The following is a 117,212-nucleotide window of genomic DNA, read 5'->3' on the forward strand; positions in this document are numbered from 1 at the left end:
AGGCTGCCAGGCTGGGGATAAGGATGGCAGGGGTGAGGGGGGAAGTTTGGGAAGGGCAGTGGCTTGGAGGCAGAGGACACATCTTTTATTTTTTCCTCCCCACCTGCCGGTCAGGCACCTAGTAGGCTCCTCTTGTTGCCCGACAGCATGTAGCTGCCGCTGCCAGAGAGCCCTCTGGTTTCTGGGCTGTCTTTTCAGAAAACCGGTATAAGGGGTCACAGCCCCTCCATCCCTGGCTGTGTGACATTGGGCAGGCTCCTTAACTTCTCTGAGCCCATCCTTTTCAACTGAGGAGTTGTGGGAGGAGCTAGTGAGGCCTTGGGAGTCCTAAGCAGCTGCACAGATCATGGGATATTTTTGGCTAGTAATTGGGGTGGTGACAGTGACCCCACACTTGTCCTTCAAAGCCTCGTTCAAGAGTCTCCCCAGCCCACCAGTCCTCCCGGGCTGAGGACTCTTCCTCTGGGGCCATAGCCCTGGACTGACACCCCCTCCACCCCTTATCTCCCACCAGTCCGGGTTACCACGACTTGGACCAGGTCTTATCTCCTGCCTGGGCTTGTGAAGACTTGGAGGGTAAGCGCCGTGTTCTGAGCTCCTTTTGTGTCATCCCCTCCCCATTCCCCTAAAGAGTGAACAGAGCAAGGTCCAGGAAGACAGCAGTTGCTCAAGACTATTTGGTGAAGGATTCGTCAACAAACATAATGACATCTCCTTTGGGCCAGACCCTGGGCTGGGCTTCGGTGGGTGGAGAAATACAGCCCTAAGGAGGACCTGGTCCCTGCCCTTGGGAAACCACAGCTGTGGAAACAATTGCCCTGCAGAGTGAAGGAGGTCTGGGCAGAATGAAAAGGACGTCACAGAGGGCTGCCCAGGTTGTTCACTGTACAGGGTACCAGCCAAGGGGGCATGAGAGCCAGACATCAAGTCTGGCTTGCCCTCCACTGACCAAGTCCTGTACCTTGGCGTGGGCCGTGCCCACCTAGGAAAGGAGTACCATTCTCTATTTTGAACTAAGACACCACTCACTTCGCAAGGTGTGCCCTGGGCAGGCAGTGGCCCTGGAAGTGGAGGTCCCCACCCTACGTCTCTCCACCGTCCTGGAGCCCCAGGAGGACAGAGCCTGTGTCTATGCAGTTTCCTTTTGGGTCCCCAGCCCTTGTATGGCCCATAGTTTGTGCTCAGAAGGGGTGGTTGAATGCATGTATTTAAAATGCATGCCCCAGATGAAGACCTGACAAACTCAAGCCTGGGGCCCCAGCTCTGGGTCTGAGGGTAGTGCCCCAAGTTCTAGCAATATCTGGAAGGGAAATACTTCCTCCCATCCTCCCAGGCCTCCTCTAGACACGGAGGGTGGGAGCCATGGTCCCTGGCAGGAGAGAAGCGAGGTTATGCTCTCACTGGATCAGCCCCAGGTTGAAGTTGAGGCTGATGGTCAGGGCTCAGGAAAGGTGACAGAGGGACAGAGGGGTTGAGGGACAGGCTAGACCAGCGTTCAGGGAATTTGCAGAGGATGTGGGACCTGACAGGTGTGTGTGTGTGTGTATGCGCAATTCTCCCAGAGAGTAGATGGTGGGCAAAGGTAAGGACGGGCAGAATCTGTTTAGAACAGGAAGGGAGGCCCCTGGTTGGGGGGGGAGGGGCGGGGTTGGGGTTGGAAACTTGGGCCAAAGGTGGGGCCTCCCTCAGAAAAAGCACTCAGTAGGAGGGAGAAAACTAGTTTTGGGGTCAGCCCCCCTTCTCACCAGGAGGGAAGTTGCCCAGAGACGGGCGCAGAGCAGGGAGGCCAGGGAAGGAGTGATGGCCGGAGGGCCGGGTGAGGGGGTGGGAGGGTGTCTGCCGGCCTTGAGTGACAGTCCGCTAAGAATCTGGGAGCTGAAAGCCCGGAGCCATGGTAGGCTCTTGAGCAGGGGTGGTCCTGGGAGGGTGCTGCGCCGCGCCGCGCTGGGCGCCGGATGTCTGGAGCGGAGTAAGCTGGGAGCGTCGGAGAGCAGTGCTGGCCGCAGGATGATGGGGACCGGCTCCTCCCCCACTCGGCCCGTCTCACTGTCCGGGGCGGGCGGCCGGAGCGGGGCTGGGCCGGGAGCGCGCGCGAGCTCTCCGCGTCGGCCGCCGAAGGGGCGGGGCAGGGCACGTGTCCTCGGGCCACCCCTCGGCCACGTGACCCGCCGAGGGCAGGGTCGCGGAGGGACTGGGGTCCGGGGCGCGAGCCCGGGCCGCAAAGACCCACAGGCAGCGGGCAAGACTGACAGGCGGCGGGGCAGCCTGGCCGGCCCGGGGCGGAGTCGGCTGCGGGCGGGGACGCGGCGGGGGCGGCGCGGGGAGATCGCTGGGTGATCGCGGCGGCGGCGCGGGGAACCGACGCCCGGGCGCCCCGAGGCGCCAGTATGTGGAGCGGGTAGGTCCGCGCGGGGTCGGGCCGCGGCTGCCTCCGGGGGTGGGACGGTGCGGGCCGGGGGGGGGGGGGTCCCTGCAGTGTGTGCACCTCCACAGGGAGGTGCTCTGCGCCCCCATCCCTGCCCGTGCTGTAGCACGAGGACTGGCGAGCCGGTTCGCGACTGGGGGTGGAAGGACATTCGGCATGGAGGGTTCAGGGGGTCTCTCTGGGGGCAGGAATTGTGAAGGGTGGGCTGCTGACCATCCCGGAGTGACAGCGCCAACTCCTAGCTTGTCCGGAGCGCAAGTGAGATGGGGGCAAGGGGGTGTGCGGCGGAGTGCAAGCCAGAGTAAGCCTGGGATAAGCACCCAGAGGAGGGACCCCCAGGCTGAGTGAACCCTTGAAAAGCAGTGCATTTGCGAAAGGGGGGACTGGGTCTCGGACACATTCGCTTGCAAGTTGGTGAACTTCCATCTGGGGCTTCTGGAACCTGCTGAGCTCAAAGGTGGGTGGGACCTCCCTGCAGCCTGGAGGGGTGCAGCGCAGACTCTGGGCCCTGGGCTGGTGGCTCCAGTACCCGTATCTGTTCCTTGATTCTCAGGGGTGGTCCCAGTCCCTGGGCAACCAGGTGTGGGACCCTTTCCCTGTATGTGCAAAAAAGCTGTGGCCTTCTCATGGAGTTGGGTAAACACTTCTTCCTCCCCATAGCCTGGAAAGACCAGGTCCTGGCGGAGATGTGGCCAGAGTGGGGGTGGGTTGTACTCCTGGAAAGAACGGGGCCAGATGGGTGGTCCCAGGACAGGGCTCCTCCCAGCCACAGCCGGGGAGTGAGGGAAGCCCCACTGGAGAGGCTGGCGGGCTGGAGAGTTCTGATGCAGGCTGCACCCACTTTACTCCATGGCACCTAGCGAAGTTCGAAGTTCGAGCTGAGATGCTAGGGGAGGGCTGGGGAGTCATCGCCAGCAGGGGCTCCTGAGAGAATGGGCTCCTGGTAGGGGTGAGGTGTGGAGACACGTGAGACTCTTAAAGGGAGAGAGTTAAGCAGAGCCTGGAATCTTTTGGAATTGCGCCCTGGGGGAAGGAGACTGAGCTTAGGGAGAAGGTGGTTGAGGTGGGTTGGTGACAGCTGGAGCGATCCCTAGGGCGATCCCACCTGGGGTAAACCATATTTGAGGAGCTTCTGGAGGAAGCTCGTGACCCCTTGTGTTGGGTGCACCCAGGCAAAACACAGCCACCGAGTTGCTGTGTGATCTTGAGAGTATGGCCTCACTGCTCTGAGCCTCAAGGTGAAACGTGCGGGTTGTGTGGTGGAGGTAATCCAGGCCCAGAGAGTGTCCTTTCCTGGAGGCGTCCAGGCCGGAGCCAGACAGGCAAGTCTGGGAGGTGCCAGTAGATGGAGGCTCACTTTAAAGGCTGGATCCAAGAGTCCCAGGACCCTTCTGGATGGGCCAGGCTGCCAAGCTGACCCCCGCTTGATCCTAAGTGTGGCTTACTTGGATCCCCCAGGGTGTAGCTGGGTGCAGAGCACATAGTAGGTGCTTCATAAATGCAGATGGAAAGCATGAGGGGCAGAATGAGGAGCTGGGCATCTGGGGAGTGAGAAGCAGAGTTTTGGGGTTACCTTGAGCTCTGCCTTTTCATGGACCCCTTACTTGGATATTGGAGGCAGGGGCCAAGCTGCCAGCACCCGCTGGGGTCCTGGTGTCCTAGGAGCTCACCCAGACCCCAGCAGCAGCTGGGAGGGATGCTGCTCAGGTCACGCTTGCCCAGGTAACTGACTGAGCTGCTGTGACAACTCTGGGCGAGTGCATACTTGGGATCCTTCCTCCTAGACTAGGAGGGGTGAGGAGTTGATGACTCTGGCTAAGCCACTGATGTCTCTGGGGCTTGGTTTCTTCACCTGGAAGACAGCAGAGGTATGTCTCTTGGGTGACTGCTCTGTTAATGGCCAGGTCATAGTGCCGGTTCACCTTCTTGGCCCTGGACCCAGGGCTGCTCCCCTGGGGTGGGTGGAAGTGGCAGGACTCTACAGGAGCTCAGGTGGACCCTCTTCCTTGGGACTCCTTTTGAGTGTGGGCCCTGAACTCAGAACCCAGAGGTGGCTCCCCCAAAACAGGACTGCTCCCCTCCCCCTCTCCCACAGTGTCCCCTGTCCATAGTCTTGGGTGCCAAGCCGGCTTCGTGGTGATGGGGTGAGGATGGCGACTGGGGTACTTCTGCTGCTAACACAGTGCTGGGCACTTGAGACTTGGTCATCAGAGCCGAGGGTTTGGGTTCTGGGCTCGTTTTCTGCCACTAAGGGGCCACATGACATTGGTGTAGCCCCTCAGTCTCGGTTTCCCCATCTGACAGATGGGGCTAATCATACCTCCCTAGAAAGGGAGGGACAGGCTCTGATAGACTGCCCAGGAATGAGAAAGACCACCCCAACCTCCCAGGGATGGGGGAATGTGTCTTTGCTGCAGGCAGGATGCAGGGCTACAGATGGGCTGTGAGATCTTGAGAAAGTCACCTAACTGTTCTGGGCCTTGGCTATCCTAAGGAGCTTGGATCTGTGAGGTCCTGCCTTTAAGGAATAAGTCACAGGGAACTCCAGGCTCTGAAATGGCATCTGAAGTATGGCCTAGGGGCTCCAGGGTCAAGAGCAGGAGAAAGGGGTTGTGCAACCTTCACTGTCGCCTCCTCCTGGAAGCCCTCCATGATTTAACTGCCTCCCGCCTCGCCCTCAACAGGTGGAAATGTCTCTCCTGCTGTCCCTTAATCAGCACACCTGTCTGTGGCGCTCAGTAGAGTCCTGCTTGTCCTAGACTCTCCCCACACGGGATTTGTGCTCAACAGGGTGGGGGAAGGGAAGCAAAATGAATTCATCTGTGATGAGAAGGGGGCTTGGTGATGTGGCTGCCAGAATCTGTGCACATTGGGTGGGTCCGGGCTGGTGGAGTGCCTGGCACACGATAGGTGCTCACTGCATATGTGTTGGGTGTTTGAGGGCTTGGGGTGTCAGATCCTTCTAGAACTAAACAGGCAGATGTGAGGTGTGTGCCATGTGCCCTGCTCTCCCTCAGTAGAGGAGGGAGCCCTGCACCCTTTCAGGCCTTGTGCCACCTCCGGTGGAGACACAGGGCTGGATTCCCTCGCTCATCAGGGCTGGGCTGGGCTGCGCTGGGCTGGGCTGGCAGGCCTGGGGCTATGGCAGGGAGAGGCTTGCCCTGGCCCACCTGCCTCAGGTGTTCTGACCTCCCTGCTTACGACCCTGAAGCTGTTCCTGACCTCCTCCTCCCTCCTGCTCCCTGTCCTACCAGGCACACACCTGCTTCCCCCTTCCTGGAGTGGTCCAGGCCCACCCTCTCCTATACCGGGGGTCCCGCTCGGCTCACTTCCCAGCATTCTTCTGTTGCCACGTATGACACTGTTCTCCCATTCTTCTGGAACCCTCCCCTCCAGGCCCTCTGATGGCTCCTGTTCAGGTCTCCAGGCTGGCTCTCTGGCCCTCAGCTCCCCTCTCACCCATCCCTCGTCCAGGCTCAGGGCTGCAGCTGCTCCCTCTGGGCTGGTGCCTCCCCTCAGCCACCACTTCCCAAATGCCTCAGCCACGCCCCTTCCCTTCCCTGAAAGACCCCCTCCCAGTTCCTCAGTCATGTCGTGGGCACTGCTGTTCTCATTCACCTTGTCCTCGGTTTTTCATTATATTAATCACTGCAACTTTTGTTCTGTTCCCCTCTCCAGCCCCTGGTCCTCCCCTGATTTCCTCCCCACCCCCACCCAAGTCTTTTGTCTCTGTGTGTCCCCTCCCAGCCCAGAGCCTGCCTGGCTAGAACAGCAGCCTTGGGTGGAACCGCACCACCACCACTCGAGCACTATCTCAAACTTCCTCAAACCCCCGTCTGCATCCTGCCTCACTTCTCTGAAACCACCATTCATCCCCTTTCCGCCAGTCCGGACTTTTTTGGGTGACAATTCACATGATGCACTAGTGCCTGGACTCTGGGTTCAGTTTCCCCAGTGCCACTTCCTTGCTGTGTGTTCCAGCCAGGTCGCCATCCCTCTCTGAACCTCGGGTGCCTCGTCGTTCAAACTGGGCTGGGGAGAGCATCTCCCTGTAGCAGCATCGCGAGTTAACACATGATGACGTCTGTGGAGATGTGGAGTGGTGGGCTGGCGTGGACGTGAACAGGAGCTTGAGAATCTGAGCTGTTCGTGGGTCTGGAGCTGAAGATTTGGCCACTCTGTAGGCTGAGCCTGGCTGGGCTTGCTGGTTGCTCGGGGACCCAACACACGAAACCTTTCCTGGGACCCCTTTGGCCTCTGGACGAGAGTCACTTGCCTGTCGGCCTCAGTGTCTCAGGGCTTACTGGACTGCCCATAAGTGTATGAGCGTGATTCTGAACCGGGCCCCTGTGCCGTGGCTGTTCCTGAGCTGAGCCCTGGGTCGGAATTCCTGCAGACCAGACCAGCTGTAGTCGCCCTGGAACCCGGGCTTGGTGGCCCCAGGCAGAGGGTGAGGGTCCCAGTCTGCCCTCCCAACCCTCTCCTTCCCCTGGTTTTCAGTGCTTCCCTCACTGGCTTCCCCGCTGCTTGCTTAATGAACCCACTGTGCCTGTTAGCACAGGGGAGGGGTCTTTAACTCAAAGAGGTGACCTGGGCACTGGGGGGCAGAGAGGGGGAGGTTAAGGGCAGAAGGACCCCATGGCTGGCTGGTTGGGAAAGGGTATGCAGGATGCTACCTGGGCCCTTCTGGCCACGGGAGTGGGCTCTGTTCAGGCCCTCCTGGCCCAGTGGGGTTGCTGGGTGACTGGGGACCATAGAATCCAGGGGTGGTCCTCATTTCGCCATTTTTTCTGCTTGGGGACAAAAGCCCTGCTGGCCCTCCTAGGGGTGGCCTGGGGGCTGAGGATTGAGGTTACTGCTTTCCCCTGCCTTGTGTGTTTCCTGGGGAAGTCACCCAGTGGGGCCTTTCCTGTATGAACTGCCCTGGGCTCTAGGCCGCGGAGCTGGCTTCGGGATGGGGGATGTTGGCTGCCTCCACCTACCTCTGACCTTGACTCTTATTATCTCCCACCCCCCTACCCGAGCAGAACCCTTCCTAGCCGGCCCTGCTGCGTGTCCTGGACACTGAACTCTGTGTCTGCAGGGAATGGGGTCTGAGAAGGTTTGCGCACAGGGCCGTGGACCTGGGCTGGAAGGGGAGGTGCAGAGCAGCCCGACTTCAGTGGTAACCCGTGCTTGCCCAAGGAGTGAGCTCCCCAGCCCCCAGGCACTCACACCCAGATTTTCGGGCCTCTGGTCTAGGAGACTGAAGTGTGTGGAAGATAGCGGATTCTGGCTTGGGTGGACCCGAGGGGCCTGGGGTCCCTCCTTCATCTGAACTTTGAGTCACAGGAGCTGGCCTCATAGCCCAGAAGTGTGAGGGGCGGGGTCTGCAGATTTCAGTACAGGGTGGACCCTCCTCCCCTCCTGCTTCTGCACCCCTGGCCCAGGCATTGGGCATTTGGTGACCACAGGGTGGTCCTGCTGTTCCCACGCCTTCTGCCATGAGGATTTGCCCGTGGGCTTTTCCACCAGGGAGAGGGGGAGGGTATCACACTCTGTCTCAGGCCTCCCTGGACCACTGTTTCCTCTGGCTGCAAAATAGGGCGCCATCCCCCCAGAAGTAGGCCAAAGTGAGCCTGTTAGGAAAATGATGGGGGCTGTCTGGACACACCCCCAGCCCGTGCCCTTGGGACCAGCTGGAGAGTCCTTCACTGTGGCCAGAGACCCAGACCACACTGGTGGACGAGGCTCAGGCCTCGTGGGAGGGGCTGGCGGCCTTGTTCCCCTAGGCAGGGGGTGTTGGCAATGTCGGGGTGGTCCTTGTTATGGCGCTAGGTGTCTGAGACCTGGGATCCTGCCCTGTGCCCTGTGCTGTCCCTGAGTCAACCCCTGCCCTTGGCCTGTAGTTCCTGCTCATTCTATTGTAGTGGGCAGTCCCGAGCTGGGGTCCCCACCAAGCCTGAGTGACTATGGCCATTCTCTCAACTGAGGAAGTGGGGCTGGGGCCCAGGCCTCCAGGCTCCCACAGTGGGTACCTCCCCAGGGCCTGGGGTTTCAGGTGCAGGACACAAGAGCCCGGGCAGGGATGGTGGAGGTGGAGGAGGTACCTGGCAAACGTGCCTGTCGATAGCCCACTATTTACTTGGTGCTGTAGCTAGTGACTTCGTCATTGGATTCTTAGTGTGTCCCTGCAGGTTTTACTGCCATCCCACAGGCGGGGAAGCAGATTGAAAGAATTTCAGCAACTTTCCCAGGGGCTCGCGTGGACCGCAGATCAGAGCCTGGCATGGACCCGGCCGTGCCCGGCTGGTCTGTGCTTTCAGCCACAGCTCCCCCAGTCCTGGCCTCCCTCCTGGGAGGCAGTTTCTCTGCCTGAGCAGAGGCTGAGAAGCCAGTCTGGGCTGGAATTGGGTCAGATTTTCCTGTCACAGCCAGGGAGGAGCCTCCTGGATGCCCCTGGGCCCAGCGGCCCTTGATCCCGAGGCAGATGCACAAGTCTACGGCCCACACCCCACCTGCCTGTCCGCTGTGGCTGGAGAGCTTTGGGCCTGGGCTGAAGACCTGGCCGCCTGTCCCACCAGTGCCACCGACTAGCTGTGTGGCCCTGGGCAAGTCCCATTACCTCTCTGAGCATCCATCCCTCAACTGTAGAATGGGAACAATACCACGAATGCTGCTGAGAGTTTTAAATGAGATAACATAGGCAGAGCACCCCCATGAGTCCCCTGGGTGCAGACCCCAGCCTGGGGCTGCCACAGTACTGCCAGAGACCCTTAAGCTTCAGGGACCCCCCCTTACCGACTAGACCCCCCAAGCAAGGTATTAGGAAAGATTCCTGTCCAGCATAAACACTGTTGATGGAATGGTGGGTGTGTGTTCCCGCTTTATTCATAAAAGCCCCACGTCCTAGCAAGGCAGGACCCAGCCCTAGGAACCTTGAGGCCACACTCCGGGCCAGTTCCAGCAGACGGCAAGCTGGGCTGGGCAGCTGGACAGGGCCATGCGGAGGGTCGGGAGTGGGCTCATTGCTGGGGTCCCTGGGTGCCCTCTGTGTTACCTAAGGGCAAACTGAGGCTCCGGGGCTGCTTAGTGACTGTCCCAGCGTCCAGAAGACAGGGAGGTGGGACCGGACAGACCCTAGCCTTGTCTTACTTCCCCTCCGCGATCCTGAATTTCATGACCCCTTGGCCCTGTCTTTCCTCCCTCCTGTGTGGGCCCCTCTTGGCCCCCTCCCCTCCACTTCCCCACTGCTATCAGCAGCCCAGCCCCCAACCTCGGCCCAGCCACTGCAGCTCGGAAGCTGCTGGCTCAGGAGCCGCCGGCTTTTGCTGAGTGAGCGAGTCCAGGGTGCTGTCTTGGCACAAACCACCACGGCCCAGCCCTCTCCTCCCCTCCCTCCTCAGGGTCTGCTGCGAAGGGGGGGCGCGTGGATGGGAGGTGGGCAGCGGCTGGCGGCCCCCACCCCGTACCGCCTCTAGGGTCTTCAGCTTCAGAGGGAGGAGGGTCCTGAGACCCAGAGAGAGGGGGTGTTTGCCTGAGGTCACAAGGCAGACCAAGCAGAGAGCTGGGACTGCCCCCCTACACGGTCCAGAGGGCAGGAAGTGGGGCTGTCTTGCCCGGGCTGTTTTCAGAATCTTCCTGCCTCAGCCGGCCCTGCCTGCCCTGGCTAGGTCCTTCCTCTCTGGTTCACCCTAAATGGGGTCGAATTTGCATAAAATCTGCATGAGCAATAGCAATGAAGGCAGTTCCCACTTAATCATCTCATGTGCCAAGGTTTTCTGCACATCTCTGATCCACTCAGTGACCCTTGAGGTAGGGCCATTGGGAGTGTCCCCATTTTATACAAGAGGAAACTCAGGCTCTCGACACTGATGCATTTACAATATCTGCTGGGCAAACAAGCACCTGCTGTGTGCTGAGCATCTACTGTGGTCCTGGGCTGGAGGGGATGGTTGACAAAGATGAACGAGTCCTGTCCTTGCCCCCAGGAGACCCTGTGCTTGGTCATTCTGCCCTTGTGACAATCCCTGTGATGGCCTATTTTACAGATGGGGAGACTGAGGCCCAGAGTGGCAGGTGCATTGCCCAAGGCTGGTCCCTGGCCTCAGCTCTCCAGGCCTCGGGACATCACCCTGTATCTGCTCTTTGCCTCACAGCCAGCCCCATCCGGACGAGGGCCACCCACCGCCCCTCGAAGCTGTCCCAGTCCCCTGGAAGAGTGTGGGCTCCTGCAAAAGCCACAGGGAGTCCCTGGGAAGCCTGGTGGAGACCCCTGCAGGGAAGGAGGCCCAAGGCGAGGAGGACCTTGCGGCCAGCCGGCTGGACGTGTTGCGTCTGCGCAGCTCTTCCATGGAGATCCGAGAGAAGGGCTCGGAGTTCCTGAAGGAGGAACTGCACAAAGCCCAGAAGGTGGGCTCTGAGGGTGGGGGCGGGGGTGGGGGTGGGGGTGGGGATGAGGGGCCGGCCTGAGGAGCTGTGGGCTCTCACCCGACGCCCAGAGATGTCACGTTCCTGTCAAGGCCACCTACATGCCAGGCCTGTGCTGGGCAGGAGGGCAGCACAAACAAAGGAGAAACAGTTTTTCTTGTGACTTTTAAACAACTTTTAGAAGTCGTGACATCTCTGAAAACCGGTCCCAGGCTCTAACAGACTGACAGTTGGGGTGCAACTTCATGCTCTGAGCTAAATGGAAAAAGCATTCTAAACTGTAGAACCACAGAGGAAGCAGGCTCGGGGCCCCGAGGCGCACGTAAGGTGACCCCGGGAACGACGCCAGGCCCGGGACCGCGGGGGCGCTGACAGCTCCCCCCCCTCGTGCCCACCCCCGCCCCCCCAGGAGCTGAGGCTGAAGGATGCGGAGTGTGAGCGGCTGTCCAGGGTGCGCACGCAGCTGGAGCAGGAGCTGGAGGAGCTCACGGCCAGCCTATTCGAGGTGCAGGGCCGGGCGCGGGCTGCGGGATGGCTCAGCTGGGCCTCCACCGGCGCCTCCCCCCTCACCTGGAGCCTGCCCTCTTCCCAGGAAGCCCACAAGATGGTCCGAGAAGCCAACATGAAGCAGGCAGCGTCAGAAAAGCAGCTGAAGGAGACGCGGGGCAAGGTGAGGCACCCCCCTGCCGGCCCAGACCTCCTGCCCGCCTCTGAGCCCTGCGAGCGCCGGCCTTCGCTACCCCCCGATCGGACCCTCGCATGGCCTGGGGGCCCAGCAGGGAGGGGCAGAGACATCCGAGATGGACCCCCTGAAACGTGCCCGCTGCAGTGGGAGCCCAGCTCCCTGGGACTCGAGCTGTGTTTCTGCTGAACCACGGAGACCTTTCTGGGGCCTTTTCAGGGGCTGGGAGGATCCCGTGGCCATTGTAGTTTCTTTTCCTTCCTCCCATACCCCCTTTACAAAGCAGAAACCTCAGTCTGGCTGTGTGAGCCTGGGCAAGTAGCTTTATCCCTTGGAGCCCATTTACCCATCTGCAAAATATGAGATCTGGGCTGTTCCTGGCTCCTGGGTGCCCCTCAGTGGGAGACCCAGCCAGCTCCCGGATACGTGCACCTAACAGAGTCCTGGCTTCCAGTATGACCTCAGCCAGGCTGTGTCTCCTCTGAGCCTCAGTTTCCCTATCTATGAAATGGGTATCTCAGCCCCCAACTCAGAGGCTGTTCCGAGGATAACGGGTGGGGTTAGGTGCTCAGGGTGGTCTTTCCTGAGCTGGGGTGGCAGGCAGTGGCAGCCGGGGCAGCCTTAGCCCTGGGTTAATATTGACAGCCATCTCTCCCGGCCAGATCGACATGCTGCAAGCAGAGGTGACAGCCTTGAAGACACTGGTCATCACGTCCACACCAGCCTCTCCTAACCGCGAGCTCCACCCACAGCTGCTCAGCCCCACCAAGGCCGGACCCCGCAAGGGCCACTTGCGTCACAAGAGCACCAGCAGCGCCCTCTGCCCCGCCGTGTGCCCCGTGGTAGGACACGCCCTCACCCCGGACAAGGAGGGCAAAGAGGTGAGGGGCAGTGGGCAGGCAGAGGTCATAGAAAAGGGAGGCAGTGCCCACTGTCAGCCAGGCAGCGGTGCCCAGTGGGGACCCGCCTGAACCCCGCTGTGCGACCAGGAGCCTGTCCTGCCCTCTCTGGGCCTGTGTGTCCTCTGGCTGTGAGGGCTGAGTGAATTCCCTGTGATATGAGGTGTTTGGCCCTCAGTAGGGTACATGGGGCACCTGGTCCAGGTGGGACAATGGCTGTGATGTCCTCGGTCAGTAGGGTACATGGGGCACCTGGTCCAGGTGGGACAATGGCTGTGATGTCCTTGGCCATGGATCTTTGGGCAAGTGAAGCCGCTTGTCAGCACCTCAGTCTCCTCGCGTAAATAGGGTTTCCTGGGGCCACAGGACGTGGATGTCAGGAGCTCAGCTCAGGGCTGCACCCAGCGGACGCCCCTGAAGGCTGTAGTGGGATTCAGCTTCCTGGAGTCTCTGATGCCAAGGTGGCCCCAGCTCTGCCCTGCCCCAGGCCTCCCGAGCATACAGGGAGGAGGCGTGGGCCAGGCCTCTCCATCCCCTTCTGAGCTCTAAGCTTCCGGCCGGACTCTAATAATCTCCTTCCTCTGTCTGTCTCTGTGCACCTGTCTGTCTGTCTGTCTGTCCTGCCGGCCCAGCCCGGGTTGCCCCCCCTCCTCTCCCTGCTCCTCTGCGTGGTCCCCAGCAAGGCGGTTCACCTCACCTACGAGCCGGCCTGGCAGCTCCCGCCTGGGGAGCTGCCCGTGGGCCCCACCTCTGCTACCTCTCTCTCCTTTTCCCGACAGGTAAAGGCTCCGGAGAGGGGCCGCCCCGCTCTGCCCCCTCCCAGCCTCTCCCTCTGCATGTGCCCCAGGGCAGCCAGCAAGTTGTGTGTGTTCCTTTCCGTGTGTGCATGCCTGTGTGTGCTGTGCGTCCCAGCAGGTCCCTGTGTGTACCTGCGGGTACCTGCAGGGTCACTCTTCAGCTTTTCCTCCTCAAGGAGGCAGCGAGGGTCTTCAGAATGAAACCCTGGACCCAAGTCTAATTCTGTAGCGCCAAGAAACTGGCAACACACCTCCAACACACTTGGAAGTGAAACTTTTGAGTTTCGAATCTAAATTCTTCTGTGCAAGGGGAAGAGAAGAGTTCTTCTTTGGAACTCAGCTCCCCTGCATGGCTACAGGGGACAAGCCCGCTGGGGCCTGTCCTGCATCCTCCCTGGCTCCCCACCTCCTGGGGCTCTGCCTGTCTCTGCCATGCTGGCCCCCCAGTGCCCTGACCCCCCCACACACCCAGCTCGCCTTCCCCCACAGGTGGACATGACCCTATTTGCAGAGTTCCAGGCCTGGAGGGAATCGCCCACCCTGGACAAGACCTCCCCCTTCCTGGAAAGGGTGTACCGGGAGGACGTGGGCCCCTGCCTGGACTTCACCATGCAGGAGGTGAGGCAGGCAGAGGGCGGCCCGCCGGGGGGCCCGGCCCCGCAGCCAGCGGCCAGCCCCTCACCACCTCCCACTCCGCCCTGCTCTACCGCAGCTCTCAGCCCTGGTACGGGCCGCCGTGGAGGACAACACGCTGACCATCGAGCCCGCGGCTTCGCAGACACTGCCCGCGGTGAAGGTGGCCGCTGTCGAGTGTGGCCGCACCAAGTAAGCTTAGCGCCCTGCCCCCTGGGAAAGGCCCGCATAGCCTTGGGCTGCACCAAGGGGGCGTCCAGGGAGGACTGAGCCTCAGGCCTGCCTGCTGGGTCCTGCAGTGGGACCTGGGGGTGGGCAGGGGCACCTGACCGGAGAGGGACAGTGGCCGCCTCCGCGCAGGGCAAGGAGGCATCTTCGGCAGACATGCTGCCTCCAGTCGTGGAGCCGGGTCTCCCCCTTCCTGGCTGGCCTGACCTGCATCCTCTCCTACTCCCTCTCTCCCACAGTGGGTTCCGGGCCCCGATCGACACGTAAGTGATGTCATTTTTTGACTCCACCTCCTGACAATGACCCGATGGCCCTGGCATCTTGTCCTCCCTGCTTCTCAGCTGGCATTGGGCAGGGCCAGCAGCAGAACAAAACTGCTAGCATGGAGCAAGGGCAGGGACTGGGGCCTGCGAGGGAGGCCCCTGGGTGGGAGCCTTGTCACGGAGGGGAACATTTGAGCCGGGTTTTGAAAGATGAATAGCAGTTTGCTGAGCAGGGAAGGACCTTTCAGGCAGAGGCAACAGAATGAGTGAAGGTATGAGAAGCTGGAATATTAATGGAAACACCACTGGGTCGGTGGGCGGAGCAGTGGGGTGGGTGGGCATGGGGTTGAGGCTGAGGCCACAGCGGGTGTTTGGGGCCAGAGTGTGAAGGGCCTCAAATGAGGTTTGGGCTTTAACCCACTGAGGCCAGCATTTCACAAATCATCGATTAACGTTCCCTGAAAAGAGGGTTCCCTGGTCCAATCAGAGAGTCACAGTGAACCTGGAGGCAGCAAAGGCTCTGATAAGTCCCACAACCAAGGAGCCTATTTAACCTTCCTTTACTCGGGATTCTCCATAACTATTTCCTGGGCAGTAGGGAAGCATCAGGGAAAGATAATGGGCTAGATGTGGGTTTTTGGAGTAGCCCTTGCTGTAACATGGAGAAGAAGGGTGGAGATGAGGCAGAAGGCTGGTTGGAAGGAACTGAGGGCATCCGGGCAAAAGGTCCTACTGGCAGAACCTAGCCTGGGGACTTGGTGACCTAAGTGGAGGAGAGAGAAGACTCCTGCTTAGTTCTCCTGCTTAGGAGGAAGGGGTGACTGGGTCTGAGGGCCCCAGTAAAGTAGGGGGCAGCATTTTTAGGGGCGGCAGAGGGTGGAGCTTTGGTACACCTGGCCTGAGGTTGACCAAGCTCTCCTGCCCAACAGGGGTGAGGTGAGGGGTTGAGGGATGGGGTCCAGCTTGGTTTGAAGGTCTCCCCCAGGGACTTCTGAGACTGCCCCCCTCCTTGGCCTGGCTCCAGGCTCCTTGGGAAGCTGGGACCAGGGGAAAGGATGCCAGGCCCCACCCTGATGTCTGTTTGCCTCCCCCTCCCTCTGTGCCTTCCCTGGCTGTTGCATCCTCCCTGGATGAGCTGGGTGGGCGAGCCCCAGCCGTCCCCACGGTCCTGAGGTCTGCTTTTCCCTAGTACATGTGCCCTGAGTGGCCTGGCCTGCGCCTGTCGTCACCGAATCCGGCTTGGGGACTCCGAGAGCCACTACTACATCTCACCGTCCTCCCGGGCCAGAGTGAGTCATCCAAGGGGAGTGTTACCTGGCTCCTTAGAGGCTCCCTGGGCTGGGACTCTGAGCCCCAGGCTGCACAACCTACAATCTACAGAGCAGGGCACAGGCTCAGAGAGGTACGAGAATGACTTGGGCCACACAGCCAAGCCAGTGTATTTGTTTGCTATTGCTGTGTGACAAATTACCATAAACTTAGTGGCATCGATTTATTATCTCACAGACTCCCTGGGTAGGAGTCTGGGCACAGCTTAGCTGGGTCCTCTGCTCAGGGCCTCATGGACTGCAGTCACGGTATCAGCGACTGCATCCTTTCTGGAGCTCAGGGTCCTCTTCTGAGCTCACATGTTGTTGGCAGAAGTCAGTTCCTTGTGGTTGAAGGACTGAGGTAGCCATTCTCTTGCTTGCCGAAAAGTAATCATGGGAGTGACACCCATCAGCTCTGTCATTTAATATAACCTAATCAAGGGAGTGACACTAGAGTTCCAGGCTCCTGACTCTTGGCTCCGGCCCCAGGCTTTGGAGAAGGTTCTGAGGCTTGTCTGTCACACAAGGCCTGCCGAGTGACCCAGGTGAGGGTCACTGGATCAAGGGGCCTCACTGAGCTGGGATGAGGGTGGGGTGGACCCCGTTCCTCTGTCCCTTCAAAGACAGTGAAGAAGATTGGAAAGAACAAAAGTTTGGAAAACTCTGAAACTTGGTGCAAAGGTGACATGGTGTGGAAGGTCCTCTTACAGGAACCATCTCCTCCCCTTGACCTACTAGAGGTGCCTGATGGGACTAAAGTGGGCAAATGGCCTCATCATCAGGCAGCAGACTGACCAGCACAGTCAGCTTGTCTGGTCCCGACAGCCTCTGCAGGGCAGCCCAGCATGTTGTTCTGGCGAATCCCCCAGCAGTGAGCTGAGCTCCCATTACAGAGAGGGAGTCTGAGCCTTAGAAAGGAAAGGGGTGCACCCCAGGCCACTCAGCGTAGACCTGAGGTCTCCCCATCCTGGATCCAGTCTCTTACTGCTGCAGTCTCCACCCCCTGCATCTGTGCCCAGAGCCTTGTTCTGTGGCCATGGGTCACCTTTGTTTTTTCTGATCCCAACCAGGGGATCTGTGCCAGACGCTCCCATGCCTAGAAAATTACATCTAGAACGTTGTTCTGCCAGGCCTATGTGTCTGCTGTCCTGGGCAGAGCTGGGAAGGCAGAGGGGAAGGGTGTGAAGTTCTAGGATGTGGTCCCCACCCTGATGAGACCAAGGAGTGTGGAATCCATAGGGAGAAGAAAGTTCTGTCCCCAAAGTGCAGCCCTGGGGAGAGAGCCCCACTGCTCCCCACCATTCCCTACTCACGGGCCTCTGGTAGGGCCTACTGGCCACTGAGCAACGCCAGGGCCTGGGACTCAAGCTTCTCCTGCCCATCCCATCCGGCCCTGCGCAGCCTCTCCTCAGCCCTCCCAGGCGGCACCTTGGCCATGCTGGGTTAGTCCCCTCACCTGGCCTCTCTCACACCTCCCTGCCTTTGCCAGGGCCACCAACCCCCTGCACCCAATTTTGTCCTCCTGGCAAGGGCTCCTGTGTGTTTGAGGGCCCAGCAGGAGCATCGCCCCTCCCTCAGCTTTCTCCACTCCCCAGCCTGTGGCCCCCACACACTTGATGTCCCTCCCCCAAAGTGCTGGATATTCAGTATGGGCAGTTGTGGGCACAGCTGCCAGCTGCCTTCCACCCTGTGTTAGGTTGGGTGCCCTAGAAGCAGAGCCTAAGATCGAGATGGTGTGCAATTCTCAGGAGGCAGAATGGAGGTGGGGGGAAGGACAGGCAAAGGTGAGGCTTCAGCTGGAGTCTGGCTTCAGCCTGATCCACAGGGGCTCCGGAGCCCAGAGTGGGTTCCACCCTGAGGCAAGGGCGTGGCCTTTTATACCCCAGATGCCTGTCAGTCATTGGCTGAAGTCTGTGAGGGTATGGGGTGCAGAGGGGCACCAGCAGGCATCAGCAGCCAACACTCTCAGCGGTGGGGAGATGGGGCCCCAGCCTGGGGAAGGGGCCTGGGAAGGGCACTGACAGCACCCTCTCCACGGTATGAGAGTCTTCGTGACAGGGGTCAGGTCTGATCCAGCTCAGGGTCCCCAGTGCCTGGTGCAGGGCCTGGCACGGAGCAGGCCTCAGGTCAGACTGGGGGCTTCAGGTGGGGATGCAGGGCGGCCGGGTGAGCAGCTTCGGATCCCCTCACCTTTCCTGGCATTACGAATAGCACCTGGTAAGGCCCGGCTGGCCGGGGCCTCCAGTAGCCAGAGCAAGCAGGCCCCTCGGGGGAGCGTGGCTTCCAGGCAGCCTGCCGGGTTTCACCTTGCAGCTCAGCCCCTTAATAAGTGGAGGCTCCATGGCCTCCGCAGTCGTTGTGGGGTCGTTCTTGGAGCCTCAGCTCTCCCCACGTGTAGACTGGGAATGATAGGCACGTCTGCCGCACCGGATACGCGTACTTGATTACGCTTAGTTGTCGCTATCGTTTTTATTAGGATACTAGTATTGCTGCTGTTGACCATAACTTTAGAGCCCAGAGTTATCTGAGTCTCACAGGACGTGGAGCTTCCCGCTCTGGTCTGCGATCTGCCCTGGCTTTTTTTGGGGGGGGGGCAAGTGTGAGGGCCGGGGGGTCACACCCTGCCCCCTCTGCCCACAGATCACGGCCGTGTGCAACTTCTTCACCTACATCCGCTACATCCAGCAAGGCCTGGTGCGGCAGGATGGTGAGCGCCCCCTGGTGGCCGCTGGGGGTGGCGCCCGGGAGGGGAAGGGCGGGGCGGGGCGGGGCGGGGCGGCCGGGCCAACCCCAGGGCTTTGCTGCCCCCCGTCGGAGCGAGGACTCTTCGAGAGAGAAGGTCGTGGATTAGCAAAGCGATCCGGAAGCTCCTGTTGCTGAGCCCTGTGGAGGGAGGAAGAGCGGAAGGTGCCTCCTGGGCTCTGCCTCACCAGGAAAGCCAGCCTGACACCCCCACATACCTGGATCCAGCTGCTTTCTCCCGTTCAGAAACCTCTCCAGCCCCCCGGGCCTGTAGGGACAGCATTCCCGTTACTGGCCTGGCCTACACGATGGGGCCTCCCCAGTGAATCTCCTCGCCTCTCCCGCCGTGCGGGCCTCCCAGTGGTGGCTGAACACGGCTCGCCCACCTCCGCCTGTAGACACTCCCGCCCTTGCCCAACAAGTCCTCTGTCCACCCGTTGTCCCCCTGCCCCCATTCTGCCAGGCCGGGGATGGGCCCTGCTCAGGGTCGCTGGAGAGTCCCGGGAGCAGGGGTTGGAGAGCATTTGCAGCCTGTCCAAGTGTGTGGCAGTGTGTACATGCGTGTGCGTGTCAGGCTGTGGAGGTGACCGTCACCTCCATGCCTCCCGGGCTGCAAGCCCTCAGAGTGGAGCCTCAAAGAGGTCCGGCTACTCACTGAGATCTGTCCTGAGGGACTGGGGAGTCCTAGGGTGCCCGCCAGATGCCCTGCCCAAAGCCAGGGGAGACGCCAGGCCATCTGCCTGAGGTGACCCTGAGTGGGCACCGAGCTATCCACCCTCTCTCTCTGCCTGCAGCGGAGCCCATGTTCTGGGAGATCACAAGGCTGAGGAAGGAGATGTCGCTGGCCAAGCTTGGCTTCTTCCCCCAGGAGGCCTAGGGCATGGCCCAGGCCTGGAGGGGGCCTCTGAGCTGGAGCCAACACCTGCCCCAGGAGAGACAGACGGGGTCCTAGAGCCAGCCCTGAGCCAGAAGCTGAGCAGAGGGACAAATGGCCAGGCCATGGAGGCAGCACTGAGCCGGCACCAAACGTCCATCCCAGGACGGGACCTCAGGAGGTGACCTCTCCTCCCTCGTAGTACTACAGCCACCAGGAGACTTTCAAGAAAGCACCAAAGACCAAGGAGCTGGGAGCCGTACAAAAGGGCTCAGCCCTTGGGAGGGCACCCCTGGGGTAGCCAGCACCCCCTCTCCAGTCCCAGGAGCTGCTGCCTGCAGGTGCCTCATTGGCGAGATCTCCAGGGTCTCTCGCCACCCCCCCCGCTTTCCCAAGCCCTGGGCACCAGCACCCCCTTGTGGCCGTCCTTCGCCTCGTTCCCAGGTGGGCCTGCTGTGCCCACGGGGCAGCAGAGCTAGGAGGAGCGGACGGGGGCTTCGCTGGCTGTCTTCCACTCCATCCTGTATCTGCCTGAGAATGACCCCAAAACATTCTTAAGATGTATCAGGGGCCCTGCTCCCGCCCGCCCTCTCGACCTTCCTCCTTCCCGCCAGCTGAGCCCTATGCTGCAAGGAGCCTTTGACCCCACCACTGCTGGGAGGATTGGGGCACTTTCCTCCCAAAGTAAAACACAGACAGGCCTCAGGATTCCCCAGGCCTGTTTTCAGCTGTGGATGGCCATTCAGACGACGGGGGCTGAGATCGCCCAGCCCCGTACACAGGACTGGGGTGGGTCAGGCAGGCCCCGGGCCCCTCCTCACCCCTCGCAGCCTACTCAGTACCGGGGTCCAACCTGGACACATCCCTCACCACGTCCGATTTCCTCCTCTGAATGGAATGTAACGCGATCTCTATTTAATAAAGGACGGCTTTGTTGGTAGAGGCCAGGCAGCCACGCGCCTTCACTCCTGCGCCCTGGGGTTTGGGCCAAGGCTTGGGCATCTGAAGGAATGAAACAAAATCCTTTCCTTGCCCGCCCTCGTGCTTGGGATTAAACCCAAATCCTGAAGGGATTGCTGGAGGGAGCACCAACCGAGTCCTCCCCAGTGTTGCGTGGGGCAGTAGGTTACTGGGGGATGAGCCCAGCTCCCTCTCCCGAGAAGTGGTCTGCTGTCAGGAGAACGGGGGCTCTGTCGCTGCCTCACAGGGCATCTTGGGCAGATCCCCTTCCCGTCTCCCTGCCAAGTGTCACGGAAGCCTGGAGCTCGGAGTCAGAGCACCAGGGCTGCCTGGTGCGTGCAGGGCAAAGGCAGGATTGATTGTTGATGTCTGCCAGCATCACAGCAAGGTCTGTGGTAGCTCTGGTTTTCCCCGCCCTGGTCAAGGGACAGTAGTCAGAGGTGGAAGAAGGTGGAGTGGCCCGGTCCTCTGAGGACCCAGGGTAGGCCTTGGGAGGTGCCTTGTGGGGCCTGATCCCCTCCCCACAAGTAGGGATGTGGGCCCAGGCCAGTTGGTGTCCTTCCTTGTGGGGGTGGGGTGTAGCAGCTTCTGGGTCAGTATTTACTGGGGCTGGTGATCCCTCGAGGGGACTTCTCTGTTGGCCTGAGACCTTGGGGCCACTCAGCTGGTAGGTCGAGGCCCCCCCCCTCAACCCTATCACTCTCCAGCCAGTAGCCTTTTCCCTCTTGCTCTCCCGCCTCCAAGATTCTCCCTCTCTTCCCAGCCCTCCCCCCTACTCCACTTGTGATTTGAATCCCTTCTGTCTCCCCAGCCCCCTCGGATGTTCACTGGTTAGGTCTCCTGTCACAGACGTTCATTCATTCACTCAACAAACGCTGGGCAACTCATATGCCAGACACTGTTCCTGGTGCTGGGGGTACCTCGCTTGAGCTGAGACTCTCACGGGGAGACTGGCAATAAAAACAATGCACAGGTGACATCCACGGTGTCAGATGGAGGAAGTAAAGCAAGGAAGGCGATGGAGGATGTCAGGGAAGGGTGTATCCTGCCACATTATATGGGGTCACCTATGTCCTCTCCTGCATACCAGTCTCTTTCTGTCCTGGGTCAATGCTGGGTCAGCCAGGGGACAAAGGAGGATGAAAGTCTGGGCCCTGGAGCTGCCCGTTCCTGCCCTGAGCTTCTGTGCTCCTGGTCCAGCCACACCCAGCGCCAAGGAGACACCAGGCAACATTTCAGGCAACCTGGCAGAGAATCCCCACGCCAGATGTGCTCTGCCTGCCCCTGCAATAGCATTCCCTGTTGTTATGCCCAGGTGAGGCAAGGTGAGCAAACAGTAGCTGAGATGCCTGGGGGGGTGCCTGTGACCCTTACACTCTGGCGTCAGCATCTCCCAACAATACCTAATAGCTGAGCACTTACTGTGTCCCGGGGCTAGTTCCAGGCCCTTTAAGTGAACGAATTCACTTAACCCTCAGGACAGCCCTATGAGGTACTGTTTTCCTCATTTTGCAGATGAATCGACTGAGGCACCACGAGGTCACACAGGAAATGGTGGCCCCAGAATAGGAATAAATGAGCCCAGCTCCAGAGCCCACGGTATTAGCCAGCTTCCTATATGCTTTATACTCACCACCTGCCATGTCCCGGATGCTGCATTAGGTCCTTCCCTGTTTTTCAGGGATATAGAAACAGGCTCAGGCAGTGGCGGAGCAGGATTTTAATCTAGGTTTGTTTCTCACCTTTACCCCGTGGGGGGTGCCCTCACCCCTGCTCTGCAGGCTTCTGGGGGTGGGTATGGGGGGAGCTTAGGGCTTTGGCTTTTGGAGTTGGGGGGGGAAGGTTAGCTCACATCAGCCACACAGGAGTTGTTCCTCTTAAGTGAATTTTCTAGATAACCCACTCAGGTCTCTCTAAGTAGTGCTGCACGGGTAGCCACCTCTTAAAAGCCAGCACCAACCACAGTCACTGAGCCTGAGCCCAGCCCCCCCCCCCCCCCCCCCCCCCGGCCTCACACATTGCGCTGCTGTGTCACATTTTACCATCTGCCAAGCCTGTACTGATTTGGTCCTGCCAGGGTTGTGTACCTGGGCAAGTCACTCCTCTCTGGGCTTCAGTTTTCTCATCTTTGAGTTGGGAATATCAGACTAAATGACCTTTGCAGCCCCACTCTTTCTCTCTTTTTTTTTTTCCCATTTATTTTATTGTGGTGAAAACCCACAAAGTTTACCATCTTAGCAATTTTTCATCGTATAGTTCAGTAATGTTAAGTATATTTGCATTGCTGTGAAACAGATCTCCAGCACTATTTTATCTTGCAAATCTGAAACTGTGTACCCATTAAACAAATCCCCTCCCCCATCCCTGGCCACCGCCATTCTATAACTACTTTAGAGATTTTATATAAGTGAAATCATGCAGTATTTGCCTTTTTATGACTGGCTTATTTTACTTAGCATAATGTCCTCAAGGTTCATCTGTGTTGTGGCCTGAGACAGGATTTCCTTCCTTTTTAACGCTGAATAATATTCCATTGTATTCATAGACCACATTTTGTTTATCCACCCTCTGTTGATGGACATTTGGGTTGCTTCTACCTCTTGGCTATTGTGAATAATGCTGCTATGAACATGGAAGTACAGATATCTGTTTGAGACACTGCTTTCAATTCTTTTGGAAATTTAGAGGTGGGATTGCTAGATGATATAGTAGTTCTTTTTTTTTTTAAAAAAATATTTATTTATTTATTTGTGGCTGCATTGGGTCTTCGTTGCTGTACGCGGGCTTTTCTCTAGTTGCGGCGAGCGGCGGCTACTCTTCATTGAGGTGTGCGGGCTTCTCATTGCGGTGGCTTCTCTTGTGGAGCACAGGCTTTAGGCGCGCGGGCTTCAGTAGTTGTGGCACGCGGGCTCAGTAGTTGTGGCTCGCGGGCTCTAGAGCGCAGGCTTAGTAGTTGTGGCGCACCGGCTTAGTTGCTCCGTGGCATGTGGGATCTTCCCTGACTAGGGCTCGAACCCGTGTCCCCTGCATTGGCAGGCGGATTCTTAACCACTGCACCAGCAGGGAAGCCCCCATATAGTAGTTCTATTTTTAATTTTCTGAGGAAACTTCATACTGTCTTCCATAGCAGATGCACCATTTTACAATGCCACCAATAGTGTACAAGGGTTCCAATATCTCCATATCCTTGCCAACACTTGTTTCACTGGTGTTTTTTGATAATAGCCATCCTAATGGCTGTGTGATATCTTGGTTTTTTTTAATCGAAGTATAGTTGAATTCCAATGTTGTGTTAATTACTGCTGTACAGCAAAGTGACTCATTTATACATATATACACATTCTTGTTCATATTCTTTTCCATTATGTTTTATCACAGGATATTGAATATATTCAATAGTTCTCTGTGCTATACAGTAGGACCTTATCCTACTGTTTATGCATTCTATATACACCAGTTTGCATCTACTAATCCCAGACTTTTCCACTCCTACCCTCTCCCACTCCTCGGCAACCACCAATCTATTCTCTATGTCCCTGATTTTGTTTGTTTTGTAGGTAGGTTCATTTGTGTCATATTTTAGATTCCACGTATAAGTGATATCATATGGTATTTGTCTTTGTCTTTCTTACTTCACTTAGCATGATAATTGCTAGCTGCATCCATGTTGTTGCAAATGGAAGTATTTCGTTCTTTTTTATGGCTGAGTAGTATTCCATTGTATATAGGTACTACATCTTCTTTATCCATTCATCTGCCAATGGACATTTAGGTTGTTTCCATGTCTTGGCTATTGTGAATAGTGCTGCTATGAACATAGGGGTGCATGTATCTTTTTTTTTTTTCTTTTGTATAAAACACAGTCCCTACCATTTATTTATTTATTTATTTTTATAAATTTACTTATTTTATTTTATTTATTTTTGGCTGCTTTGCGTCTTTGTTGCTGCGTGCCGGCTCTCTCTAGTTGCACTGAGCAGGGGCAACTCTTCGTTGTGGTCCACAGGCTTCTTATTGCAGTGGCTTCCCTTGTTGTGGAGCACGGGCTCTAGGCTCATGGGCCTCAGTAGTTGCGGCATGTGGGCTCAGTAGTTGTGGCTCGCGGGCTCTAGAGCACAGGCTCAGTAGTTGTAGCGCACAGGCTTAGTTGCTCCATGGCATGTGGGATCCTCCCAGACCAGGGCTCGAACCCGTGTCCCCTGCATTGACAGGCGGATTCTTAACCACTGTGCCACCAGGGAAGGCCCCTTCATTGTAGTTTTGATTTGCAGTTCTCTGAGATTAGTGATGTTGAGCATCTTTTCATATGCCCAATTGGCCATTTGTACACAGCCTCTTTTTTCTTCCTATGGGGTATTCTAAGGAGCTCTACTGTACCATCATAGTGATGCCTCCAGGGAGAGTCTTTCATGGCTGCTAGGGCTCTTGAATAATGAATAATAACTCTTCACTGAGGAGTTGTGTCTAGGGCCTAATAACCAAGCTCGAAAAGTGGTGAGCTTTAACTCAAAGCCAAATCGCAAAGCTCTGACTTGGGTCCACTTTGCGTGTCTGCTGGAGAACAAACGCCTGGGCTTTGTGACTGCTCTTTCTGGTAGGCCCAGAGTTTTTCGGAAATTTGCCCGACTGGGCCACCGTCGCCCCTACGCGGCCTACACAAACATCATTTGGCCCCAGGACAGTGGCTGGTGGCACCGTAGGGGTGTGGAGACTTCAGTGTGTCCAAGAGGCTGTGTAGCAGCTCGTGGAGAAGCCCAGCAGCGGCTGGGACAGGGTCTCTCTTCAAACCTCATGTGCTCCCCCCAAAAAATGCATCAGCTGGCCAGACCCTCCCTTGCCTTTTGGATACTTCCCCCTCCCCCTGCCTAAACCCAAAGCCCTGACAGTGGCCCCTTGGCAGCTCAGGAATGTCAAGTAGTCCCTCTCTCTTTCCAAGTAGCCTGAGGGGCCTCGCTGCCCTGATGGGGGTTTGGAAACAATGCAATCCCTAGTTTCCCCAGGGCCCCTGACTCCAGGAAAGTTGCCAGCCCCACTGGTTTGAAGCCCAGAGAGGCTATGGAAGTCCCTAAGGCCTGCAGAGAAATGTGGGAAGCTGCTGGTTGGGCTCTGGGGAGGAGACATCGTTCGGGCTTTCAGCCACTCAACTCCAGGTGGCAGGAGGGTTCAGCCATCTCTCTCCCCCTGTTGGGATGAAGTAGCTGGAGGCAATGGCCTGGCCCTGAGCCCTGTCCTTGCTTTACCTCCAAGGGGATCCTATGAGGGCCTTCATCTGCCTCACCTCTCTGGGGTCAGCTGGGGCGAGTGAAGGTTCTAACCCACTCAATTCCCCACTACCTCACATGAGCTGACACCAGGCTGGGGCCCAGGGAACGGGTCAGGTGTCAGCAACTGACCACTGATGGCTGCTGAAGACAGGGTGAGGGCCACGCCTCCTCCATCCTTGTGCCCATGTGTGAACGTGGTGGGGGCAGGGGCATCTGCCGTCACCTCCAGCCTTAGCTGCCAACCACATTCCTCTATCCCCACACATGCTCAGGGAGGGGGTTCAAGGACGCCTCAGTGGAGAGGGCTCAGGCCGCCCACAGCTGTGCTGGCGACAAGGCCTTACTGGTTGTCCTGGCAACCGAATGCAGGTGCTCCTGGTACCAAGGAGAACCCACACGACCCCTCAAGCCCTTCTTTGGATCCTGCCCAACCTGTCCCACAAATATTAGTGACAATGATTTCCTACAAAGTGTTAAACGAAAATAAAATTTTAGCACATCAGAGAACTCTACTTAGGGTTCTCAAAGTGTGTTCCCCAAACCAGGACATCCGCCTCACAACATCAGCATCACCTGGGAACTTGTTAAAACACAATCCTCTGCCCCCAAAGCAGACCTGCTGAGCCCAGCGGTCAGTGTCTTGACAGGCCCTCTGGTGATTCTGATGTGCACTCAAGTTTGACACTTCCTGCCCTGTAGCATAACCTTAGCCTGATTTCATTCGGTGTTAGGTGTGAATTGTTAACTTTTAGGAACATGTACCTTTGTCTCAAAAAAATTACAAAGTGTAGGAGAGCAACCTACACTCTCAGAAGGAATTTAAGTAAAAAATAGGCAAGGGTACTGTACCGAGCAAGCCAGCCAGTAGAGCAAACACAGCCGGTGAATGACAGCACCCCACTCCCCACTCTGCTCCCTTTCTGTCCCAACGGCCATCCCGAGGCGTCACCGACCCTGCAGCTCCAAAGGCAGGAAGACCACCGACTTCCATAGATGGTCCGGGGCGGGGGCGGGGGGAGGGCGGTCAGGCCAGTAACCTCAGTCCCGATGGAGGGGCCTCGTTGAGCCGATTCTGGGGACCCATGGTTTGAGAGCTGTTTACGGTCACCCCTAGGTAGTGTCCCCACCTCAGCGCTCAGGGTTTAACGTTCTAGGAGGCGCAGCGGGAAGCCCATTCTTCGCAGACTCTTGTTCTGGGCCCCACTGGGCGCGGACCGGACCCCCGAGGGCGCAGCGGACGCCGGCCGTGGGCTTTCCGTCCCTCCGGCCCCGCCCCGCCGAGCGCAAGCCGGGCTGCGGACGGTGCCCCCCACAGGCCAGGGTGTGGTGGCCGCGGAGCCTCGCGGGCGGGGCGCGCCAGCCTCGACACGGCCCTCCCCGCCAGCCCCGCCAGAGCTCGGCGCAGCCAATGGGGGCCAAGGCGCTGCGCCGGGATTGGGGCGGGCACGGGGCGGCGGCGGGGGCCGGGGTGCGGGGAGGGGCGAGGCGAGCGCTGTCAGCGCGATTATAAGGGAGTGAAAAGTTGCCCGCAGACAGCCCGGCGCACGCTCGTACGGCGGCCGCAGCGGCAGGGCGGGGCCGCGGAGCAGCGGGTGGCGGCGGAGGAGGTCTTTGAACGCGGCCTCGCTCCTCAAGGGGTCTCGCTCGGCGAGGTCCCGGCTTCGCGAGGACTTTTGCACGCAGCCATGGGCGGCGTCGGGGAGCCCGGAGGGGGACCTGCGCAGCTGGGGGCGCCGCTGCCCACCTTCCGCTGGGAGCAGATCCGCCCGCACAACCTGCCAGGCGACAAGTGGCTGGTCATCGAGCGTCGCGTCTACGACATCAGCCGCTGGGCACAGCGGCACCCGGGGGGCAGCCGCCTCATCGGCCACCACGGCGCCGAGGACGCCACGGTAAGGCCGCCCACCGCTGGCGGGGTAGAGCCCAGCGCTCGCCGGGGCCTGCTCGTGGGCACCGTGCCCTGTTCCACCGGCGGGGCCTTAGCATCCTTCCTACTCTCGCTGACCTTTGACCTCCCGGCTGGGGACCCAGAGTTGGGATGTACTAGCCGGGGCCTGATGTGGAGTAAGGAGACCACATCAGCACGGAGGACCCATACCCCCGGCAGTGGAGCAGGGCTGGGCTGGAGCAGATCTGTGCGGGAGGAAGGGGCTCTCAGAGGTGGGTGTGTCATGGCAGAAAGCACTGGCCCTTGGTGAGGGGGCTCCCTGATGCTCTGACGTTCCTCCTCTCAGTGCTGGCTCTCCCAGACCAGGCTCCTCATGCTCAGCGCTTGCTGGAAGCCAGAGGTAGGGCGGGTTCCCCAGGGGCTGGCAAGAACGTGCCATCAGAGGCTGGAGGCTGGGCAGCAAAACTTGAGCGAGGCCTAGAGGTCTGTGGCTTTCCCAAGAGCTGCTGCTGTAAATGGCTCTGAGGAGCCGTGACTCACCTCTCCTGGGCTAACAGCTGCATGTGGGAGAATTTTGCTAGTCAGGCTGGGTGGGCCTCTTTGGGAAGCACATTCACCCCAGGAACAGGCTGGCCCCTGTGGACCCCAGCTTCCCCTTTCCAGCCATGTTCAGACGTGTTTTGGTCAAGGAGGAATGTGGCCTGTCCAGTGGGACCATCTGGCAGAGCAGCACCGGGATGAGACTCCTCACCAGACCCTTTTCCCGCAGTCCCCCATCTGGACAATAGGACTCGGGGCCATGACACTCTGTCCTTGACCATCCAAAATTCTAGGCTGGTCATGCTGGGTACCAGGAAGGTCTTCAAGATTCCAGGGGATGAATCCCTAACTGGCGGAACTTTAGATAACAAAAGCGATTGTGTCCCGTCGCAGGAGGGTCAGTGCCCCTGTTGCCAGAAACATCTGCTGTCTGCCCACTGCCTTCTCCCATGGCTTGGGCAACCTTCCCGGGACTCTTTTAGGGGGAGAAGTGTCTCTTCCTCACTTCCCCAGGAAGCTGAGAGGTTAGGGTCAGAAACCTCCTGAAACTCTAGAAGCTGACCGAGAAAGCCTTGTGGGTGGTGCTGAGTGGCCCGGCGGTGGCCACGGAGTTGGAGCTGACTGTGGGCCAGGGAGTGTGTGGCCGTGTTAGGCCTGTACATGTGCGAACGAGGCACGTGTTTGTGTGCATGGTTATACATGTGTGCGTTGCTGCCAGGGCGTGGGGGGCGTGAGGTGCCACAGCCCCTCCCCCCTCAGCCTGGCTGAGCCCTGGCCACCCCTCCAGGATGCTGGGGGTGGCTACTCTGGCCTGTTTTCAACCTCTGACCTGTCGGACGGGATGGAGGCTGGCAAGAGGAAGACGATGGAGAATATTTACAAATCGTTTTTTCCTGCTTGGTGCTCAGGTCTGTGCTGGGGGCCCTCCCGTGTGGGAACCCCATTTAGCTCTAGACCCTTAGACCCCACTTGACAGTTTTCTCACTGATTCGTCACCAGTAAGGTCTGTTTTCCCATTTCCATTAAAACACTCTGTCCGTTCCCTGGGGCTAGGTCCCGGCTCTGCCATTGGAGGCTCTCAGGGACCTGGAGCCAGGCATATCACTCCTCTGAACCTCAGTTTCCTCATCTGTAAAGTGGGGACAGCTGGGCCAGACAGTGAGCCGGCTGAGGGCGGGACTGTGCCTTCTCAACTCCCTGGCCCCAGAGCTGCCGTGTAGTTGTTCCTGGTCAGTGTATGTTGCCAGCTGATAAGTGTGAGCGTGCCCTGCAGACTGTAGAGTGCAGTGGACAGCCATGGCATAGCCACCTCTTTGCTGGGTGACCTTGTCTGGTTCATTCACGGCTGTAACAGGACATGATGTCAGGCCATCTCTTAGCTTCCCCGAGGCCCCAAACACTGGGCTGGAGTTGCCAGAAATACCTGGTCTGTTCAGGCCAAAGGGGCTGTGAGGAGGCTGGGGTTGGGGGACCCCAGTCTTTGTCTGTGGTGGGCCCACAGGGCAGAGCAGGGATCAGATCACCCCAGTGCCCTGTGTGGTCCAGCCCAGACCCCGGGCACGCCATCCCCGGCCCTGGAACACAGGTGGGGGTGGGGCAGCCATCTTGCCGGGCTCTGTTCCCGCAGCCACCTTTTAGCAGCCCCTGCTGCCCATCAGCTGTTCTCCTGTTCACGCCACAAAAGCCTTCCTGCCAGGAAATGCCCAGAGTTCCTGCGCCGTGAAGTCAGTCTGTGGCCATCCTGGGATACAAAGCCGGGTACCCTGGGGAGAGTGCTCTGGGCCTTGGGCCAGGTTTGTCTAAGAGTCATAGGCGGCCTGAGACTAGTGGAGCCAGCCATGGAGGGGTGAGGCCCAGCCGCTGCTGGTCATGAGTTTACCAGGGCTGGGCGCCGAGCACCTACTATGTGCCAGGCTCCGAATTCAGTGCTTGATTTATAGATACTCCCTCTTTGAATCCTCACGATACCTCTGTGGGACAGGTACTGTTACTGCTATTTCCATTTTACAGATGAGAAAACAGACTCAGAGAGGCATAGTGACTGGAAATTAAGTGATGGGTCTGGGATTTGAATCCACAGCCCATGCTCGTAACCACCTGCTCCACTGCCACTTAGCTGTTTATTTCATTCATTCATTCATTCTTCAATTATCAAATCATTAAATCCAACAGCAGCTATGCAACGAGCATATCCTACGTGCCAAACCCTGTTCTAACCTCTGATGATACAGCTGTGAATAAAAAATGTGCTAGGAGGGACTTCCCTGGCAGTCCAGTGGTTAGGACTCCGCTCTTCCGCTGCAGGGAGCACGGGTTCGATCCCTGGTCGGGGAACTAAGAATCCACATGCTGTGCAAAAAAAAAAAAAAAAAATCTGCTAGGAGGATGTTCCTCGGCAGAGGGACCAGCTAGGGCAAAGGCTCAGAGGTGGGACTGTACTCCATGCATTTAAGGAACAGCAAGGCTATCAGCTGTCAGCGTGGCTGGAGCACAGCAGTGAGGAGAAGGGCAGGCAGTGTGGTCCAGAGGTAGCAGGGGAAGCAGGACTTTTGTTTAATTCTAAGGGGAGCGTGAAGGGCAGAGCAGGGAAGCCAGGGGAATCTGATATACATTTAAACAGATCCCTAATGAGGAGGGGGAAGGCAGAGCCTCCTAGGAGAAGGGGGAGGCATTAAGAGAAGAGATGGTGGGGACCTGCCCTCCCCAGGGGAGGCCACTTGGAAGAGGTGGCCATTCATCTGGGCCCTGGCGTGCAGGTATGTCCAGGGCAGGGGGCAGGTGATGCTGTGAGCTCAGGCACACCAACAGGAACCATTAGGATTTAGCTCAGTGTGGTCTTGAGAAAACAAACTTCAGAGGTAGTCCTGAAGAAAGTTTTCTTTCTTCTTAACGTTTTTTTAGCGTTAGCCCATTTTGCAGATGAGGAGACTGAGGTTGAATATGGGTGATTTGAAGGGACCTTCTTGGAACCCTCAAAGGGCAGGGCCTTTGTCCTTGGGCTTGGAGGGTGGGGTTTGTATCTGGGAGTTGGGGAGGGGCAGGTCTGGGCAGATCTGAGGCTCTGGAGCAAGAGTGGGGCGGGAGAGAGGGGCTGGCCAGGAACTCAGACAACCTGGCTCCAGAGCCCGTACTCTGCTTCCGCTTAGCACGCCAGCTGCCTAAGGGCCACTCCCCGTTAAGTGTGACCTCTCTGGGCTCTGTGGGTGTTTTCTGCAATGTCCCCACCCACCCAGGCCCCTGGTGGGGCGAGAGGGGGATGGCAGTGCCCTGGGGGAAGCGTTGGATCATATGGTGCTTGTCAGGAACTTGGGGAGCAGGGGTGGGGATGCTAGTATACTAAGCACCCTGGCAGTCCCTCTGCATTTCCTCCCAAGGATGCCCAAGCGGCAGCCACGGGTTTCTCAGGAAACAGCAGCGGGAAAGAGCCAGAGCTCAGTGGTGGAGAGAGGACCCGGGGCCAGAGGGCCTGGCCACTTCAGGCCACTGCTGGGTCAGTGACACCTGTGAGGCCAAGGGTGCTGGATGGAGGAACCCCCACCACCACCACCACACCTGTCGCCAGGGACACCAGGGGTGCTGGGGGGACAGGGGCAACTTCCTGAGGACATCTGTCCTTGAGCTGGGCTCTGCTGCTCCAGCGGGAGTTGATGCTCATGTTCAGGGCTGTGTGCCCTTTGGCCTCAGTTTCCTCATCTATAAAATGGGGATACTGATAGTGCCTCCCCATTGGCCTCCTGTGAGGAGACACAGGGAGAGGATGAGAAGGAGCATCTGACGTGGGCGTGAGATCCTGCTCTATCTTCCCACCCAGGAGAGGGAGGGAGGGAGGGAGGAAGAAATTCCTGGGTGTGTCCACTCCCCCATCCTCACAACCCACTGCTGCCTCCTGGGCCGAGGTTAAGAGGAGCAGACCCAGACCACCTGAGCCCCCAGCAGCCCTGCTTCCTTCCCTGTTCTACCCCCTTCCTGATCTGGAACATTCCAGATTCTTTGGAGAAGTGACCAGAAATGCTCCCCGCCCCTACCTTATCTCTGGGGTGGAAGGAGGCTGCCAGCCCCTCCTGTTTCCTAGCCTCAGGCTGGCCAGGACGTGACCAGCAGGGCGCACCTCCACCCTCCTGCCTCAGGCCTGCGGGCCCGAATCTCACTGGACGCCAGGCCCCTTCTAAGTGCTCTGCCTGCACTGACTCAGTCCTCCCAGCAGCTCCACGAGATGGGTATTTGTGGTTCCTGATTTACTGACCAAATATAGGATGGAGAGGGGGTGCGACCTTGTCTGTGGCTCCAGGGCTCGGCTCGTAAGTGGCGGCTCGGATTCCATCCTTGCAGGCTGGCTCCTGAGTCTCCCCACTCCCACCCTTAACCAGCTGCTACCTGGAGTTCAAGGCGGGGCTGGGGGCAGGGCAGGAGCCACTCTGAGGCTTCCAGGGACTGAAGCAAGGCTGGGTGGGAGCTCTGTCCTGGGAGAGCAGGGACGTCACAGAAGATAGACCTGGATTCGAATCCCAGCTCTGCCACTACAAACTCTGACCTGGGCAGGCCAGAGCCTCTGTTCCCTCGCGGGCAAAATGGTTCAGACCCCTGGCTTGTGAGCTCCTTGTCCACTTATTCACCCCTGCCATCCTGCCCCTGCGCTGTGCAGGGCTCTGAGGCCGCCGCTGTGAACAAGGGCCTGTCCCTGCCAACCGCAGCTGATGTTTAGAGACATCGTTTTAATTCTAAAAGGTTCACCCAACTCTGTTCCAAGAACTAGTGAGAGGCCTCAATTGCCACCCCCGTGGGGGAGGGTGGCGGAGTTTGCGCCTATGCCCCTGGGAGGGCGTTTCCAGGCGCATCAGGGGTGGGGCCTCCTGCAGTACACTGCAACTTGGTCAGTGCAGCCCCAGAAACACCACGACCACCATCCTGAGCCCCACAGCCCGGTCTCCGAGCAGTCAGATCCTTGGCTACTCGGGATGGTGACCAGCCTCACGATGAGGGCCCCTTCCCTCCACCTAGGAGACCCACTGCCTCCCCTCTGACCAGGAGTGGCCACCCTGGGGCTACTGCCGAGTGGCCACAAGCACAGTTTCACAGGCAGACCAAGTTCTGCTCCAACCTCCATCAAATGGAGCTGTGTGACCTTGGGTAAGTGGCTCAACCTCCCTGAGTCTTCTGCCCAGCTCCTGAATCCTTCAGCAGAGGCCAAAGAGGACTGAGTCACATGGCCCCAGCCAATGTTCCAGAAAAAGCTGTTTGCTGAGGTTTTGGTCTACGGCCAGGGACCCACCTTGTTGGTACTCAGACCACAAGAAGCGTAGGCTCAGCAGTGCCCACCCAGCCCCAGGAACCCAAGCTGCTATCCGAGGACCTGCCACAGCCCCGCGCATTCCCACCCACCAGCTGAAGGCTTGTCCACGACCTCTGGGATGTCCCTGCCTGGACCTGAGGGGGCTCACACCTTCCCTCCTCAGTGCAAAGGACATGCCTGGCTGGGGGTCCCTCGGGCAAGCCTGGCTCTGTCCTCCCGCAGGGCATTTCCAGGCCTGGCTTGGGTGAATCAGGACAAAGGGAAAGGAGTCGGGGAGGGAGAGCGGCTCCCACAGCTCCTCAGCATGGCCCGGGAGCATCTGAGGTCTGCCGGGCGCTGGGGTGGCCCCAGAACAGACACAGAGGTCGTGAGAGAGCGGGGCTGGGAGGGAGGAAAGCCCGGGGCCGTAGCCACGGTACACACAGCTGCTCTGTGAGTTTGCGTGTGTGCCAGGCTGGGTCTGTCTGTCTAGGTGTTCTTGTGGCCTTGCCTGTGCGCGGATTCCCAAGCGTGTCTGGGAGCCTTCGTGGGTCGGTGGTGGTGTCTGCGCGTGTGGAGGCGCATGCTTAAGGCACTGCACTTCCGTGACACGTGTGCACCTCTGGTGTCACACTCGTTGTGAGCATGCCGTGTGCGCATGTGGGCTCTGTGCGCATGTGGGCTCTGTGTGCCACCAGGGGGGTGTCAAAGAAAACGAGAGGTAATCAGAGTCAACGCTCGTTCAGCCTTAAAAAGGAAGGAAATTCTGACATGCCACACGTGGAGGAAACTTGAAGACATTATGCTAAGTGACAAGTCAGTCACAAAAGGACAAATACTGTATGATTCCTCTTCTACGAGTCAATTCTTTTTTTTTTTTGGCCGCACCTCGAAGCAGGTGGGATCTTAGTTCCCTGACCAGGGGTGGAACCCGTGCCCGCTGCAGTGGAAGCGCAGAGTCTTAACCACTGGACCGCCAGGGAAGTTTCTACGAGTCAATTCATAGAGACAGAAAGCAGCACGGTGGTTTCCAGAGGCTGGGGGAGGTGGAAATGGTGAGCTAGGGTTTCATAGGGACAGAGTTTCAATTGGGGAAGATGAAAAAGTTTTGGAGATGGATGGCGGTGATGGTTGCCCAACAGTGTGAGTACACTTAATGCCACTGAACTGTACACTTCAAAATGGTGAAGGGGCTTCCCTGGTGGCGCAGTGGTTGAGGATCTGCCTGCCAATGCAGGGGACAAGGGTACGAGCCCTGGTCTGGGAAGATCCCACATGCTGCGGAGCAACTAGGCCCGTGCACCACAATTACTGAGCCTGTGCTCTAGAGCCTGCGCGTCTGGAGCCTGTGCTCCGCAACAAGAGAGGCCGTGATAGTGAGAGGCCCGCACACCGCGATGAAGGGTGGCCCCCACTTGCCGCAACTAGAGAAAGCCCTCGCATAGAAACGAAGACCCAACACAGCCATAAATAAAATAAATAAATAAATAAAATTTTAAAAAAAAGTTAAGGATGTACCTCACATATCTTATTTAAAAAAAAAAATGGTGAAGACGGTCAATTTTATGTGTGTTTGACTATAATTAAAAAGAAAAAAAACGTAACGCTCTATAGTCCAGAGCCCGAAAGGCCCTGGAGGCGCGCCCCTTTGATTTGCCCCCTGGATTTGCCTAGTTCCAGGCAGGAGAACAGACTCACTCAAGGTCACAGTGAGCGGGGTCAACCACGTACAAGAGCAGTCTTCCTCTTGGCTCCCCAGCCCGTGCCACTCCCCCCCGCTCCCCAGTAGGCCAGCGTCCGGGCAGCTTCCTGTGGGGCCAGCCTCCCCTCCCCCCCCCCCCTCCCAGGGGTGCTGCCCCTCCATCAAGGCTCTTCCCTGGTGAGGGTGAGGTCTGTACCTATACAACCCCTTCCCCTATTATGAGCTCCAGGGAGGGGCCCCAAGTCAGCCTTCCCAAGGGCCTAGGTTATCCCAGAAGCTACATCCTCTGAGCTCCCAGGTCCTCAGAGTGCCCTGGGCCAGTAAGAGAGCAGGAAAGGGGACCCCTTGGGTGAATCCTGCAGGGGTGGCCTTTAGGTGGGGGCTGGAGGGGCCTGAGGTGTTTCTGGCCCCGGGGATGGGACGGTGTGGGATGTCCTGGAGTGAGTACAGGGGCCCTGCTGTTTTAGCACCCACCAGACGCTGCTAGGCTCATTAGCAGCCAGCAGTCACCTTCCCCGGCCCAAGGGGACCCGCCACTACTCCAGGCACTGCTTCCACAGTTCAGGCTGCTGGCCGGCTGGGGGTTGGCTCCCTCAGAGAGAGCCTCTGAAAGTGCAAAGATAAAAACTGGTTGCAGAGCTGTGAACAACAATGAGCCAGAGACGCCAGGGCTAGATCAGGAAGACTGAGTGAGTCCCAAGCGTGAAGCTCAAGTTTACTCACACTTCAGAACTGCCCGCTGCTAGAGGTGGGGGTCACTTCCTGACCGGTCCCTTTCCACAGCCCTTTATCTTTCCTGGGGTCACTGTCTTCCTCCAACCCCTTCTCCTGCTTTGCACCCCGCCCCCATTACAGAGAATCACAGGAATGTTAGATTGTTTATTTAACTTACTGTTTAAAAAACTTATATTTTCCACTCCTGCTTTTAAAATCAAATGAGTTTAACTGTTGGAGCGTCTTCGGGCTGTGTGGTCCTCGACTGATTTTTTTCTCCCGGTGGCCCAGTGGTCGTCAATTACAAGTTTCCTCACCCACATTTTACCCACTGCTTGTGTTTGTGAAAGCTGATTAATCTGATATTTGTGACCCAGTAGAAAAGCATATGATTTCAAGAAAGCTTTCCAGTGATCTTTTTGGAAAAGTCAAACCCTTTCAGGAAAGGAATCAGAGTCTTCCAGGGAGAACTTTCTGTAAATCCTGATTTTTTTAAAAAATTAATTAATTAATTAATTAATTAATTAATTTTTGGCTGCATTGGGTCTTCGTTGCTGCGCCCAGGCTTTCTCTAGTTGCGGCGAGTGGGGGCTACTCTTCATTGCGGTGCGCGGGCTTCTCACTGCGGTGGCTTCTCTTGTTGCGGAGCACAGGCTCTAGGCGTGCGGGCTTCAGTAGTTGTGGCTCGTGGGCTCTAGAGCGCAGGCTCAGTAGTTGTGGCACACGGGCTTAGTTGCTCCATGGCATGTGGGATCTTCCCGGACCAGGGCTCGAACCTGTGTCCCCTGCATTGGCAGGCGGATTCTTAACCACTGTGCCACCAGGGAAGTCCCAATCCAGACTTTTAAAAATTTTATTTATTTATCTATTTATTGTGGCTGCGCCGGGTCTTAGTTGTGGCACGCGGGCTCTTAGTTGTGGCACGCGGGCTCTTAGTTGTGGCACGCGGGCTCTTAGTTGCGCCATGCATGTGGGATCTAGTTCCTCCAACCAGGGATCGATCCCGGGCCCCCTGCATTGGGAGCACAGAGTCTTACCCACTGGATCACCAGGGAAGTCCCCTGTAAATCCAGATTTTAAAATACCCAACCAAATTTGGGGAAGGGCCCCATGGTGGCGTGAAACAGCTGGAGCCTGGCAGGCGAGGGATATCCGTTCGGGCACCCAAGGCCTGGGGAGGACCAGGGAGGGCTCACAGGCAAGGCTGACCCGTGTGGTCCTATTTCTGTGACTGCTGAAAAGCCAGCTGCCTGCCTGCCTGCCTGCCTGTGTCTGTCTGCTCTGCCCTTCCATAGACAGCCCTTCCACTTTGTCTCTGCCTGCTGCCTCTGGGTGCTACTCCAGCGGTCTGTCTGTCCACCTGACTGTCTACTCTCCTTCAGGATGCCTTCCACGCCTTCCACCAGGACCTCAGTTTTGTGCGCAAGTTCCTGCAGCCCCTGCTGATTGGAGAGCTGGCCCCGGAGGAGCCCAGCCAGGATGGACCCCAGAATGTGAGCAGGGCCCTGGTGGAGGCTAAGCCCCCAGTGGGGGGGCTGGAGGGGATGGAAGGCATTACCAGTAGCAGCTTCATTCTAATTATCCCAAGGGGCCCTGGGGCCAAGGCTGGGTCTGCCATCCCTTCCCGGGCAGACAGTTGTAGGCAGAGCTGTAGGGACACCTGCGCCAGCGTTTGCTGGGGGACCCCAGGCAAGCCCCTTCCCTGCTCTGGGCCCTGCATCCCCATCTATGATGAGAATTTTGATGAGCTGCATTCTTGCGGTTTTCCCTGCTTCTCAGGTACCCCACACCCTTTGTGGGTGGCGGAGGAGCCTTTGCCGCCAGCCAGCAGCCCAGCTCACACCCCAGGCTGGGCACTCTCGTCCCTCCATCCCCTTCGGCCATAGACCCACTGGGAGGAGTGGCTGTTGGGGGCGCTTCCGGGGACGCCTGGGGCCTCCCTCGCTTCCTCGGCTGACCAGCCGCTCCGCTGTGGCAGGCCCAGCTGATCGAGGACTTCCGAGCCCTGCGCCAGGCGGTCGAGGACATGAAGCTGTTTGAGGCCAAGCCCACCTTCTTCGCTTTCCTGCTGGGCCACATCCTGGCCATGGAGGTGCTCGCCTGGCTCATCATCTACCTCCTCGGCCCCGGCTGGGTGCCCAGCACCCTCGCCGCCCTCATCCTGGCCGTCTCCCAGGTGACCCCAGCACTATCTTGCAGCCACCTAAACTGACCAGCAGACACAGGGCCTGGCACACATGGACACTCGGGACATATTTGCTGAATGAATGAATGAATGAATGACCAGTCCCATAAGTGTGTATCTGGGGGTCAAGCTGCAGTTTAAATACGCGAAGGAAGCTCTTTACTTAATAAGCCCAGAGAGAGCGCACGGCTGGGAGCTGGACGGCTGCCGCCTACAGCTCCATGACAGACCCGCAGCCCCTGGACCTCCCGAGGAAACTGGCCTACTAGGGTCTAGAGTGGAGTGCCAGCTTTGGGGGTGCCCTGAGAGCTGGGAGGGCTGGCCGGGGCCCAGGGTTGGGCCCCAGGCGGCTCCCTGCCTCGGCTCCTGACCCTGCGTCTCCCCAGGCCCAGAGCTGGTGTCTGCAGCACGACCTGGGCCACACCTCCATCTTCAGGAAGTCCCGGTGGAACCACGTGGCCCAGCAGTTTGTGATGGGGCAGCTGAAGGTGAGGCTGGGGGCGGGTGGTGGGCAGCCAGGGGCTTGGTGGGGAGGCCGCACTGGGTCTGCGCAAGTGTGCCGTTGCCATGGAGAGGGGGGCGTGGCCTGGCCCCACTCCTGAGAGCCCCCTCCCCTGCAGGGCTTCTCTGCCCACTGGTGGAACTTCCGCCACTTCCAGCACCACGCCAAGCCCAACATCTTCCACAAGGACCCGGATGTGACCGTGGCGCCCGTCTTCCTTCTGGGGGAGTCGTCCGTCGAGGTGCATGGGGGACACGCTCGGGTTGGGCCTGCAGCAGAGGGGAACTGGTAGTCCCTGAACCCCCCGCTGTGGCCCAGCCCCTGACCCAGCCCCCGACTGTAGCTCCAGGCTGAGCCCCTGCTCTGGGGGTACCCCTTCCCCCTTTCCCGGTTGGTTAGAATCCAGAGTTGCCTTGGCCCCTGGGCCCCAGCCGGCCCCCTGACCCTGCCTGGGACAAGGAGGGCCTGGAGAGCCGCCCTCCCCAACGGCTGCCTGTCCCCACAGTACGGCAAGAAGAAGCGCAGATACTTACCCTACAACCACCAGCACCTGTACTTCTTCCTGAGTGAGTGTCCGCTTGTCTCCCTGGGGGTGGGGGCCATGCCGGGGCCTGCACGGTCCACCTGACGGCTTCCAGGCCCCTCAGCACGGCACCTCCAGATCTCTCCCGGCCTCTCTCTGGTCGCCCTAGCCTGCAGCCCATGCCGACCTCCATCGCCAGGCCTTTGCCCCAGCCCTTCCCTCTGCCTGGGGTACCTTCCGGCAGAAGGAAGCAACCACAGCCTTGCCTGGAGCTTTCAGAGTTCCTTCCTACCCTCACCTCAGGGCGATCCAGAGCTCTAGGGCAATCGTTGGGGCAACAAGGTGAGGATTGAAGGGCGCGGATGTATAAGGCTGGTGCCGACCTGCTGCAGAGGCACAGGAGGTGGCGCGGCGAGGACCAGCCTGGAGAGGCTCAGACACGGAGGGAATGAGTGAGGACCAGGCCCTGTGGGTGATGCGGGCTCATCCCAGCAGGATGGGACCAGCACCAAGTGCCGCTGGCGTTCCTGGAGGAACAGAGCCCCTCCCCCATCCCTGTGCCCGGCCTGCTCAGTGACCCCGCCCCACCCCTGAGCTCTCTCTCACGCCCCTCCTTGCAGTCGGCCCGCCGCTGCTCACCCTGGTGAACTTCGAGGTGGAAAACCTGGCGTACATGCTGGTGTGCATGCAGTGGACGGTGAGTGGGGGCCCTGCCCGGGTCCCCTGGGCATACAGCTGTGGTGTCAGGAGGTGGGGCGTCAGGGGGCAGCCCCTCTCAACCAACGCAAACAGATGTGCTTGTGATGGTGCGGTATGCGCGTGTGCACCCGCGCAGGGGGAGTGAGTGTGCGCCTGTGTGTGGTTGCAGGGGGAGAGTGGGCGTATGCACAGGGCGCGCTGTGGGTCTCTCACGGTGGGGGGTGTCCTCCCTGGGGCTAGGGATCCACTGGGCCCACTCTGCCAGGCATCTGTCTCCCGGGCAAGGCTTCCCTCAGCCCACGCCCCTGCACAGCACCTTCCCCTCCATGGTCAGCCCCGTGAGGCTGGCAGGGCAAGGACCCTATCCCCTTACTTGGCTGAGACGCCCAGGCGCAGAGAGGGGCGGTGACAGCCGTCTGAGGCACATCAAGCCAAAGGCGGATGACCCAGCTCCCCTTCCCGGCTGCCTCGAGGCCTCTGCCCTCCTCCTCCCTCCTCTACAGGACTTGCTCTGGGCTGCCAGCTTCTACGCCCGCTTCCTCTTGTCCTACCTTCCCTTCTACGGTGTTCCTGGGGCGCTGTTCCTCTTTGTGGCTGTCAGGTATGGCCAGGTTTGGCATGGTGGGGTATGGGGAGCTCACACACAGGCGGCAGGGGCCCCTGACCACAGCCCTCCATGTCCCCATCTGCAGAACGGGGACAGTACTGTCTCCCTGGGTTGTTGAGTGGCAAGATCCTGGGGGTGGCAGGCCTCAGGGAAGCGGCCTGGCTCACACGCGGCCCCGGGGGTGTCCCCCCTCTTGAGTAGGGCAGCTCTGGGTTCAGCCTGGCAATGGCCCCTGCACCACTCAGCTGCTTTAAACACTAGCGGGGAGGGGTTGCCGCAATGCCATAGTACAGATGGGGAAGCTGAAGCCCGGGTCTGAGCGGTCAGCTGGACGTGGGGTAGTGCCTGAGCCTCCCCTCACAGGGTCCTGGAGAGCCACTGGTTCGTGTGGATCACGCAGATGAACCACATCCCCAAGGAGATCGGCCACGAGAAGCACCGGGACTGGGCCAGCTCTCAGGTGGGCAGCAGAGGCGGGGTCCATCCTGGGGGTGGGAGTGGGGGTGGGGTGGGGTCCCAGCGGAGAGGCATGGGGGCGCTGATGGGGCTGCCACGGGGTCGGGCTCCGTGCCAGCCCCCTCACTCGTGCCCCGCCCACTCCCGGCAGCTGGCAGCCACCTGCAACGTGGAGCCCTCTCTCTTCCTTGACTGGTTCAGCGGACACCTCAACTTCCAGATTGAGCACCAGTGAGCGCAGGCCCCGGGGGCCCACGGGGGTGGGAGTGAGGCCTGAGCCTCTCTGTCCAGTCTTCCCCCAGGGAGGCCGAGACGTGAGCCCTGGATTTCCCGGAGGGCCCGGGAGAGGTGGTGAGCGGGGCCCGGGGGGTGATGGGTGGACGGGGGTGCCAGCACACGCTCTCCCCGCCCCCAGCCTCTTCCCCACGATGCCGAGGCACAACTACCGCAGGGTGGCCCCGCTGGTCAAGGCCCTGTGCGCCAAGCACGGCCTCAGCTACGAGGTGAAGCCCTTCCTCACCGCCCTGGTGGACATCATCGGGTAAGGGTTCTCTGCTCACGGTGGCTCCCTGGGGGCCCCTGCCCACCCTCGGCCTGGTCAGCCCCGTCCTGAGCACCCACCTGGCTCTCTGAGCTCACGCGGGCTCCTCTGTAGAAGCTGGCATCCAAGGCCTTTCCGATCAGCCTTTCTGCCCTCAGCCCGTGACCTCCCTTCCCAGTGTCCGCCCACGTAGCCAGGGTTTAGGGAGCACCTACCATAGGCCCAGGCCCTGTCCTTGGTGCTACAAATACATCAGTGAGCAAAACAGGCTGACATCCCTGCCTCCCAGGAGCTGACATCCGAGCGGGGGAAACAGAAAACAAGCAGTTAAAATAAGTAAATTACAGAAAATGTGAGAAGGGGAGAAGTGCTTGGGCAAAAAACAAAACCAAACCACAGAACCTGAGGGTGGGGGCAGGAGAGGGACTGGGTGGTGCCAGGCAGGGTTGCAGTTCTTAGTGGGGGGGGGGCAGGGTGGTATTAAGAAGGCAACGTGTGAGCAAGGCAGGGAGGAGGGGAGAGGGCTGGCCATGGAGACATCTAGGGGAAGAATATTTGGGGCAAGGGAATAGCCGTGCAAAGGCCCTGAGGCAGGAGTGTGCTAGGTGTGCGGGAGAGTTGCTGAGTGGAGGAGCGGCACGATTTTGGAAAGATGCTCTGACTGTGGGAATGTACCGACGGGGCAGAAAGAGCAGAGTGGGGGTTCCTGCAGCCGTCCAGGGATGACCTGGCTTGGCCCTGATGCTAGCCTTGGCAGTGGGGAACAGAGGCCGGATTCTCAGCCAGAGCTCTTCCACTTCTGTGCCTTAGCACATGCTGTTCCCTTTACTTGCATGCCCTTCCTTCTATACTGGTGTTGGAACACCTACTTCTTTTTTTTTTTTTTTAATTAATTAATTTTTGGCTGTGTTGGGTCTTTGTTGCTGCGCGTGGGCTTCCTCTAGTTGCGGTGAGCGGGGGCTACTCTTCGTTGCGGTGTGCAGGCTTCTCATTGTGGTGGCTTCTATTGTTGTGATCACGGGCTCTAGGTGCACGGTCCTCAGTAGTCATGGCTTGCGGGCTCTAGAGCGCAGGCTCAGTAGTTACGGCGCACTGGCTTAGTTGCTCGCGGCATGTGGGATCTTCCTGGACCAGGGCTCAAACCCGTGTCCCCTGCATTGGCAGGCAGATTCTTTACCACTGCGCCACCAGGGAAGTCCTGCCTACTTCTCCTTCATGGCCCTTCCCAGCCCAATCCTTGGGGCCCCTGCCACTTGGCATGGCCCCTTTAGGACACCTGGCACAGGGTTTCCTAGCAAGTTCTTGATGTTTCTGGTTCCTCTGCCTGATGTCAGGCTCCTGGTGGGCAGATTCCAAGCCTTACAAATCTCTAGGTCGCGGGGCTCAGCGGGAGGAAGCAACAGAGAGAGCTGGGTGAAGGAGAGACAGGCCCACCCTGGTTCCTGCCTGGACTTGGCCTTGGCTGCCCCCCACCTCCCGACTCAAGGTCTAGGTCCCGCTCCAGTTAATGAGAGTGTAGCCTCCTCTCCCAATGCCCCCCGCCAGCCCCACCCAGCTGCCTGCCCCAGGGGACAGGGACTCACCAGGGAACGGGGACATCTCTACTCACACTCATCATCGTGGGGGGAGGGGGTTAATATTTGCACTTGAGTCCCTTACCTCTTCCTGCCCCCCGCCTCCCAGGTCCCTGAAGAAGTCTGGCAACATGTGGCTGGAAGCCTACCTCCACCAGTGAAGGCAGCGGCACCCAGGGCCCCAGCGCCACCCAGCCACCCAGACGGGCTCCCCCACCTGCCCCCACCTTGCCCTGCCTCAGCCTGAGGACCCTGCCCGCCGTCCTGGGCCCCCTCCCTGCCTGCTCCACAGCCCTCAGGCCACGGCTCTAGACCCCACGGGACCGGGGCTGGGGGCATGGTATATAAAGCCACACGGTGAGCATGGCATGTTTTCCTAGCGCAAAAATTTAGGGAAAAAGGTTATTTTTATATAAAAACAAACCCAGATATGTTATGGAGTAGAGTATTGAATCTGCATGAATTTTGGAGCTGGAGTTCAGATCCTTGGGCCATCAGGGTCTTGGCGGGGCGAGGGGGTAGTGGTGGACGGCGGCTCTCCGAGTTCCCCTCCGCTCTGGGTCAGGGAGCTGGCATCTGCCTTGGGCTCAGATCACCTGAGGGCCTGGTCCCTTCCTGTTCTTCACCCACTCACCAGCAACCTTGGCAGATCACGCTGGGCTCACCTCACTTTACTCCTTTGCCCAGTGGGACAGGGGCTGGCGGCAGACGGGGGCTCAGGGCTGAGCGCCATGTCTGCAGGCAACCCCGGGGGGCACAAGAGGCACCCCTGTCCTGGATCTGCACTGGCTTCTTGCAGCCTCAGCCTCAGCGCTGAGGGGCCTCAGAGGACCACGGGCAGCGGGCCCCCTGCTGATCTCAGACCCACACTTGGCATCACACCTGTGGAGGTGCAGCTGACCATGCTCAGTGGCCTACAGGTGATCCCGGATCTCCCCAGTGCCTGCCCGGGGCCAGGTGCTTGCCTGCAGTGAACCATTCAGGCGGGACCCCGGGGAAGGGGCTGTTTCCGCCCCTAGAGTCTGAGAGCACAGCGCTGTCCTTCACTAATAAGCCTTGGGCTCCTCATCTGGAAGATGGGTGTGGTTGGCCTGGGCCTGTGGTGTTTGGACACTTCTGGGGAGGGATTTGAGTTGCCTCTTGGGGCTTCCTGAAGGTGGGAAGAAGGGCTCCCTCCGCTCCCAGTACACACACACTTCAGCAGCTCCAAGCTGAGTAGATTTCATTTGAAGAAATGTCAGCAGCAGCTTAAAAAAAAAAAAAATTGAAATGCTGAGCTAGAATTTCTCTGAGGGACTTTCTGGAGTGGGAGCCGGAATCTCCTCACCAGCTGCAGGATTGCTCCCCACTCTTTGTCTGGGCTCCCATGGCCCCGGACTGGGTTCCCTACAGGAGGTGGAAGAGGTGCAGGTACTGCAACTCTTGTCCAGTCTTTCCAGGGACCACCCAGCCCCACCCTGACCCTCTCCACGCAGCTTCCACCCCCTCTTCTCTGGAATCAGGCAGCCAAGGGAAAGACCTGCCTCTGCCTGGACTCTAGGCTGTGACCTTGGGGAAGTTATGCAATCTCTTTGAGTAATAGCATGACCTCCTAGGGTGATGGAAGATCAAAGGGATGCTTTGAAAAAAATAAAATAAAAAAATGGATGCTATGTAGAGGGCTCTTTGCTTAGGGGCTCCAGCAATAGGGCTTAGACATTTATTTTTAAAATGTTCTGCACAGAGTCCATGGCCCTGGGGCCATCACCTGCGCTCACCTGAGAAAAGCACTTGGCTGCCTTCAAGCCTGTTTTGTCCTTGAAAGGTACTTCCTGCCCTGAAAGCAAATCCTTATGTCCAGGGCAAGTCGCACTTCCAGGGCCCCTGCACAGGCTGTTCTCTTTGTGGGAGTCCCCCTTCCTGTGGTCACCTGCTGACTCCTGGTGCCTTGTGCTGGCACCCTGGGCTGGCAATCCCCCTGGGCTGGCAATCCCCCTGGGCTGGCAATCCCCCTGGGCAGATGGTCAGTGCCTTTCCTTCAGTGACTCTGATGCCCTCATCAGGGAAATGCTAACACACTAGACTCAGGGACAGCGGGTGCCCACCCAGCGGGAATGCTGAGCCTGCAACGCCCCCCAGAGGTACTTGGAGTATCTGCACCAATGTGGGGCAGGCTGAGCTCCGTGCTGCCCCTGGTGGTGGCTGAGGGCAGTGTGCCCTCACAACTGCAAATGGGTAGTTGCCTAGTAACTTGCTTAAAGGACCATTGGGAAGGCCCCCTGGCCTCAATTAGCCACCGCACTCCCTATTGCCTGAAATCCTTCACTGGTGGGTCATCTTTGCCCTTGTCCCTCTCTGTCCCCCATGCTGGAACCCCTGAGGACAAGTCAACCACCCCTCTCCCTGGTTGAGTTCCCCCTTCTATGTCTATAGGTTTCTTATGCAGTCACGGGGGCCTGGGCTGGGTCTGTACAAGGAAGGAGGGAAGGGCCTTGGTGGAACCTCTAAGAAAGGCCGTGTCCCTGCTTTACGGTCTGCACAGTCTTGGGCCCAGAGGAAAAGCAAAACTCCTTAGGGAAGCCATGCCTTTTGCCCCCTTCAATCAACCAGCATTTAATGAGAGTCTTCTGTGAGCTGGCCTGGGCAGATGGGGGGAAAGGAGATTCACAAGACCCAGCCCCTGCCTGTAATGTTGGGAGTGGCTGGTAGGTTATGTGACTGGACAGGTGGTGGGTCTTTCCCGCCCCCCCCCTCCCCCCCCACCACGTCCTGGAGTACCTGGTTGCCTCCATCTCCTTGGCCCTTTCCAAGCCCCCGGTACCTGTCACTGGTCCTCCTGGATACTTGCTCTTAAACCAGATTAATTTGGAAGAAAGACCCAAATGCCTTCAAAATTCAAAGAAATGTATTTATAATAGCAGAGGACAGTAGAGACATGATCTTTAAGTCCTAGCATGCCAGGTGTTCTCTTGTTCTGTTTATGCACGGGCTAGTAGTTCCAGACCTGCCTGGGCCCTGCCTTCTCCCTCCAGGCCTCGGTTTCTTCATAGATGGTGTAGATACCCCACTGGATCCACAGCTAATCATTTCCATCTCAGACCCAGACCAGGGGTGAGAAGCTGCCTCCTGTCCAGAGGGGCACACCTCTCCAGGGATGGCATGGCTGGGACAGCTGAGGCGTCCCCAAGGCACTGTGACACATGAGCAGTAGCCTGTCGCTCCTGAGGGCAGTCTGTGCCCAGTCTAGATGGCTGCCATCTCCGCCCTGCCCCTCTCACCAAAGGCCTCCTCTCTCCTCCCAGTGGGCCAGGAGGGTCTGAGTGTCCCACTGGACGCCTGAGGAACTTGTCAAGCCAGTGACCACCTCTGGGGCTCCAGGTCCACACCCAGTCCAGGCTGCTCTGCCAGCCCCTCCTCTGGGCCTGGTGCCCGGCACATGCCCACGCCACCCACAAAGCTGATACTCTTATCAGGGTAGCCACCTGCCACGGGTGAGCTCTTATCCCCTCCACAGGGACTAACTCCCTGCATGTCTCCACCTCGTCCACCCAGCCGCTGGGCCTCTCAGGAGCAGTCTGACATTTGGCCTGGTGGGGCGGGAAGAGCCCATGGTCTGGGAAACGGCCCTTCCCTTGCGGCAGTGAAGGACATGGCCAGGCGGAGTGCAGGGTGAAGAGCCGGGGTTGAGCTGCTGCACCGAGTGGCCTCAAGCCAGTCCTTTCCCTCTGGCCTCAGCCTTCTCACTTGTGAATGGCAGTTTGGTCCTGTGACCACTCAGGGCCTTGCACGTTAGGGTGTCATGACTTTGGCAAGGGGTGGGGATCAGAAACCCACGATTCTGGGTTGGGCAAGAGCCTCAGCAGAGTATGGGGACAGAAGGGGCGCTTGGACAGAGAGCAGGTATGGGTGTCCCCAGTTTCTTGCCCCAAGGGTAATACATCACGGCAAGGCGGGGAGTGGGGGTGGGGGAAGAAGTCACAGAAGACCCAGGTGCCCATCAACCTGGGCCAAGATTTACCTGATGCCCTCAGAGCCACCACTCTCCTCCTCCTCCTGGGATCCTGGTTGTCACTGGTGATGGATGCTGGACTTACAGCTGGCAGGGGTACAGAGGTGTGTGTGTACTCTACCATCCTGCGAGTCAGGGTGCGAGGCCCAGCCCAGGCAGGAGGCAGAACACAGGCACAGGTAAGAAGGATGAAAGGTCTGTTCCCCAAGGTCTCCCAGATTTGAAGGCTTCTAATGGGTGTCCAGGCAGGGCAAGGCCAAGGGCTCACAGTGTTGGGAGACGACAGCATCCTTGGAGCCCTGTAGCCCACTGCCTTCTCTGTACAAATGGGGAGACTTCGGCCTTGAAGGCTGGGGCGGGCAAAGGACTCACCCAAGGCCACTCAGTGAGCCAGGGCTGGGTCTTTGCCTCCTGGCTCGAGGCTTCTGGAATCCTAGGTCCTACTCCACAGTCTGTGCCCACTGGGGAATCACACACACACCCTACCTGGATCAGCTGGCTGTCCCTGCCGGCTATACTGAGGTCATAGGCAAAGCAAGAGGGAGGACAAGTGTCTACTCTGGAGCCCTCGCCAGCCCTGCTGGGAGGAGATGCAAGGCCAGGGGAGCCTCTGGGATTCTGGCCCCCGTGAATCTCTTGGCTCTCCCCTGGCGCACCCAGCTTGACCTGCCAGCTGAGCCAGCCCAGAGCGGGGTCATCAGAGAGCAGTGTGGGAGCCACTGGGAGGTAAACTGTACGAGTGCCCCTGGCGCTTTCCTATGGACTCTTTCCAGGCTTGGGGACTGAATGAGCCACTGCACGGGCACAGCGGCCAGAAGACATCTGGTCCCCAGGGCTTTCCTCAGCCCCTTGAGACTCTTTGCCCACATCACTCGGTACAGTGACCAGAAACGGGTAGAGGGGAGTCCAGCACAAGCCAGCTGACGTGGGCCTGCGGGCAGACAACTGGTCCCTAAAGGAGGAGGGGGATGGGGAATGAGGATGTCAGGAAGGTGGCCTGTGCCAGCCCCCTGCTGCCCCCCAGAGACCTTCCGGAAAGCCTCACTCTGGTGGTGGTTTTGTGGGAGCTGCGGAGAGTCCCCAGTCCCCAGGAAGAGGAAGGAGGGCTCAATTATTTGGGCCATTTGTCCAAAACTCCTGGCCTGGAGTGCACTTCGGGGGAAGGGGAGAGGAAGTCCTCTCCCGAGCAAAGGCGTGGCGGGTGGAGGGGGTTGGGGAGGGGTGGACAGAGGAAAAGTGCTCCCAGTGCAACATGGGCCCCCTCCCCCACCCTCCACCGACACCCCACCCAGCATCGGCATGCAGGACACGGAGGAGCACCAGGCCAGCGCTGATCAAGGAAGTGAGAATAAAATCACTTCATTTATTTCCAAAAATGTAGGGGTGGGGAAGCAACATGATAAAAATTAAGATCAGTTCCCTATGGATCCATTCTGCCCCAGGGGAGGGACAGCGGCTCTTACAGCGGCTCTTCTGGCCAGTGAGTTCTCAGTGGGAGGGCCTCAGGCGGACCCTCGTTGCCATGGCAACCTGAAGGTCCATCACCAGCCAGGGCGGGTCCCTCCTGGCTGGCCAGCCTGGTTCCTGTCCCGCCCTCCCCTGGAGCTACATAATGGTTAGTGGGTTAATTTCCAAATGCAGCAGCTCTGGATCCTCCCAGTGGCACCAAGCTCCCCACCCTCCCCTCTCACTTTCCTGTCCCCTCAGCTGTCTGGCCTCCAGCCCCAACCCCTCCTTGTCCCACTAGGTTCCCCCCCAGACCCCCGGCTCCTCAGGGTCACCTCCTCTGGGACTCCTTCCTTCTCTGCCTCCCGACAGTCAGGGCCACCATGGCCTCAGTGAGTGAGCCCAGCTCAACCCACTGTGGGGCCTGGGGAGGCTGCGAGGGGCGGGTGGTTAACAGGCAGATTGTCACGTGGCCCAGTCCCGTTGCCACCCCCATCAGAATGCATCCTGTAGCAAAAGGTTAAAAAACCAGGAAAAGACAGCAGAGAAGACAGTGAAAGAGAGTGTCCACGCGGGCAGCCCCAACCTGGGGAGGGGCTGGGATGAGGCCCCGGGCTCCAGTGCCCGCTTGCAGCCTGTGGGACCAAGCAGCCAGGGATTGGCTGGCACTGCCTGGCAGGTAACGGAGCACTCTGGGGAAGGGTCTGATTGCTCCAGAATTTTAGGCCTCTCAACCGGGACAAACATCTGAACAGGGATGGAGGGGACAGGGCTGAACCTACAGGCTGGCTGACCCCTGACCTGGCCATTGCTTCTGCTAAACCCATCTGTGGCACTGCCCCCTTGGACCCAAAGTCCCAGGCTCTGGAGCTGGGAGGCAGCAGGATGGAACTGCTCGAGCCCTGGGTCAGAGGGCTCCAGTGGGGCCAGGAGGACATTTCCCTGGGCCCCAAGGCCTGAGCTGGCTGCGCTACAGGCAAAGGGAACCTGGCATCAGGGCCCAGGGGCTGAAGACATCTGAAGAGAAAGTGGGGCCTGCAGGGACGCCCCAAGTACCGAGCCTGGCGGTGGGAAGGAGACCCGGGCACAAAGCACGCCACCCCACCTAGGGGCAGACGGTGGGCGGCCATCAGAGAGGGTGGAGCCAGGCTTGCAGGCTCAGGGAGCCGTCCCGCTGGCTAGGACCCAGCCCTGCAGACCTCAAGAGCATCTGAGGGAGAAGGCGGTGTGAGGCCTGGAGGCCAGGTGCAAGGGGCGGGGGTGGGGGTGGGGGCCACAAGCCGCACCTGTGCACCTCTGGTCCGGCAGATGTTTGGGGGCAGAGGGTAATGGCAGGGATGGAACCACCTGGCCCTGCTCCCAGGTGGGGAGAGCCGGGCTGACCGCGCAGGCCCCAGGAGGGAGGGTGCTGGGGGCAGGCGCGAAGGCAGCGAAACCAGAGAGCAAACCAGGGAAGACCGAACCCAGAGCCTGTGAGCCAGCAGGTACCACAGCCTCATGACACCCCCCTGAACGAAATCCCACCCTTCCCTTTGGCCACCATCCCCACCTGGTCCCCCTTCCCCATGGGCGCCCGGAGGGCCGCAGCTTCATTTGTGGAGGTAGGCGTCCAGCCACAGCTGCCCAGACTGCCTCAGGGACCTGGGAAGAGAGAGGGACAGGGACAGTCAGGGACCAGGGAGCCTCAGGAAGTGGGGGGCTGGGAGCATGGGTGCCTCCTCTCAGCTCTCAGCCAGGGGCCTGCGGGCCTGCTAGCTCAGGGTTCCCCGGGAGACCCCTGTGGAAGGACCAAGGGAAGGTCCTCATCCAACCCACACAGAGGCCAGGCAATTCCTAGCGACGGAGGGGCCGGGTGGGGGCACCAGTGCAAGCAGGGCCTCGGCTCCTCTTGTCGCCCCTGTCTCCACCATGGGTGGTCCCAGCTATGTGCCTCTCAGTCTCCTCCCTGTGCCCCACGGACCTCAAGGGGCGCCAGCACCCGTGCCCGCCAGCCCTTACCTGATGATGTCCTGCAGGGCCTGCAGCAGTGGCTTCTGCTGGTACTCGATGCCATGCTTGGCGCACAGGGACCTCACCAGCGGGGCGACCTTGTGCAGGTTGTGCCGGGGCATGGTGGGGAAGAGGCTGGGGAGAGTGCGGGGGGCTGGGCGTGAGGAAGCACCCACCTCCTCTCACAGCCCACTTGGAGGCTGGCTGGGCCCAGGGGACCCCGTCCATCTCGCCCTATGTGCCCACGGGGGCGGCTGGCATGTGGAGGGGGAGGGCTGGGCCTCGGGTTCCCTGGCAATAAAGGGACCAATCACCTGCCCTGCTAGGCTCACGGGATCAAGGAAGATGCCAAGCCACACGTGCAGGGGTGGTCATCACTATGACCATGTGGCCCAGGGCAGGAGAACCCCTCTCCAGACTTCGGGGGGCGCTGGGGCGGAGACACGCTCTAGGGTCGGTGGGGGGACCTCACTGGGGAAGAGAGAGGTAGTCCCTCCCTGCTGCCCTCTGCCGGGGAGGCTGGAGGCTACTTCCCTCCATGGTGCACCCTCCACCCACCCCCACCTCCCCGCCCGCGCCTGCGCCTGCGCTCACTGGTGCTCGATCTGGAAGTTGAGGTGCCCGCTGAACCAGTCATTGAAGAAGGACTGCTCCACGTTGCAGGTGGCCACCAGCTATCAGGGAGAAGGGGGATGAGTGGCCACGAGCAAAAGCACAGAGGGCCCCGTCTCCTTCCCACAAGGCCCAGCCTTACCCAGGCGTCTCACCGCCCTGCCCAGATTCCCCACTGGTCCCTCCAAAACCTCCCCGCCACTCTCTCTTGCCCAGCCCTGCTCCTCCCAGCGGAAGGACACAGGCAGCCCCGGGAAGCGCAGGACGGCGCCGGGCCCACTGGGCAGCCACGTCCCCGGGAACCGAGGACATGGACCTCGGGTCCAGGCTCCGCAGGGCCGCCTGGTGGCCAGCTCTGGCCACCCTCACCTGGCTGCTGAACCAGTCACGGTAGGGCTCCTGGTCAATCTCCATGACGATGTGGTTCATCTGTGTGACCCACACAAACCAGTGGCTCTCCAGGAACCTGGAAGGGAGCTCGGCTCAGCGCTGGAGCCTGGCATGCTCAGTCTCCACGGGGCCCGGGGAATCGGTGGGAACAGAGCCTCCCTCCCGACCCGGAGCAGCCCAGGGCAGGTGGGGGCTGGGGGGTGGAGTGAGTGCAGCCCCTGATGAGGGGCCGGGGCAGGCAGTGGGGACCTCTGAGCCTTTCCTCATGGGGGCCTCGCATCAAAGCCCCCATCAGTGCCAGTGCTCGAGGGCCCAGGGATTATTAACCAGCAAAGCCCAGGCACCTGATGAAGTTGAGGAAAATGATGGCTCCCAGGACACCATAGAAAGGGATGTAGGTGATGAAGAAACGGGCATAGTAGCTGATGGCCCAGGCCAAGTCCTGCCGAGAGAAACAGTTAGATATGGGAGTGTCCCGCCCGCCCCCGGGTACGGCTTCCCGACCACAGGTGTGTGTACACAGCACCTCCCTCTCACTGCTGGGCCAAGGGGGCCAAGAAAGCTCAACAGGCCTCCGTGAAACTGGGCACCAGGCCCACTGAGGGCGGGACGCCTGCCAGTTCACGGTGTGCACGACTGTCTTTATGTCTAGGGAAATGCTGAGTGTTCTAGCAGCAGGAAGGGAGCTGCAAGCTCTGCATTTAGGGAAATAAACAGGGATGGGGACCAGCAGATGCCAGCCATGGGGAGGGGCCGGGGGTCAGCAGCTCTTTCATGGTCCCGAGGATTCTGAAGGTGCATTACGATCTGCACGCACCCCTGACACCCGCAGGCTCACAAACTGCTCCTCAGCACCTGGGTCTCCTTCCTGGACATTCACTCCAGCACAACAAAGGCCAGGGACACCATCCATCGCCCACCTCAGGGCCCTCCCAGCAACCTCTGACACTGCTGGCCCTCTTCCCACACCTGATTCTCCTCCTGGCCCCTCTCCCACTCGCCTCTCCTCCCTTCCTGGGCAAGCACCTCCCCCAGCTGCCCCAACGGCTCCATAACCATGGCAACCAGAGCGACCATCTTAGCTCCAAGCAGACTCTTATCTTTCCCTGCTAAGCCCTCCCATCCCACCCAGATCAGCCCACAGGGATTGGGGACCACTCTCTTCTCAGCCACCCTGACCCAGCTTGTTCCCACCTCAGGGCCTTTGCACTGACTGTTTCCTCTCCCTCATCACTTCTCCCCAGAGACTCAGCAGGGTAGTGATGAGAGCAGAGGCTCCGGGTCAGGCTGCTGGCTATTAATTGTAGCTCCACCCTATTCTGTGTAGCTGTAAGTAATTTTCTGAGCTGTGCCTCAGTTCCTCCATCTGCATGATGGAAAAAGAACAGCCCCCCCCACCCCCCGAGATTCTACATGGCTTGAAGGTGTTGCAACAATAAGTATAGCCCACAAGTCTGAGCTGTAAAGACTCCAATCTGGTCTCTGCACCACTTTGCTACCATAGAGACTTTCCTAACATGCAAGCTGGACCACGCCACTGCAATCCTCAAAGCCATCACGGGCTTCCTTCCCCGCCGGGGGATAAAGGATAAAATCCAGCCCCTTAGTAGGCCGCACGGCCCTCACAGGCCTGCCCACCGACATGGCCTCACCTGCGGCCCATCTCCCACAGCCAGGCTGTGCTGCAGTGTCTGCGTCTGGCTGTATCCACCTGGAAGCTCCTTCTCCCCTTATCTGCTCAGCAAACTCATCCTTCAAACGAGTTCTGTTCAGTTAAGCTCCACAAACATTCAGTAAATGCCTTCTCTGTGTCAGGGACTGAGTTAGGAAAAAACTCAGCAAAAGGAAGTCCTTCAGAGCCCCTCGTCTGGAAGGACAGACTTATACAGAGATCCCTTCAATATCATATGGAAGGGGACACATAGTTACAGGGGTGATGGGAGTGTGGCGTGACGTCCCGACCCGATCCTGATTTAGGAAAGGCCTCCATCAGGACGTGGTGCCTGAGCTGGGCTGGGATACGCCGGACGTCAGCTAAGCAAAGAACAGTAGGATGGATGTTTGCAGAATGACGACAATACGAAGAAAAGCCCAGAGAAGCAACCGGGCAGGGGCTGTGTTTACACACAGATTATATGCTCCATATACTCCAGCCCAAGCGCTCGAGGTGGAGGCAGGAGACCAAGGCCAGGTCACAGCCGCCTGGGGGGACTGGCCTCTTCCTTGCCGGCAATGAAGACCCACTGAGAGCTTTAAACAACAAGAACGTGGTCCCATCTGGACCTTAAACTGGATCCCTGCCAACTGGAGGTGGGGAGATTCGGTTATTCCAGTAGCTCAGGAATGAAATGACAGAGGCCCAAACCAGGACCCACGGCACTGAGGAGGAGATAACAGATTCCAGAAATATTTAAGAGGCAGGGACAGCTCCACCTGGGGACTGCTTGGTCACGAGGAGTCTGGGCTGGTCCCTGGCGTGGGTGCCATCAGCTGGGGTAGAAAGGGGTTGTGGGAGCGGCTGGGGAGGGGAGTCGAAGGGCCAATGGTGGGCGGAGGGCAAGACCTCGGGACCGAGGTGGTCTAAACATTCATTTTAATTCCTTGTTTGTGTGTACGCAGTGCAATAGTACGTACATATATATTAATGGAGGTGTGTGCTTATGTATCGTTGTGCAGAGCGATACATGACCATGGGACCACTGGTTTCACAGGTAAGGGATGAAGGAGATGCAGGGAGACAGAGGCGGAGGAGACCCAGCAGAGGCGGCACTTGGAAGCTGACAGGGAGAATTTCAAGAAGGAGCAGTTTAGTGGTATCGGATACATCGGACCTCCAGGAAGTTGAGGCCTGGGACACATCCCCAGGATGTAGCCACTGGCAATGCTGGCTGGCATTTGGGGCTGGATAGTTCTCAGCTGTGGGGGGCTGTCGTGGGCATGGTAGGAGGCCCACTAGAGGCCAACAGCTCTCCATCCCCCCTGAGTTGTGACAGTCAAAAAATGTCTCCCAGGGGCTTCCCTAGTGGTGCAGTGGTTGAGAATCTGCCTGCTAATGCAGGGGACACGGGTTCGAGCCCTGGTCTGGGAAGATCCCACATGCTGCGGAGCAACTAGGCCCGTGAGCCACAACTACTGAGCCTGCGTGTCTGGAGCCTGTGCTCTGCAACAAGAGAGGCTGCGATAGTGAGAGGCCCGCGCACCACGATGAAGAGTGGCCCCCGCTTGCCACAACTAGAGAAAGCCCTCGCACAGAAACGAAGACCCAACACATCCAAAAAAAAAAAAAAAAAGTCTCCCAGGACTTCCCTGGTGGTCCAGTGGTTATGACTCTGAGCTTCCACTGCAGGGGGCACGGGTTCGATCCCTGGTCAGGGAACTAAGATCCCGCATGCCGCATGGTGCGGCCGAAAAAAAAAAAAAAAAGTCTCCCAGATGTTGCCAAGTGGCTCAGCAGAATTGTCCCTGTTGAGGACCACTGCCCCAGGTCACAGCTGCACTTGGCACCTAAGCTCACTGTTACCATAACTCAGAAAACCACAGCGCAGGGCATGCCTCAGCCCATGTGGGCCCCTGAGGGGAGTGCTGGGTCTAGCGCCATGCCTGGCTGCAGTCGGCTACAGTTTTGTACTAGAAACCCAAGCTTGAACCCTACTCCCCAGCGGGAGAGCCCTGCCCTGAGGGGCCTGATCAAATGTCCCTGGCTGGGCCACCTGAGCCGGTTCAGGTACAAAGTCTGATTCCCTTTCCCGCTGCCCCTATGTAATGCTTTGTTCCTTAGGGAACAAACACAGTTTAAAAAAAAAAAAGGATTAAATATTCATGTCAGGAGTCATTTGCCATGAAAGCAGATTAAAGTGTCCCCAGCTGCAGCATCGAGGTCCCTTTCTGCTGTGACCCCTTCCAGGGCCCAGGTGAGCTTAGGTGCAGGAGACCTGGATTCCAATTTCCACCACTTAACTGATCCAGAAACTCCTTCCCTCTGGCCTGTACCTGCCTTGCTGGCAAAACAGGGTTAGATGACACGACGTAGGGGGCAGTGCTTAACCGTTCCCGGAACACAGCGGGTACGGATAAAAGAGCGTGTCTTAGAAGAGTGTAGTACAGGTTTTACCAGCACAGGGCTGGCAGAGACCTCAGAATCCCACCTCCTCCCCAAACAGTCCCACCTGCTCCCGAGTCCCAGGCCTGGCCCTCTTAGCAGAATCAGCAGGCACCTTTGCCAATAACACCAAGGAGAGAATGTAAGACAAAGTACTTTGAAGTGCTTCAATTGCTGTACAAACATGGGAGAGTGGTGGTTGGGGTGTGGGGACAGGATCCAGGCCGTGACATCGGGAGGCCTTGGTTCTACTGCCTGACCCACCCCTCGGTGTCACCTTGGGCAAGTCCCAAACTCTCAGAGTTTCAATATCTTCATTTATGAAACTAGGTTTTTTAAAAAAGACCAGCAATACTGACTCAGTGACTATCCGCCTGGTCCCGAGGGCAGGGGCCCTGTTCCCGTCCCAGTGAACCCTGCTCTGCCAAAAGCAGTCTCTGCCTAGGGTCACTGCTTCACCCAGGGCATCCCATCATGGGCACATCGTCCTCTTCCACAGAACCACGCCTGCACATCTACATCAAGCCAAGGACCTCTGTGCACCACGCTACGCGGCCCTCTCCAGGGTCCCTTTCTGTCTCTGGAGTTATGGGCTGGATCACGTCTCCTAAAATGAGTATGCTGAAGTCTTAATCCCCAGGACCTCACAGCAGGACCTTATTTGGACATAGGGTTCTTGCAGATGTAATTAGTGGAAATGAGGTCATTAGGGCAGGCCCTAATCCCCTGGGACTAGTGTCCTTCTACAAAGGGGGAAACCTGACACAGATACAGACACACACAGAGGGAAGATGATGGAAAGGGACACAGGGACAAGATGATGGCCATCCACAAGCCAGGGAGAGAGGCCTGGACTAGATCCTTCCTCAGAGCCCTCAGAAGGACTAACCCTGCAGACACCTTGATCTCGGACTCTAGCCTCCAGAACTGTGAGACAATGCGATTCTGTCGTTTAACAGAAATGACACTCAGTTTGTGGCACTTTCTCACGCAGCTGTAGCAAACTAAGCACCCGGCGGCTCTCCATTTACCAACCAGAGTGCAGTGTGACCCGGTCCAGCGGGTCTTAGGGGCCGCACGGGGACACAGGAGGGCGATGGCTGGAGCAGAGCCTTGGATGGGTGGGCTCATACGTTGCCTTCAGGAACTTTCTGAGGAGCTCTGCCAGCCAAGGCCGTGGCTCTCCCAGTGGGTGCCCTGTGTGGGGGGATCTTTAGGGTTGGGGCACTATGGCCTCCCTGGCTCCCGGCGGCCTCAGAGCTAGTCCCTTCCTGAGGGTGACAAGACAGCCACCCCAGGAGGAGATGCCAGGGGCCCTGCAGGCCCCCAGGGTCCACTCGCCTCAGTCGCCCGCCTCCCCACACTCCTGGGCCCCCTGGACTCACCACCCAGTCTCTGTGAACGATCATGGACATGATGATCTGGTACTGGAAGTATAAGGGGATGAGCAGCGGTGGCCCAACTGCAGGAGAGAGAGGAGAGGCACTTAGCGAGGCCTGTCTCACCCGGGCGGGGCTGGGAGAGGGGGAGGAGCCGGGGGCAGAAGCCTGAATGTGGTGCCAGCTCTGCAGCTCCCGGGCAGAGGCGGCCGGGGCCCCGGTACCCGAGGAGGGGGCTGGGAGCAGACAGCACCTGCCGGACCCCGCCCAGCGATCATGAGTGTGGGACCCTGGGCAGGTGTCTGGGCCAATGTCCCTTCTGTATCATGGGCCATGTGGGGTTTGCCTGGGATGGCTGCTGTGGTCCCTTCTCCTCTCACAGGTTTGGTGTCATTTCCTGGGTCTGGAAGGTTGTCAGGTGGGAGGGGAGACAGAGGGCCACGCTGGGGTGAGAAGCGGGTCCGGGTGTGGTTGCGGGGTGCCCCAGCACTCACTCAGAAAGAAGTACTCGTGCTGGTGGTTGTAAGGCAGGTATTTCAGCTTCTTCTTGCCGTACTGAGGAGAGAGCAGAGACCGTGAGCCCCCAGCACCCCTCAGGCTCCAGCCTCCCGTGCTCTCCTCCACCCGCTCTGCAGCACTGTTCCTTCCTCCTGCCCAGGGGGCTTCTGTCCTCTGCACCCTGGGCTCCCAAGGCTGGGCCCCTCTGGGCTCCCGGCCACTCCGGCCAACACTTCCTCAGCCCTCGCTGGGCGTGCCGATCCCAAGCCGCATCCCATGCTGGCCTCAGCTCATGAGCTCCTCTACGAGCGGTGCTTCCAAAGCTGAAGCTCTGGGTCAAATCACTGCCCAAGGCCACAGGAGAAGCGGGCCGGCTGGGATCTGAACCCAAGAAAGTGGACTCAGAGCCCATGCGACGGGCACTAAATAAATGTTGAGTGAATGCACAACTCAACAGCGCACATGGGGGGCACAGACACCCAGAGGGAGCTCCTTGGCCAGTTTCCACCCCTTTGGGAGACAGAAAAGCTCCTGGGTCCCCCTGAGAAGCTCCCTGGAGCCCGCAGTGGGCAGCAGAACTCAGGTAAGGGCCTGGGGAATTGTTAACAGTACCAGGCCGGGCGCATCTACCTTCCCGGAGCCTCCTGCAATTTCCAGGCTGAGACTTTTCACTTGAGGATGCCGGCGGGCCAGAGGAGGTCACCACATGGACTCTTCAGGCCACACCTGGTCACCTGGTCCCACCCAGGGCACCCTGACACCCAGACATTCAAGTGAGGAGGGCTGGGAGGGCTGGCTGGGGTGTGGCCATCCTCACTGTACAAAGTGGCTCAGGCCACACTGAGCATGAGCCCGGGTGAGGGGACCCACGGCCCCACAGGGTCCCTGCAGCTCCTTAATTCAAGGTCCACCCCCCCCCCCAGGGACCAGCCCACCTGGCCCCTAGGGGACTGAGACCAAAAGATGCTCCTCGAAGAGGGGCACCTGCGATGCTGGGGGTCTGTGTGGGGAGCCTGGTCTTCGACTCTGCCTCTCACCTGCGCTGAGACACTGCACAGGTCACTGAGCCCGCCTGAGCCCTGTCTGGCATCCAAATCAGTGGTTGTTAAGAGGAGCCAATGAGAACAAGGGCATAAATGCCAGGGGCTGACCCCTGGGACACGGCTCCTCAGCCCCCCTTCCCCCAACCCCACCCCCGGCGCCGCTCTCATCCAATGATGTCCACTCCTGCTTATTTCAGCTGGGAGATCAAAGCATGATATGGATGGCGAAACCCTGGATGTCCTCTAGGCCAGCGCTCCTGTTCTCCAGGTGAGAACACAAGAGGGGAGTGATTGCCAAAATCACAGAGAGGGCCCACGGACAGAGGGGCCCCGGTGGGAGCAAAGCCAAGCCTGTCCCCAGGACATGCATCTTGGCACAGAGGCCATGGCCATGACACACCCAGCTGAAGCACCACCAGAATCAATCCCTTTGTTCCGTGTGGCCTCCTGTGCCTCGGCAGGGGTCTCACCCATCCCCAGAATGCACATCCTTTGCACGAAGGCTATCAGTAAGATTGCGGCTGGCCTTGGAGAGGTCCCAGCCAGGGGACACCAGACATAGTTCTGGACAACTTTTCAGAGGAGGGAGGGATTAGAGGCGCCCCCTGAGTGGCCGGTCTGGTGGTCTGAGTTCTGGGGAGCATGTGGCCCATTGAACAGGCCCCCGAGTCTTGCTCTAACCTCCTCCCAGAAGCCAGGAACCAGGCCCAGACTTTGTCTGCAGGCTTCTCCAGCCCTGGACAGGAGCCCTCCTACCACATCTCTGCCCCACAGGTCAACCCAGAGGACAGCCCCAGGCCCAGAGGACCCTCGGGCTGGTCCAGCTCTACTCGGGGAGTGAGCACTAAAGGCAGCGCAGGCTGGCTGGCGGAGGGACCCCACAGAAGGACTCAGGGGTGGGCGCAGCTGGGGAGTCGGTTTGAAGCTGCATTTGCACAGCAAGCACCCTATTTGCACTGATCCATGGTGCCCTGTAGGGGGTGACAGGAGATTACACGGGGCTGATGCTCCCCACCTGCCCCTAGCCGCTTAGCACTGCAGGCTCCCATGTGTGTCCTCTCAATGCCCCAGACTGTCCTGCGGGAGGTGCCGAGTCCCTGCTCCCGGGCAGCGGCAGGCCTCTCTGTCCACCCCTGAGGGCTCCCAGCCTTAGAGAGGCGGGGGCTCCAGATTTGGAAACAATCTGTTATTTGAGCAAATTGCTTTGCTGTCCCCGCGCCCTCCCAACCCATAAGCTTTGGGCTCCTTATTTGTAAAGTGGAGGTATGATGGGTACTTCTTAGTACTTCTTAGGGCTGTCGAGGGCTCGTTGGTGATGGGGCTGTGAAAGCACTTCAGGACTGTGAGGGAAGGCCAGTCACGGTTACACATGCGCCCGTGTGCGGTAACATGCAAAATGTCACGGGACGCCTGTTCCCGTCTTGATGACCTCAGTTAGGGGAACTGCAAGGTCGCCTGTCAGGGTAAGGCTGATCCAGGGCACTAGCTTTCCTCCGAAAACCAGCAAGCACAGCTGTGGTTTGGTGATGCCAGGCCTGGCCTGGGGCCAACCTTCTGGTTTCTTGACTTTCACACGCTCAGTTCTTTGCAACACTCAGTTGTATGTCACGGGCGCAGGGAAGGGATGGGGAAGAGCTGTTTTAGAACGTACCAAGCTAGGAGGAGGGGCTCCTGGCTTCTTAATTCATCAGGAAGCTGGAGGGATCCAACAAACACAGGCCTCTAGTGTCCAGCAGGTGGTGGCCCTGGGCAGGGTCCCACAGGACCCGGAAGCCCTGACTGGGAGCCAGACAGCCTGGGTTTGGATGGTGGCACTGCTTTTCTAGCTGTAGCCTTGAGCAAGTTATTTCACTCTCTCAGCCTTAGCTGCTCCATCTATAAAATGGGTGTGATGAGAGCTCCTGCCTCACGGTTAAGCAAGGATTAAGTGACACCCCACGTGCAGTGCTTGGCACGGTGCTAGGCCCGGGGACTCAGAAAGAGTCAACCTTCCTCCCCAGTGGGGACCACAGGCCTGGAGGACCCACACGCCTCTGCCCTCCAGGACAGTCCCCATCACACACAGGGAGAAAGCTCGGGTCGTGAGGCCATCACAGGGGAGATGCAGGAAGATAGGGGGTGCTTCCACTCGAGCTGCGGGCGAGGCTCCGGGTGACTTGTCGTGTCCAGACCCCAAGGAGTGGCAGCACATGCAGGACCTGCTTTGACACGTCCTCAAGCCGAGGCTGAAGGGAGCACAGGCCAGAGGCAGAGGGACGGGGAGTACGGCCAGCCCCGGCGGCCTGTCTTTCTGGAGGCCCACAACCCTGGGCCCCGGCCAGCTGACCCTCCTGTGCTCAGCCTCTGCAAGGACCACAAGGCCGGGCTTGGATTATGGGCTGAGCGGGTGCCAGGGGCATGTGCAGGGGACTTTTCAGCATTGGAACAAAATGTCTGAGGAATGACAAGGGCCTTCCTTGTCTGCTCAGGGGAAGGGGGAGGGGAGCAGTTGCAAAGTCCTGCCCAGACTCACACACAGAAATGAGGAACACGGCCACGGCAGGCATGCAAGGTGGCAAGACTCCAGCCCAAGGGCCCTGAGAGGAGGGCCACAGGTGCTCCAAGGGAATATTTGGCCTGTTCAAGAAGGAAGCCTGGAGGGTCAGCTGCAGACAGGCCATGGGGCAGGGAGAGCCTCCCAGATGGGCAGGAAAAGCAGGATCTCAGGCAGGGAGGCAGAAGCAGCTGCCTTCTGAGAGCCCGTTTACAGAGCTACAGGGCTAAGGGCCTCCTCGTTCTCCCCCATGATATGGAAAAAAAAAAAAAAAAAGTGGGTGGTGGAGGGGCAGGATGAGCAAAACAAGACCGCCCTTGACATCACCACTATTTAATTCTGTTCTGAAGTTCCAGGAATGCCATAAAACCCAAGTCAGAAATAAGAGTGTAGAGCGATTAGAAAGAGTCTAAATTTTCATTATTTTCAGGGATATGATTGTCTACCCGGGAAATTCAAAAAAATCAACTGAAAAACAACTAGAATCACAAGCAGACATAAGTGGACATTAGCTGGACATAAGATAACTAGCCAGACATCAGCATGTTTCCTGAACACTGGAGGAACCCCTATCATAATGACAAAAAGCAGAAGTTACCTAGGATTTAATTTAAAAAAAGAAAACCATCCACAAGACATATAAAGAAAAGGAAGACTTCCCCTGGTGGCACAGTGGTTGAGAATCTGCCTGCCAATGCAGGGAACACGGGTACAAGCCCTGGTCCGGGAAGATCCCGCATGCCGCGGAGCAACTAAGCCCGTGTGCCACAACTACTGAGCCTGCACTGTAGAGCCTGCGAGCCACAACTACTGAGCCCACGTGCCACAACTACTGAAGCCGCGCGCCTAGAGCCTGTGCTCCGCAACAAGAGAAGCCACCGCAGTGAGAAGTCCGCGTGTGGCAATGAAGAGTAGCCCCCACTCGACGCAACTAGAGAAAGCCCGCACGCAGCAACAAAGACCCAACACAGCCAACAATAAATAAATAAATAAAAATAAATTTAAAAAAAGAAAAAGGAAAACCTTTCTAAGAGATATAAAAAGGAGACTCAAGCGTAAATGGAGAAAGATGTCTTATTTCTGGATGGAAAGGCTGAATGTAAAGATGTAAATTCTTTCTGGGAGGGAAAAGTCGGCCCATGACAAGCTTGCAGTGAGCTCTAAGGAGCTACGGATGGATTGGCACAGATCGGCATGACGCCAAAGTCACCCAGACAGCGTCCTGTGCTGACAGTCAGCCCAGACCAGGTGCTGGGGTTCAGGAGAGGATACCCTCCCACTCAGAAGGGGTGGCGTGACCCGGTAAGGGGAAACCAGGAAAACTGGCTGACTCCTGAGAATTATGAAGGTTGACCATCGGTCTTAGCCAAGTCCCGTTTGGCAAAAGTCAAGCATTCAAAAGTGATACCAGGGGACTTCCCTGGCGGTCTAGCAGTTAAGACTCCACGCTTCCACTGCAGGGGACATGGGTTCCATCCCTGGTCAGGGAACTAAGACCCCACATGCTGCAGTGCAGCCAAAAAGAAAAAAAAACAAAGAGGTCCAGGGAACCAGGCTCTGATGGGGGCTCCGCCACTTCTCGTCCACAGCCAGACCCTCTCCACCTGCAGACCCCTCCTTTCACTAGACAGAGACCCTCTCCACCTGCAGACCCCTCCCTACACTAGACACGGACCCTCTCGACCCCGTAGACCCCTCCCCCTTCCCTGGGTGCACAGCCCTGCTGTCAGCACTCCCTCAAACTCCTAACACCCTCAACAGAGCTGCTGGCTTGATGGCTCCTGCTACCCCCTAGAGGGTAACATGCCCATCTGAGGGCACGTCTTGGCTCCTTCACTGGGCTGGGAGTATCCTAGGAAGAGGGACGATGGCCAGCTCCGAGCCTCCAACTCCCAGCACAGGCCGACACAAAGCAGCTTATTCATTCAACAATCATACATTGAGGGCCTACTATGCACAGGCCCTGGGGACCCAACGGAGAGCAAACCATATTACTTTTCGATTATTTATATATATTTTCCAGGACTCTAATTCTCTCTTTAGCTCTGTCTAATCTATTTAACGCATTGTTTTGGAGATATGTATCTATATCTATACTTCATTTGGTCATTCAAAAATCTGTTTGGTTCACTTTGATAATCACTTGTTGTTTATTTATCTTAAGTTCATACATAACCTTTCTATATTGTACATAGGACCTGAGTATCTGGAGTTCTATAGCATCTAAATCTGTTATATGTTGTTTCTTCTGATTCTCACTCATAGTGGCTAGCCTTCTGTGCTGTGCTTCTGATTGTGAGCTCATTGCTTGATATTAGCCTATGGGAATCTTCATACCTATATTTGGAGACTTTCCTCCAAAGGGGATTTGCCTCTGCTTCTGCCAGGAGCCAGAGGGTGCCGCCAACATGGAACACTTCAGTCCTCCTTGAGGGCCCTGGCTTCGTATAGTTGCCCGAGATGCAGCTCCCCCAGCTCCTCCTGGCTAACCTCCCAGCTTCATTCTAACTTTTCTTTTGGAGTCAGGAACTGGGTTTTGGAGATCGTGGAAAACAACAGGGCCTCAAGGAATCATGGCCTCTCTTTGCGGGATATTCTTTTTCTGTAGCAAGAAGGTTCCTCACTGCTCTAAGTCCACCATAGGAGAAGAAGGAGAAATTCTCCAATCCAGAGACTTCCCTGGCGGTCCGGTGGTTAAGACTCCATGCTTCCACTGCAGGGGGCATGGGTTCGATCCCTGGTCCGGGAACTAAGATCCCGCATGCCACGTGGTGTGGCCAAAAATTTTTAAAAATTAAAAATTATAAATAAATAAATAAATAAAAGTGAAACCAGGGACTTCCCTGGCAGTCCAGTGGTAGGACTCCGCACTTCCACTGCGGGGGGCACGGGTTCGATCCCTGGTCAGGGTACTAAGATCCCGCTTGCCACATGGCCAAAAAAAAAAAAGTGAAACCATAAAACACTGAAAATATATGAAGAACTTTCTAAGCATAAAAGAAAGGTCCCTTCCAGGCAGCATGGTCCTGTGGACACCAGGGTATGGCTCAACCAGGAACCCAGAAACAGCTGGCCTTTCCCCCGAGTATGTGAGAGAAAGGATTTCATGGAGCACCGTGGCCGTGGCCATGGTCTTTCAAGGCCACTGGCAACTGGATGGCCAGATCCCCAAAACCTCCCACCGCACCCCCTCCCCAGAAGTCGGCATTCGAGAGGTGTTGAGGGAGAGATGTTGGGAGAAGCTTCGCTGGCCACCACACGGAGAGGAGAGACGGCTTGCTGCCAGCGCCACTGGTGAGACTAGATTTTGTTGTCAGGGACACAGAGAGCATTTGTCAAGCCAGTCAACAGCTCTACAACACGAAGCCTCACCCAGAAAGGGAAGCCTTTGTCTTCTTATCAGATGGACCCAGGTTAATCAGTCCTACTATCTAGACACCTCAAATCAAAGCGAGCAAACTCTTTCCTAGAAGGAAAACGCAAGCATGTATTTTGGCAGAGAATAAAATCCTTGCCCAGCCAGAGAGCCTCCACACTTCCAAAGTACTGTATTTTGGCTAATTTCCTCTGAATTGACAATGTCACAGAAAACCCATGTTTCTGCTCAGATATTCTGTCAGATAGATATGAAACGGGAGAGGAGGGTACCAACCAGAATTGAGGGGACAGGCTCTCTTCTCTCCCTGTTCCAATCCTTGGATGCCAACACTACTGGGAATACGACCAATTAAAGACACTGCTCCTTACTGAGGGTAGACATGCCTCTCTTGGCAAATGCTTATCGGGCCCCTACTCTGCGCATGGTATGGTCACACTTAAGATCTACATAAAAGCAACAAGGATCTTCTAAACTTTGGTTTACATCATCAATGTATTTCTGAAAAGTAAAGCATATGTAGATTTTTTTAAGAGGCTGTCATATAGAGGCTCTACTTTTTACAGAATGTTAAATGAGGAAAGTCTTTAAATTCTTTAAATGCATTGTGGGGGGCCTTTATTCAAAGACTTAGCAACACCAATTTTTCCTGTCATAAAATACTGTGGGTTACATTATGGTATAGAAATATGACAGAGCACTTGGACAGCCCCAGGTGGAGGCCCATACACTTCCGACTCCAGCAAAGAAGTCTACGTTTGGTGAGGCAGCAAGTTGCAGAAAAACTGTTTAAGTTTTAATTTTTGTTTTTAAAAAATATATGTGTGTGTGTCTACACACATAGAAAATATCTGGAAGGATTTTGTAGTATGTTGTCAACAGTGGTCACCCTCAGGGGCATGACACTAGAAGCAAAGGGGGGATGGTAGAGATAATAGGAGACTCACTTCTTTTTTTTTTTTTTTTCTTTTTTTTTTTTTTTTTTTAGTATTTGTTTATTTATTTATGGCTGTGTTGGGTCTTCGTTTCTGTGCGAGGGCTTTCCCTAGTTGCGGCAAGCGGGGACCACTCTTCATCGCGGTGCGCGGGCCTCTCACCGTTGCGGCCTCTCCTGTTGCGGAGCACAGGCTCCAGACGCGCAGGCTCAGCAATTGTGGCTCACGGGCCCAGTTGCTCCGCGGTATGTGGGATCTTCCCAGACCAGGGCTTGAACCCGTGTCCCCTGCATTGGCAGGCAGACTCTCAACCACTGCGCCACCAGGGAAGCCCGAGACTCACTTCTTAGTTTGGTCTATTTCTATTATTATTTAAATGCTTGTAACAGGTATGTTCTATATTTATAATAATAATAATTTTAAAAAACTAATGTAATGGGCTTCCCTTGTGGTGCAGTGGTTAAGAATCCGCCTGCCAATGCAGGGGACATGGGTTCGAGCCCTGGTCTGGGAAGATTCCACATGCCGCAGAGCAACTGGGCCCATGCGCCACGGCTGCTGGGCCTGCGCTCTGGAGCCGGCGAGGCACAACTACTGAAGCCCGCGCACCTAGAGCCCATGCTCCCGCAACGGGAGAAACCACCACGAGAGGCCAGCGCACCACAACGAGGAGGGGCCCCTGCTTGCCACAACTGGAGAGAGCCGCGCGCATCAGCGAAGACCCAATGCAGCCAAAAATAAATAATAAATAAATAAATAAATGTATTAAAAAAAAAAAAACTAATGTAAAAACAAGGCAGTGTGATGGAGTGGAAGGAAATGGCCTAGCTGTCAGATCTGGGGCCTCATCCTAGACTGGCCACTAACTGATGTGACCCTGAACACACGCCCTCCTCCTGCCGAGCCTCGCTTGGCATCTGTGGTGAAGCAGGTGGGACCAGACCCTGTTGGGGTCCCTCCCAGCATCGGGGATTGTGACTCTCCAAGTAAGGTTTCCTGGGGCTGGTCTTTGGGCACCAAGCTTGATCTCTGGAATCGTGCCTTCCTGCTAAACTGGAAGGAACAAGCCAGGAAATGCTCTTCCCCGGCCCATGGGAGGTGGGGAGGTATCTAATACTCTGATAAGGAGCTGCATCCCTTATTTACACAGGAGGCCATCCCACAGACATTTCAGCTTGAATAATTCAGGGTGTCCAGGAAAGGTTTTCGTGTAAACATCAGACACCCTCCACCCCACGGGATTCCTCCTCTGATCCCTGCGCAGGCCAAAACACTCCCCATGGCCACTTGGTCCCCTTCATCGTACCTCAATGGGCTGCCATTTACCCAGGACAAACACATGCAGCATGTTCACATCCGGGTCCTTGTGGAAGATGTTGGGCTTGGCGTGGTGCTGGAAGTGGCGATGGTTCCACCAGTTGGCAGAAGCGCCCTGTCGGGGGAGGAATAGGGGTGAGCAGTGCAATCCTCGGTGCGCGGGGAAGGGGATCCACGACAGGCCCAGCTCAGGACCAGTTCCTAGCAGGTCCAATGTTCAGGGCTGGCTTCTCCACTCTACACAGGGCCTCGGGCCCCTGAGAGTCAGAATGCAGCCTGGCCGGTGCTGAGTCCAGAGTGCGGGGCAGCCCCTTGGCCAGGACTTCCGTGTGGTGCCAGGGCACTCCCCCCCCAGGCCTATTTCCCTGCTCATAAGACGGTGCGGGGGATGGACAGAGAGGCACGTGCGTCAGCACGTGTGGTGGAGTCTCAGCTCTCTGCCAACACCGGGCGTGAGGCTCTACGTCCCTCATCCTCTGCTCGTCTCCTGTTTGCGTGTGTTGTGCAGAGGGGAACACTTCTGTTTTGGGAACAGTAAGAAGTGGTCCCTACCATATGACCCAGCACTCCACCCCTACGTGTGTACCCAAGAGGAATGAAAACAGAGCCACACAAAGACTTGTACACAAACGTTCCCAGCAGCATTATTTAAAATAACCAAAAAGCGGAAACAACCCAAAGGTCCATCAACTGATGAATGGATAAATACAATATGGCAGATCCATACAATGGAATATATGTTTGGCCATGCCATAAAAAAGTGTGAAACACTGACACGTGCTACAACATGGATGAACCTGGAAAACACGATGCTAAGTGAAAGAAGCCAGCCAAAAAGGATTCCATTTATATGAAATGTCCAGCACAGGGAAATCCACAGACAGAAAGTTGAGTGGTTACCTAGTGCTAGGGTTGGGATGAGGGGGTTGGGAGGTGATGGCTAAGTGGTGTGGGGTTTCTTTTTGGGGTGATCAAGATGTTCCAAAACTGATTGTGATGGTGGTTGCACACATTTGGGACTATACTACAAGTCACTGGTTTGTACACTTTATTTTTGCCTTGCCGCGCAGCATGCGGGATCTTAGTTCCCTGACCAGAGATGGAACCCACGCACCCTGCAGTGGAAGCGCAGAGTTTTAACCACCGGACTGCCAGGAATTCCCTGGTTTGTACACTTTAAATGTGCAAATTGTATAGCATGTGAATTACATCAAGAAAGCTTTAAAAAAAAAAAAATGAAGACCACAAGTGGTCCCTGCTCTCAGATGGCCCACAGAGTAGCTGGCAAGAGAGAGCCCAGCAGCCAGACATGCCACTGCACTGAGAGGTGACAGCTGAGTCACATCACACCCAGAAGGCTTGGCGGAGCTTCATAAACAATCACCAACAGAGCTTCCTGGTTCTAACGGGTAAATATAAAATTATGAATCTAGGGACTTCCCTGGCAGTCCAGTGGTTAGGACTCTGAGCTTTCACTAGCAAGGGCCTGGGTTCAATCCCTGGTCGGGGAACTAAGATCCCTCAAGCTGTGCGGCACGGCCAAAAACAATAATAATAATAAAATTACAATTCTAGGAGACAAGAAGCATTACATGAGTATTTCTTTCAAGGCCACAAATTTCTGTCTCACCAGCTCCAGCTCTGGACACATTCTGAAGGCATGTCCCTCTACAAAGCCACCCACTGATGCAAAGAAGGAAACAAGACTCCTCTGACTCTTCAGCATGAGAACTTCACTGGTGAACTGTAGCTGGATCAATCAATGCTTTGGCCAAGGGTCTGGCCATCTATAAAAAGGCCTAACTGCAAAAACAAATATTTTACTTGGAAGATGTTTTGGTACAAACATAGTCTCTGGACCCTAACGGCCATGGGCGGGAACAGCTCTGAGCAGCTGTGGCCTTTGCAGTGACCTCAGGCCCCTGTAAGCAGGAGGGCCTCAAAACCCAACAGGGCAAAAAAAAAAAGTCAGCGAATGAGAGCTTAGAGGATTAAGAAATCAGATGACACATTGGCCTTTCTAGACAAAAGGAACCAAATTCCTGGGAAGAGTGCAAGGGAGTCCCAGGCACAAAGAAATCAAGGGGCAAGGCATGTGCGCACGATGTTTACAATGCACCAACCAAGAGATGTTTGTTGAATAACTGGAGGAAAGACAGGCTACGAGCACCACGGGGATGAGAGGAGGCAAGGTGGGGCCATCCCCGAACTTGGCATCGGCTGTAACGACAAAACATTTTTTGATGGTGCTATTCTCTGCTGTGACTCTTCTCCATCCTTCTTCACTAGGCTCAACCCTCCGTATCCTTCCTGGGCACTGGGAAGCCCTGCCTGCCCTGGAACAGTGACCCAGTGCTGTGCTCTCGGAATGTGGTGCCAATGTTGTCTGCCCTGGGGATGAAGTGGGGAAGGAGGCGAGCCCTTGTCTAGCGAGGGAGAGGAGGGTATCACTCCACACTGGGGTGGGCTGACGGAGCTGGAAAAGTTTCGGGAGGCCACTCAGAAGGACTGCCCTTGGGCAGCAGGCTGGGGCAGGAGCGGGCCAGCCAGAGTGAGGGTCCCGTTTCTGACAGAGGGAAGAGCCTAGGTGAAGGCCTTGGGGGAAGGGGAGCATGGAATGTTCCAGAAGCCAAAAGAAGGCCCCCTCAGTTGGGCCAGCAGTGCTGGGCAGAGCCATAGCAGACCCTGAGGCAAACTCATCAACAATATTTCTAAAAATCTACGCTTTTGCTCATCCCATTTTCAATTGAGAGAACTGCCAAGTCTGACAATTTCTCTCAACCAAGTGACAGTCTTAAATAATTTTTTTTTAATATTTATTTATTTATTTGGCTGCGCCGGGTCTTAGCTGCGGCATGTGGGATCTAGTTCCCTGACTAGGGATCGAAGCCGGGCCCCCTGCGTTGGGAGTGCGGAGTCTTAACCACTGGACCACCAGGGAAGTCTCTTAAATAATTTTAAAAAAACTTTTTTTTCTTTTTTTAAAAATTAATTAATTTATTTTTTGGCTGCGTCACGTCTTCGTTGCTGCGTGCGGGCTTTCTCTAGTTGCAGCGAGCGGGGGCTACTCTTCATTGCGGTGCGTAGACTTCTCATTGTGGTGGCTTCTCTTGTTGCGGAGCACAGGCTCTAGGTGCGTGGGCTTCAGTAGTTGTGGCACGTGGGCTCAGTAGTTGTGGCTCATGGGCTCTAGAGCGCAGGCTCAGTAGTTGTGGCACACGGGCTTAGTTGCCCAGCGGCATGTGGGATCTTCCCGGACCAGAGCTTGAACCCGTGTTCCCTGCATTGGCAGCTGGATTCTTAACCACTGTGCCACCAGGGAAGTCCCTTAAATAATTTTTAATTAACTTAAACTGTAAAATAATAATAAATTCGGTTTCAGTATAAATAATTAATTTAAACTTCATATTAGGATTTTTAATACACCACCTTCCCAATTTTTAAGTAGTTTTCAACTATTTTAATGCTCTGGGGGAAAAAAATCAACCATTAGGATTTCCCTGGTGGCACGGTGGTTGAGAATCCTTCTGCCAATGCAGGGGACACGGGTTTGATCCCTGGTCCCGGAAGATCCCACATGCCGCGGAGCAACTAAGCCCATGCGCCACAACGACTGAGCCTGCGCTCTAGAGCCCCCGAGCCACAACTACTGAGCCCACGTGCCACAACTACTGAAGCTCGTGTGCCTAGAACCCGTGCTCTGCAACAAGAGAAGCCACCGCAGTGAGAAGCCCGTGAACCGCAACGAAGAGTAGCCCCCGCCCGCCGCAACTAGAGAAAGCCCGTGCGGAGCAACGAAGACCCAACGCAGCCAAAAATAAATAAATAAATGTATATTAAAAAAAAAAAAAAATCTACCATCAAAAAAAGAAAAACACGAATACATACAAACATGTATGTAAGGTACAAGTTGTCCTTCGGCTTCAGATTCCAATATGGCTCAACACAGTCCTGATCTTTATTTGAAATGTTGGTATTTTGTTCATTGTGGATTTTTTGGCATTAATTTTGCTTTTTTTTTTTTTTTTAATATTGCATTAAAATGTTACTTATCTCAATTCCTGACTCTTTTTGATGTCCCCTTAAATTTTGTGCCCCTGGGACACACTTGTGTGCTCACTTGCCTCACCCTAGTTCCGGCCCTGGTGGCCCCAGATAAGGTTGTGAAAAGGCTGTGGGTTCCAGAGATTTCCATCTCCAGATGTAAAGCCTAGATGGCGCCAGGCCTGGTGGTTTGCATTTTATCCTCAGTGCAACGCCAAACAGGGATTCGCCCTCTCAGAACTGTCTTTGTACAAGATCACCCTTGGGAAGAAATGTCCACCGGAAGTGACACGGGCTGAGGAGTTGGGAGGTGGAGGGCTCACCCGTGGAACCCTACAGCAGTGCAGGCTGACAGTAAGAAGCGGGTCCCAACATCTCGAAGCTTCCAGCACCCTGTTCAGTGCCCTCACTGTCTTGAGCTAAGACGTCCAAATTGGCAGGGCACCCGAGGACCTCCCTGCAGCCAGCTCCTTTCTGTCCCAACAAAGGGACCAGAGGAACAGCTGGACCTACAAGGCTTGTCTGCAGCTGTGTGGCCAGTGGGTGCCAGAGCGATTCCACAAAAGCTGTGATGGTCCTTGCTCTGGGGCACCCCTGCCCAGCCACACCACTGGCCTGGACACAGCACGAAGGACACAGCTAGCAGCGGGCTGGCAAGCCATCAGCAGAACCCAGGTCCCTGACCTCCTGTAGCCTCCCAACCTGCGTACCCTGTCACCCCAGAGTTTACAAGTCAACGTTCTACATGGAGGCCAGTCTTCTGTCCTGACTGCATCTTCCGTCTGATGCAGGAGCTGTGTCCCAGGGCCCTTCAAGGACCGAGAGACATCAGACGGGAAAGGCCCTCCCGGCTCCCGCCCAGAGTCTGAAAACAGGACACAGTCTATCTTTGTTAAGTGTATGGGGATAACATGGGTCCGGAGTGAAATGTTACTTTCAATACCGAGGAGGGTTTTCTCCAACAGAAAAGAGTATAAAATGAAACAAAGCGCTCAACTATGTGCATCCTTCACCCCTGAAATTCTGGAAAGAAACCAGGTTCTCAGACAGCTCCAGGCTCAGGTCCAGGCAAACTGTTTGCTGAGGAACTGGTTACTAGTTCAATGGTAGTTCATGCCCAACCAGATCCGCAGCCGGCAAGCCAGGAGCTGGATGGGGTCAGGTCACAGGGAGAGACGCTCAACCCGGACACGGAGCTCTTCCGAAGCCAGGGTGGGGAGGGATGGGGGTCTTTAGGACACAGCTTTTCTTAGGAAGCAGCTGAATGATGTGGAGGCAGGGCTGGGGTGGGGGATGAGATCTGTTTCCAAGTGAGAATTGGCAAGGACTTACTCCCGAAACCAAGGAGATAACAACGCCTATCAATCACAGCAGCACAAGGTCGCTGGCAAGTCGAGCTCGTCTTTTTACAAAGTTGCTGAGCTAGAAGGCTACTGCAGGTCTGCCTCCTGATCTGGAGGGTGGCGAGAGAACTACCTTCCCTTCTGAGTTTGAAACAACTCTTGCCCTTTGGCTCAGTTGATCAGTACACTGTTTGATTTCCCTTATCTAAAAAGACTTATATGATGACAATATTCCCTTTTCATGCCCCGATATACTTCCAAAACGTACTGGAGATGGCTTCTGATAAAGGACTCATCTATAGCAGAACAGTTAAAGATAAAAGTGTAAATGACAGGTAGTGGGAGGGGAGGATACATATAAGGAAGATGAAGATTAGGGACAGTTGCTGTTTCATGTTTTGCTTTGTGTTTCCTGGCATCCAAGGGGGAAAAAAAGAGAAACACAGTGTATCAGATAGCAAACATTACCTGATGGAGGGAAGCATACCGATTTATCAAGAGAGACTGCTTCTTCAGATGCAAACCATTCTATATAGAATGAATAAACAACGAAGTCCTACTGTGTAGCACAGGGAACTATACTCAATACCCATAATGGAAAAGAATATGAAAAAGAATGTATATATAAGAATGTATACATACGTATAACTGAATCACTTTGTTGTACAGCAGAAATTAACGCAACATTGTAAACCAACTATACTTCAATAAAAGAATTTTAAAAAAGAGAGAGACTGCTTATTTACCGGCCCCAAACTGAAAGGAATTTATTAGTAAGTCCTTAGGTATTATAATCAACTAAGAAGCATGTGCTTGTTTTTAGAACTAGGATACTGGTTTTGCATGTCTAATGTGGTTAGGAGACAGGGCTTGGAAGTTCAGAGAAGTGGAGGGTTGGCAGGTCCTGCAGGTCAGCCGGGACACTGACCTGACAGTGGGCCTGGTCTGAGTGAAGTGAGATGGTGCTACACCAACCACTAACTGATAGGACAGATGCCCAGGGCGGCTGACATTTACCTTTAAGTGACCAATCATGAACTTGTGGGCTATGTGGTTCCACGTGGACTTCTTGTAAACAGAGAGGTGGCCGTAATCGTGTTGCAGCCATCCAGCTTGGGCCTGGGGGGAGAGAGGGCCACGGATGCTTTCCCAGCGTTGGCACCCAGGCACCAGGCCTCTGCCAGCTGGGGGAGTCAGGGGGCGGGGGCTTTGAGTGACAGGTGAGAGTGTCACGCCTCACCTGAGAGGTAGCAAGGATGAAGGCCGTAATGACGGTTGCAATCCAGCCATTGCCAAAGTAAAAGATGGTGAACCAGGCGATGCTCTCCATGATGATGATGTGGGCCAGGTAGAGAAGGAAGAACAGGTGGTTGCTCTTGAACAGGTTCATGTCCTCCGCGGTCTTCCTCAGGGCCCGGAAGTCCTCAGTGATCTGGGACTGTTGAGCCAGAGCACCGGGAAGGAGTCAGCCTCCCAGCTGCTCCAGAGGGGACCAATCGACACACCTAAGCTCCACAGGAGCCCGGCCGCAGGTCACTGCAACAGCTGCCGTCACCGCATACCTGCCTGAGCCTGGCACAGCCCTAGGACTATGTGTTTGTCCACAGCCAGTTCAGTAGCAGAGAAAGGACTTAACTCAAAAGCTTGCATTTTACACAGGAGCATTATTCAAAATAGGCAAAAGGTGGAAACAACCCAAATTCCATTGATGGATGAATGACTAAACAAAAGGTGGTCTATACATACAGTGGAATATACAGCCTTCAAAAGGAAGAAAATTCTGACACATGCTACTAATGAATGAACCCTGAAGACATTAAGATAAGTGAAATTAAGCCAGACACGAAAAGACAAATACTTATGAGTCCCCTTATATGAGGTACCTAGACTGGGCAAATTCATCAATAGAAGGAACAGTGTTTACCAGGGGCTGGGGGGAGGGACAGATGGGTAGTTAACGTTTAATGGGGGCAGAATGTCAGTCTGGGGTGATGAAAGTTCTAGAGATGGGTGGTGGTGATGGTCGCATAACAACGTGAATGTACTCAAAGCCACTTAACTGTGCGCTTAAAATTAGTTAAAATGGGGAAGGGTCTGCGGAGGGCCTGGATTCAATCGCTGGCTGGGAAACTCAGATCCCCGCAAGCTGCCCAGTGTGGCCAAAAAAAAAAAAAAAAAAAAAGTTAAAATGGTAAATTTTATGTTGTATCTATTTTACAACAATTTTTAAAAATACAAGGTTTATAGCAAATGTTTTCTTTTCTTTTTTAAAACAAACATTTATTTATTTATTTATTTGGCTGCATGCAGGATCTTCGGTGCGGCACGCGGGATCTAGTTCCCTGACCAGGGATTGAACCCGGGCCCCCTGCGTTGGGTGTGTGGAGTCTTAACCACTGCACCACCAGGGAAGTCTCACAACAATTTTTTTTTTTTTAAAGCTTATTTTTCCACTACCTGACATGCACCACTTGTTCCGGACACTCTATCAGGCAAGAGAGGGCTGGGTGGGCACTGGGCATGTGGGGTCAGGGAGATGGAGGCAGAGTCAAGGGTGGCTTTGGGGAAAGGAGGGCATCACTGGGACAAAGAGGGAAGCTAGGAGGCAGGGGCAGGGCAGGAGGGGGAAGAAAGGCCAGATACAAGGGCAGGGGGCTGGGCAAGAGGGAAAGACCCTGTGCCCAGCCTGGCACTGCTGAAGCCCCAGAGGTGGAGAGGCTGGGAATGAATTACTCCAAGGCGAGGGCCAGCCCAGGCTGGCAGCAGGAGGAGGGGGGCTCACCAGGGCCATCGGAGGCTCTGAGTCCTCCCTGACCCTAGGTGATGAGCAGTGGCTCCCCCTGGACTGGCATAAAGGCTCCTTTGCCCCACGCCCTGCACTCTCCTTCTTGGGGCGAGACCCCCTCCCCCCACAAACCCTCCCCCCCTTCTTCCTTGTGAGGCCCAACTCACATTCTTGCTGTGGTCCTGGCTGGGCTCCTCAGGGGCCAGCTCGCCGATCAGCAGGGGCTTCATGAACTTGCGCACGAAATCAAGGTTGCGATGGAAGGCCAGGAAGACATCCTGGGGAGCAGGGGACAGGTGGTGAGTGGGAGACCCCGACCTTGGCCAGTACCTCCGCCCCAGGCAAGACAGGGCTCGCCAGCAGAAGCTCTGTCCCACTAGGACACCAGGACACCGAACGGGGCCGCAACGATCCGATCCCAAATGCTCTCTCAGCCTCATTCCGGCAGGTCCCTAAGTGCCCAATTCCAGTGGAGGTGTCACTTCGGGCTCTGCCCTGATGAGAGGCCGCGGAACTCGCCATGGGTGTTTACAAAAACCGCAGAGACGTGTGGTCTGCCGCTGGGTGAGTCACGAAAACGCGCCCTTGCAGGGATACACGGCGCGGGCACCGGGCGGGGCACAGCCGGGAACCCGATTCTCCTCGAGCTGCTCCTGCCCCGTGGGCTGCCTGATTTCCGGCGAACCGCACCACCCACCACGTGGTGCACACGCCTATCAACAGAAAGAACACGCCTGGAGCCTACCGCAAGCATGCGAAAGGTGCTTAGATCGTGTTAAACCGGAAACAAATGCAGAATTCCGTAAAACGCATTTCTGGAGGGGTGGGGGGAGCTTTTTCATATTTTGAAAAGGTATGAAAATAATTATGTAGATTATGAAAACTTTTTTATGTAGAACTCTAAACTGTTATGTGTTAAGGTGGTGGCATTATGCCTTGCTTTGTCTTAGTTTTTCCAAACTTTCTCTAACATTGCTGTATTGCTTTTTAAAAATTTAAAAATTAAGATTGTGCCCTTTAATCTTTTTTTTTCCAATTATAAAGTAATGTGCATAGTTTTGGCAAATTTAGAAAATGTACAGAAGAATAAAGAGGAAAATAAATACCACCCAGAGAGTGACCACCATTGCTAATATTTCAGGATTTTGTTCTCCATTTTTTTTTTCTATACATACTATGTAAATTAGATAAAACAAATATAGCATCTCCATTAGATGTGCTGACCATAGACCCCCCCCCATGGGACACAATATGATGTCGCAGTGATAAACAATGTTCACCTTGCATCAAACCAAGCTTCAAGGTGAAACTCACATAATATTGTACATCAACTATATTTCAATTAAAAAAAGTTTTTTAAAAACAAGTCTTGAGACTTTACTAGGAGAGAGGAACAAGTCGCATGATACCATGAGAAACAATCAGAAAAATCAATGTAGTGGGGGAAAAAAGTGAGGGTGCATGTGTGTGTGTGTGTGTGTGTGTGTTGGGGGAGGGGTCCTAGATTAAAAGAGACAGAAAAAGATATAACAAAAGCTTATAAAAACTGCAATGTTTGATTCGAAAGGCTCCCACTGGAGGGTGGGGAACCCAGCAGTTATCCAAGACATTTTGGTGTTGAATGAGAGATTTTGGATATGGACAGGATATCTGATCATATTAAAGAATCACTATTGGGACTTCCCTGGTGGCGCAGTGGTTAAGAATCCGCCTGACAATGCAAGGGACACGGGTTTGAGCCCTGGTCCGGGAAGATCCCACATGCCGCGGAGCAACTAAGCCCGTGCGCCACAACGACTGAGCCTGTGCTCTAGAGCCCACGAGGCACAACTACTGAATCCCACATGCCACAACTACTGAAGCCCGCGCGCCTAGAACCCGTGCTCCGCAACAAGAGAAGCCACCACAATGAGAAGCCCGCGCACCGCAACAAAGAATAGGCCCCACTCACCGCAACTAGAGAAAGCCCGTGGGCAGCAACGAAGACCCAACGCAGCCAAAAATAAAATAAATTTATTAAAAAAAAATGTGCTCAGCCTCCCCCTCCCCCCACCCCACCCCCCTGCGAAAGTATCTCACAGTGGTCATTGCCAGTCTTCTCCCATTCCTTGGCATCAGGCCCTTTTGCCTGGTCTTTGTTCTATTTGTGTCTAGAACAGACTTACAAAGCGACACTTTGTGCAGAGGAAAACTGTGCCCAGAGTCTTTTAAAAATGTCTGCACCCCCCTCACTGAACAGAAAGGGATGGTAGCAGAGGATCAGAGCAAGTGTATCTTCAGAGGAGAGATGGGCTGCTATTCCAGGGGCCCTGAGTGGGCAGCGAGGAGCCTGCGGTCCACTGTGGGCCAGCTGCTACCCACGCCCCCAGCCTCCGTCTCCTCTGCAAGGGAGGACCCTCCCAGCTCCAGTGTTCAAAGGCCCTGGGAAAGGGCCTACCAGGAACTTCCAAAGTCAGGGCCCAGGCATTGGTGGTATGGCAGTGAGCACAGCTGCCTTCCAAAGTCAGAGCCGAAAAAGGCCCTTTCCTTGGTCCACCTCACATGACACCACGGCTTTTGAGAAACGAAGGAGACATTCTTGGTAAGGCAGTTTTCTGAGGAACAACGGCTGATAATAAATAATGAAACAATCTCTACTCTTCACTGGGAGACAGACAGCCTGCAAGTGCATCACCTCTCCTCCAGCGCCCGCTGCCCCCCACCAGGTCCAGGTCACACCTCCAGGCCTCTGCCTGGGCTGAGGAACCTGCTGGAGCGGACTCCTGTCCTGACTGGGGCCGCCCCTGGGTCAGTTCCAGAGGGCCCTTGGGCGGCCTCATCTCCCTGAGGCCAAGGGAGAGGAAGGGCCACGTGCCACGTGGGGAGCCAGGAAAGTTGTCTCTGTTACCTCCCTGATGCCTCAAAGCCCCACTTTACAGATGAAGGCCCTGGAGCCCAGGAAGCTGACACCCAAGTGGCAGAGTCAGGGTCAAATCCAGGTTCACCCGATCCAGGGACCGCAACCCCACAAGCCTCACGCAGGTTTAGAAAGCCGAGCGCTGTTCGATTATCTCATTGTCCATGGTAGATCCAGTAGCCTTCCGAGCAGACCTGGTGGAAACCACGCTTGAACCCACCAAGCTGGTTTCCACACAGGGGCCTCTGGCTCTTCCTTCTGCCTGGAGGCCTGCCCCCTCAGTGTCCCGGGGCCGGCTCGTCCCAACCTACCACCCTATCTGAAAGAGTCACCCTCCAGCCTCACGCTTTCTGGGACATCACCCTGTTTTAACAGTTATCAAAACTACAAGCTATATTATGTGCTCACTTCTTTATTGCCTGTTTCCCCAACTAGAATATAAGCTCCACTAAAGGGCCAAGCCTGTCTCGTTTGTTGCAATAACCCCAGTGCCAACAACAATGCCTAGGAGAGGCTCACAGGACCTCACAGCTGTGCACCCTCTCAGCCCAGAAAATTTTCCACTCTTCGGCCATTTTGCACAAGCCGGCTTGTGCTTCTGGAACATCTTCACCTTCTCAGTGGCTGAGATTACACAGGTCAGCCACTGAGCCATGGGCTTTGTGTACATAACCCACGAATCTTTACCAAACTCTGTGAGGCAGGTCCTATTTTCGAGGTGAGAAAGGAGGCTGACGGAGGTGAAACTACTTGCCCACGGGTCACACTCCAGGTGCGCCTAACTCTAGACTTTTCTGCTGTTCACACAAAGGCCTCGATCAAAATGAGCTTTCTTCTCCTGAGAGTTGATCACTTTTTGTGTCTCCCCCTTGCAAGGGTCACACATGTGCCGCACAAACTTGCAGCGGGTTCCCAAAAGTTAAAGTGTCTGGCTGGCACAGGGCAGGACAAGGGGCAAGGCAGGACACGGCCAATCCAAACGTTGACTTTGGAACAAGAATTGGAAGCAGGCTCTATCCTCGTCCGACAGGGAGATTGGAGGCAAAGACATTCCAGGAAGAAGGCTGGGGACACAAGTAAAGGGGTGGGAGTAGCCAACAGTTCCAGCGGGGGCAGGTCCGTCCCCAGGAGGGTAGGTGTGCATGTTGGGTGCTGGGGAGGTCAGGCTGAGGATGGAGGGACAGAACACCCGAATTCTCAAATGCAAGACCTTCATCAGTTCCTGCTTCCGCCATCGCCCGGCTCCCATGCCAGCCCCTTCTGCATGAACACGTCCTCCCTGCCCGGCTCCCAGGTGCTGAACAGAACTCACAGCTCCTCGTACACTGAGCATCAGGCGTCACGTCTTGTTTCTGGCTGTGTCCACCTACTCTGCAGAGCAAGGTGAATCTCTAATCCAGCTTCCCACATCCGGGCACATGGCCAGGGACTCGGGAAGCGCAGGAGAAGCAAACTCAGGGCAGACGATGCGGCCGGCAGCAGCCCTGGGAACCAAGACTCTGTGGAGCACGAGGTTAGAGAGGGAGAAGCAGAGGAGGGACCCTACGTTCTCAGCTGGAAACAGGGATGCTAACTTCCTTTCCATGGCGGAGAGATGTGGGCAGGATGTCCCCTCCAAGGGAAAGAAGCGATGGGGGTGGGGAGGGTCGTGCTCTGCGGCCAAAGGGCCCTTGGCGAGAGCCTCCCTGCTGATGCCAGACACAGGCAGCCTGGGCATGAAGGGATGACAGCAAGGAAACACACCTCGATAAGCTGCCAAAGATACCAGGGAGGCTGGGGCTCGGTATGGGGTCTTCCGGAGGCTGCAGGTAGCAGGAAGTTGACTGCTCCTACCAGGATCTAGCTGAGGGGGTGGGGCTGCCCTCCAGGCACAACCACAGGAGGGATTTCAGGTAAATGCCTTTTACCTTTGGCAAAAAAGGAGGTCACCAAGGTTCCTCTGCTTCACACTTGTTCTTTTCCTGTTTACTGAACCCCCTACTGTGCGAGCTGGGAACATGCACACATGTGCTCAGGAGGCCAAGGGTTCCACGGTAATGTTCCCCCATACCTGCCGAGTGTTCTGAAGTTTGAAGAATTATCTCATCCACAGCCAATTTGAGCCTGATAATAACCTTCCCATTTCCTAGATCTGGAAAGTGAAGTTCAGGGTTAAGTGCCTTGCCTAGAATTCCTAAAGCTGGGACTCGAACCCAGGTCCTCTGCCTCTCAATACCTCGACCCTCCTGCCCTAAGGAGGCCAGAGATTCATTCCGTTTTCAACCTGTTGCCTTTTCCCAAGAACGGCATAGGAGCAAGTTAAAAGATGGAATGAATCCTGATCTCTTCTCGCCTTCCCTGGGTTCCAGGAGGCGACCGATGCAGACAGGGCAAAAAAAGTCACCGAGACGAGTGGGGCAGAGGTGGGGGAGCTGGTGCCTAGAGGCAGAGGGTCCAGATTCAAGTCCCAGTTTGAAAGGAGAGAAGGAAATCCAGCAGATGCACTCACTATCTGTGAGTTTTTCATCTTTGTGCCCAGGGCCAGCTCGGAACCACAGAGACACTGGAGTAAATGTGTGATGAGTCTTTGTTAGAGAGGAAAAGTTCTGGGGAACTTTTATAACTTTTATAACTCTGTATATAACTGAATCGCTTTGCTATACACTTGAAACTAACACAACATTGTAAATTCACTATACTTCAATTGAAAAACAGAAAAAAAAGTTCTGCAGTGGTGGGACTCTGCCCTGAAAGGGGAGAGACACCCCTGGGACCCAGGCGAGGGCTCCCTTTGCCCACAGCAAGGCAAAGACCAGGGAAGTGCCAGAGGACCAGAGGGGAAGAAACCCAAGGTGTAAATAGGAAGGAAGGAGGAGAGGAGGAGGGAAGGGAAGGGCGGCTGGGAGGTCTCTGTGTTGGTAGATCCTGAGTTGAGGTCTGAGTGCTGCGAAGAGAGCAAGGTGTTCAAACCCAAGGAAGCTACTCCCTACAGGGCTGATCGAAACACTAAATGAGGTGATCCGTACAAATGTGCTTTGTGAGCTGTAAAAATTTAGTTTCAGTTTTTATTCTTGCAGGGAGAAGGACCACATGACAATTGGCCTTACCCTTCACTAAACCATCCTTCTGGGGAGGAGGCCGTCCTGGCTTCTGAGGTCTTCTCTTCAGTAACAGGAAAATCCCCTATTGAGGCCCCAGATTATCTGGCTTCCTTGACTGTCAGCCTCTGGTGAGGATACTACTGCATCGAGATTGGCTCGTAACAGTGCATTCAAGTGCTCCCTGGAATCTGACCTCTATCTGCTGATCAGTCCTTCCCAAACTTCACATGACCATAAATACTCACTCCCCCAAATCTGAAGAAGAAGTGCATGCCTCAAGGGGAAAGCCACCTGCTCAACAGCCCAAAAATAAAGAGACGGAGTCTCTCCATTCCTAGCCTGTTCCTGCCCCTCTCAAGTCCCCTGCCCAGAGACCCCAGACTTCCTGTGGCCTTTTTCCAACCTGGTCCCAGAAAATAGAGAAAGAGGGAGAGGGAGGGAGAGAGAGAGAGAGAGAGAGAGAGAGAGAGAGAGAGAGAGAGAGAGAGAGAGAGAGAGAATATCCAGTTGCTCAGTCCACCATTATTCAACTAGATTAGTGCATTTCATGCCCCCAAAGTTTTATCTCGGAAGGCAGTAAGCTCCGGGCATAGGGATTGTCTTATATCTTGCTACACCAAATAGAGCTGGCATGGATTTTTAAAATTTTCCTCCAAATTCCTCTTTGTTTACTTTACATTCTAGCTGTTACATAATCCTGACTCTTCCGCTCACTTACCTGATAATGTTAATACGGAAGAACCTTTTGCATTCTATTACAAGTTAATCACTAAAGGGATGTTGCCTATAAGCTTAAATTATACATAATGGCCCATCTCTGGGAACCCTGCTTCTCAGGTAATGAACATTAAGCTAAAATACCTTTGTTTAGCTCACAGAAAACATCCTGACCAGGCCCACCTGTGAATGACTACCGGGAGGAAGAAATTAACACATACATTCCCTCCAGAGGCTGCCGGGAACCAGGAAATGTTTGACTTCACTCCCTCCCCTTTTAGTATAAAAGGAGCCTGAATTCTAACTCAGCCAAGATGGTTCTTTGGGCACGAGCCCACCATCTTCTCAGTTTGCTGGCTTTCCGAATAAAGTTGTTATTCCTTGCCCCAGCAACTCGTCTCTCGATTATTGGCCTGTCGTGCGATGAGCAATGTGAGCTTAGACTCGGTAACAAGAAAACTCCATTGCATTTACCTAGTGCTTACAGTTTATGAAATGCCTTGCCGCAAAAGAAAATATATTTATTTAACACTACGGAATAAACAGACCAATCCATTGGATTTGACTTTTCCTTCTAGGAAACATTCTGGTGAAGGCTCAACCAGGATAGGAACCTTCAGAATTCATCTATGAAAGATCCCAAACCAGGAGTCAGGTCTTTACTTGGGAATCACTCTTACCCCACCTCCTCACAGGGCTGTGGGAAGGTCCCAGTGAGATAATACACTGATGGTGCTTGAAAATCTTATACCCACCTAAGTTACAATCGGTATCACAGCCCCAAGGGCTCAAGGCGAGTTCACAAGCAGGTAAAACGGGATCGGGCCAAAAGCTGTAGGCGCTGTTGCTGACCCTCTGCTCGCCAAAGCAGCGAGCCAAGCAACAGCTTACATTATAACTGTCCGATCTGCCCCCCAACACTTGACTCTGTCTGTCCCAATTAGATAGAAGAGGTAGGGAGATCTAGAGTTCCACCAACTGACGACCCCATACAGCTTGCACAGCAAAAGCCCAAACAGGTCAGCATGCCAGACCTCCAGGTGGAATGAGCTATGTCAAGCTGATCTCTCCCTAGTCACTTTCCCAAATTCTCCATGCCACCAGAACTTCTCTGCTTCCAGCTCACTGCCACCAAGAGTGGCCCCTTCCTTCCCTCCCGGCCTCTGTTCTTCGAGTCCACGGGGTGGGCGTGGGGGGAGCGGATCCAGCTGCACCCGAAGAATAAGCAAGGATTTGGGGCTGGGGGGTAGGGGGCGTGGTGGGGTGCTGTGTCATCGCAGAGCTGCAGGTTTGGTGCGCAAAGGTGAGGGTAAGATGGACAGCCCCGGCTCCGGGAAGATCCCAGAGTCCCACTACATTTCCGAGGGCAAGATGAGGGAGGGCATTCCTGGCCGGATTTGGGAACAGAGGACCATTGAGTTGAAGTCCCAGAGTAACCTCGAACGCAGCTGGACCTGTTGCCAAGCTAGCCTAGTGCTGCTAAACCGTCCCGTCTCAAGGCCCCTCTCCACCTGGGCTTTGCAAACTCCAGCAGCCCTTTTTCTTTCCACCAGTTCCCACCCGGGGCCCCCAAGAAGGCCGACCCTTGCGGGGGAGGGGGGCGGGGGAGGGGGGCGGGGGTCCTGGTAGTCTCTGAGAGCGTGGGAACAGGAGCTACCAGGCGGTGTCTCCGCGGCAGCCATTGCGGACCTTCTGAGACTGTAATTCCAGCAGGAGCGAGCCCTGGCCGGGGACGAGCTTTCCTTCCCCGCCCCCTAGTCTGGCTGGTGAGTGGGGGACGCGCGCGGAGTCCCACACCTGGCTCCTCTCCCGCTCCTCTCCGCGGGGCCCAGGGGCGGCCATCTTCCACGCTGGGGGCGTCAAGGCTCCAGGGCCCCGGCGCCCTCTTTGCGGAGTCTCAGGCTCCGGCTGAACTCTGAGGAAGGAACGGACGCAAGGATCCCAGTGCGCGCGGTAGATCCTGCATGGTTCTCCACCGCTCGAATCTGCCTCCCGGGCTCCAAAATCCGACCCCCACAGCACGTTGGCCCAGCTGTCCCAGAGGACGAGGATTCGGGGCGGGGGACGAGCGCAGTAGACTCTTTCCTTCCCTCCAGGACGCCCCAAGCTCCACTCGGCGCTGGAGGTCTTGTTTGGCGCCCTGGGACCCATGACTCCTGACTCCCTCCTGCAGCAGAGAAAGGTGGCGGGAGAGGCCCCAGACCCTTACCGTAGCATCTTCCCCTGCGTAGTGCCCGATGACCCGGTGGCCCCCCGGGTGCCGGTGTGACCACTCGGTGATGTTGTAGACCTTGCGGTCGATGACGAGCCACTGGTCCGTGCGCAGGCTGTGCTTCTGAATCTCCTCCCAGCGGAAGGTAGGCATCGGCGCCTCGCGCTCGGTGGCCCCCTCGCCCTGGTTCCCCCCCTTCCCCATGCTGCCTGCCGACAGGGTTGCCCCGTGCACTGCGGTGTGTGCGGCCCGGGCCCTCCTCGCTTTCGGCTTTTGTCTTCTCCTACTCCTCCCCCCACCGCGCCCCCTCCCCCAGCCGCCTCGCCTTCGCTCCGGAGTATCCTTGCCTTCCCTCCAGGCTTCCCAGTGCCCCCAAGCGGTCCCCTCCCTCCGCCCCTCCCTCCGCCCGCCAGCCCGCAGTGGACTTTTGCCTCCTGTAAAAACTTCTCCGTAGCTCAGGGCCTCGAAGCCTCCTCTGCCCGCCCCGCTGGCTCCCCCCGTCCGGGGCTTCGCATCCTCCCGCGTTCCCCTCCGCCTGGGTTTCCACAGTGATCAGCAGAGCGCCTGCACCAATCCGGGCGCGTCGCCCCGCCTGCCATTGGCCCAGGAGGATCTTTCGAAGGCCAGCGGGCTGGAACAGCGGTCCCCGGCTCCCCCGCCTGCCCCCCCACGCGGAGTCGAGAGGGGCCTGGAGGTCGGTTACGTGTCCGAACTCATCCCTCCCCCGCTCGAGCTGGGGGGTTGTGGGGGGGGGGACCCAAGGATATCCCAGGGTAGCTTGGCGGGCGAGCTGGGGCGGCGGCTGAGTTCCGCGCTTTCCGGGCGCTTACGCGCACACCCACGGCCTGCGCTCCCGGGTTTGCACCTGATGCCGGCACGTAGAGGACCCAGCCGCTCCGCGCGCTCTGCGGTGGGGACCGGCCCAGGGCCCGGCTGGCGGGCGCGCAGGCGGCGCCGAGCCGCCGGGCTGGCGAGTTCCACTCTGGGACTGGCCTGGTTAGGTGACGCCCTCTCCTATCCCGGACTGGAATCCGGACTCCAGTATATCCACATTGTCCGTGCTATCCACATTGGCGCCCTCCTGCAGCCTCCCTGGGGGAAGAAGCCGGCCTCCGGCTGGCCCAGGGCCTGTAATCAGTGGATCTTAGAAAAGAATTGTGGAACCTCTGATGTGCTTTCCTGTGTTAGGCGCCATGGTGGAGGGAAGCGGCGGGGGCGGGCCACGGGAGCGGGGACTCCAGGACTTGGTTCTTGCCCTGAACTCAGGAATCTCTCAGCCAATTTGGGAGAGGTACCATGGAAACAATGCAGGACCTCATAGGATTAATTGTTCAGTGATGTTATACAGACTCCAGGAAATAAAGATGGGGGTATCAAAAGTGTTGTGGTCCATGCGCGGGCTGGAAGAATTTCGAGACACGAAGTATTTTAGAAAAGAGTGAGTTTATTGAGAACAAAGAGCAGAGTTACGGGCGCTGCAAATACAGCGGGCGACTTCCTGATGGACCAGGGAGAGACGACCCCCTTTGTGGGCTAGTAGCCAACTTCTATAGCCTCAAGACAAAGAAAATTCCTGCTGGCAGGATGGCATTAGGTGATTGGTCAGGATGCTACAAGGTTACTACACGGTGATTATTTTGCCTAATATGGAATGGGGGAGGGGGGCTGTCTGGTTCAGATTAGGAGCGCCCATGGCAACAGTTGCTATGGGGGCTTGGTTAATTCCTGAGTTTTTGTCCTGTGTCCTCGATGTAGGGTGTCCTTGATGTAGGGCTCCACACTTCCCAGGGAAGAAGAATGGGATGGAAGCCTTACTGGTTGCATGGGACAAAACTCAAATTGGCTCAGAAAAAAGGAGGAGTTTGTTGCCTCACTAAACTCAAGGAGGGACTTCCCTGGTGGCACAGTGGTTAAGAATCCGCCTGCCAATGCAGGGGACACGGGTTCGAGCCCTGGTCTGGGAGGATCCCACATGTGGCGGAGCAACTAAGCCCGTGCACCACAACTACCGAGCCTGCACTCTAGAGCCCGCGAGCCACAACTATCAAGCCCACTTGCCACAACTACTGAAGCCCACGTGCCTAGAGCCCGTGCTCCGCAACAAGAGAAGACACCACAACGAGAAGCCCGCACACCGCAACAAAGAGTAGCCCCCACTCGCCACAACTAGAGAAAGCCTGCTCACAGCTACGAAGACCCAACACAGCCAAAAATAAAAATAAATAGATAAATTTATTTTTAAAATAAATCAATAAATTCAAGGAAAGGTGGGACAATCTGACCACAGGAAGGTGGGGATGGAGAGGCTCAGGAACCAGCAGATGCAGGAACTTGAAGGCTTCCAGGTCTCTCCCTCCTCTGTTCCTCCTTGATGTCACTTCTTTCTCTCTCCTTGCAAACGAGGGTCTGGTGGAGAGACAGCTGAAAACTACTGGGTCTTAGGTCTTATGGCTTGCTGCATTGGAAGGTAGGCCTACTAATCTCTCGAGGTATAAACTCAGACACAGAAGGAAGAACTCTGACTGGCACGCCCTTCTTGGATCAAGTACCCACGCCTGGATGAGTCAACTATGGCCTGGAGATTGATCTCAAAGAGTCCACATGTTGGAGTGGGGAAAGTGTCAAGGTATGAACGCAGGTTGGAGAAGAATTTCCAGACATAAAGCAGAACGTAAAGAAGATAGAATTTATTAGAGGAAAGGGTTGCTGCCAGAACTGCGGCCCGAATTCCTAGTAGTCTGGGAGAGTCGAGCCCGCACATATGCTATTGATCAGCTTTTATAGCCAGAAAACAAAGGAATGGTCCAAGGTGAAATTTTCATTTACTGATTGATCGAGGCACACATACCTTCCTTCTGTACGGTGGGAGTAGGACAGGGCATATGTCTTTCCTTATTTGGGACAGGTTCCATTGCCCAGGTGGGCATCACCCAAGTGGGCTCAGGGATTTCAAAACCATCTCAACATGGTGGGGAGGGCGATTAAGAGTCCAGTAGGTATACCTCTGAAACTTTTTCAGGCAGGGTCATCCTTTGTCCTTGAAGCACCATTGTCCTTGGAGCACCACACTCCCCCTTCTCTTTATGTGTAGGGCCAATTCCTTGGCCTTATTGAATACCTTACTCATATCTACCTAACTGCCTAATTCCCTCTCAGACATTCAGGAAGCCCTTTTGTGAGGAGAAGGGGCGATGAACTCTGGCTGCTTCCTGCTGAGTGAGGGCATTGTGGGGCCCTGGGTTCCCTTGCCTGCTCTCTGTCAGGGTGCATCTAGGGAGGAGTGCGGGCCCCATGGAAAGAGATGGTGGCTTGTTCAAGGGTTGTACGAGTGTTGACTGTCCAGTATTCTTTTTTTCTTTTTAATACATTTATTTGTTTATTTTTGGCTGCATTGGGTCTTTATTGCTGTGTGTGGGCTTCTCATTGTGGTGGCTTCTCTTGTCGCAGAGCACGGGCTCTAGGCACGTGGGCTTCAGTAGTTGTGGCACATGGGCCCAGTAGTTGTGGCTCGCGGGCTCTAGAGCACGGGCTCAGTAGTTGTGGCACACGGGCTTTGTTGCACCATGGCATGTGGGATCTTCCCAGACCAGGGATTGAACCCGAGTCCCCTGCATTGGCAGGCAGATTCTTAACCACTGGGCCACCAGGGAAGCCCTGTCCGGTATTCTTGTTTTTTTTTTAATTAATTTATTTTATTTTATTATTTATTTTTGGCCACATTGGGTCTTCGTTGCTGCACGCGGGCATTCTCCAGTTGCAGCGAGTGGGGGCTACTCTTCGTTGCGGTGCACAGGCTCCTCATTGCAGAGGCTTCTCTTGTTGTGGAGCATGGGCTCTAGGCACGTGGGCTCAGTAGTTGTGGCTCACAGGCTCTAGAGTGCAGGCTCAGTAGTTGTGGTGCACGGGCTTAGTTGCTCCGCGGCATGTGGGATCTTCCCGGACCAGGGCTCGAACCCGTGTCCCCTGCGTTGGCAGGCGGATTCTTAACCACTGCGCCACCAGGGAAGCCCCTGGTATTCTTCTTGCATCACCATTTGGAGGTTTATTTGTTGTATTCTGGAAGCGACAAACTTAACAAGAAGGTTAAAAATACATGGCCCGAAGATTGGGCTGGACCTTGCCCGGATGGTTGACCAAAAAACAGCAATCCTCCTTTAACGTTGCACAAGTCCCTCCCTGATAAGCCTTTAGGAGGTCCAGAGCTCTTCTATTTTGTAAAACTACTCCTGCAGAGAAATTATTTGTCTTGTAGCATGTTAATTTGAGCTGCGAGGTTGGCAATCTGTTGTGTAAGTTCAAGAGAGAGCTGTCGGGCCATGAAAATAAAGTTTAAGAGTCCGGCTGAGCCTGTTCCCATCCCTGTTAGGAGCATCGAGGAACAGCGAGTGGGACCAGAGAAGGAGGTTGGGGCTGAATAAGTAGCCGCTGTGTCACTTCGAAAGGTTATAGTAGCCCCTGCCACATCCAGGGTTACCTGGGGTTCCTCCGGTCTTCTGGGGAACATAGGGGCCTGTAGATTGAGACTTGGGCACCTTCAGTCATCCGCATCCAGGAGCCCCAGATCTTGAGCGTAATCCCGTTCTCACTCCTGGTAGTCAACTACCACCAACAGGGGCAACTGGCCTTGACCTCAGCCAGGGGACTGGGACCCGAAATACCCCAGGTGTTGGGTGGTCGTGGTGTTGGCCTACCAGCTTGAGGGCGGCAGGGACAACTCCTCTTCCAGTGGCCCTTTTGACGACGGTAAGGGCACGGGGGATCGGGGGGTGGGATGCGGCCATTCTTCACTGTGCCCCTGCTGACCGCACTGGTGGCAGGTCAGCTGTGTTTTCTGCGACGGGAGATGGGCTGCCATGAGTCCTTGCCGTGGGAGGGACTGAGTAATGGCAAGAGCCGTATATTGAGCATGTTGTGTTAATTTTTCCTCCTCTCTTCTCGTCTATTCCTAGAAGCCTCCTCCCTATTCGTGAAGACCTTAAAGCCCTGTCAATAGGACAGAAAATGGGGTCTGTGGCCCTTGCTCTAGCTTCCATAATTTCTGTCTTATGCTTGGCGATGCCTGGCTTATAAAGTGAACTGCAATATAGCCTGAACTTCAGGAGTCTCAGGGTCTAGGTTGGTGTATTTCCCCACAGCCTCTACCAATTGGGCCTGAAAAAGGGCCGCATTCTCAAAGGGTTCCTGGGTAACTTCTCTGAGTTTCTTATAATTGTCCTGTTTGATGACTGGCTTTTTCATACCTTCTAGTAGATAAGTAGTCATGAAGTTTCTCCCAGTGAGCCCTCCTGCTGGCCCATTTTCACTTGCCTAGTATCTCCATCCTGGGTCTGCCCGTGGGACTGTCTCTTCCCCCGCTCGGTTCTCATTAGGACCTCGGGCGTGTGCCTCACCTGTCCAGGCCTGAGCCAAGGCCCCGATCCCGGCCTTGTCTTCGTGATGCAGCAGGTAGTTAGAACACAGGAATATCTGGCTAGGTTAAGTCAAAGGCTATAGTTAGGGCCTGGAATTCCCTGATGAAGGTGGAGGGGTCCTGGCTAAGGGGCCCAGTTTCCCTTGAATATGAGAGATCAGACGTGGGGAAGGGGACATGAACCCTGATAGTACCTCGGTCTCCATTAGCGACCTCTTGTAGGGGAACCATGTTGGGACTCAATTCAGAGCGTTGGGCTGCTCGTGACCGAGTGTGGGGAGGGGAGGGAAGGTCTGCTTGCGGGTAGAGAGGTGGGTGTCGGGGAGGAGGCTGGTGAGATGGGGGACAAGAAGGGTCATCCAAGATATGTGGCGCAGGGGGAGATGGGGAGGGACGAGGTAGTGAAGCTGAAGGAGGAGGAGAGGGGAGAGCACGAGGCATTAAAGCGGCGTTGGAGAGAAGCACGCGACAGGAGTCCCTCAGGTTCGGATTCTGACTGAGGGCCTTGAAGCTCTGATGTACAGAACCTTGGAAGCCTTTCCCAGTGTCCAATAATAGAGATCAAGTTGGAGGATGGTGATATAATTTAGCGTCCCATGAAGAGGCCATCATTCTTGGTCCCCCAGTTTGTACTTGGGCCAAGCCGTGTTACAAAAGAATATGAGCCTCTTCCTTTTGAGATTGTCTGGGTCAAATTCCTTCCCTTTCCTGAGAATACAACTAAGAGGTGAGTCTAAGGGGATAGACCTGCCTGAACCTATACTTAGCCCCAATGCCGTAGAATGGGAGTACTGAGAATCACTGATGGGCAAAAAGGCCTCCCTCTTTGTCTCAGTGACATCGCCGTGCGACTAAGGCATAAAAAGGCCGACCATCCCAAAAGTCCCGTCCGACCCTGGGAGGTGGCCAGAGCAGTGAGAAACCGTGCGGCCAGGGCACCAGTGTACGGAGAGGGGAATCTCCGCAAGCCAGCTGGGAATTGACTCACCATTAGAAGACTCTCAGGGATGGGAAGGAGCTCTTGGGACGATCTGGAGGCGGCGAGGTCCTTTGGAGTCAGTCGGAGCCGAGGAGAAAGAAGCAGAAGCAACAGAAAAGAGGACTGAGGAGTCCGCCTTCTAACCCTACCGAGGAGTTGGTGGCCAAGGGACTGTGGGCTTCGTGTTTTTCTTCATCCACAATGTGCCTCGCGTTGCTCAGGAGTTGTCTTGCTGGGGGCCGATGCTCTAATAGCCTGGTCCGTTCCGTGACCCCCTTATCCTTTCACAGGAGTCTTCCAGCGGCCGGCGTCCTAATGGCTTTTAAATGCCTGGCCCGTGCCCACACCATACCAATAGGCCCAGTCCCGGTTGGAAGGGAAATAGAGGGATCCTCACCTGTTCTGGGCGGCAGTTACTGGGGCGAAGTGAGCCCTGGAGCCTTTGGAACACACCAGGCTGTGGCCCTGGCCAGAGTTCCTCCTTCGCTTCCACAGCAACTTGCCTGTTCACAGAGGGTCCCAAGGAATGAGGACAGGAGGTGGGGAAAGAGATCCCTGGACTGGCCACCAAATGTCGTGGTCCGAACACGGGCTGGAAAAGAATTTCCAGACATAAGGCAGAATGTGAAGAAGATAGAATTTATTAAAGGGAATGGTCACTGCCTGCACAGTGGTCTTCTTCCTAGTAGTCTGGGAGAGAGGAGCCCGAACATGTGCTATGCATCAGTTTTTATAGCCAGCAAAACAAAGGAATGGTCCGAGGTAAACATTTCGTTTACTGATTGGTCGAGGCACATACACCTTCCTTCGTAAGAGTGGGAGTGGGACAGGCCATATGCCTTTCCTTACTTGGGACAGGCCCCTTTGCCCAGGTGGGCATTGCCCAGGTGGGCTCAGGGATTTCGTAAGCAGAGCAACATTATGGGGAGGCCGATTAAGAGTCCAGTAGGGGGTGTAACGGTGAAAGTTTTTCAGACAGGGTTGTCCTTGTCCTTGAAGCACCATTGTCCTTGGAGCACCACAGAAAGGAGCCATTTTCAGAGGAGGAGAATATTGCTACCAGAAGAAAAGAGCATGCTAGGCAGAAAACCAGAATCTGAAGGCAGAAACAACATGGGCTTTGGAGTCAAGACTGGCTTGGGTATGTGTCCTGGTGCTGCAACTGCTATAGACAGGTTACTGTGTCTTTCCAAGCCTCAGTTTTTTTTTTTAAAAGAGCTCCTGACTTATTTATTTATCTATCTATTTATTTATTTATTTATTTATTTGGCTGTGTTGGGTCTTCGTTTCTATGCGAGGGCTTTCTCAAGTTGCGGCAAGCGGGGGCCACTCTTCATCGCGGTGCGCGGGCCTCTCACTGTCACGGCCTCTCTTGTTGCAGAGCACAGGCTCCAGACGCGCAGGCTCAGTAGTTGTGGCTCACGGGCCTAGTTGCTCCGCGGCATGTGGGATCTTCCCAGACCAGGGCTCGAACCCGTGTCCCCTGCATTGGCAGGCAGATTCTCAACCACTGCACTACCAGGGAAGCCCTCCAAGCCTCAGTTTTTTGCATCGATGATACCTACCCCGTGGGGTTGTTTTAAGTATTAGCAATAATATGCTCAGCATAAATGTCAGGGACTTCGGCCCTGATGGTTAGTGTTCACTGTTTGCTTAGGACCAGCACTTTGGACGTTTCTGCCACACCAACCTACTTGTGCATCAGGCCTCAGAATATTAGGTTTGGAAGACATCATTTAGTCATTCCAAGTACTGGTCCACAAACTGGTTCCAGATAGCGTAGAGTTTTCAGCAGTTAGTTGAAAAAATAGAAAAATAAAGGAAAATGTAGAGTTTTTCATAAAACTAAGGGTATTCAATTAAAGTGATTGTCTTTTTAAGAATTATGTCCTAATTTTCTGTACTAAAATTTTCTGTACTAAAAAATTTTCTGTACTAAAAAATTTTCTGTACTAAAAAATTTTCTGTACTAAAATTTTCTGTACTAAAATTTTCTGTTTTTTAATAATGAAATGGTAACAGTAGATGGTGGCGCTTTGAAAATACGTTTATTTCACAAAATGAAAAGTGGACACCTCTACACTCATTTCCATTTTTAATTTACTTCATGAAAAACTCAAAAGCACGAGAACTGCTGACCTTGCCCAACTCTTTATCTTCAAGCAGAAAATAAATCAAGCCCTGGAGTGTTCACATAACTTGCTCATATCCCAGATTTAGAAAGTGGGTACTTTCAGACACCACCTAGCATTTTGACTCAGGGTGGGATTACCTCTGACAGTTGGTTTTTGATTTTTAAGGTCTCTTTCATTAATTTTTTTAATACACTTCTTCTTTTTTTTTTTTTTAACAAAAACACCTTTATTTTTGTCTTCAAAGAACAAACTGTTCTTCTCTTTCCAACATAATCATGATTAATACATTTATTCTTTAGGGCAGTTTGTGGTTCACAGCAAAATTGAGCAGGAAGTTCAGAGAGTTTCCCATATACCGCCTATATGTCCACACACACACAGCCTCCCCCATTATCAACATTCCCTACCAGTGGTACATTTGTTACAACTGATTACCAATATTGACACATCATTACCCAAAGTTCATTGTTTACATTAGGGTTTACTCTTTGTGTTATACATTCTATGGGTTTTGACACATGTATCTACCATTACAGTATCATACAAGATAGTTTCACTGCCCTAAATATCCTCTATGCTCTACCTATTCACCCCTCCCTCCCCTCTATCCCCTGGCCTTTTACTGTCTCCATAATTTTGCCTTTTCCAGAATGTCATATAATTGGAATCATACAGTATACTATGCACTGAATATTTGTGTCTCCCTCAAGTTCATCTGTTGAGATCTAATCCCCAATGTTATATGTGTGGACATGAGGCCTTTGGGAGGTGATTAGGTCATGAGGGTGGAGCCCTCATAAATGGGAATAGTGTCCTATACAAGAAGTCCTTGACCCTTCCACCATGCGAAGTTAAAGCAAAAAGACAGCCATCTAGGAAGTGAACCCTCTCGCCAGACACCCAATCTGCCAGCACCTTGATCTTGGACTTCCTAGCCTCCAGAACTGTGAGAAATAAATTTCTGTTGTTTACAAGCTACCCAGTCTATGACATTTCTGTTATAGCAGCCCAAATAGACTAAGATATGTCTACCACCTCACATAGTTCTTTTTGTGTGTATATATGGTGAGAACTTTTACGATCCACTCTCTTAGCAATTTTCAAACATACAGTACAGTATGGTTAACTGTAGTCATCATGCTGCTGTACGTTAGATCCCCAGAACTTATTCATCTTATAACTGGAAATGTGTGCCCTTTGACCACCATCACTCTTTCTTCTCCATCTCTCTGGCTACCACAACTCTACTCTCTGAGTTTGGTTTTTTTAGATTCCACATATAATTGAGATCATACAGTATTGGTCTTCCTCTGACTGACTTATTTCACGTAGCATAATGCCCTCAAATTCCATCCATATCACAAATGGCAGGATTTCCTTCTTTCTTATGGACAAATAATATTACATCGTGTATATATACCATAAAACACCAAACCGTAAAACTATAAGATAACCTGGGAGAACATTTAGATGATCTTGAGTTTGGCAATGGCTTTTTATGTACCACACCAAAACCATGACCCATGGAAGAGATAACTGATAAGCTGGACTTCATTAAAATTAAAAACTTATGCTCTGTGAAAGACACTGTCAAGAGAATGAGAACACAAGCCACAGACTGGGAGAAAATATTTGCAAAAGACATATCTGATACAGGACTGTTATCTAAAATACACAGAGAACTCTCAAAACTCAAAAATAAGAAAACAAATGGGAGAAAATAATTGCAAACCATATATCTGATAAGGAACTCACACAACTTAATAGCAAAAAAATCAAATAATCCAATTTAAAAATGGACAAAGTATCTTGTGAGGTAATAGAAAATACCTATTGGTCTCTGTCCCCAGTTCCTGAAACCCCTGTAATTTTCTGGGTGATAGGAGTGTCTTTTGTTCTAATGAGGTGACTCTGGGTGGGCTCCTGAATGAGGGCTGGTCACCAGAAAGATCAAGCCATAATCAGAGGCTCGGAGTTTTCAGCCCCATTCCCCCATCCTCCAGAGAGGAGAGAGGAGCTGGAAATAGAGTTAATGATTGATCTTGCCTACGTGAGGAAGCTTCCATAAGTATCCTAAAAGTATGGGGTTTGGAGAGCTTCCAGGTTGGTGACCACACGGAGGTGTGGCGAGAGTGGTGCACACGGGCAGGGCATGGGGGCTCGGCGCCACTTCCTGCATACCTTGCCCCCCACACATCTCTTCCATCTGGATGTTCATCTGTATCCTTTATCACATCCTTTTATAATAAACTGGTAAACAGTAAGTAAACTGTTTTCCTAAGTTCTGTGAGCCACTCTAGCAAATTAATTGAATCCAAGGAAGGCATTGTGGGAATCTCTGATTTATAGCCAGTGGGTCAGAAGCACAGGTAACCACCTGAACTTTCTACTGGCATCTGAAGTGGTGGTGTGTGGGACAGTCTGGTGGGACTGAGCCCTTACCTTGTAGGGTCTGATGCTATCTCCAGGTGCATAGTGTCAGAACTGAGCTAAATTGCTGGTGTCACAGAATTGCTTAGTGTGGGGAATCCCCCTTCGCATTTGGTGACCAAAGTGTCAGAAGTGAAGTGTTCTGTGTAAAAGAAAAGGACACACATAGGAAGAAAGGACTACTGGGGGGTTTTAAAATACAGACCGGAATAAACATTTTTTCCAGAAAACATATACAAAGGTATACAAATGGCCAACAGGTACATGAATTGATTTTTTTGCTATTGAGTTGTATGAGTTCCTTATATATTTTTGCTATTAAGTTGTGTGAGTTCCTTATCAGATATATGGTTTGCAATTATTTTCTCCCATTTGTTTTCTTATTTTTTGAGTTTTGAGAGTTCTCTGTGTATTTTAGATAACAGTCCTGTATCAGATATGTCTTTTGCAAATATTTTCTCCCAGTCTGTGGCTTGTGTTCTCATTCTCTTGAGAGTATCTTTCACGGAGCTTAAGTTTTTAATTTTAATGAAGTCCAGCTTATCAGTTATCTCTTTCATGGGTCATGGCTTTGGTGTGGTACCTAAAAAGCTATTGCCAAACTCAAGATCATCTAAATGTTCTCCCAGGTTACCTTATAGTTTCATGGTTTTGTGTTTTACATTTAAGTCTATAATCCATTTTGAGTTAATTTTTCGTGAGGGGTCTAAGGTCTGTGTCTAGATCATTTTTTTGTACGTGGATGTCAAGTTGTACCAACACCATGTGTTGAAAGAATTCTCTTTTCTCCACTGTATTGCCTTTGCTCCTCTGTCAAAGTTCAGTTGACTGTATTTGTGTGGGTCTATTTCTAGACTCTCTATTCCATCCCGTTGATCTGTCTGTTCTTTGCCACTTCCACACTGTTATGATTACTGTAGCTTTACAGTAAGTCTGAAATTGTGTTATTATTAGGAAAACAAGAGATGTTTATTATAAAAATCAGAAAATATAGATAAGTATTTTAAAACATTAAAAAAATGCTTATCCTCTCTACTCAGAAACAATCAACTTTACTAGCAGTGTATACAAGATCTGTGTGTGTGCATGTGTAAACATATGTATAACTAAATAGAATAGCCCCTGGTCCCATGGAGCTCCCAGTATGGAGAGGACACGGCAAGTACATAACACTCGCAAGATAGTGAGTTAAGTACAAAGGAGTCAAGGGCTAAGTGTTAAGGAGAGATACAGGTTCTAGAGTGACAGAGAGCCCAGAACTTTGCATGGAATTAGCCAGGTGAAAAGGGACTGAGGAGTGGGGATGGCAAAAATGTTCCTGGAAGTGAGAAGAGACTCCTGTAGGCACAGAAATCCGAGAGAACTTGGCAGCTTCTGAGGAGCTGAAAGAAGTTCAGTAGGTCTGGAACACAGAGACAGACAAGAGGTGGGGAAGTGGAAGGGAGAATTTCAGGCAAGAAGAGTGAGATTTAAGGCCCGGGGTGGGGTGGAGGCAGCAAGCATAGTTCAAAAGGGCCTTGCAAGTCATGTTAAGGAGTTAGACTTTATCTCAAGGTCATTGAGAAGCCAGGAGATTAATTGGCTGCAGACAGTGTTTGTCTTTCTCTGTCTGACTTACTTCACTTAGTATGATGATCTCAAGTGGCATCCATGTGGCTGCAAATGGCATTATTTCATTCTTTTTTATGGCTGAGTAGTATTCCACTGTGTATAGTACCACATCTTCTTTATCCATTCATCTGTTGATGGACATTTAGGTTGTTTCCATGTCTTGGCTATTGTGAATAGTGATGCAATGAACATTTGGGTGCATGTATTGTTTTGGATTAGAGTTTTGTCTGGATATATGCCCAGGAGTGGGATTGCTGGATCACATGGTAATTCTATTTTTAGTTTTCTGAGGAACCTCCATACTGTTGGGGGTTTTTCTTAATTTTTGAATTTTATTTTATTTATTTTTTTATACAGCAGGTTATACAGCACGCCCACCCGCCACCGCTTTCCCCCCCTTGGTGTCCATACGTTTGTTCTCTACATCTGTGTCTCAATTTCTGCCCTGCAAACCAGTTCATCTGTACTCCATACTGTTTTCTATAGTGGCTGTACCAACTTACATTCCCACCAACAGTGTAGGAGGGCTCCCTTTTCTCCACACCGTCTCCAGCATTTGTTATTTGTAGAGTTTTTAATGATGGCCATTCTGACAGGTGTGCGGTGATACCTCACTGTAGTTTTTTTTTTTAATAGTTTTTTTAAAATTAGTTAATTTATTTGGCCAAGTCGGGTCTTAGTTGCAGCATGCGGGATTTTTAGTTGCAGCATGTGGGATCTAGCTCCCTGACCAGTGATTGAACCTGGTCCCCCTGCATTGGGAGCGTGGAGTCTTAGCCACTGGACCACCAGGGAAGTCCCTCATTGTAGTTTTGATTTGCATTTCTCTGTTAGTGATGTTGAACCTCTTTCCATGTATACGTCTTCTTTGGAGAAATGTCTGTTTAGGTCTTCTGCCCACTTTTTAATTGGGTTGTTTGTTTTTTTGTTATTGAGTTGTATGAGCTGTTTGTATATTCTGGAAATTAAACCCTTGTCTGTCACGTCATCTGCAAATATTTTCTCCCATTCCATAGGTTATCTTCATTTTGTTTATGGCTTCCTTTGCTGTACAAAAGCTTGTAAATTTGATCAGGTCCCATTTGTTTATTCTGCTTTTATTTCTATTATTGCCTTGGGAGACTGACCTAAGAAAACATTGGTACAATTTATGTCAGATAATGTTTTGCTAATGTTCTCTTCTAGGTGTGTTATGGTGTCATGTCTTCTATTTAAATCTTTAAGCCATTTTGAGTTTATTTTTGTGTATGGTGTGAGATGTTTTCTTTTTTTCTTCATTATTCTTGCTAGAGATTTATCAATTTTTTTCAAAAAACTAATTTTTTATTGTATTTACTTTGTTTAATTGTATTTTATATTTCATTGATTTCATACCTTTTCTAAAACAAGCATTTAAAGCTATAAATTTCCCTTTAAGCACTGCTAGTTGTATCCCATAAATTTTGATATGTTTTCATCATCATTCATTTAAAAATATTTTCTTTTTTTAAAAAAATAGATTTATTTCATTAATTAATTAATTTATTGGCTGTATTGGGTCTTTGTTGCTGCACGTGCCGGCTTTCTCTAGTTGTGGCGAGCGGGGGCTACTCTTCGTTGCAGCGTGCGGGCTTCTCATTGGGGTGGCTTCTCTTGCTGTGGAGCACAGGCTCTAGGCGCACAGCCTTCAGTAGTTGTGGCACGTGGGCTTCAGTAGTTGTGGCTTGTGGGCTGTAGAACGCAGGCTCAGTAGTTGTGGCCCACGGGCTTAGTTGCTCTGCAGCATGTGGGATCTTCCCGGACCAGGGCTCGAGCCCATGTCCCCTGCATTGGCAGGCGGATTCTTAACCACTGCGCCACCAGGGAAGCCCCTAAAAATATTTTCTAATTCCTTGCAATTTCTTTGAGCCTATGGATTATCTGGTAATATGATAATTTCCCAATATTTGGAGATTTTCTGGACATTCCTTTGTAATCAACTCCTAATTTAACACAGTTGTCAGAGAATAGACTCTGTATCATTTTATGATATATATTTATTTTATGGCCTAACATATAGTCTATCTTGAAGAATGTTCAATGTACTCTTGAAAAGAATGTGTATTCAGTAGTTGGATGCAGTGTTGGATACATGTCAGTAGGTGAAACTGGTTGATGGTATTGTTCAAAATTCTATATCTTTATTCATTTTTTTGGTCTGTTTTATAATTTACTAAAAGGAGGTGTTAAAACCTCCAACTATGATCATGGATTTGTCTATTTCTCTTTTTAGTTGGTCAATTTTTGCTTCACATATTTCAATTATTAGATTCATACAAATTTTGGATTTTTATGTCTTCTTAATGAATTAATGATTTCCTTATTATGAAATTCCCTCTGATAATACTCTATCTCAAAGTCTATTTTATCTTATATTAATTAATTTAGCTATCCCAGCTTTCTTATGATTACCCTTTTTTTAATTTAAGTTTTTAAATACAGCAGGTTCTTATTATCTATTTTATACATATTAGTGTATATATGTCAATCCCAATCTCCCAGTTCATCCCACCCCCACCCCGCTTTCCCCCCTTGGTGGCCATACGTTTGTTCTCTACAACTGCATCTCTATTTCTGCCTTGCAAACCAGTTCATCTGTACCATTTTTCTAGGTTCCACATATATGTGTTAATATACGATATTTGTTTTTCTCTTTCTGACTTACTTCACTCTGTATGACAGTCTCTAGATCCATCCACGTCTCTGCAAGTGACCCAATTTCATTCCTTTTTATGGCTGAGTAATATTCCATTGTGTATATGTACCACATCTTCTTTATACATTCATCTGTTGATGGACATTTAGGTTGCTACCATGACCTGGCTATTGTAAATAGTGCTGCAATGAACATTGGGGTGCATGTGTCTTTTCGAATTATGGTTTTCTCTGGATATATGCCCAGTAGTGGCATTGCTGGGTCATATGGTAATTCTATTTTTAATTTTTTTTTTTTTAATTTTTTAAGGAACCTCTGTACTGTACTCCACAGTGGCTGTATCAATTACATTCCCACCAACAGTGCAAGAGGGTTCCCTTTTCTCCACACCCTCTCCAGCATTTGCTGTTTGTAGATTTTCTGATGATGGCCATTCTGACCAGTGTGAGGTAATACCTCATTGTAGTTTTGATTTGCATTTCTATAATAATTAGTGATGTTGAGCACTTTTCAGGTGCCTCTTGGCCATCTGTATGTCTTCTTTGGAGAAATGTCTATTTAGGTCTTCTGACCATTTTTTGATTGGGTTGTTTGCTTTTTTAATATTGAGCTGCATGAGCTGTTTATGTATTTTGGAGATTAATCCTTTGTCCGTTGATTTGTTTGCAAATACTTTCTCCCATTCTGAGGGTTGTCTTTTTGTCTTGTTCATAGTTTCCTTTGCTGTGCAAAAGCTTTTAAGTTTCATTAGGTCCCATTTGTTTATTTTTGGTTTTATTTCCATTACTCTAGGAGGTGGGTCAAAAAAGATCTTGCTGTGATTTATGTCAGAGTGTTCTTCCTATGTTTTCCTCTAAGAGTTTTATGGTGTCTGTCTTTACATTTAGGTCTTTAATCAATTTTGAGTTTATTTTTGTGTATGGTGTTAGGGAGTGTTCTAACTTCATTCTTTTACATGTAGCTGTCCAGTTTTCCAGGCACCACTTATTGAAGAGACTGTCTTTTCTCCATTGTATATCTTTGCCTCCTTTGTCATAGATTAGTTGACCATAGGTGCAACTTTCTATTCTGTTCCACTGATCTGTATTTCTGTTTTTCTGCCAGTACCGTACTGTCTTGATTACTGTAGCTTTGTAGTATAGTCTGAAGTCAGGGAGTCTGATTCCTCCAGCTGTGTTTTCTTCCTTCAAGATTGCTTTGGCTATTTGGGGTCTTTTGTGTCTCCATACAAATTTTAAGATTTTTTTGTTCTAGTTCTGTAAAAAATGCCATTGGTAATTTGATAGGGATTGCACTGAATCTGTAGATTGCTTTGGGTAGTATAGTCATTTTCACAATATTGATTCTTCCGATCCAAGAACATGGTATGTCTCTCCATCTGTTGATATCATCTTTAATTTCTTTCATCAGTGTCTTATAGTTTTCTGCATACAGGTCTTTTGTCTCCCTAGGTAGGTTTAGTCCTAGGTATTTTATTCTTTTTGTTGCAATGGTAAATGGGAGTGTTTCCTTAATTTCTCTTTCAGATTTTTCATCATTAGTGTATAGGAATGCAAGAGATTTCTGTGCATTAATTTTGTATTCTGCAACTTCACCACATTCATTGATTGGCTCTAGTAGTTTTCTGGTGGCATCTTTAGGATTTTCTGTGTATAGTATCATGTCATCTGCAAACAGTGACAGTTTTACTTCTTCTTTTCCAATTTGTATTCCTTTTTCTTCTCTGATTGCCATGGCTAGGACTTCCAAAACTATGTTGAATAATAGTGGTAAGAGTGGACATCCTTGTCTTCTTCCTGATCTTGGAAATGCTTTCAGTTTTTCACCATTGAGAATGATGTTTGCTGTGGGTTTGTCATATATGGCCTTTATGATGTTGAGGTAGGTTCCCTCTATGCCTACTTTCTGGAGAGTTTTTATCATAAATGGGTGTTGAATTTTGTCAAAAGCTTTTTCTGCATCTATTGAGAGGATCATATGGTTTTTATTCTTCAATTTGTTAACACAGTGTATCACATTGATTGATTTGCGTACATTGAAGAATCCTTGCATCCCTGGGATAAATCCCACTTGATCATGGTGTATGATCCTTTTAATGTGTTGTTGGATTCTGTTTGCTAGTTTTTGGTGAGGATTTTTTTGCATCTATATTCATCAGTGATATTGGTCTGTAATTTTCTTTTTTTGTAGTATCTTTGTCTGGTTTTGGTATCAGGGTGATGGTGGCGTCATAGATTGAGTTTGGGAGTGTTCCTTCCTCTGCAATTTTTTGGAAGAGTTTGAGACAGATGGGTGTTAGCTCTTCTCTAAACGTTTTATGATATTCACCTGTGAGGCTATCTGGTCCTGGACTTTTGTTTGTTGGGAGATTTTTAATCACAGTTTCAATTTCATTACTTGTGATTGGTCAGTTCAAACTTTCTATTTCTTCCTGGTTCAGTCTTGGAAAGTTATACCTTTCTAAGAATTTTCCCATTTCTTCCAGGTTGTCCATTTTATTGACATAGAGTTGCTTGTAATATTCTCTTATGATGATTTGTATTTCTGCGGTGTCAGTTGTAACTTCTCCTTTTTCATTTCTAATTTTATTGAGTTGAGTCCACTCCCTCTTTTTCTTGATGAGTCTGGCTTAAGGTTTATTAATTTTGTTTATCTTCTCAAAGAACCAGCTATTAGTTTTATTGATCTTTGCTACTGTTTTCTTTGTTTCTATTGCATTTATTTCTGCTCTGACCTTTATGATTTCTTTCCTTCTACTAACTTTGGGTTTTGTTTGTTCTTCTTTCTCTAGTTCCTTTAGGTGTAAGGTTAGATTGTTTATTTGAGATTTTTCTCGTTTCTTGAGGTAGGATTGTATTGCTATAAACTTCCCTCTTAGAACAGCTTTTGCTTCATCCCATAGGTTTTGGATCGTCGTGTTTTTGTTGTCATTTGTCTCTAGGTATTTTTTGATATCCTCTTTGATTTCTTCAGTGATCTCTTGGTTATTTAGTAATGTATTGTTTAGCCTCCATGTGTTGGTGTTTTCTACGTTTTATTCCCCCTGTATTTATTTCTAATCTCATAGTGTTGTGGTCAGAAAAGATGCTTGATATGATTTCAATGTTCTTAAATTTACTGAGGCTTGATTTGTGACCCAGATGTGATCTATCCTGGAGAATGTTCCGTGTGCACTTGAGAAGAAAGTGTAATCTGCTGTTTTCAGATGGAATGTCCTATAAATATCAATTAAATATCAATGAAATCTATCTGGTCTACTGTGTCATTTAAAGCTTGTGTTTCCTTATTAATTTTCTGTTTGGATGATCTGTCCATCGGTGTAAGTGAGCTGTTAAAGTCCCCCAGTATTATGTGTTACTGTCAATTTCCTCTTTTATAGCTGTTAGCATTTGCCTTATGTATTGAGGTGCTCCTATGTTGGGTGCATATATATTTATAATTGTTATATCTTCTTCTTGGATTGATCCCTTTATTGTTATGTAGCGTCCTTCCTTGTCTCTTGTAACATTCTTTAAAGTTTATTTTATCTGATATGAGTATTGCTACTCCAGTTTTCTTTTGATTTCCATTTGCATGGAATATCTTTTTCCATCCCCTCACTTTCAGTCTGTATATGTCCCTAGGTCTGAAGTGGGTCTCTTGTAGACAGCATATATATGGGTCTTGTTTTTGTATCCATTCAGCAACCCTGTGTCTTTTGGTTGGAGCATTTAATCCATTCACCTTTAAGGTAATTATCAATATGTATGTTCCTATTACATTTTCTTAATTGTTTTGGGTTTGTTTTGGTAGGTCCTTTTCTTCTCTTGTGTTTCCCACTTAGAGAAGTTCCTTTAGCATTTGTTGTAGAGCTGGTTTGGTGGTGCTGAATTCTCTTAGCTTTTTCTTGTTTGTAAAGCTTTTGATTTCTCCATTGACTCTAAATGAGATCCTTGCCGGGTAGAGTAATCTTGGTTGTAGGTTCTTCCCTTTCATCACTTTAATTATATCATGCCACTCCCTTCTGGCTTGTAGAGTTTCTGCTGAGAAATCAGCTGTTAACCTTATGGGAGTTCCCTTGTTATGTTATTTGTCATTTTTCCCTTGCTGCTTTTAATACTTTGTCTTTAATTTTTGCCAATTTGATTACTATGTGTCTCGGTGTGTTTCTCCTTGGGTTTATCCTGCCTGGGACTCCCTCCACTTCCTGGACTTGGGTGGCTATTTCCTTTTCCATGTTAGGGAAGTTTTTGACTATAATCTCTTCAAATATTTTCTCAGGTCCTTTCTCTTCTCTTTCTGGAACCCCTATAATGTGAATGTTGGTGTGTTTGATCTTGTCCCAGAGGTCTCTTAGGCTGTCTTCATTTCTTTTCATTCTTTTTTCTTTATTCTGTTCCACAGCAGTGAATTCCACCATTCTGTCTTCCAGGTCACTTATCCATTCTTCTGCCTCAGTTATTCTGCTATTGATTCCTTGTAGTGTATTTTTCATTTCAGTTATTGTATTGTTCATCTCTGTTTGTTTGTTCTTTAATTCTTCTAGATGTTTGTTCTTTAATTCTTCTAGTTCTTTGTTAAACATTTCTTGCCACTTCTCGATCTTTGCCTCCATTCTTTTTCCGAGGTCCTGGATCATCTTCACTATCATTATTCTGAATTCTTTTTCTGTAAGGTTGCCTATCTCCACTTCATTTAGTTGTTTTTCTGGGGTTTTATCTTGTTCCTTCATCTGGTACATAGTCCTCTGCCTTTTGAATTTGTCTGTCTTTCTGTGAATGTGTTTTTCATCCCACAGGCTGCAAGACTGTAGTTCTCCTTGCTTCTGCTGGCTGCTCTCTGGTGGATGACGCTATCTAAGAGGCTTGTGCAAGCTTCATGAGGGGAGGGACTGGTGATGGGTAGAGCTGGGTGTTGCTCTGGTGGGCAGAGCTCAGTAAAACTTTAATCTGCTTGTCTGCTGATGGGTGGGGCTGGGTTCCCTCCCTGTTGGTTGTTTGGCCTGAGGCGACCCAGCATTGGAGGCTACAGACTCTTTGGTGGGGCTAATGGCAGACTTAAGGAGGGCTCACGCCAAGGAGAACTTCCCAGAACTTCTGCTGCCAGTGTCCTTGTCCCCATGGTGAGCCACAGCCAGCCCCTGCCTCTGCAGGAGACCCTCCAACACTAGCAGGTAGTTCTGGTTCAGTCTCCTATGGGGTCACTGCTCCTTCTCCCTGGGTCCTGATGTGCACACTACTTTGTGTGTGCCCTCCAAGAGTGGAGTCTCTGTTTCCCCCAGTCCTGTCAAAGTCCTGCAATCAAATCCCACTAGCTTCAAAGTCTGATTCTCTGGGAATTCCCCCTCCTGTTGCCAGACCCCCAGGTTGGGAAGCCTGACGTGGGGCTCAGAACCTTCACTCCAGTGGGTGGACTTCTGTGGCATAATTGTTCTCCAGTTTGTGAGTCACCCACCCAGCGGTTATGGGATTTGATTTTATTGTGATTGCGCCCCTCCTACTGTCTCATTGTAGCTTCTCCTTTGTCTTGGATGTGGGGTATCTTTTTTGGTGAGTTCCAGTGTCTTCCTGTCGATAATTGTTCAGCAGTTAGCTGTGATTCTGGTGCTCTCACAAGAGGAAGTGAGTGCATGTCCTTATACTCCACCATCTTGAACGATTGTCTTATGATTACACTTTGCATTGCATATATTTTCCATCCTTTTATTTATTTGTGTCAGTATATTTAAAGTACAATTCTTGTATATAACTGAGTCTTTTTTTTTTAATTAATTTATTTATTTTTATATTTATTTTTGGCTGTGTTGGGTCTTCGTTTCTGTGCGAGGGCTTTCTCTAGTTGTGGCAAGTGGGGGCCACTCTTCATCGTGGTGCATGGGCCTCTCACTATCACGGCCTCTCTTGTTGCGGAGCACAGGCTCCAGACGCGCAGGCTCAGTAGTTGTGGCTCACGGGCCTAGTTGCTCTGCGGCATGTGGTATCTTCCCAGACCAGGGCTCGAACCCGTGTTCCTTGCATTGGCAGGCAGATTCTCAACCACTGCACCACCAGGGAAGCCCTGAGTCTTGTTGTTTAATTCAGTTTGACAATCTGGAATATATGGTCTGTTTACATTTAGTGTAATTATTGATATGGTTGAGTTGAGTCTATGATTTTGCTCTTTGTTTTCACTTTGTCTCATCTATATTTTGTTCCTTTATCTCTCCTTTCTTGTGTTTTTTTTTTAAACTCTGTTTTTCTTTTTTCATTTTAACTCCTCTACTAGCTTTTTAGATATACATCTTTGTTTTAATAGTTGCTCTAGGGAATACAATACACATCCATAACTCATCACAGTCTACCATGAGTTAATATACCACTTCACATATAACCAAAGAACCTTACATTATATTATAAACTTCATGATATAATGTTATTATTTCTTCTTTGAATAGTTATTTTTAAAGAAATTTAATAAATGAGAAAAAAGTATTTTTTATTTATCTACAAATGCACCATTTCTGGTGCTTTTCATTCCTTTGTATAAATCTCAGTTTCTACCTTACTTCATTTTCTTTGACCTGAAGAACTTGCTTTAACATTTAATTTCTTGTAGTGCAGGTCTACTGGTGAATTCTCTCAGCCTTTTTGTCTGAAAATATATATTTTTTGCCTTCATTTAAAAAAAATAGAGCAGTTTTAGGGTCACAGCAAAATTGAGTGAAAAGTACAAAGAATTCCCATATACCCTTGGAACCAGCCCTCAACCCCACCCCCACCATCACAGGCCTTTGTTTTTCAAGAATATTTTCACTGGACATAGGTTCCCAGATTAACAGCATTTTTTCATTATCTTCTGATAGCATTATTTCTGGTGAAAAATCAGTGATCATTCTTATTGTTGTTCGCCTACTTGTAATGTATATTTCTCCTCCAGGTACTTTCAAGATTTACTCTTTCTCGGGCTTCCCTGGTGGTGCAGTGGTTGAGAGTCTGCCTGCCAGTGCAGGGGACACGGGTTCGAGTCCTGGTCTGGGAGGATCCCACATGCCGCGGAGCGACTAGGCCCGTGAGCCACAATTGCTGAGCCTGCGCGTCTGGAGCCTGTGCTCCGCGGCAGGAGAGGCCGTGATAGTGAGAGGCCTGCGCACCACGATGAAGAGTGGCCCCCACTTGCCGCAGCTGGGGAGGGCCCTCGCACAGAGGCGAGGACCCAACACAGCCAAAAATAAATAAATAAATAAATAAATAAAATTTTAAGAAAATATAACAAAAAAAGATTTACTCTTTTTCATCTTTAGTAATTTGACTGCTGTGCCTAGGTATGACTTTCTTTGCATTTTTTTTTCCTGTTTGTGGTTCACTGAGATTCTAGGATCTAATGAATTGATATTTTTCTTCAAATTTCGAAGCATTTTTGGCCACTATTTCTTTAAATTATTTTTTTCTACCCTAGTCTCTTTCTCCTCTTAGTCTAGGACTGCAATTATACACATGTTAGACCATCTGATATTATCCAGTAGCCATTGCTCTTTTTCCTTTTTCCAGCCTTTTTTCCCCCTCTGTGAGCATCACTCTGGATAATTCTTATGTTCCTATCTTCAATTTCACTGATCTTTCCTTCTCTAGTTTCCAGTGTGCTATTAATTCCACCTGGTGAATTTATATTACAGATGCTACATTTTTCATATCTAGAATTTCCATTTCTGTCCATCAACAGATGAATGGATAAAGAAGATGTGGTACATATATACAATGGAATACTACTCAGCCATAAAAAAGAATGAACTAATGCCTTTTGCAGCAACATGGATGCAACTTGAGATTATCATACTAAGTGAAGTAAATCAGAAAGAGAAAGATAAATACCATATGATATCACTTATATGTGAAATCTAAAATATGACACAAATGAACTTACCTACAAAACAGAAACATACAGACATATAGAACAGACTTGTGGTTGCCAAGGGAAAGGGGGGGTGGGGAAAGAATGTAATGGGAGGCTGGTGTTAATAGATGCAAACAATTATATATAGAATGGATAAACAACAAGGTCCTACTGTATAGCACAGGGATCTATATTCAATATCCTGTGATAAACCATAATGGAAAAGAATATGAAAAAGAATGTATATATGTGTATAACCAAATCACTTTGCTGTACAGCAGAAACTAACACAACATTGTAAATCAACTATACTTCAATTTAAAAAAAATAGAATTTCCATTTCTTTTTTTTTACTGTTTCTATTTCTTTAGTGAGCTTTTCCATCTCTTACCCAGTATGTTAATCTTTTCCTTTAAATCCTTAAGTATATTTAGAATAGCTGTTTAAAATTACCTGTCTGCTCTTTCAACATTTGTCATCTATGGGTAAATTTCTATTGTTTTTTTTTTTTTTTTTTCACTCTGGTTATGGGTCACATTTTCCTGATTTTTTTTTTCATGTCTAGCAATTCTACGTTTTATGTTGGACATTGTGAATGCTAAATTTTTTGAGTGTCAGGATTTTGTTGCTTTCCTTTTTTTTTTTTTTAAATTTATTTATTTTTGTTTATTTATGGCTGTGTTGGGTCTTCGTTTCTGTGCGAGGGCTTTCTCTAGCTGTGGCAAGCGGGGGCCACTCTTCATCGCAGTGCGCGGGCCTCTCACTATCGCGGCCTCTCTTGTTGCGGAGCACAGGCTCCAGATGCGCAGGCTCAGTAATTGTGGCTCACGGGCCCAGTCGCTCCGCGGCACGTGGGATCTTCCCAGACCAAGGCTTGAGCCCATGTCCCCTGCATCGGCAGGCAGATTCTCAACCACTGCGCCACCAGGGAAGCCCCTTGTTGCTTTCCTTTAAAGGATGTTTTGTCTTGTTCTGGCAAAGTTAATTTACTGGCAGATAGGTTGTTCTTTTTATGGTTTATTTTTAAGCTTTATTGGAAAGGTCTATAGTGATGCATAGTCCAGGGCTAGAGTAGCCCTACTCCTAATGCATGGCCTTTCTGGGGTCTCATTTGAATGCTCAGAGTATTTAATGATGTCTCTTGATTCCGCCTAATAGGAACTCCTATGTTTCCCAGTGCTGTGAGACCCAGTAGCTGTTCTCTGCCAGGCCTGTGAGGTCTCACCCTAAACATACTTACGTCTTTAGTGTTTGGCTAAAGACTTAAGAAGATCCATATGCAAATTTCTGGAGCTCCTTTTCTGTACACCCTTTTGTCTAATACTCCAACCTACAATTCCCAATTGCCTCAACAGCATCAAATGTTAAATTAGGGACTTCCCTGGTGGCACAGTGGTTAAGAATCTGCCAATGCAGGGGACCCGGGTTCAAGCCCTGGTCCAGGAAGATCCCACATGCCACGGAGCAACTAAGCCCGTGTGCCACAACTACTGAGCCTGTGCTCTAGAGCCCGCGAGCCACAACTACTGAAGCCCGCACGCCTAGAGCCCATGCTCCACAACAAGAGAAGCCACCGCAACGAGAAGCCCACACACTGCAACGAAGAGTAGCCCCCGCTCGCCGCAACTAGAGAAAGCCACGTGCAGCAATGAAGACCCAATGAAGCCAAAAATAAATTAAAAAAAAAATTTTTTTTTAATGTTAAATTAACCTCTGCTGTTTTCTGCTTGAATTTCACCTCATTACAGCACCAGAAAGTGCCATCAGGCAGAAAGCCAGTGATATAGTGGGGTTCACTTTGTATGCCTCTTTTTTACTTGGGGATCACCCTGCCGATTGTGCAATGGCCAAAAACAGTCACTTCATGTATTTTTTTCAGTTTTATAATTGTTTATGGTGGGAGGGACACACAGTGTGGAACTTCAAATACCATATTTATGTAACTTGTTCCCTACTTAAACAGATATTTAGCTGGTTCTAAATGATAGTACAGCATAATGATCAAGTGTGCAGCTCTGGGTTAAATTCTCAGCTCTGTTACTTACTTGCTGTGGTTCCTTGGGGAAGTTGCCAGCTAATTACCCCACTTGCAAAATGGAATATAATAATAAAAACCACTTCATAGAGTTGCTCTGTGAAGTATATGAGATACTGTCCTGGAACACAGTGAGTACTCAAAAATGTTAGCTGTTATTATTCCATATTCTTCCTATTACAAAAAATGCTACAGTCAGGAATTCCCTGGCAGTCCAGCGGTTAAGACTCTGTGCTTCCACTGCAGGGGGCACAGGTTCGATCCCTGGTTGGGAAACTAAGATCCCACATGCCACACAGCACAGCCCAAAAAAAAAAAAAAAAAAAAAAAGCTACAATAAACACTCTGGAAGATATTTATTTGCATTCTTATGCAAGTCTATCTCTGGAATTCTTGGGTCTATGAATATATGCCTTTTATAATTTGATAGATATTGCCAAATGCTTTCTAAAAAAGACACTGCACTGATTTACCATACCACAACCTGTTTTTCCAAACTCTCATCAAGGTTAAGAGATATGGCCAAACCTCTAAATTTTGGCAATCTGATATATGAAAAGTGCAGTCTCCCTCCTTTTAAATTATGGGACAAATTCTGGGCATCCTCTTGTGTTTATTGGCTCTCTATACATTTTCTCCTATGACCTCCTGTTGGTATCACCTCATTTGGGTTTTTTTTTTCTTATTGATTTTATCCATTCATCCAACTAATTGTACTGAGTACATATTAGGCATACAACAGTGAACAAGACAAGTCTCGTCCTTATGACGCTTATAGTTCAGTCAGGGAGACAGAAAATTAGCAAAGAAAGAATAAAATAATTACAATTCCCGTGAGAAGAAAACAAAGAGGATGTTAAAATCGTGAGTAAGCAGCAGTAGGGAGAATCTTCCGTAGAAAGAGCGGTCGTCATGGAAAGAGTATTTAAAGAAATGAACTTTAAGTTGGGAACAGATGGTTGAGAAGGAGCGAGTCATGGAAGTAGCAGTGGATCACGTTTGAAGCAAAAGGAGCAGCCATATGCAAAAGCTCTAATTCAAGAATGAATTTAGGTTTGGCAGCACCCGGGGGTGGGGGTGGGAAAGCTAAGAGGGTAGTGGTTGCACCCAAGAAAGGAGGTGCATGAAGAATCAAGGGCCTTGGTCTTGGATTTGTTGGGGGAATTCCCAGGAATTCCTGGGAGGAGCATCCTGGGAGAAAACTGATGCAGAAGGGAAAGTCCAGTCATTCCTTAGGGGTCTGGAGCAGGGATGCACACAACATTTTGGCTCCTGGAAGACAATGGGCATTGGGAAGGGGAATGAGTAGGATTTGTGGGATGATGAGGAATTGAGTGAGGACATAAGAGTTCCATCTAAAATAGGGAGCAGGGCTTCCCTGGTGGCGCAGCGGTTGGGAATCTGCCTGCCAGTGCAGGGGACACGGGTTCGAGCCCTGGTCCGGGAGGGTCCCACATGCCGCGGAGCAACTAAGCCTGTGCGCCACAACTACTGAGCCTGCGCTCCGGAGCCCGTGCTCCGCAACGGGAGAAGCCACCGCAATGAAGAGTAGCCCCCGCTCTCTGCAACTAGAGAGAGCCCGCCTGCAGCAATAAAGACCCAACGCAGCCAAAATTAAATAAAAATAAAATAAATAAATTTAAAAAAAAAAAAAAGAAAAAAAAATAAAATAAAATAAAATAGGGAGCAGCCCACAAATGAATGGTAAGAAGGGTGTAGGAAGGGAGTGAGGGGTTACAGGCTGAGAATGCTTTTAGGCACAACCTCTGGGTCATATTCATTTCAGTGGCCACCTTGCTGTCCTATTGTAGGATGTTATTTTATGTTTTCAACTCTTATAGAACATTTGGAAATAACACTTGGAAATTGGGAATTTTCCTCCCAACAGTGAAGTAACTCCCAGGTCGCCATAGTCTTTGTATAACATTGGATACGTTTCTAGAGGAGCCTAAAGTCTACAGGAAGAGTGGTGACGAGGGGGAGCTCTGTCTTAAGTGAACGTGAGACGTGGAGGGAGGGCAGGAGTGGAGGGACTGGCTGGGTGTGCATCTGCTTATTTTGCAAAAAGAAACACGGAAAGGAGAAACCGTAAAGTGACACCTCAGATCTTTTCTTAATTAAGGTAAAATATGCATAAAATAGACCTTTTAAGCCATTTTTAAGTGTACAGTTCACTAGCATTAAGTATCTTCACACTGTTGCGCCACTGTTGCTACCATCCATCTCCAGAACTGTTTTCATCCCCCAGACTGAAACTCCGCCCCCAATTAAACAACAACTCCCCATTCCCCCTTCCAGCCCTGACAGTCACCATTCTACTTTCCATCTCTATGAATTTGACTACTATAGGTATCTCAAATAAATGGAATTATATTATTTGTCCCTTAAAAAAAAAAAAAAAAAAAAAAAAAAGAATGAATTTAGGGACTTCCCTGGTGGCGCAGTGGTTAAGAATCCGCCTGCCAATGCAGGGGACACGGGTTCGAGCCCTGGTCCGGGAAGATCCCACATGCCACAGAGCAACTAAACCCGTGTGCCACAACTACTGAGCCTGCGCTCTACAGCCTGTGAGCTACAACTACTGAGCCCGCATGCCACAACTACTGAAGCCCGCATGCCTAGAGCCCGTGCTCTGCAACAAAGAGAAGCCAACACAATGAGAAGCCCGCACACCGCACTGAAGAGTAGCCCCCGCTCGCCGCAACTAGAGAAAGTCCGTGCACAGCAACGAAAACCCAACGCAGCCAAAAATAAATAAATAAATAAATAAATATTAAAAAAAAAAAAAAAGAATGAATTTAGCATGTTTCAGGAACAGGAAGGCCACTGTAGCCATAGTGTCCTTGGTGAGGGGAAAAGAGCCACCAGATGAGATTGGAGATGTAGGCAGGGCCCACAGGAATACGAATTTTATTTCCAGTGCTATGGGAAACCAATGACAGGTTTTAAGCAGGAAACTGACATGATCTTAAATTCTCAAAGACCACTCTAGCTGTTCTGTGACTGGATAGGAGGGAGTCAAATGTGGATAAAGCCAGGAAGGCTAGTGAGGAGACTAAGGCAGGAATCTGAGCAAGTGACAATAGCTTGGATAGAGTGGAGACACTGGAGAATGAGGAAAGGGAGGACATTTATGATATTTTTGGAGGTATAACTGGCAGGGCTTGGTAATGAATCAACCACGGCAGCTCACTGGAGAGTGAAGCTTCAGAAATGACTCCCCGGTCTTTAGCTTGTGCCGCTGAGTGAACAGAACATTTATAACGATGGGGAAGACAACAGAAGGGGAGGTTTGAGAGGTGAAGTGGGAGATGGCAAGTTCAGGCTTGGACATGCTAATCTGGATACGATGGTAAGACATCCTAATGGCAGTGGCCACAAGGCATGAGCTACATGAGTTAGAAGCTCAAAAGAGTGATCTGGACTAACCACATAAATTTAATGGCAAATGCTCTTTGTGTTTTCACTGTGAAGCCTGAGGGTAATTAAATGTAATGATGTGAACATTTAGAGTTTTGCAATCTATAATGATTTAGCTGTTAATTAGACTTCCTGTGGTGATCATTTTGCAATACATAGAAATTTCAAATCATTATGTTGTATACCTGAAACTAACATATGTTATACGTCAATTATACCTCAATTATTTTTAAAAAAGAGCAACGGGTTAGAAATTTTTAAAAAATGACTTAACAATGAAAATATCTTGCACTTACATCAGGCCTCTCTCTCAACAATGCAATGCACATCATCAAATCAGAATGGCTGATGAAAATAAGGAAGCAGGGACTTCCCTGGTGCAGTAGTTAAGACTCCGCGCTCCCAATGCAGCGGGCCCGGGTTTGATCCCTGGTCAGGAAACTAGATCCCATGTGTGTGCCGCAAGTAAGAGTTCACATGCCACAACTAAGGAGCCTGCGAGCCGCAACTAAGGAGCCCGCGAGCCACAACTAAGGAGCCCACCTGCCGCAACTAAGACCTGGCTCAACCAAAGAAAGAAAGAAAGAAAGAAAGAATGACAGAGCAGTAAGCAGGAAGGAGGCAGGGGAACGACCAGCTCCTCCATCGTAGAAGAAAAGTGTGCTGCAGTCTGGAGCCCTCCCCCGACAGTTAGGTGCCCTTCTCTACCAGGGCAGAATTGAAACCCAGCAAGGGCTCAGGTGCCCGTGGCACAGAAAGCCCAACTCTGACAGTGGGAATTTGCAGCAAAGTAAGGATTTACTGCAGGGCACCAAGCAAGGGAATGGGAGACAAGCCTCAGATGTATTCGAACTTGGTCTTTGAGTGAGGGGTTTTTTTAAAAGGGGAAGAACAAAGAGGCTGGGATTAATCATCGTCTTGTGAAATTTCTATGGCATTTCTTTTTTTTTTTTTTTTTTTCCTATGGCATTTCTTAAACGTAGTTTCAGGAATCAGGATGTCTCTGGTTTACGATTCTCTGGCCAAGTGGTCCATGGCTCAGGGATCTGTTAGCTCATATTGCCCTGGAGAAACAATTGAGTTTATATGTTTAATGATGATATTTAGAATAGCAATTTCAGTACATTAATGATGTTATCAACAACAGTGATTTTAGTCATCTGACTCCAGTTGATGACTGTTCAGTTAGCACAGGACTGAGGTCAGAGGGGACAAGAAAGGGAATAAGTTTTGGATAAAGAGATTAATCATAAACTCGGTAAGGGAACTCGATTTTAGGGGGACTCGGTTTCAGAATCACTTGGCCACACTTTTACAAAAACTCTAATCTCCTCAGTCCTTAAAAAGGTCAGATGCCATGGTACCTGGGGAAGGGGATTCTCTTTTCCAAGGTCCCATATTCAGCCTTTCTGGATTGGGACTTTAGTTTTGGTCCAGTAAATAAGTGACGTGTTTAGCACACTGCCTGGCACACTGGAAGTGCTCGATGACTCCCTGCTATTATTAACATTAGAAGAAAGGGCCCTGGGGCCTAAGAGCCAGAGGTTCTAGGTTCATTTCCTGGCTGCAAATAACAAAAAAAGGAATTCTAATTAGTGTAAGGAAAAAAAGAAATTTACTGGCTCACCTAGCCTGGAGGACTAGCCAGATAGGTCACAGAACTAAACAGCTTCAGAAACCAGGGCCTCTGGAAGCAGCAATTCAACACTTGCTATTTGTCTCTGCTCTTCCTTCCCTGTTGGCCTGCTTCTCTCTTACTGCAGAAAGGTCGTCTCCATGTGACAGAAAAAAATGGCTGCACCTGCTAAGCAACCCCAGCAGAAAGAATGTTTCCCCAGCCCCTGCTTCCTGCACTAATCCGCCAGGAATGGCTCTGTTGGGCTTGAGGTCACATTCTGACCCTTGGGCCAATTACAGTTGTCAGAGGAATGAGACATTCTGCTTGGCTAGGCCTAGGTCACAAATGCAGCCATGGATCTGGGCTTTGGGGAAGAGTGTCTGTTCCTTCTTGTGGGAAGTCACAGATCAAAAGCAATCACAGGCCACATGAGTATTCCTGCCCCATCACTTACTGCCTGATGTTAGGTCTCACAGCCTCTCAGTTTCCTCATGATAAAATGGAGACTGTAATTTCTGACTTATCTTACTCAATTTTTTTTGTTTGTTTAAATAATGAAGATCAAAGGATACAAGTTGTATGAAAAAAACGTACACATACTATCTTAGCTAACAATATTGGTCAGGCCAAGCTACTTTAACTAAGTACACTAGATAACAATTTAATTTGCAGCCAAAGTTGTTAACTATTAAAAAAATTCAAGAATTTTCAACAATAAAAATGGCATAAACTGGGCTTCCCTGGTGGCACAGTGGTTGGGAATGTGCCTGCTAATGCAGGGGACACGGGTTCGAGCCCTGGTCTGGGAAGATCCCACATGCCACGGAGCAACTAGGCCCGTGAGCCACAACTGCTGAGCCTGCGCGTCTGGAGCCTGTGCCCCGCAACAAGAGAGGCCGCGACAGTGAGAGGCCCGCGCACCGCGATGAAGAGTGGCCCCCGCTTGCCGCAACTAGAGAAAGCCCTCGCATAGAAACGAAGACCCAACACAGCCAAAAATAAATAAATAAATAATTTTTTTAAAAAAATGGCATAAACTTAATAAGGCTGTCAAATTCAGTTGCCTTAAATGACAGGCAACTATTGGGTAGTCTATCTAAGAAAGGAGTTGTCATCAAAAGCATCATCTCTAGGTGAATGTCAACCAGAGATATGGGATCTTGAGTAACATTTTCATCAAAAAAGGCAGGAACTGCTAGTGCTGGAAGGAATCTGGCCTCTTTACTTTAGATGTGGAATCTGTGACCAGAGAGGCTAACATGGCATCCAACATTACACAGCAGCAGGCGGAGCAGCAGGACGTCCCCAGGTCTCTCAAATACCAATCCTTATTCTTCCTCTTCTATCACGTTGCCTCCCTTCGTGATTACATCCTGCTGGAACTTGATAGAGCCTTCTCTAACTCTTGAAATGCATTTAGAATAGAACTTGCTTGTAGGTTGATAGTACAATTATTTGGATAGAATGTGGGGGGATTGAGAGACTCCCTGGAGAGACCCCAAGTGGTGGTGCTTCATTCCTGAATGTTTAGAGCTCACAGTATTGGCAGGGAGGCAATTGGCCAGGGAGCGGCAGATCAGCATTCCTTTCTTGTTCTGGTGACAGCAGCTGCAGCGAAACTAAACAACCCACAGTAAATGCTCAGTAAACCAACTTTGCTGAGAAGCAATGTGTCAACACATAACAGGAGCCTAAAAATGTTCTTACTTAGTGCATTAATTACACACATAGAACTTATCCTAAGAAAATGCTCATAAATATAAACTAATATCTATGTTTAAAATTTTTTCAGCACTGCAATTTTTTTTTTTTGGCCGTGCCGCTCAGCTTGAGGGATCTTAGTTCCCCAAGCAGGGATTGAACCCGGGCCCTAGGCAGTGAAAGCACTGAGTTCTAACCACTGGACCATCAGGGAATTCCCCTTTTTGCTTTATTTTAAATAGAGATCCTTTGTACTGTAAAGTTGCATTAGAAGAGCAGCAAAAAGCTGACATCAATGGCTGGGGCAGTGCAGACCAATTTCCTGGGGAAATCCGAAGATCTGGGGCCTACCTGTTCAGGCCTGCCTTCTCCCATTTTATAGAGGCAGGTCTAAGGACCTGGAAGGAAGGAGGTGCCCAGAGAAGCAAGGACAGCAACACTGACACTGCCGCCTCTTTCTGGAACCAGGGAGGACTTGTATCAAACGCATTCATTGAACCCATTGTTTAGGAACTCCTGCAGAGAGGAACTAAAAGGTATAAATGAGTCCTAGGGTATATTGCAGCTCCAGATGTCCTATTTTTAAATGTGTGGCTCCCACGCTTTGGATCTCAGTCACCTTATCTGTTAAATAGTAGGTTTAATATACTGGTCTGTAAGGTGTCTATCCTCTATACAACAAAAAGAAGACAACTGTATTAAGGAAATCCCATGAGTTCATCCTTCACGAGCCCCTTGCCCCCCACCTCCTGTGTTACACACCGTGAAGTTGTTCAGCAAAGTCTTTATTTAAGTGGAAAATTGGCTGTGCAGAGGGGCAGCTGCATGCACCATCATTCCTGAGCAAGGTGCAGTTGCCTGGCATCTTAACTGGACCTTCCCCTTGGGAACCTGGGAAGTCCCTTCTGCATTCTGAACCTCAATTTTCATATCTCAAGAAATGAGGGATTTGGGTTGAATGGATGAAGGTCCTTTTCTACCAGAAATCTAGCTGTATTTCTCCTAGTCTCCTGACTCCTAGGGGCAAAGACCCTAGTTCAAGTGCATGGAATAAAGCTTGGCTTCCTTTCCCCTGGCTGCAGAATCCCATTAGTATAATCAGAGGAGAGACAGCAGAGCTACAGGCTGGTTCGAAGCTCAGTCCTGCCACTCACTGTGTGATAAAATACTTAACCTCTCAGTGGCTCAATTTCTCCATCTGTAAGTGAGGTTCCTACCTCAAAGAGTTCTTGTGAGAATTAAATGAGTTAATGTCTGCAAAGCACTAAAAACAGTGCCTGGCACGTAGTGCTTTATAAAGTGTTTTTTGAATAAATAAAATTTAGTACGTGAACTGAATCTCTTCATAACTCTAACAGCTTCTTGACTCCCCCCCCCCACCGGCCCCAGCCTCTGTGTTCACCCCTTCCTAAAGCTCAGAGCTCTGAACCCCTAATCTCTCTACTTAAAGGCCTCCTACGGCTCCCAGGTTCCTCCAGGATGGAGCATTGATGCCTCAGCTGGAAGACCCAGGCTCTTCACACAGGGCCTCCCAGAGGCCCAGAGATGCTAGGCCACTTCCTTTTATTTAAGGATCCCAGTTAATTGAAAAAAAATAAAAATAAAAGCAAACAAAAAAGGCACACAGAGTTACGAAAATTGTGGGGCATTTTTAATGTTATACTGAGCAAAGTAAAGCGTTAACCACTCCCACACCCCAGCACCTCTAAGCCGTAATTACGCTGTTTTAAGATAATTGCCCAGGGTTCTCAGGCTCCTAACTTCCAGCCGCACAACCGGTGGAGCGGCGTGGCGAGGAGGCGGGAGTTCATCAGGTGGATCTCTGGAGGGTCAGCGTCGGGAGACTGGCGAGGACGCCCCCAACCCAAAGACGAAGCCCGTGGGACAACCCCTCTCCACACCCCCTCACCAAACCCCTCAATCTCCAACCCCGCGGGCCCGGCAGGCCTCCCAGGCCGCGAGGCCGGCCCTCCATGCACCCAC

General features: G+C 52.9%; 3 protein-coding genes across 9 annotated transcripts; 2 read left to right on the forward strand and 1 right to left on the reverse strand.

Moving 5' to 3' along the window:
- The first annotated feature begins 2,178 nt into the window (after nucleotides 1–2,178).
- On the forward strand, nucleotides 2,179–19,401 carry RAB3IL1 (RAB3A interacting protein like 1). 5 transcript variants are annotated; one of them, XM_057553898.1, is made up of 12 exons: nucleotides 2,179–2,398; nucleotides 6,411–6,875; nucleotides 10,564–10,816; nucleotides 11,244–11,339; nucleotides 11,427–11,504; nucleotides 12,179–12,397; nucleotides 13,702–13,830; nucleotides 13,925–14,037; nucleotides 14,313–14,336; nucleotides 15,526–15,738; nucleotides 18,287–18,353; nucleotides 19,183–19,352. In XM_057553898.1, the coding sequence occupies exons 3-12, from the start codon at nucleotides 10,757–10,759 to the stop codon at nucleotides 19,213–19,215; spliced, it is 1,032 nt and encodes a 343-aa protein (XP_057409881.1). In that variant the 5' UTR covers nucleotides 2,179–2,398; nucleotides 6,411–6,875; nucleotides 10,564–10,756; the 3' UTR covers nucleotides 19,216–19,352. The 5 variants fall into 5 exon arrangements, with proteins under 5 accessions (XP_057409881.1, XP_057409877.1, XP_057409878.1 ...); XM_057553894.1 differs by lacking the exon at nucleotides 6,411–6,875; XM_057553896.1 differs by lacking the exon at nucleotides 6,411–6,875 and having other exon boundaries at nucleotides 2,181–2,398; nucleotides 15,526–15,625; nucleotides 19,183–19,401.
- Nucleotides 19,402–26,981: 7,580 nt separating this feature from the next.
- Nucleotides 26,982–43,126, forward strand: FADS3 (fatty acid desaturase 3). 2 transcript variants are annotated; one of them, XM_057552885.1, is made up of 12 exons: nucleotides 26,983–27,378; nucleotides 36,982–37,092; nucleotides 37,578–37,775; nucleotides 38,171–38,272; nucleotides 38,405–38,527; nucleotides 38,792–38,852; nucleotides 39,430–39,506; nucleotides 40,012–40,109; nucleotides 40,479–40,575; nucleotides 40,723–40,802; nucleotides 40,987–41,112; nucleotides 42,796–43,126. In XM_057552885.1, exons 1-12 carry the CDS (start codon nucleotides 27,172–27,174, stop codon nucleotides 42,845–42,847), a joined length of 1,332 nt encoding a protein of 443 aa, XP_057408868.1. In that variant the 5' UTR covers nucleotides 26,983–27,171; the 3' UTR covers nucleotides 42,848–43,126. The 2 variants fall into 2 exon arrangements, 1 of the variants encoding a protein (XP_057408868.1); XR_009009253.1 differs by lacking the exon at nucleotides 42,796–43,126 and having other exon boundaries at nucleotides 26,982–27,378; nucleotides 40,723–40,885.
- A 4,877-nt stretch (nucleotides 43,127–48,003) lies between these two features.
- FADS2 (fatty acid desaturase 2) lies at nucleotides 48,004–84,295 on the reverse strand. Of its 2 annotated transcripts, XM_057552117.1 has the most exons (13): nucleotides 83,366–83,490; nucleotides 82,954–83,071; nucleotides 74,631–74,741; nucleotides 72,919–73,116; nucleotides 72,696–72,797; nucleotides 66,281–66,406; nucleotides 57,084–57,144; nucleotides 56,596–56,672; nucleotides 51,456–51,553; nucleotides 51,091–51,187; nucleotides 50,704–50,783; nucleotides 50,119–50,244; nucleotides 48,004–49,761 (listed from the first exon to the last, which is right to left on the reverse strand). In XM_057552117.1, the coding sequence occupies exons 1-13, from the start codon at nucleotides 83,371–83,373 to the stop codon at nucleotides 49,710–49,712; spliced, it is 1,254 nt and encodes a 417-aa protein (XP_057408100.1). In that variant the 5' UTR covers nucleotides 83,374–83,490; the 3' UTR covers nucleotides 48,004–49,709. The 2 variants fall into 2 exon arrangements, with proteins under 2 accessions (XP_057408100.1, XP_057408099.1); XM_057552116.1 differs by lacking the exon at nucleotides 82,954–83,071 and having other exon boundaries at nucleotides 83,366–84,295.
- Between the last annotated feature and the right edge of the window lie 32,917 nt (nucleotides 84,296–117,212).

Source organism: Balaenoptera acutorostrata, chromosome 9 (genome assembly GCF_949987535.1).
Source record: "Balaenoptera acutorostrata chromosome 9, mBalAcu1.1, whole genome shotgun sequence".
Lineage (NCBI taxonomy): Eukaryota > Metazoa > Chordata > Mammalia > Artiodactyla > Balaenopteridae > Balaenoptera > Balaenoptera acutorostrata.

Coding starts and splice junctions, on each gene's coding strand:
- FADS3 (XM_057552885.1), top strand. CDS start 27,172: ATGGGCGGCGTCGGGGAGCCCGGAGGGGGACCTGCGCAGCTGGGGGCG. Junction 39,507..40,011: donor TGGTGTGCATGCAGTGGACG/GTGAGTGGGGGC, acceptor CCTCCTCTACAG/GACTTGCTCTGGGCTGCCAG. Junction 40,803..40,986: donor AACTTCCAGATTGAGCACCA/GTGAGCGCAGGC, acceptor CCCCGCCCCCAG/CCTCTTCCCCACGATGCCGA.
- FADS2 (XM_057552116.1), bottom strand. CDS start 83,572: ATGGGGAAGGGGGGGAACCAGGGCGAGGGGGCCACCGAGCGCGAGGCG. Junction 66,407..72,695: donor TCATGATTGGTCACTTAAAG/GTAAATGTCAGC, acceptor CTCCCCCGACAG/GGCGCTTCTGCCAACTGGTG. Junction 56,673..57,083: donor GCACGAGTACTTCTTTCTGA/GTGAGTGCTGGG, acceptor TCTCTCCTGCAG/TTGGGCCACCGCTGCTCATC.
- RAB3IL1 (XM_057553894.1), top strand. Junction 10,817..11,243: donor AACTGCACAAAGCCCAGAAG/GTGGGCTCTGAG, acceptor CCGCCCCCCCAG/GAGCTGAGGCTGAAGGATGC. Junction 11,505..12,178: donor TGAAGGAGACGCGGGGCAAG/GTGAGGCACCCC, acceptor TCTCCCGGCCAG/ATCGACATGCTGCAAGCAGA.